Source organism: Urocitellus parryii, chromosome 1, assembly GCF_045843805.1.
Source record: "Urocitellus parryii isolate mUroPar1 chromosome 1, mUroPar1.hap1, whole genome shotgun sequence".
NCBI classification, from domain to species: domain Eukaryota; kingdom Metazoa; phylum Chordata; class Mammalia; order Rodentia; family Sciuridae; genus Urocitellus; species Urocitellus parryii.
In genome coordinates, this window is record NC_135531.1 from 249960912 (window position 1) to 250082807 (window position 121896).

The 121896-nt window shown below is 40.9% G+C and overlaps 2 protein-coding genes across 3 annotated transcripts; both read left to right on the forward strand.

Annotated features, from left to right (window-relative positions):
• Positions 1 to 13867: 13867 nt before the first annotated feature.
• LOC113194323 (aldehyde oxidase 2) lies at positions 13868 to 91752 on the forward strand. The gene is made up of 36 exons (XM_077795046.1): positions 13868 to 13921; positions 16319 to 16371; positions 17042 to 17049; positions 17865 to 17958; positions 18871 to 18979; positions 20373 to 20499; positions 22288 to 22349; positions 24756 to 24845; positions 27414 to 27494; positions 29201 to 29345; positions 31004 to 31096; positions 35948 to 36099; positions 37597 to 37690; positions 40552 to 40661; positions 42087 to 42271; positions 42972 to 43134; positions 45099 to 45191; positions 46196 to 46365; positions 47515 to 47629; positions 49814 to 49936; positions 51256 to 51352; positions 51894 to 52018; positions 52697 to 52830; positions 54785 to 54872; positions 57775 to 57861; positions 58416 to 58607; positions 60597 to 60824; positions 64350 to 64445; positions 66272 to 66400; positions 68975 to 69049; positions 69742 to 69794; positions 71547 to 71661; positions 75390 to 75455; positions 75568 to 75756; positions 77938 to 78105; positions 91732 to 91752. Exons 1-36 carry the CDS (start codon positions 13868 to 13870, stop codon positions 91750 to 91752), a joined length of 3984 nt encoding a protein of 1327 aa, XP_077651172.1.
• A 14964-nt stretch (positions 91753 to 106716) lies between these two features.
• On the forward strand, positions 106717 to 120944 carry Bzw1 (basic leucine zipper and W2 domains 1). Of its 2 annotated transcripts, XM_026405352.2 has the most exons (12): positions 106717 to 106830; positions 108035 to 108108; positions 110877 to 111053; positions 112906 to 113000; positions 113425 to 113490; positions 114695 to 114830; positions 115658 to 115767; positions 115873 to 116043; positions 116486 to 116632; positions 117121 to 117259; positions 118557 to 118679; positions 119312 to 120944. In XM_026405352.2, the coding sequence occupies exons 2-12, from the start codon at positions 108045 to 108047 to the stop codon at positions 119341 to 119343; spliced, it is 1260 nt and encodes a 419-aa protein (XP_026261137.1). In that variant the 5' UTR covers positions 106717 to 106830; positions 108035 to 108044; the 3' UTR covers positions 119344 to 120944. The 2 variants fall into 2 exon arrangements, with proteins under 2 accessions (XP_026261137.1, XP_026261138.1); XM_026405353.2 differs by lacking the exons at positions 106717 to 106830; positions 108035 to 108108; positions 112906 to 113000 and having other exon boundaries at positions 110884 to 111059.
• The last annotated feature ends 952 nt before the right edge of the window (positions 120945 to 121896 follow it).

Genomic DNA, 121896 nt, shown 5'->3' on the forward strand with positions numbered 1-121896 from the left:
GAGAGCGCTCTAAGGGGCCAAATCAAGAGGCCACCAGGTCACACCTAACAGGAAGAGACACCACACAAAGCCACACAATATGAGTAACAGGGTCAGGGCCTCCGGTGGGCAGCCAGGCCCTGGACTGGAGGGCGAAGGTTCAGGGTTAGGGAGGGCCGGATTGCTCTAGGGGCAGCATGCAAGGTGAGAGGCCAGGGGAGGGAAAGGAGGGGATTGCCCAAGGAAGGTTGGCGCTAGGCCCACATCCATTGCCAGGTGTCAGGGTTGGGTGAGGAAGGGGGCCCAGGAGAAGGAGAGGGCTGTGTTTCCCATGGGGAGCCTTCAGGGCACAGAGGCCAGCCAATTCCACTCCTCTGCCCCAGGTGAGTAGATCCTTAGAGAGGGACCTGGACCAAAGGAGGGGCAAAGGAGGGCACTGTGAGGGGTACCTTTGTTAAGGGATTGGGGAGGTGTTGGTGAGGAGCCAGCACCCATGCTAGGAGCCCAGGCTAGGGAGAAGCAGGGGGAGGGGAGGGTCCAGGCATTGACAGGATACCACAGCACAAGGGGAACAGATGGGAGGAACAGGGGGGCCCAAACAGGAGGCCTGAAATCAAGGGACAGGGACAGGGTCCTGGAGAAGGGCAACCAGGGGCTCCAGCAAGGAGCCAGGCCCAAGAATGGAGAGCCAAGTGCCAGGACCCGGTCATGTGTCCCATGAAAACACACAGGGCTGGAGAGGGGAAAAGGGGGAGAAAGGGGAGCGGGTGGTGCAGGGAGGGGAGGGCTCAAGGCCCAGGTTCACTGCTGGGTGTCACGATTGGGGAGCAGGGCTCAGGCAAGGGGCATGGCTACGTTTTCCCAAAGGAAGCCACAAGGCCAAACCCCCAGGTCCAGGCCCCTGGCCCTGGTGAGCATCCTGGGAAAGGGATCTGGAAAAGAGGCCCAGCAGGGACAGGGAAGATAGGAGGGCTGAAAGGAGGGCACAGTACGAAGGGCCAGAGGACAAGTGTGGGTGGAGTGTGGGCCAGGATCTCAGAAAAGAGCCCAGGCTAGGGACCTAGGGGAGGGTCCAGGCCAGGGGAGAGCAGGGAAGGGTGGGGCCAGGCAGGCGGGTGGCACTAGGGTTCTGAGTTGCAGGGAAGCAAAGGGGAGCGGGAAGTGGCCCAAGCGAGGGGCATACAGTCCAAGCCCAGGGATGCACAGAGCAAGAAGGGTCCCCAGAGGCTCAAGCGAGGATCCAGGCCAGGGAATGAAGAGCCAAGGCCCAGGGCTTGGGCAGGGGGCTCAGAACAGTGGACAAGACTTGGGAGGGAAGGCAGGGATCCAGCAGGGGGGAGGTAGGCTCCAGGCCCAGCGCCACTGCCAGGGGTCAGGTTTCCTGGTGCAGGACCAACTAAGCAATCAGGGAGACCAAGGGGCCCAGACGAGGCTCAGGTTAAGACTCTTACAACCCAATCATTTCTCCTCTGAACCTTCATTCTTGCATTGTGTGAGCTTTTGGAGGACACCTCACATCCAAACCATAACAAGGACTTCAACATATGAATTTGAGGAAAGATAAATTCAACCCTTTAAAAAACCTCCTCTTACAAGAACTTTTGAAACAATCCCCAGAAATGTTTTGATTTGTTTGTTCCTTTGAATTGCAAATCTCCCCCAAAGGAAACAAGCTCTCTCAGAGTAATGCTCAACATCTTCAGAATCCTGAGTCCTCTTCATTCTTGAGACATGAAAGAAATCTGAATCAAATAAGAGTGGTCAAGGAGGAGCTGAACATCATGGCTCCTTAGGCTAAGTGCCACCAGAAGATAAACTGACCTTGCAGGCAAATTTACATCAGCCCAGATGTAATTTTGGGCTTTTCTGCTGCTCAAGGTCTAGCCACCTTGCTACCAGACCTCCTCCTCATCTCAGAGGACCCTCTCTCACTAGCCCCACTTCTCCCTCCATATTTTCCTTAGAGTAACCTGGTTTTTGAAAACCAAAGCGTGGAAACATGCTTGTCTGCTCCTAACCTTTGTCCCATTCCTCCACCAAGGTTCTGGCCAAGAAACCACAGACCAGACTACCCTAAGGAAAGAAAGAAGAAATATCAGTACAAAAAGCATTGGTGAATCATTCAAAATATAATGTTAATTCACATTCATCTAACACACTCCAAGAAAGCCCAAGTGAAAAGGAGCAACCGTGTCACTGTCCCCAAGCCCATCTACAAAGTTTGTGGTCATTTTGTTTTGGCTTTGAGTTAAAACACGATGACCCAGAGGAAGGATTGGAGTATCCTAGAGGGCAACCAGGGACTTTGGTCTTCAGGACTTTACCTGGGAAGAAGAACAGGAGATTTTAACTGCTAGATATCCTGGTGTCCTGGAACATTTTCATCAGCTACTCTCAAGAGCACCCACACACAAAGAATTGCTGTGAGGGAGTTCAACCCAATAATCCAGATGCACTCTACTCTAGGGGGCGATAAAGCCAGAACGGGTGAGCACGAGTGCACATGCCTCTGTGTGTGTGTGTGTGTGTGTGTGTGTGTGTGTGTGTTGTGTGTGTACACAAATTAGTCCTAAAAATACTGTGCCAGTTGTACCTCTCTCAGGGATTGGATAAGGCTGGAATGTTCTTGGGGTCCTCTGTATTGTTTGCCATATATGATGCAGTGACTGTAACCCGCAGAGAGAGGGGGCAAGACCTTTGCCATAAGTAGCCCAGCAACTCCTGAATTGATTCGGATGACTTGTGTGGATCAATTTACTCACATGGGAAGGGAGGTTCCTGTAGGAATTGCCCCTTACAAGGATTTTCAGGTCCTTGGTTTGGATTTGATAACGATGACAAAATTAAAATTAAAAAAAAAATTTACCTCCACTTACCATTTCCAATATGCTTCAAAGCAATTGCAAAGTGAGCAAATCTCTTCAAATAACGATTGAATTATTTCACACCCAAAAGATAAACACACTGAGCCAGTGCTAATAGAAGATGGATGTGGTAGGTTGCGTCTTTAAACACTTTATCAAAATGCAGTTGGTGTGGCATTTTGATTATTTCAGTAACCAAATTATATTTACTAGATATCAGATCTGGTCTATTACACAGAATGTATTTATTAAGTAAACTAAGAAAAATAATTTAAATGAAAAATATCAGGTCCCTGGACACAACTTGATTTGCCTTATAATGACACAGTAATAAAACACAATTTCATTTGCCATCTGCTAAAAATAAATCTTGAATTGTCATCAGAAAGCATTTCTCTATTGAACTACTTACTGCAGTATGAGTCTATCATATAAAATTAGATTGCACATTATGCTTTGGAAATTACAGGGATTTTGAATAAGATGCATCTTGTCCCAAACATTAGTCTAGGAAGATAAGGAGGTTTATGATTCAAGAATTGAAACAAATATAAAAATTACAAAATTTTGATAAGGATAAAATATACATTGATTTTCCCTTTTTGAAAATATAATACTTTTAAATTATAACATTTAAAAGTATTATATTTTTAAATAAAAATATAATAAAACTATATTACAACTATCTTCCTTATTTTGATCTTTTTTAGGTTCCCAGAGATGACCCTTCAACATTTACACTTTGGTCCATCCATGTGTCTTAATCTTGTGTTTTCAAAAAAAAATGAAATAACATGTGATTGATCTTAAAAAAAAGTCTCAAATCAAAGCAAAATATAGGTTCACTCCTGATTGTCAAAGATAATTTTAGCATTTTTAAAATATTATCTGTGGCTTAGGTACCTGCATGATTATATTTTAGGATGCAAATTTTCACCAAAAGTATAATGAAACTCAGAAATATAAATTCTAATTTTAGTTTTTATAATCCTAAATATCTATATCACCGTGATTTTAAAACATGGTAGAGTTTTCATTAACCTGGAACAACCCAAGAGAGACTACTCATGCTTTATTCTTCAGAAATCTGCTCAAAGCAGATTTAAACGTGTAAAATCATCCACACCAAAAACTATCAGGACTGGATTCCCCCAATGTCTCCTAAAAATAGCCAGCTCACATGGTAAAAACTCTGGTTTACAGTGCTTACCAATTCCCATGGTATAAATATTCCCACAATGGCAAATTCCAAGCCACCATTTTAGGAATCTAAATGTGGAGTTGGAAAGAAATGCTCATAATCAGCTCTTGTGGGTAGCTAAGGGCTGTCTCCAACACTGCATGTCCACCACAGTCCCAAGGCTCCTGTCAGTCCCATGTGATCTATTTAGAAGGGGCTTTAGGAGGAAAAAGCTACCCTGGTTTGGATGAAGTTTGACACCAATGTTTCATGTGCTGGAAACTTAGTCCCCAGTGTGGTGGTGTTGAGGTGGTAGAACCTTTAAAAGAAAGGGCCTAGCAGAAGGTTATTGGGTCAAGACCACTAGTGTGAAGGGATTAATGCTGACCTCAAGGAATGGATTGGGTCTCATAGCAGTGGTTGAGTTTCCACAAGAGCAGGTTCCTAAAAAACAGTGAGCTTTGCCCCTCTTCACTTCTTGATTCCTCTCTGGCCATATGATACTTTGCACAAGCTATCAGTATGTAATGCCATCTGCCATGTTCTGAAACAGCGGAGACCTTCACAAGATGCAATCATCCAGAACCGTGAGCCAAAATAAAAACCTCTTTTCTTTATAAAGAACCCAGCCTTGGGTATTGTTTAATTGCAACAAAATACTAAGACTAAGGCACCATTCAAAGCCTCCAACTGGTCTGTACCTACCATGAGCCATGTACATGGTACTGTATCTTCCTACCTGGAAGGTCACACTGAGTAAAAGAAAATGATCTCAAATCATTCTTGAGTCCCTTGCTTTAGATTAGTGTCTGAAAGGTGAAATCAGAACCACTTTCCTTTTGCCGTCAAAGAGGCAAAAAGTCCTTAAGAGTCTTTTTTTGGTTATTCCTAGCTATTTTACATTGCATTTTCCTGCAGAAATGCAGTCTTATGCCAGATGGATTTTTAGTCCAGGTTTGAAAACACAAATAAACAAGCTAAATAACTTCTCAGGGATCTGTGCAATAAGTATTAAAGCTCTGCATTTATTCAAGCTCTGTATACATTAATTTATTAGTGTAATTTTGCAGTGGGAGAGTAAGTGTGTAGCAATTGCATACATGTGTGTGAGACCAAATTAAAAAAAAAAAAAAAGGCTGGTATAGAAATAAAGTTTCTTTCAAAAAAAAAAAAGGATCAGGGCTGGGGATATGGCTCAAGCGATAGCGCGCTCGCCTGGTATGTGTGCAGCCCAGGTTCGATCCTCAGCACCACTTACAAACAAAGATGTGTCTGCCGAAAACTAAAAAATAAATATTAAAATTCTCTCTCTCTCTAAAAAAAAAAAAAAAGGATCAAAGGCCAGTGTTTCTTCTTCCAAGAGAAGTATGTATGTGCATACACATGTGCTCCCTTGTACAAACTTAAATGTGTACTTGAATTCATGCAATAATATAGATTGTCTGGAACCTAACACACAAAAACACATGAGAGAACAATAAAAAATAAGTTCATTGATATATTTTCTGTAATAAATTTGAAAACACATTTGTCAAGAACAAATTAATAATAAACCTATTATATTTCATATCCTAAAGGGGCTAGGACCCTGGTAACACAGAAATTGTACTTTTTATAAAATAAGTCTCATAATTCCAACAGTATTTAATTAACAAGAAGAATTGAGATGGGAAGTAGTTACAATACTGGTACGTTTTTAAAGGATAACAAGTTTCAAACACAGGATTAATATTCTTATGCCTTAAAAATAAAATTACTAATTTATAATATCTATTATGTTACACATTTAATCCATATTATTGATTGACATAACCATATGTCATTGTCTGTGTAATTTTAAAGTTATTGCAGTGATAGTTGACTTTAAATTTAAGATGTAATTTTTTAACCAATGGACTCAGCAAATGATCAAGGACTCCCAGAGATAAAAGCATATGATCCTTAACTCTGGGCAAACTCTTAGTGCTTATTACTTGTAGAAACTTATCATTCCTACTGCTTCATTTTTGAGCCAGTAAAATTTTGTCAAAAGAGAAATTCTACATGGCACTTGCTACATGTACAGTGCTTCTCTTTTCATATCCGTGGGCCCAAGGATGTCTTATTTCTCCTGGACAAAAGTTCACAATTAAACAATTTTGTTTCACCTTATGGAAACCAAGAAAATGGAGTTGAGTGAATAGTGGTAAGGATGGATTTGATTTCAGTTTAGCACCTTGAACCTGCGGATGCTCAGAAGGTCAAAAAGCAGGCTGGAGCAGGGCTCCATGGAGATCTCTATTGTTTCTTTTAAGGAAAAAATCTTGAATCCTCTGCACTTGATATGTTCAGTGATGTAAATTGGCCAATATTCTTTACACTACCAGGACACATAGTATTGCAGGTTGAGTTCTCAAGTCACTGACACAGAGTTTGGGAAGCAGGACTTTTCCTAGAAATTGATACCCAGTAAAGAAAAGTTGAAAATGCAGAATTGGGCAGAGGAAGAGGTTGAATTGCAATGCTGTCCCCCAAAACAACATGAACCCAGCAGGGAGCTCTGGAGCAGGTAGTGCTCTACTGAGTTGCAGACTGCAATGTACCTCCACATCACTCACTGGCAGGGCTCCCTCAGGAAGGGTACAACCTTGAGGAAGGAGGCTCTCCACCTTCAGGAGCTGGAGGCCCATGCTGACCCCACTCCCCAGCTGGGCCCAAGTGCTTCCTTCAGGGATCTGGTTGGCTCACCTCCACATCTACCACCCAGACCTATCAGTTATTCTTCCTGATTTGCCAGTTTATTGCTTACATGGGTATAAGTAGCAAATCACATTTATACATTGGATGAAGTACTTTTATAGAAAAGATTAATTTTGCATTCAAAGAAATGCACAATACATATGAATATGTAACATTTTTCTATTTCAGGTCAGTACTTGCCCAAGAAATTCCATGTCCTAAATTTACTATATTCTTTCCTTACTCATTCAAAACTATTCTATTAAATTCATTACAGCACACTGTGTAGGGTGCTGTTATTTATTACAAATAAAACTACAGAGCAAGTAGTTCTTCTTGAGATTCATTATCTGAAATTGAAAATAATTAAAAAATTGACTCTGTTTGTATAAAAGAGTGACCAAGTGGAAATGTTAAAGATGATGACTGTCTGCAAAGCTCTACACACCCAAGCCCTAAATTAACAAAGATGGCCTGGAATCAGCATTGTAAGAAAGCAAAAATTTATTCTAAAAGATCACAGGAATACCCAAGGGCTACTTCTAATATTAATAGATGTTTAATATCAAATATTTCTCAAAAATTAGAGTCAAAGAACTTTGGTCATCAGGTCAATCATTTGATTCACTTGCTAAGGAATATTCAATAAGACACTTCCTGCTTGTCATTTATTAAATTCATATGCACACTAGACTATATTTTTAGACCCTTCTTTGGTTTAGTTGATCCTTATACTATCCTTACACTAATACTGTATTAATGAATACCATAGCAAGTCTTCCCTTGATCTTGTTTTTCAAATTCATCTTAGCTATTTGGTCCCATACCCGTCACCAAAAAAAAAAAAAATTATCCAATTACCCCTAAAAAATTAAGAAGGTAAAATTCTAATTAAAATTGTATTGAATTTAAATATTAACTTTAAGAGAGTAGCCGTGGGTGTGTGTGTGTGGGGGGGTGTTGCTGGGGATTGAACACAGGGCCTTTTGCATGTGAGGCAAGCACTCTACAAACTGAGCTATATCCCCAGCCCGAGAATTGTCTTTTTATATTAACTTTGTGTTAAAGAAAATTTTATGTCTTTCCATTTGTGTAGATTTTGTCTCATGAGTAGATCCTATATTTTTTTGGAAGAGGATAGCTAAATTTGTTTGTACATTATCTGTATTTTGGAGCTAAAATTTTTCCAATATTTATGTTATAACCATTCACTAGATTGTTTCTTTCTCCACCAATGTTTATATGAATTTATATGTTATATCACTTTTTCATTATTTTATTTTATTCATTGCAACCTCCAAGGATATGTTACACAATAAGAGAGAAAAGGAACTTTATGATTCTCATTTGACTTTCTACAATTTAATTGTACCTTCCCAATTAACCTGCTCTTATCTATTTAGACTTCTTCTCCTCACTTTTCCTGTCTAATCTCAAATTTTAATCAGAAGAGAATTTTTTTTTTTTGCTTTGCCTTTAAGGATAGTATTAGTTATTGATTTCATTAGTTTCTTCCTGTTCTCTGTGATTTGGAGTTTTTCTTGAGAACAGCTTCTGAATCTTAACCAGTAATTTAACATAATCTATTTATTTGACCACAGTTCTCCTTCTCTGTTTTTTAATGTAATATACCAAGCCAGATTTAATAACACTGATGTTTAACCTATAGTTCTGATATTGAACCACTCCTGTGTCCCAGAAATAATTCTTACTTAGTATATTATCCCTTGATACATTTCTGAACCTGATTTTCTAATATTTTACTTAAAATATTTGTATTTATATTCATAAGTGGGATTCTTCTATAATGTTTTCTAATATCTTGAGTTTATAAGATGAATTAGGCAGAATTTCCCTTTATATATGCCAGGGAGAGTTTAAATACCCTTGTCATTATCTTAATGATTGATTATACAAAATTCATCTATAAATCATTTGTTCCTGCTTCTTTGTTGAACAATAGGATTTAAATCTTTCATCCTGCCCTTCATGATTTCTTATTCTGCTGTCTTGCTCTGTACAGAGATATATTTCCTGCACTTTCTTTTCCAGGTCACTAATTTGGATTTCAAACATGATCATCTCATCTACTGAATTGTTCTTTGGCTGGTCTATTTTACTCCAGAAAGTGTTTCGGGGACTGCAGTTTAATGTTCTTTTTAAAATTCAGATTGACAGTTGTCTCTTCCCGCAGTTCTCTTGTGCTAGGTGTGTGTCCCACCTATTTTGACTGATCTTCCCTCTGCTCTTGGACCTGTATTAGTTTCCCAAGGCTGCTCTAACAACTTGTATAACTTAATGTATTCTCTCCCAGGCTTAGAAGCCTGGAATCAAGGTATCAACCTTCTTTTAAAGGTTCTAGGAAAAAATCTTTGTGCATCTTTCTGGCTTGTGGTAGTTGGCAGCAATCCTTGCCACATTGTGGCCTGCAGACACATCACTCCATCTCTGCCTCCATCTCACACCATCTTCCCTCCTTGTGTATCCATCTGTCTCCAAATCTCCATCTCTCTCATGAAAGGTCATTGGATTCAGGGGTCACCCCAATCAAGTATAACTTCATCTTAACTTGATGACAATAAAGACCTGAGAAACTAATGTGACTCCATTTTTAAAAATAAATAAATAACAGAGTTTCTACCTCAAGGCCTGTCCTAAGGAAGGGGGTGTGACCCTTGTCCTTGGAAAAACCCACAGAGCACTCCTAAGCACATACCCACCCTTCTGAGTTGTTTGTCTGTAAATAACAGGAGACGTCTGCTGGGCGCCAGGTGTCCCTGACTCAGTTAGGCTAGGTGAGGGCCCATAGCAACCCCCCTAGCAACCTCCAATCAGCATGAGACAGGGAAAAAAACCTGGAATGCCAGATGACCCCCAAGTAGTTTATGGTGGTTGATAACATGTTGGGAAACCATGTAGTTTAGCATGCACACCTCTCTTGGCCTAAACCAATCAGTTCAAAGGAATCCCCCTCTTGCATTGACCAATCACCTCTACTCAACTTGTTCCTGCCAGTGAATGTGCTAATCAATGTTAAGAGTTGTTGTTTGACTTTCCCGGCGGTATGGAATGATTTGCTGTGTGATGTTGTGACGCATAGAGTATGCCCCCCCAAACCTATAAAATCTCACTGAACAAAGGACCGGGGCTCACTCCCTGGGACCACTGCAATGGGAATGGTTGTGAGTCCAGGCTCCAGCTTGCAATAAAGACTCTTGAGTGATTGTATCGGATTTGGCTCCTGGAGGTCTACTGGGATCCCATGAATCAGGCATAATAGACCCAATTCCTAGGGCTGAGGTTGTAGCTCAGTGGGAGAGCACTAGTATAGCACTTGTGAAACACTGGGTTCAATTCTCAGCACCACGTAAAAATAAAAACAAATAAAAATAAAGATATTATGTCCAACTACTACTAAAAAAAATATTTTAAAAAAACAGTTCCCAAATAAGATCACATTGGGAACACAAGGCTCCCTAAAAGGCTCATTAAGTTTGTTTTTCATCTTCAGCTCACTGGGCTTCAGCTTAGATTAGAGTACCCTAAGAACCCCAACCACAGGCTATAGAACAAAAAATACTCCTAATCCATTCTCACCCTGAGTAGGGTAGAAGCAGGAAGGCTGCCAGGGCCTTGTGATGCAAATAGAGGAAGGCCCCTAGCCTTGGGACTCTCCCACTCCTCACACTCATCTAGTCTCAGGGACAAGAAGGGCTCAGGCACCGCTTTTGCCACTACTGACCTACTTACACCAATGTCAAGATTTCTCTCCATGTATCACCCCCATCCAAGGACCAAGCTCTCTCCAGATTCACTGTTCTCAGGCTGCTGATCTCCAGGCACTCCCTCAGCCCACAGAGCCCAGAGCCTCACTGGCACCCAGCCTCCGGAAGACTCAGCAGAGGTAGAAAGGTTAGATCTGAGAAGGGCAGAGAAGGGACCTCAGAGTCAGAAGAGTGGAGAGGGAAAGGCCTGGAATATGGGTATTTAATGATCAACCCAAACCCTCAAGGTCCTAAAAAGTGCTCACTGTCTGCTTGCCTTTGTTCCATCTTTGGATTTCAAATAACTCAACACAGAAGGCCGCATCCAGTGACATCAAAGCCTACTACCAGTACTTTTCCATTTATATTAGTGAGCAGAATGTGTTACTTCTTCCCCCACCCCCCCCAGGAAGAAGGCCTGTTTGAATTGGAGGGGAGGGTAAGTGTCATTTCCAATATTAATTCTTTTATTAACTAACAGGGATCTTTGATGTAAATCATAAGTCCTTTTTTATAACAAACATCTGAGCACCTGTTAACATATGCAGAGTTTCTCTTGCCCACTGGAATAATCCATTTAAAAGTGAAAAAACTTGTTCTTCCTTCTTCATTAAAGGAAAAAAAAGAAAGAAAACAAAGTGATTGCTTTTTGCCATTGTCTTGAGTAAGATCTGAGAGCAGAGGACTTGGCAGAAACTGCAGCTCACCCTCCTGCTTTACTTGCACAGTCTTTGTTCACTCTGAAGTGGATGTTTTCCAAGCTAAGCTCCCCAGAGCCCTGGGGGCTTCTTAAGGGAAAGAAAGCCAGAGGACTTGAGACCTCACTCCTCAGCTAGAACAGCAAACTTTTTTGTTTTATCTGTTTACACTTCACAAGATTTCACTCAAACAAAGGTTTCCCAGATTAAACAAGTTTGAAAACATTTTTTCAAAGGCAATGCAGGATCAGTTTTCAGTTTCCCAGCAATTAATGCAATTGGTTCCCTAATCCAAAGTACTTTTATATAACCTAAATCTAATACCATTGTCCAATGTTAGTACTCCAAAACTGTTTTTCTACTCTAAAGGCTTGAACTTTATGTTGATGCTGAGAGATATTTTCCTATGGCAGCTTTGGGAACACCATGGTTCATGCTTTCTGACCTCTGGCAGCATCCAGCTCCCATCAACGGTGACTACGGGCCCTTTGTGTGTACAAGTTGTCCTCTTTTAGAGGGAAGCATGAAGTGGTGAACAGATTGGGGACCCTTAAAAACAGCCTCTGTGGGATTGAGGGCATTCAGATGAATGCCCTCAAACTAATGCCCTTAAATGGAAATGACCACATCCTGTGTCGCCACATGCTCCTTTCTCTCTTTCCCCATCCTGCTTCACTTCTGGGCTCAATTCTCAGGGAATTAACTTCTGTTTATCTTTCAGGCCTAAATGTGCCTTTCTCAGATGGATTCCCTGGTCCTTGTCCCCAAAATAAGGCTAGTTTCTCTGTTTTGTGTTTGCCAAAGGCGTAAATGTTGTATTATCTGCTGTCGTCTTGTGAAACCCTTCAGAGACAGGAAATGGGTAGATCTGGTGTCCTCTGTACCTCTGCCACTTAGCAGAATCTGGTGCAAGGCAGATGCACAATGTCTAGCAACTTAGTTCATCACTAATGGCTCCTTCTTTTAAAGTATCTTGGGTCATCAGTCAAGTATTTATTCACCCCTGCAATGAATATGTTATCATTCACCCTGGCCACTCTGGGGGATACAAGTAGCTATTGTATACACTAAGGTTCTAAGTAGAGAAGCCCCAAGTTAAAGTAGAAAAACAATTAGAAAAGTAGTTTGGCTAGAGTATGATTTTTGTTGTTGTTGTGTTTTGCTTTGATTTATTTGGTTTTTATGTGTGTATGTGTAATTGTTTTGGGTTTTGCTTTGTTTTGCAGAGCAAGAACATCTGAGGCCAGAAACAAGGACAGACTGTGGAGGACTTAAGGATGAGTTTGGACCTTATATTCCAGGCCACAGAGAGCTACTGGGGGTTTTTGAGCTGGAGGTACATGATCAAAAAGGCTAACTCAAAGGTCTTGACTTACTCACACCATGATCTACAACTTCTCATGAACCTATTGTTAATTTATTCAGCCACTTCTTAATACAAGTGAAACTCCCATACACACTTGTGTCCACAGGTACACTAGGCCTGGTATGCCTGAGGACCTGGGCATTAGAATTGTAAAAAAATTTGAAAGCTTCAGCTCATTTGATTAGGAGTGTTTTCTGGAATACCTCTGTGGTGGGAAAGATGCTGAAACCCCACCCGGACCAACTGAGAAAGAGATCTTCCCCATTAGCCCTGGCAGAGGGATGCCAGATGCCCATGGTTTCTAGCCTGACATGCTGCCATGTAATGAGTGTTCTTAGCATAAAGGGATTGCTCTAATGAGGGTTCCATGACCTCATGAAGGAAGTGTGGGGAAGAGAGGTCTTGCCACCTCTCCTGAGCATCTACTTGCTTTTCTAACCTGCAATGCCAAGTCCTAGGTATGACTTTAGCTGAAAGAACAAGGACTGCTGGATTTTATCTGTAGACAGCTCACTGGAGATGTTCAGAGAGGTCAGCCTGGTATGTTCTTCTGATCAAGGGTTTCTATGTATACTTAGAGGTATTTCAACCCAGGAGATCTTGGTTTTGGTTTTTGCTTTACCTTTTACTCTTGCATGACCCTGAGGTGACCACTCTGGCCCATGGTCCTTAGTTTATTCATGTACAGTGGCTGACTAGATCACTGTTTTCCAGCAGAATGATCACGGAGTGGGGAGAAGGAGTGCAGAGGGGCTGGGTGGATGCAGCACCCCACCCCTCCCCTTCCACTAGGGCGCAGGCTGGACTTGTTCATACGTTTTCCTCTGAGGGGACATTTCCCAGGGTAGAATAAGAAACAAGTTGGGCAAGTGTGAGGTCTCAGGAAACCCACCCCACACTCTGAGAAGAATGAAATCCATCCAGGATATGTTCTTAAGCCAGAGGTGACATTGCAGAGGGAAGTTGGGCCTAGATTATTGTTTTTCACATTGATGGTTTTCAAACTAATGCCTTCAAACTTCAGAAAAAGCTAGAAAAGGTGTGGGCTGTGTGCCAAGCCAGCTTCGAAGCCAGGATTAGTAGGAGTGAGGCACAGGATTAGAGGCCAAGCCCTCAACATAAAAAACCCCAAAGCAAGGAAGTCTCCACCTCCTGCCCTCCCCTCTGAGGCTCCAGCCTGCCTGCTTCCATGCAGGGAGAGATACCAGTTGCTGGTCCTAAATCCTTTCCACTCACTTTTGTGGCTGGTGCCAGAGAGCACTCCCCATAGAACTGTGAGCGGAGCATCGGCAGGTGCCATGCCTTGCCCATCGGGATCCAATGCGTTGGTTTTCTTCGTGAACGGGAGGAAGGTGAGTGTTGGGTGTTACTCCCCGGCTTGCAGAGGTCAGCCTGCTACAGGGCCCGATTCCGCCTGTTCCCCTCTCAGTCAGGGCTTGGCTCTAGCAGCTCCGTGGGCTCTGCCATTTACTGCATGACCTTACACAGGGAGCTTTGCCTCCCTGAGTCCTCACTTGTGGAATCTGTTTCTTGGGGCTTTTGTAAAGATGAAAAGAAAGTCACTCCCTTCATTGCTTAGGATCCCACAAAGTGCTTATATAACTGAGTCTGAGACACGAAGGACTTTCTCCAATAACATCTTCATCTTCAGACTCAGGAGGATAAGAAATGGAGCTTGCTTTATCTTTCTATTTACCAACTTCATTTTTCAGTTGAGCTCCCTTTAAACAGAATCCGTCAAAGTGTAATCTCCATCAGTTTAGTGTCCCCCTCTCTGCCTGGGTGTAGCCGAGTTCCAGGGGGAACCTATGTGACAAGGGCAGGGTCTGCTGGTTGCCACTTTCCCTAACATCCTCCCCTCCTGTCCTCACAATCCATCCACACAGATCACTACCTGCCCTCAGCGCCCTCTGCCAGGCCCTGTCATGAGTCTGTATCTCTCGAGGGCACACAGCTTCTCTCGGGCCTTGTCCCCTCTCCTCCAGGGCCTCTCTGACCTCCAATCTCACATTCCTCACTGGGGTTTGGTGTGTCTCCCCCACCCACCCCCACACACACCTCTGGGCTTGGCCCAAGAAAGGAAATAGACCATGGAGCCCTAACGTCTCATCGTTTGCCTAAGAACCCTCTCTCCTGTCAAATCTTCCCAACCAGCAACCACCGTGAACTTCCAAAACAATCCACAAGCTGAGCCCTACCTGCTTTGCCACTGGCCTTGGCTTTGGAGACTCAAAAGAAAGCCAGAGGAGGCTCCTTCCTCCTCGTGCTGCTCTGTGTCCTTTCAGAGTAAAGTAGCCGCAGTCAGAACAGAGAATAAGTCCAGGGTTGGAGGTGGTGGGGGTGAGAGTGTTAGGTGATAAAAAATAGGATCCCACCACATTCTCAATAAGTGTTTTAAAGGACTTAGGGTGGTTCAGGGGCAGGCACAGGGGGACTTCTTCCCTTGGATAGGTGCCCCTGGAATCCAGAAAGCAGATGAATTTTAATATCTCAACTTGGAAGCATCTTCCTATAATTCCTTATTCTTTGAGGTCTAAAAAAGTATATGTCTTCCTTTTGGGGAAAAAGGAAGAATCTAACACTGATGTTGAGAGCCACAGCTGAAGGGGCCCCAGCAAACTTCCAGCTGCCAGCAAACTTCCAGTTGCCAGCTGATGATTGGCTCACAGCGGCCCCAGCAAACTTCTAGCTGCCAACTGATTGGCTCCTCTGCGGTGATGCTCACTGGGCTGTTTCCCCGCCCTTTCAGACCATGGAGCTGCTCATTGGGGGGCTTTTTTTGGCTACACCAACTCAACCCAGCCAATGGGCCTCAAGAGCAGGAGGAGTGGGGGAGGTTGAGAGGCTTGTGGGAAGCCAGTGGTTGCAGTTGGGCTCTGAGGGTTTTTCCTGAGGAGCTGTGTGGTGTGGCGTGTGTTCTAAAAATAAAGTTCTTTTCTTTTGACAAGTGGCTCCTGAATTGTGCCCAGCCAGACTGCAGCACACTGACACCCGCTGGATCATCTCCATCTCTTTAAAACAAAATGGCCGTTTTCTGGACACCTCAAGACAAAGTCAAAGGAATATCCCAAGATACACAGTGGGAAAGAGGCACCAAAAAGGGCCCTCATGACTTCTGAGTGCCAACACTTCCACTTCCCAAGGGGAGGGATAGAGGAAGTCTAGTGTCCCACCAGAACCACCCTGGGCCCTGAGTAGGGTGTCAAGGCTCACTGTAGGGCCACTCTGAGTTGAGTGGACTGGCAGGCTGCAGGGCTTGTCCAGGATGACGGCAACTCTCCCCACTCCCTTTTCTGCCACAGATCATGAATACCCCTGATGTCATCAATCGTTTCATAGAGGTTCCAGGAACTCCTTCTGCCAGGTTGTCCTCCTATAGGACCCCACACTGCCCACCCACTGTCCAAGTACCTCTGATATTTGAAATATTTCAAGAGTACAGTAGGTTGAATTGGAAGATTCCACTAAGGTAGATAGTGGAGCAAATGTGAAGAATACAAGTCCAGGGACATTTGTAGACAGAAGTGGATCCCAGTTTTTATCATGAAGATCAGAACTGCCATGCTTTGTGAGGCTCCTGCCCCTAAATGTGCATGAAAGTTGTCTGCCCTCAGAGCACCAAAAAAAAAAAAAAAAAAAAGGTGCATGTCTAATATTATAGCCCAAGCCCTAAATCAAACAGACTGTAACAGACATTCCACTGGTCACTGATTCAACCCCACAATAATCTCTCTTCTGTTTTAACACAGGTGACAGAAAGGAATGCAGACCCAGAAGTGACTCTGCTGACCTTCCTACGAAAAAACTGAACCCTTTTTAGCTAAGTCCTGGCTGTGTCTGTTCCTTAAAAATTAAGCCGTGTGACCATGGGAACTGATCACTTCCTCGATCCAGTTGGCCCTTGGCCCTTGCTATTTGTTTTTGGCCATGGTTTTAAGTTGGATCTCAGGTGAAGGAGGCTAGTTTGGAGAGGAAGAATTTTCCCAGAGGTGCTTATGTTTAATAGCATGCAATAGAAATTAAGCTCTTCATTTCCTCACGAGATAGTCCCTGGAGAACTTTGCAGGTCCCCAGCAGAGTGTCATGTAATAGAAGCTCCTGTTACCTGCCCCTTCATGAAACCAAATTCTCCAGAATCAGTGAGACAGTGTCAGAGGAAAACATTTTCTTTCCCTATACCTGCTTTCTGACACCAGACTCCTCCAGCCCCATTTTATATTCTGGAATCTAGATCTTCATAATGGCCAACATATTTTAATTGGCAAATCTAATGGATCTCTTGGAGTTGCCAGAAAAATAAAAATAAATAGAGAAATTTCAAATTGATGAGATTGGCCTCTACAATATTGTTTATAAGCCCACAAGCTCACATGGTTTATAATTAGTTGTCAATATTTGAAAATTAGGGAATTCCATGTTTAAAAAACAAAATCAAGATTTTTCAGCTTCTCATTGTGACTGGGAAACTGGCCAGTCCTGTGTGGCAATAGTATTGCTTAGAGCTCAGTAGGGACTGGGCCTAGTTCCCTTTTAGTTCAGGCTCTCCAGTCACATCCTTGCCACTGTACTTATTTGTGTGACTTCTCTGGTTAAGCATTTGAGGCTATGTTTTAATTCAGATGAATAAGCCCTATCATTAGGAAAAAAATAGATAATAGCAATAAAAAGTCAGTGATTCTGAATGTTTTTAGCCAGTCTAGTCAATTACATCCAGTTCCATAAATTGTATGGAAATAGATCACAGGGAAAAGGATGCATGAGGCTGGGCCTATATTTAGGATTGGACCTGGATCAATCCAGGGATGCTCAAGGAAAAAATCAAAAAGTAAAGACAGGAGTTTCCTCTGAAGATTCCTTATTTTCAAATACAATACAAGTTACTGGGCAAAACTCATAATACATTTACTAAAAATAAAGTTCTTCTCTTCCAATTACATGATTGGAGCTCAGAGGAAGACATATAAGAATACCCTATAATGAAATAGGATTTTTCAAAGTTTTTACATCATTATCCCATGAGATGCTTACAATAAACCTATGACAATAAAGTAGATATTATGCCTCCTTCTGTGTAAATTAGAAAACAGGCAAGAAAAAATTAAGTATGGCCCATGTCACACAGCTAATAAGGTATGGAGTGGCCTTTAATAAGACCTGGAAGTAAGAGGATGACTTCACAGACCTGCAGCTCACCCCACAAAGACCTTTAGCGACACCCTAGGGAAGCAGCTAGCTATGCTAGATGCAAAATGTTCCCCTTGGCAACTTTTCCTTGACCACCCCGACCTCCAGTAGGCCTCACAGGAACCAAATATGCCTGTGGAAGAGGAAGCTGTGGAGCCTGCACGGTTATGGTGTCTAAGCACGATCCAGTATCCAAGAAGATAAGGTACCCACCAGACACTCAGAAGCCAGAGGAGGGCTTTGTTTATCTGCCTGGCTTGTGTTCTAATCTCGCAACTAAGAAAGATTTTTGGATTTTTGCTATCTCTGGATTTCAGACCCCTCTAAGAAATCCCATAAATTATTGGAGGCATCTTCTCAGATAATGCATAAGCTAATTACATTTTACGAATCATTTCAGGAAGATCATAAACCTCCCAAGGCTCATCTACGTGCCCTAGGTTAATAAACCCCACCTTAGGCCAACAACATATTTAACAGATGAGGAAATTGAGACTCAAAAAAATGAAGTGACTTGTTCAGGGTAGAACTTGAACCACAGGAAGCCTGAAGCTAATTCTCTTTCTACTTTTGGGATGCCCTAACCCTGTAGAACAGGTATCTGGGCAACATTATAGAACTTGGGCTTTTTCCAAATCCCATTGGCCTAAGAAATTAAGAGGTGGTTTAGAACATAGGTCATTCAATATCATTTAAATTAACAAGCAAAAAAATACCTAAATGTGTAGCTGTGGGTAAAAGACCCATATCTTTTGCTTGCCTTTGCTTTTTATGAGGTCAGTGTCTCAATGGATATCTGTTGAAGTTCAATCACTCTCCTAGAGACCTTAGTCCATTCCTGTTGTTCCCAGGTGAGTCCATTCTAGGCCTAGGAAGTTTTTCTGAAGTTCAGAATGCCATATCCACCTTAAGGATCCTCAATCCTTGCAGATAGCTCAGAGGCAAAGAGAGGATTGACTCTAACTTCTCCTTGCTGTCACCTCTCCAGTTCCCCAGCCTGTCAGAGCTGATTGATGGGCTTTGGAGGTTTTCTGCTGCCCTTCTGGCTCCAGTGTTCCCCATGAGGCAGGACTGTGTTACTCCTCCTGTTTTTTTTCCTTGTGTTTCTCATACAAAGACACTTCTCCGTCACTGCATGCCTGGTGCCCATCTGCTCTCTGTATGGAGCCGCTGTCACCACCGTGGAAGGCATTGGAAGCATCAAAACCAGGCTTCACCCTGTGCAGGTAAACATGCATCTCAATTTTCACACTCCTTAACTTTGTTACTTTACCAAATGTTTCTTAACTGTACTGATTCTAGATTACAATCAAGTAAGTAGAAGATTGGGATGTGCGTTGATCAAGGTAACAACATCTGTTCCTTGATTTAAAAGAAAGCTGGAAATCGATCCATATTCTATTAAATGGTCATCCTTCTTGTTACTTTTTCTACTTGAATGATAAGCAGGATCATCAAAATACCAATTAATGACTATTGGACTATGAACTAGAATACATACTACACCCTGGCTATTATGTGTAGAATAAATACCTCTGTAAATAGAGGATAAAAATCAATATTGTTCCATGTGACATAGAGGTCTCAGGAGTACAATCAGAATTGGGAATGAGTAAGAGTTGGAAGAGTTCTGTTGAGGGTTGAATTGAACTTTGCTTGATTAGGAGTACAATCATTTGCCCAAATAGTAACCTGAAGCCAGAACAAAGAGTTTGGATCCAAGAGTAATGGCATGCATTGACAGAGAACACATCAGTTCCTCTGTCGGTGTCCTAGAGGTTTGGGGAGTCACAAGACCAGATCAACTGAATCCTTCGAGCAGAAGGAGCCCCAAGGATCTCTGAGTTTAACCACATGAGAATCATTTCCAAGATAAGCAAAGGTAAAGAATCCAAAAGAGTCGGTTAGAATCTACTAGATTAGGTAAGATGCTCACATCAGGTCCATAAACCCCAATCCTAGGATAACACTGCATCCTGAAATCTAGAACAGGGCTTCCCAAGTTTACTGTTCCTAAACATCACCTGGGAGGTTGTTCAAGATGCAGATCCTGAGTCAGGAGGTTGGGAGCAGGGATCTGAGTTCTGCATTTCCTACCAGCTCACAGAGGAAACCAATACTGTGGGACCACAAACCACCCTTTAAGTAACAAGGATCTTAGACACAGACCAAAATCCTTAAAAGTGTAATTTCATCTGAGCTAACACAGAAGAATTCAAAGAAGAAAGGAAAATGAGATTGACAGTAGATAGTATTCAAATTAATCAGGAAGAGGTAGCCTCCTGGTCAACCTCCTTGATGGAGTGTTCAAGAAACTATTTTTGAAATTTATGTACATTCATTATAATTATTGATGCCTGAAGAGTTCTTCTCTAGGCATTGAAGGTGCACAGTATCTCAACTTGAAGGATTGAGCACTTGACTTTGAGAAGTGCATAAAATGATAGTCTATGGCTTCTGAGTCACTTCCTCCTGAAGCCTCCTAGGAAAAGGGACCCACAGACCCTGACAAAAGGGCTAGGGTACATTTGCTCAGAGGAAGGGCTCCATCTCTCATACCTTGGTAAGAGTTGATAACAGCAGGAAACTATGGCTGTACCCATGCTTATGTCCTTCCAGGAAAGAATTGCCAAGAGCCATGGCACCCAGTGTGGATTCTGCACTCCTGGGATGGTGGTATCTATGTATGCACTGCTCAGGAATCACCTGCACCCCTCAGAGGAGCAGCTCATGGAGGCCCTGGGAGGTAGGTCTGACACAGGGGAAAACCACCAGCTACCCACAGCCAGGTGAGAAGTTTTCTTTAGGCTGTTATAAGCCACCTTCCACACTATTTCTGCCCTACTAAGACCTCCACATAGGTCATTTCTAAAGTAGCTACAATTCACCCAAGAGCAGAGAAAGATGCTAAGCAGTTCCCTGCTTATCACAGTATATACATGTATGTTCTGCAAAGCACTAATGCACAGCATATGGACCACACCACTTATCTGTCCAGTGATTTGTGTGGCTGCCTTCATTATGGGCCTGTGTTAGTACTGGGGCTGCCCTAACAAAGCACCACAAACAGGTTGGCTGTAAGGAGGACCATTCATTCCTTGCCTCTTCCTAGCTTCTGGTGTTTGACAATAGCCTCTGGCATTTTATTTATTTATTTATTTATTTGGCTTGTAGATGCATCACTTCAATCTGTGACTCCATCTTCACATGGCCTTTTCCTGTGTCTGTACATCCAAATCCACACCCCCTTTTTTTTTTACAAGGACACCAGTTCGTAGGGCCTACCATAATCAAGTATAACCTCATCTTAATTCAGTTACATCTACAGAGATCCTATTCAAAATGAGGTCATAGCTGCAGGTTTTATGGGTTAGAATTTCAACACATCTTTCTGAGAGACGCAATTCAACCCTTAACAGAACTCTTACAAATTGAGAGAATCCTTTAAAATTTGTAATGGGTGTAAGTTACTAAAGAGAAGCTCATCAATCTGTCTTTTTTATGGGATCAGTAAACTTCATCTTCAGGTGTCAACGGTCCCTCAACAAGTCGTCTTTCAGACACACAGATTCTTACTTGAGGACCCTCAAGCAAGCACACACCTGTATTCAGCCAGCTGCTAATGAAATTCCTCCTCTCTCATGTCCTCTCTTTTTCTCTCTGCTCCAATGCAGAATATCAGTTTAAGTCATGTAGAATCCCCACCTTCCTTGGGTCCCTCTCCTAGTATAGTCCTTCAGCAGATTCTCAGTTTAAAGCATGGCCAAGCCCAATCTCCCTCACCTGGCATTCAGAGAACCCTGGCAACTGGTCCCCCTACCTAAGGCTTCCTTCTCCTCCATGTGACTCCCTTTAGTCCTTTCTCCTCTCTGCCTCTGCACATTTCCTCCTCTGCACCTTGCTCATATTGCTCTAAGGATTCAGACTGCTCCACACCAATCCATAGCTGGCTCATCTTTGAAGCCTGAGCTTCTTAGCAAGGTATCCCCAGATGAGCTCTAGTCCACACTGACCCTCTTTTACCTCTACTCCCTATATCCTTGGAAACATGAGGTTTGCAAGCTTTTCCATGCAATAGAATGTTCTGCAAACCTCTTAAATGCATATTCCTGGACCCACCCCCAAGACATTCTGATTCTAGAGAATCTGAACAGAGACAGGGATCTATATTTTTAACAACTGCTTTCAAGAAATTTTGTTGCCTAACCTTAAAGCCTCTGAGGAGACCAATGACAAACTGCCCGAGGCATGATACTTTTCTCATATTGTGCCTTGGGAATTATTTATAGTTTCTGTTTTAGGATCACTAATATCTTACAGTCTGAAATATAGTTGTTGTCAATAAATACACAATGGAGATGGAGATGGAGCTCAGTGGTAGAGCGCTTGCCTGGGCCCTGAGTTCAATCCTTAGCATCAGCAAAAAAATAAAATAAAATAAAAATAAATAAATAAGTATCTAGATCCATTTAAAATTTCACAAAAATCCAGTAAATATAAGTCCTCCTGACAGTCATGCTTCTCCTCCAATTAGGTAATCTTTGCCGCTGCACTGGGTATCGGTCAATTCTTGAGAGTGGCAAGACTTTCTGTATGGTGAGTAGGTGACTCTACAGAGCAAGAATGACAGGGACACAGGAATTAGTTTTCCAAGACCATCTCAAAAGTCTATAATGGAGACAAAGTAAGTTAGCTCCAACTAACTTAAACTGGAGTTTAAGCTATTTCCTGGGGATTGGGTAAGTTCTGTACCATCTTTGATGTTGTCCAAAACCACAGACAAAAGTCAAATGATCTAACCAGACATCCAGATATTTTTTATCAGTTAAGCAAAGTATCTAGATAGGACAAGCAAGAGGGCTTCAGCAAACCCAAGTAGTCACACAAGGGAATAAAGTTTGCTGTGGTGAGGTAAGGTTTATTCCAGAATCTAACCAGCTGGGAAGGTGTGAACAGATTAAAAAAAAAAGTTGAATAAGTAGAGTGGAATCCAAAATTCACTCCAAGTGCAACAGCACAGGGAGCTTCCTCTACAAAATGGGGGAACTTCAATGGGCTGTTCTGAAAATCAAGTGAGTCTTGCTTGGCAATAAGTAAGAGTTTAAGAAATAAGTTACTACTGTTGTTGATAATGTTGTTGACACTATGAACTAGCATTTGACAGGGGTACCAGACAGGCACATCTGATGACCCTCTACTGAGGGTAAAATGAATATGGAAAACAAAGTCCTTAGATCCAAGCAAAGGGGACCCCACAGTTTAGAAGGCCCCCCTCTGATCTTTCTCCAGCCATTCTCAGGAGTCAATAGGGTCAAGTGACTTGCCTACCTGAATCTTCACTCCTTTTCTAAGTCATTCTCCATGTATGGTTTTGACTCCACTTTTAGGCCAATATAAGCCCCTTTCCTGATACACTCAAGGGTGGATCATGACAGCCAGCATCTACACCCTGCACCCTAGGTCAAAGGGAGTGGACAGAACTTGGAGACTCTGGTGGGAGTGTTCACATAGGTGAGGCCCCTCATAGTACAGAACAGAGCCAGGGCTGAAAGAGAAAGGGAGCAAGCTATAGGCTGGGGCCACCATTTGTATTCTTTCCTCAACTCCACAAATAATAGAGGTGAGCCTAGAGGTGGACAAGCAAGTATGTCCAACTAACCACAAAGTTAGGCAGATATTCCATGTCCTTGTGTCCCAGACTTCTATTGCCACATTGGGGAAGCCAAAGTTAACAAGCCAAGAAGTAAAATGAATACCCTGTGAATCCAACAAATTGCTGGTGTAAAGGGAAAAGCTCTTGTGAAATACAAAGAAAGAAAGTAAGAGGAAAGCCTTTCCCTATGGATGTGGTGTTATTCACCTTTCCAGGCAAACTGATTCTGGGGATAAGATAAAATGTGGTCAGACACTGCACCCTACAGCTAACACGTCCCATGGGACTTTAATGGGCGACAGCAACCCAGCCCCAGAAGGGTTGTAAAAGGTTGATATCTCCTGGGCCAAGGGAACACGGGCTTCTTTCCATTATTGTTGACTCAAGGTCCATCCTGGAAGCTCTCAGAGATTTCAGTAGAAAAGGAAGCTTTCTACTTTCTTGGCCCAGCTATTTCAGTTTCTTGAACAGAATTAGTAAGATGGCAGCTTCAGACAGTTGGGCAGAGTTAGAGAACTGCTGAGGTGTCTGGGAAAAGGTGTTTTAATAGACACTTAGGAGAAATTATCTGAGGAAGAATATAGTAGAGGTAAGTTTGGAGGAAACAGAAATGAAAGAGATTCAAATGAAAACCTGCTTTAAAATTCATTATCAACTCATTCCCAGTCAACCTATGCATATCCCAAATGTCTGGGAGATCTGATTTCTTCTTTTGCTTCTTTCAAAATTTTCTCAAGTGTCTTATATGAAATATGATTATAATGAATAATGTTGTTGAATATTGTATAGAGTATATTGCTATTGTCCCAAAAAACATTTTATAAATTAATTTTACTGCTAAGTATTAATCTGAAAAATTCATAGATATTATACAATCTGTACAAAAATGTTCATATACTATGTAGTATATAAACATGTAATATATAAATGTAGTATATATATATATATATATATATATATATATATTTTATGTCAAATATCATTAATAGAATAGGGTGATGATAGTCTCTTTTATACTTTGGTACATTCTGTGTCATTTTATATTAGCATAATTATTTTATATTATATATATATATATTCTATGTATATCATCTTATATAAATAGAGAAATACAGCAAAAGAAGAAAGGCCTTATGATTATCCCTGAGATTTCAGTAGAAAAGGAATCTTTTTACATTCTTGGCCCAGCTATTTCAGTTTCTTGAACAGAATTAATAAGATGGCAGCTTACTAATAGAAACTACCAACAGTGTTAAAAAGTGAAAACTGCCAAATCCTTCAGGACACATATATACTTACCTATTTAAAAAAAATAAAAAGTGTTTAATATAAGGCATCCTCCTTCTTAGGGGTCAGCTGACTGTCAGCAGAAAGGAACAGGAAAATGCTGCATGGACCAGAGAGAAAACCACTCCTCCTCACTGGACAGGAAAAGTGATGTGAGTGTCTTTGTTAGTTTGGGTCTCTGGCTGTGAGTAGTGCCTGGCCCAGTTTTGAAACTGGACTTGCTAGTTTCAATGGTCACTCTCTGCTTTACTTAGAACTGTCCCAAGTGTATGCTCAAATATGGCACTTGGCATTTGGAAGTGGGTAAAGTGGCCATCTGAAGCAAAGACTCCGATTTTCCCCTCAAAGCCTGAAAGACTAAAAGAAAAACTACTTGCACAACAGAAAAAAGAAAACATCCACCCCTCCTGAGGGTGGATCATCAGGTGGGAATGGATTTTGGAAGCTGCCTCTGCTCACACAGAGTCCATACTGTGTCACCGCGCCTTCTCCTATTCAAAGAGGGCACAGCAACCTCAGGAAGTCTGAGAGCCCTCCAAAGTCACATGGCAAGTTAATGGCCCCAATACCTAGGACATCCAGCCCTAAACATTCCAGCCTCTGGCTTTGCTTCAAGACATACTCATTTCCAAAAAGGAGCCACTGCCAAGTTCTCAAAGGAATTACTTGGAGAAGTTGAAATGCAGAATAAAATAGAGCACTGGCTCCTGTTACACAAGGAAACCTGAGAGTCCAGAGCAAGTCTTAGCCAACACTGTGCCTATTATCCCCTCCTCCATCTCTGCCCTTCAAACCTACCTTTTCTCCATGTTTGCCTCTGTCACTTATTGGTCTAAAGAAAGTGTGCAATGGAACAGAGGATGTTTCCCAATGGATGTGGGCTGCATCCCCCATGACTACTACCCAGAGGATCAGTACCTTGGTGCAGTTAATACTTTCTAAAGTGAATCTCAATTTCTTGAGAATTCAATTTGGGCAATTATTGGTCCCTGGAGACCACCTGGTTTACATTAACCAAACTTAAAAGAATATGATATTTGAACTGGAAAGTGCTCCAATATTTGTTCATAAAGAAAAACATGATTATAAAGTGGGTCTTGAGATCAGTTAACCACAAGTCCTTTTTCTTTTTTCTTTTCTTTTTTTTAGTACTTTTAGTTGTAGATGGACACAAGACCTTTATTTTGTTTAGTTCTTTTATGTGGTGCTGGGGAACGAACCCAGTGCCTCATGCATGCTAGGCAAGCACTCTACCACTGAGCCACAGCCAGAGCCACCACACAAGTCCTTTTTCTACAGGAAATCTTGTATAGGAAACCAAATTATATTGCAAAGGCTGTGTGCCAAGCAAGGACACAGAGCAGTTGCACCATCTTAACAGGTACTGTTCTGAAAGACCCCTGTTCCATGGAGGTGGCCATTCTGCCTGGCCAGGTGTCTGCCCTGCAACTCTGACTCCTCTTTAAGCTCTGTTAACATCTTCTGTTTGGGCAAGTCTTGGCCTAGAACCTGTTTAGGGGAACTCTTCATTTCTCAGCCTTGAATCATTATGCTTATCTGACATTTTCATTCTCAGGCATACTCTCATTTCTAAGTTTTAGAGATACACCCCATCATCACCTGCCAAGTACTGCCCATATTTAATCTAACATAAAAACTAGTCATTCTGATATTGGCCCATAATGCCTCAATTTGTGGCCCTACAAAGAAACTTTATAAGATAAGGAGAATTTTCCTCCTGGAAGGTGGGAAGACCTCAGAGACAAAAAAAAAGGGCACGGGGGTTGGACAAATGTCAGACCGTTTCACCTAATCATCACAATTACCCTTCAAAATAAGCATTACTTCCCCCTTAATCTTTAGAAAGGTTAAGTACCTTCCAATGGAAAGGTCAGAGAGCGGAGCTGAGAGTCAACTAGACCCGTGTGCATCCCACATCTAAGTACCCTCCCCATGGCACCTGCTGCCACCCCTGCATCTCAAGGTTCTCTCCCAATTTTCCTTACTTCTTTAGGAATGTTTTCTGGCAACAAGTGTTTTCCAAAGCTAAAGCAGCTCTGAGTCTGGCAGGATGATGGTTCAGGAGATGGTTCACTATGCTTTGGTTTCCTTAAGTGTAAAATCGAGATGATCGTTGACTTCCTTTATACAATTATCATGAGAATTGAATAAATTATTAATACATGTTAAGAACACTTGGGTTGGGGGTGGAGCTCAGTGGTAAAGCACTTGCCCAGTATGCATGATGCCCTGGGTTCAATCCCCAGTACAGGAAGGAAAAAAAGCACTCAATAAATATTAACTATTATTATGAAAATCAGGCTCCATGAGTGAGTGTATGTGCATGCTAAATACAGGACTTCTCAGAGCTTTTAGTATTTTGAATCCTGACTTGGCCTGGGGAAAGCTAGTGGTACAATGTAGAGGACTGCTCAAACTTATTTAATGTCTGATAATTTTTCATTCAATGTCTTAGCATTTCCCAGAGTACTTTTTGGAGGAATTCATAGACTACTCTTTCCTCTAATATCATGCTACTGGAAATTCTGTATCTCTCTTACAAGATTCTTATTTAAGTTATTTAGTTTGAACCATTTCCCTGTATAAGGAGAGTAGGTGAATTAGTACTAGTTAATCTTGCCTAATTCCTGTAAAGAACTACAGCATCGTGGCCAATTGAGTGTGGCTGACAGGGCCATCTGCTTCTTCCTTCTATAAAGATTTGCACAGAGTTATTTGCGAAAGAGGAGTTCCAGCCGTTGGACCCAACCCAGGAGCTCATATTTCCCCCAGAACTCTTGGTAAGATGAGTTGGGTGTTTTATGTGCTTGTTTAAATATAACCGGTTATGAACTCAGTTTTATAAATCCACCATTTCCTTCCCGTGACACTGTCAAATTGTGGAAGTGGTTGATAGGATGGAGATGCCTGTTCCCTCCCCAGCTCACCATCCCTGAGCCCCCCCCTGCCCCCGCTGAATTTTCCCTGAAGCCCCATCTGAGTTTTTGTTAAAAAAGCATTACATCATTGCTTTCATCATTGTTATCTGGAATTTGTCCCTGTCAACTGTCCAGGTGATAAAGCATTGTGAGATCCTACTTGGTTTTTCTGGCCACTCCAGTGTATTGGCCCCCAAAAGCACCCCTATTCCTTACCCTCACCTTTGTCAGAATCACAGTCTTCATTCCCAAGCATTCTGTGTCTCATTCTGTAAAACACCTTTTTCTGAAGGTGCTCATTCATTCATTCAAAAATGTTTGTTTATTTAGCAACAAGCCAGCACTGTTCTAGGTACTGACATGAAGCAGGAAACCAAGCTAACAAAAAGCCCCACCCAAGAGAGCTTGCAGTCTGGTAAGAAAGAGAGACAATAAGCAAAACAATAGATAGGAAATACAATGTGTCAACCAGTGAGAAGCGTGAAGGAGAAAAATGAAATAAAACAGAAGACTAGGATGCAGATAGTTGCCAGAGAAGACTTCTCTGAGAAGGTACCATAGGAAGAAAGTCTGGGAGGAAATGAGGGAACCAAAGATGTGCAAAGATGTACAAAGATGTGCGGAGCAAGAGCCATCCAGGCTGTGGGAACAGCAAGTGCAAAGTCCCCAAGGGTGAGAGAACAGCTGGCCTGGTCAAGGGACAGAGTGGAGGCTGGCAGGGCTGGAGTCAAGTAAACAAGGGGCAGCCTCTGCTGGACTGAATGCCACTCGGGTTTTACTCTGCAAAAGACAAGGAGCTATTAGGAAGGCCTGACAGAGGAGGGACATGGCCCTGCAGATGTTGCAATGGGATCATCCCAGCTGCTGTGCTGAGAGTAGTCTGCAAAGGGCCCAGCAGGGACTAATGTGTTCTTGAGGGGTGGTGGCTGGGACACGCTGCCAGAGGAGGCAGTGAAAAATGAGTGGATTCGGGATCATTTTGCAAGAAAACCTAACCAGCTTGTTGATGGATGTGATGTGGGTGTGAGAGAGAGAGAGCAAGGCTGACCCCAGAGCTTTGGGCAGCTGAGAGAGTACAGCAATTTACAGCAAGGGAAAAACTTAGAGAAACGGGCTATTTTTCCTTTTGGGGTTTCTTATCAGGTGCTTAGAAAGGGATTGGCTGGCAGGAGCTCTGCTTGAGACAGGTTAAATTTGAGAGGTTTGTTACATTAGTGCTTATTCAGATGTGAGTTTGCATTTCAGAGGCAAAGTCCAAAATAAAGATGTTAATTTAGGAGCATTGGTGTAGTTGTGATTTTTAAGACCATAAGAATGAATTATGCTAAATTAATCCACTCTGAGTGGTCAATGACAGGTACCAGCTTATATTGTCACTTGCCTCCCCTCCCCCCGCAAAAAAAAAATCTAATTACAGGAATTTGGGTATTAGCCAATAGGTGTAGTGAGCATCTTTCTGGGCAAGTGGAGCCCAGAACCCCCCAAATCTTTCTATTCCACCTGGATCCTTGTTATAACCCAGGAGTACTGGTGTGCACACAAGCACACACAGTTGCTTTTGCCCTTAGAGGATGGCCGAGAACCCAGAAAAGGGAACCCTGACCTTCTATGGAGAGCGAGTGACCTGGATCTCCCCCGGGACCCTCCAGGATCTCCTGGAGCTGAAAGCGAAACACCCAGAAGCCCCTCTGGTCCTAGGCAATACCTCACTGGGTGAGTGGCTGCAGTGGGTCTCATCCACTATCAGGACTGAGCTGAACCTGCTGTCTATTACTCTGTTCTTACTGCATGTTTTAGGAATAAAAAATCTCATTCTGTATAATAAAACCAGTGGTCTCCAAAGTTGGAGGTACACATGCCCTGATAGTATGCACGGTGACTCCATGAGGGAGGGTGTAAGAATTAGCAGGGCTTTTAAAAATCATTTAATTTATCTATCCTTTTTTAAACACCTTTTATTAAGTCTACCTTCAAATAATATTATTTCACCTCGTGTAAATAACAATGTAAGAACCTTACAATTATATATTTTCAATTCCTCTCCTCCCAGTCTTTGTGCTATTATTGCATTGTATTTTTAGTTTTTAATTTCAATCTATTTTTAATGGGTGCATTACAGTTATACATAAGAGTAAAATCGGTGTGATATGTTACCTGGTTAATTTTCATTCTGCTGTTCCTCCCCTTTCCCATCCCTTCTCCCTCCCCCTCATCCCCCTTCCTCCACTCCACGGTTCTCCCTTCTGTTTTCAGATCCCCCCTTTTTAAAAAATATTTTTTAGTTGTCAATGGACCTTTATTTTATTCATTTCTATGTGGTGCTGAGAATGGAACCCAGTGCCTCACATGTGCAGGGCAAGTGCTCTACCACAGAGCCACCACCCAGTTCCAGATCACCCCTTTTTTGTTCCTTACTTCTCTCTACCTTCTGCATGGGAAAGAAAACATTCAACCCTCAACTTTCTGAGTCTGGTTTATTTCACTCAGCATAATGTTCTCCAGTTCCATCCATTGACCAGCCAATGACATAATTTCATTCTTCTTTATGCCTGAGTATAACTCCATTTTACTCTTCTTTATCTAATCTTGCTTTGTTTTTGTTAAATATTGAGTAGACATCGTACAATTTTATAAAAATATTCATGAATATATTAACAATACATTGTACACCCAGGGACCACCCACACCCATCGTTAAGAATTTGAATTTACCAAGAACTTGAAGGCTCCCTGTGCCAAACCACATTCCCTTCCTTTCCTTCCCTTCTTGAAGGCAGTCCTTTGCCAACATGGCATGTTGGTCAATATTTTCCTTGTTTTTATGATTTTACCATGCATATTTGAATCTGTAAACAATGTCATTTAGTTTTGCATATTTCCAAACTTCACACCAACAGCCCAACACTCTTATTCTTTTGCAATTTGCTTTATTCATTCAATGTTCTTGACCTAAAATTCACCCCTATTGTTGCATGTAGCTGTGCTAAATTCTATTGTATGAACATGGAACAATTGCCCCTCCATTCTATTACTGAAGGACATCTGTTGAAATAGTTCCAGCTGTTTTCCAATTTGTGCTATTACAAATATTCTCATTTATGTCTCCTGGTACTTATGTACAAGAATGTTATAAGAATTTCCCTCCCTTTTTATTTTCTATTTTTATATACATGTAGTGAGTATCTAAATAAATAAATGGATATATTGAGAGAGCATCTGTAAATTTACTTGGCAAGGATATATGGTCATTGCCTTCACTTCTATACATATTTATTGTCAATTTTTAAAATTCATATCTTTTATGAGACTATTTCAATGCAAAAAATATGTATTTTTTTCTTTCCTGCCTCTAAAATATATTCCACCCCTCAGGACCTGCAATGAAATCTCAAGGACACTTCCACCCAATTCTCCTTTCTCCTGCTAGAATTTCTGAGCTGAGTGTCGTGACGAAAACAAGTGATGGTAAGTGCCCGTTCTTCTTAGTAGATGTCAATGAAACGGTTCCTGTACATAAGCTTACACCTGCCAAGTAATTCAGAGCCTCCTCATCTGGTTGAATTGTCTGGCCTATCTCTACCTCTTTGTTTCTCTACTGTGATAGTACATCTCCATCGTGGCACTTGACTATCAAAAGCTTTGAAGGGAATATGAGGTATCTGAATGTCATTCAAGACCTTGTGCTCACTACAGGAGTCTTATCTACAAAATTCCATGGTCTCAGAGACAAAAATATACAGTATCACTTTGATGGAAATAGTAAGAAAAAACAGATGGAAATTGAGTGAATGCAGGGGGGAAATTGGAGAACGATTGTCTGGCACTCTCTTGCTACTCATTTTGAGGGAACAGTGGCAAAAGACCAAGTGGGACAAAGAAAACTCTACAGGCAAGCGCCCCTAGTCACTTACCACACCCCTAAGTGTGCCACTAGTGTGGCACTCTCTATCAGAGGAGGAGGGACCTGCAAAGTAGGAAGAAAGCATATAAGACTCACATTCAAGATGCACAACAAACCCTTTAGCACACACACACACACACACACAAAAAAAAAAAAAAAACTTATTTTACACTTTTCCTCATCCTCTGGAACTACTAGTCCTGTGCATGTATATAAATGCTCAGTCAGTAGCTGATAAATGAATTAATGGAAAATATAAATTCATGGGTGGGTCAGGAACTTGAATGTAAATGGAATGCAGTAGAATGATGACCTTCTTAATTTGGGCAACAGGAAGGTTGATGGAGCTGGAAGCTTTAATTAGGATTGACTCTAGCTCGCCCTGTGTTGGTGGGGACCAGTCGTGAGCAGGGGAGGGGGCCACCACAGCTGAACCACTGCTGTCCAGGAATCCTCTCTCTCTGGTCTCTCTGGTCTCTGGACCAGCAAGCCTGTTCTTCCCTGGCCTGACCCCATCCATTTCCAAAAGAAAGGACCCCTTCTTGGGTTTTGCCCAGCTTCAGTCTTTGGACAATTCAGTAACATTGCTGGTGTGAGCAGAAGGAAAGGAATGAAAGAATGAGTGGATGGGGGTATAGACAGTAAGTCCAAGCAGAAGGTTAAGGCAGGTGGCCCTGGATCATCTAGGAATTATTTAGCTCTCTTGCTTTCAAACTTCTCTTTAATACTGTGACCCTATACTCAAGTCTTAACTAATATAAGTAAATGAAATAGGCCACTCTGCTTAAAGAAAGGGGAAGACTTTCCCCCATCCCTTCCTATCTCGAAGTCCCTCAAATCTGTTCTAAGAGGGCCTCTAGAGTACAACTCAAAATCCTCAGTATAATCCAAATCCTTAATTTTATAGATGTAGAAAGAGATGCAAAAAGAAAGATAGTCTGTGGTACCCAGATTGTCTCTCCCAAGCCCACCTCACCACCTGTTTAATGGCCATTTATTTTGACTGCTCAGTTTGGTCTCAGGTTGAAGTTGAGCCAGTCTGAAATCTAAGACAACAAAGAGCATGAGTGCCCTCTAGTGGCGTCTAGGAACATTTCCATGCTTCTCAAACTTTTCTTTTGACCCAGGAAGAATGAAAGATATTCTGGAGTAAACTGGAGCCCGATGTGCTCCCACCAGCACCCATCAGGAAATAAATTTATGTTACTGTTGTTATTTTAACTTAAATATTTATTCACACTTTTATTTTATCTATATACAAGACACGTCTGGCTCAGTGTCCTTTTCTTCCCCCTGAAAATCTTTCATCTAGTAAGTGCTCCAAGAAACCACTGTACAGGCCCATGGACTCCGAGATGGGTGGAGTTCAAGTGAAGCCCCCTTTTTGAGAATCAAAGTATAAGCCCTTTTCAACTCCATTGGAATGCAAGCTAGGTTCTGTGACTGGAGAGGAAGTCAAATATTAACACAATTATAGAGAACAGGAGAGCATCTCCCACAGAGAGGCAGCCATGTCGACAGTGGACACAGCCAAGCAAAAGCCCCAAAATGGATGATCTGGCCTCAAACTGAGCTTGAAATATTTTTAGAACTCTGAGGATAGGACAGACAGATGGACTTCCACTTCCTCCTGAGGCTGGACTGCCAATTTCTACTTATGTCAAAATAGAGGTGGTGATGCTGGTCTGCATGAAGCCTCGGACCTTAAGGACCACTAACAAAACTTTTTGCATGTTTTTTCCATACTAATAAAGCTCAAGTCTTCTCTTTGGGGAGAAGGAATTATATGACTGGAAGCAAACATAGTTTTCCTGAAATCCTGCAAAGATAAGGCCAGGGTTTTTGCAGAAGTTAAAAATCAACCCCTGCAGAACCTGTGGTGACAAGGAGGCACAGACCATCACTGATGGGTCTGGGTGGGAACAGATCCATGAGACTGCCTTTCATGAGATGCAGAAGCAGGAAGAGGGCAGAGACTCCGGGCTGAGACATTCCAGGGAGGAGGGATAATTTAGTTACTTTTAAGCAAGAATCACTTAGAATAAGGATATTCAGGAGCAGCTGGTGGTCTCCCTAATTGATTGCATTAGCTCAGATTAGTGAGGCAATAGGGGTGCTGTAGGTAGATGTTGGCAGAGGTGGAGGAAGGATCATGCCCAGAACATTTTAATGTTGTTAAAACAGAGCTATGTGGAAGGTTGAGATGAATTCAAAGATTAAATCAAGATAAAAATCCAAGGCCAACCTGAAACCTGACAAAAACAGATTAATACTCCCCAATCCTGCCAGTGATGTCAACCCCACCAGTGATGTCTAGTGTTTCATGCTGCAAATCCCAGGGGAGTGAAGGATTCATTTTAAAAATGTTGGCTAAGTCATCTCCTGAAGGCTTGAGTGACTATATATATATATATATATATATAAAATCTGATATATATATCAGATTTTCTTTTTTATTGATATGCTATCATTACACATAGTAGGAAATTTTTTGTTGAATATTCATATATGCATATAATGAGCCTTGATTTGAGCCCCTTATCCCAAATGAAGAGAAACCCTGCAGTTTGGAACTAATATCCTACCAATCCTCATAAGTACTGTGGCAACAGTTATCAAATGTTGAATTACTTCCTGAACAGTTAGCAAGTAGCCCGTTCTTGGATGCTGTCCCATTGCTTCCCTGTCCCCTCCCCAGGGAGCCCCACCTTCTCCACACCCAACACCACCCAACCTAAAGCCTAGGGCAGCTGTTTGCTTAAACTGTGTTCATGAGGCCTGGCTGATGCCCCTCACAGAGCTCATTATCAAAGATTTTGAGCATCAGGTACCTGTAGAGGGACAAAGTCTGAATTCAAAGCATCATTGATTTTAGACAATGACCTTGGGAATTGAATGTCATAGAGCCAGGCCCATTTTGCCTGTTCCCCCCCCCACACACACACACACACATACACAGTATACCAATCACTATATAATGAGTTTTTCAAAAGTCTTAGAGCTTACTCACAAGGCGACCAAGCATGTAGCGGGAGACTCAAGTTTCCAATTCACCTCCCTGAGGATAGGTTTAAAGATGTAATGAGATAAAGAAGCAGGGTGATTTAAGGCATGGGGAGAGGTGATTGGAGGTGAAGTGATCAGTGGTCCCCACGTGCATAGTCAAACCTCATGGTTCCTCGTGAGCTGTGTGTTCAGAAAATGGCAGCATTAGCATGATCTGAGGGTGGAGCTTCCAGCCTTCTGAGATCAACAGGTCACTCACTGGGCACCTACACAGACCCAAGTGAAGCTTTTGTGGTTTCAACAAAAGCAGCCTGAAGGTCCCTGAAAAAGAGCCCCAGCAACCATTGTCACCAGGATCCATTGTCATCAGGACCCCTATGTCAGAGGTGTTATCTATAAGCAAAGCAAGGGGAGGCTCAACCTAGAACTCCACTGTGTGAGTTTTAAAGCTAACTAAAGCCAATAACTAGGAGAGGAGCACAGGGACTTGGAGTCAAAGGAGGAAAACACACAATAGGTTGGTTAGTGTGAAAGAGACTCAGCCAGCTGAGTTTGTTGGCTGGTAATTATCCATATTAAGGCTCTGTTCCCCCATGGAGTCTTGGAGGCAGAGGTTCTATCCTTTTGATGGTTACATTCCTGAGAATGGCTCTCAGGCTCTTGAGAGATGCTTCTGAGCTACAGAAGATGCCTATCTCCAATATAAGCCCTGCTCTTGGTAAATGCCCAGCAAATGGCCATGGCCATTGAGCAAGGGCTCCTCCATTCTGCAACCTTTGCCAGTGTTAATGCCATTAGATGTATCTCTTAATCAAACAGCAACTTGCACAGCTTCACCATGGTCTGTTACAAGGGAGTCATGGAAAGTTCTCGTAGGATCTACTACTGACTGTCATCTCTGGCATCCCTTCTCTCTGACCTCTATTTCCTCATAACTGTCAAGAAAAGGGTGTGATCCAGGGTTTCCCAGCCCTGGTTGCACTGGAGGTCACCTAGGGAGCCTTTTAAAAATCCCCATGCCCATTAAGGCATGGTAGCACATGCCTGTAATCCCAGCAGCTCAGGAAGCTGAGGCAGGAGGATCGCCAAAGCCAGCATTAGCAAAAATAGAGGCACTAAGCAATTCAGTGAGACCCTGTCTCTAAATAAAATTCAAAATAGGGCTGGGGATGTGGCTCAGTGGTCAAGTGCCCCTAAATTCAATCCCCAGTAACCCTTACCCTCCAAAAAAAAATCCCCATGCCCAGAGACTCCAATTCAATTGATGTGGGAGTGAATGTTGGTGCCCTTTTTGAGTTCCTGCTGACCCTCCATGGAGCCAGTTGTAATAGCTGAATGCTAAGACCCTGGTGCCAGGATTACAATTCTATTGCTTCTTCCATGTCACACAAAACCAATTCATTTTCCAGGACTAACCATTGGTGCTGCCTGCAGCCTGGCCCAGGTGAAGGACATCTTGGCTGAGAGCATCTCTGAACTCCCAGAGGAGAAAACTCAGACATACCGGGCCCTTCTGAAGCACCTGCGGAGTCTGGCAGGCCAGCAAATCCGGAATATGGCGGTATGTTCCCTGCTTTCAATCACTTGAGCACACCTCGCCTCTTTCTAAACCTCACTGAAATGTCAGAATATGTGTTGGCAGAATCAGTATGCCAAAAGGTCTAGGCAGATGAGTAAGTAAATCAATATTTAAAATTAACAAGTATTATTTAATAAAATATCCAGAAATGAGCTATAAGTCAAATTCAACAGAATGCCTAAACAGCAGCACAGATGAGAAAAAGCATGTCATGATTTTGTTACTTTCAATGGCAAGCCTGTCAAAGAACCCAACTTATTCTCAGGTTGCATTAACAGAAGCACCAAGGAGGATAGGCTTCTCTGGACTATGCAAACCACAAGTGGAGAATATTGATCAGAAGAATGGGTACCCTAGATGCATACCCTAGATGGTGTTATTATCCTTGGGGTGTGGGGAATCAGGGGAGGGCACGTTTCCTTTGAAAAAGCTCTCAAGTGATTCTAAAGAGTTCTGTCCCCAGTCAGGAACTCTGATTAGACCCCCTAGAGATGGTAGCAAGAGAGGGTGGAAACATAACAAAAAGGGGTGGGGAGTAGACAAAGGGAGCATGAGAGATACCTTCTAATATTTATAAAACACTATGTGCTACTCCATAGATCACAAAGGGTAGAAATGCGGCCCATAGTTGAGAGTCCAGCAAGGCATATTTCAGCTCAGGGGGGAAATAATCTTGAAGATGAAGGTGTTCATAGAGGAGTATGTTGGCAAGGGAGACCCTGCCCTCACCTATGTTCTAGCTCAGACCACGGGACAACTGGGAGGTCCTTGTGGATCCCGTCACAGTGCAGGGAGGAGAGCACTGTATTGGCTGGGCAGTCATTTCCCTCCTGAGTTCTGAGGTGCTACAGGCTTCATCAGGTCTGAGTAAGGTCTCCCAAGCAGAACCAAGGGGCAATCCTGTCCACAGTGTGGGTTCCTCTGCCCCCCTGATGTGGTCCACATGAAGACTGGTTATTCCAGAGCTCATGAGCATGAGGATGAGGCCCTGAGTACAGAGGCAGGCTGGCAGCTCTGGCTGTGCTTCAGCTACCTGCACTGTCAGAGTTGGCCACCAAGCCAACTTGGGTTCGAATCCCAGGGTTGCCATGTCCTAGCTGGGGACCTGGGTCAAGTTTCAGAATTTCTCTGTGCCCTAGTGTCTTCACCGGTAAAGTAGGGATAACAGCCTCCATCCTGCTGGGTTACAAGGATGATTGTGTGAGTAGGCATGACAGAGACGTGACCCTGTGGGTCACACATATGAAACATGCCCAGTGCTGAGGAAGGGTCAGTTATCCTCACTTCCTCTTCCCATCCAAAGGAGTCAGAGGAGGAGGCCTCGCTGACTCCCTGAGCTGAGTCCCTCTGCAAGGAAGGAAGTCCAAACTGCCCAAGACGCCCCTTCACCCCTTCAGAGCCACTGAGAGGACCATAAGCAGGAGCTATGGGGTAGAAGAATTGAGAGAGACTGACGCCGCTGTAACTTTCTCTTCTTAGTCCTTAGGGGGTCACATTATAAGCCGGCATTGCTATTCTGACCTGAATCCAATTCTTGCTGTGGGCAATGCCACCCTCAATCTGTTGTCAGAAGGTAAGCGACCCCTGAACACTCTGCACCCCACCTAGAGATTTAATGTCTTTTTTCATGAGTTTTTTAAAGAAATTACTTTAAGTCAAAGCCCAGGTTCCTGCTGTCAATTCTCCATGGGGAGAATAGCTTATGGGAGAAGGCACACTGATGTGAGGGGCAGCTGGAGCTTTCTTCTGATCCCCCACACAACATGTGTGCACACACAGTCCAGGACCACACCCACACTTAGCCCGGGTGTTAGCTCACTTGTTTGTGCTTGGCCAGCAAGCACCGGGGTGGCATGTAAGGCTGGGGTGAGAGCAAGTTTGCAGTGAGCACCCTGACTGTTCCCAGGGGACCACTCCTTGCTTCCTCCTCCTCATAGTTCTCCTCCACCAGCCATCAGTCTGAGGCTCCCCATGGCACTCCTCCCCCTTAGGTGCTATGTAAGGAGCCACGGTTCTGGTGAGGACACAAGCAGATGTTTCAAGGACATCATGGGTCCCTGGGGCGAGGGGGAAAGCAGTGATTGAGTCTAATTGCTGGCTGAGAGGAACAGTTCCTGGGGGAAGCTCCCTGCTAAACCCCCATCCCAGTTCCCCAGATGCCCTGTGCACTCACACTGCCTCTGGCTGCCCCAAGGATTCCAACACCCCCTTGACTGGAGGCTAGCTCCAGGCCTGGCTGTGTTGCACACTTAACACAGCCCATCTCTGATCCATACACCTCCCAGCAGGAAAAATGGGATGTGGTCTCAGTCCATTTGTGCAGCTATAACAAAATACTGAGACTGAGTAATTTACAAAGAACAGAAACATATTTCTCACGGTTCTGAAGACTGTGAGAACACAGTCTCCAACATTAAGTTGCTGACACCTGGGAGGGGCCTTCTTGCTGCATTTTCCCATGGTGGAAGACAGAAAGGCAAGAAAGAGTAAAATGGAGCCGAGCTCATTTTACCACCAATACCACCCATGAATGTGGAGCCCACAGGCCTGATCATTTTTATTGTTGTTGTTGTTCTTGTTAGTTATACATGACAGTAGAGTGCATTTTGACATATCATACATACATGGAGTGTCATTTCCCATTCTTGTGGTTGTACATGATGTAGTGTTACACTGGTCATGTATTCACACATGAACATAGGAAAGTTATGTTCGATTCATTCTACTGTCTTTCCCCCTCCTTTCCCTTCATTCCCCTTTGTCTAATCCAAAGTATTTCTATTCATGCTCCCACCCCACTTATTGTGTGTTAGCATCCGTGTATCAGAAATAACATGGCCTGATCATCTTTTAAGGGTTACATTTCCTGTTTTTTGGGAGGAGTTGATTTTAATTTTTTGCTTTTTTTTTTTTTTTTTTTTTGGTGGCACTGGGGATCAGACATAGGGTCTGTACATACTGTGTAAGTGCTCTGTCACTGATATACCTACAGTTCAAGGTTCACATCTCTTAATACCCTTATAATGACAATTAAATTTCATGGACTATGTGAGTTTGGGAGGGGACATGCTTTCCGACCATGGTAGGTGTCACTCCCAGTCTGTCTGATTTCCCGTTAAGTATGCACCCTCTCTTCCCTAGGCCATTCTGCCTTTCCCACAGGGCCTCCAGCTCTAGAACTCCTCTTCTGCTTCCCTCACCTACAACCTGCCAATACTCACTTTCTCTGCCCCTCCCACTCACCCAGTGGGCCACTGACTAGCTGGCACCTCCTTGGTGCTGACAGTGCCCTAGGCATAGAGGAGCAGTCACAACCTCTGCCCATGCGGACTTCCAGGGTATGCCCACCCAGGCATGACATGCCTCCCTGAGGTTACTTCTGGCCAACATGGTTCTACCCCTCACTGCTGGGAATTCAGATGTGATGAGGAGAAGCTTGAGGACTAAAGACAAGCATTCATCCCCACATCACCCCATTTGTCTTTGAGGCCTTCAGTGAGGAAGGAGAGGTAGGGTATACCCTGTTGACCAAAGCCAGACTTTTTTCTGAGTGCCCCAGGTCTATGGTCTGAGATGACCCAGTTCAACCCCCAAAGACAAGAGAGAAGCCAAGACTCTGGGGCAACCCAGTTACCATCCAGGGCCTTCTCCTACAGTGGTACTAACTGTTCTTCTACCTGGGTGTTCATTGTTGTCTTCAGCTTATGGCCTCTGCTTTCCTAGCTCAACCAAAACCGTCTCTGCCTCAGGGGTGGTAGGCCCTGCTCCAGGGAAGGTAGCAGATCAGCCCACTGAACCAGCAGCACGGCAGGTGGGCAGAGATCAACAGGGGCTCTCACGGTGTTCCCTGCCTCTCTCAATACACCTGCCTTCCAACCCACATAACACTAATGGTGCCAGAAATGGAACCCGTGACCCTCCTGGGCTGCAATTTTGACCCCTTCTCAGCACATCCTTCAGTGCCATAAGCCAGATTTCCAAGCCAGAGGGCATGACTCTGATCACCAAAAGGTGACAGCTGAGCTGGAAGGAGGTTTTACACTCTGCTCATTTTTCTTCAGAGTTTTAGGTATCTGTCTCTGGAGCCAACAGCAGCAAGAACAAAAAGCAAAACCAATGATCTGAAGTCTGTTAATAATGGAAACAGCCCTGTATCTGCTTCATTTAGGTCTATGCCCCTATCCTAAGCTGTGGCAGGTTCTATTTAGCCAGCCCCTGCTGAAAGACCAGACCATGTGCCTGGTAGGCCTGCAGCACAGGTGACCTCAGTGCTCAAAGGGAATGGGACCCTGGTGATGTGCCATAGACTCAGACCTCTGCCTCGCTCTGTGCAGAGAAAGGGGACCTTCTGTGCTCGCTGCCAACATTTAAAAGTGCAGAATAATCTTGCTTTTCTGGCTGTGACTATGCAAAAAATATCATTTGCTTCCACAGAAGGTACGCGGCAGATTCCTCTCAACGAACACTTTCTTGCTGGGTTGGCAAGCGCAGACCTTAAGCCAGAGGAGATTTTGGAATCCGTGTATATCCCTCACTCTCGAAAGGTAAGAATTCCCACTGCTGTTTTTAAGTTGTTTTTCCCTTTTCATAATGGACTCCAGTCATCTTTGGAAATCTGAAAACAAATGGAAGGAAAATAACTCTGCCCTGAAAACCTGGCTCCTGTCCCACTGTGGATTGGTTCAGCACCATGGCCCTCGGACAGCCTGGAGCCAATAGCTCCAGGGTGTGGATTTGAGGTTGTTGTTTCAGCTGTTGGGTGCAGCCTGGCTGAGGACCTGGGTCAGGCTTCCATGCCCCTACGTTCCCGGGGGTCAAAGCTCTCTGGCTATGGAAAGGAGCTTCTCTACCTGACCCACAAGGAAATGGAGTCCAGAGCTCAGCCTCTGCACTCCTCACCCTTGCCAACTCCAACAGTTCATAGAAGAATGAGAATCCCCAGATGTTTGCTAGCACAGGACCCTTGGAGTTGATGTGACCACATGGGAGGCTGTGAAGGTGATCCCTGCCCTCACTCTCTGTTCCTTTACCTGTCCCCAAAGCTGTACCTAAATCCAAGAGGAGAGACTTTCCAGAGAGAAGGGTACAAGACACACACACACACACACACACACACACACACACACACACACACACACACAGACTCATAGCAATCTAAAGCCAGGAAACAGGGCTGGGTATATAGCTCAGTGGTAGAGCCTAGCATATTCAAGACTCTGGGTTCAATCTTAGCACAGAAAAAAAATTAAATAAAAATAAAATCAGGAGGCAGCTCAGTTTTAGAAGCTTTTGGAAGAGAAAAACAGGCAGACTCAAATACGAGCACCATTAGACCAGCACAGATGGAGAAGCCCTGCTGGGCACAGGCTGTCTTCATTGGCCTCACCTGGGCACACCAGCAGTCATGGCACCAAGGGGTCCACTGGGCAACCATCATCCCCTGCCCCTGCTCCTGATATAGGGTTCCCTAGTCCATAGCTGGAAAGCTCCACTCAGCTCCCCTTTGAGTTTTGCCAAATGAAAAAGTGATTTTTTTTCCTACCAAAAAAAAAAAAAAAAAGAGTTGTGTCTCTTTGAATGTTACAAGCCCCTGTATTCTTAGGGCTTCTCTGTCCTCCTGGGAGTCAAAGACATCTGAAGCCTAGAGAGAGGAGCTCCTGCAGATCGAGCACAAGTTCATGTCCCTGATGCAAGTTTCTGCAGCATTCTGTGTAGAGCCATCCCAGGCTCAAAGGGAAAGTGCACAGAGACTCCTGATCCTTGAGGTGTCTGGGAACTTGGAGATAGGTCTGGGGAAGGACATTCTCTCCTCGAACAAGAAGTCAGCCCGGTTATCCTCCAATTGTGTCAAGTGTTGTCTGTGTCCCTTTTGAGTGACTCTAAGTGATTTAGTAGAGGCACCAAGAAGCAGAAACCATGCTCTTCATTCTCACTTATCTGATACCCCGGATTGATTTTTGTCTCCACAGTGGGAATTTGTGTTCGCCTTCCGTCAGGCTCAGTGCCTGCAAAATGCCTTGCCAGATGTCAATGCTGGCATGCGAGTCCTGTTCAAAGAAGGCACAGACACCATTGAGGACCTGAGCATTGCCTACGGAGGTGTAGGGACTGCTACAGTCAGTGCACATAAATCCTGCCAGCAGCTCCTTGGCAGGTAAGCAATGAGCCCTGCACCTTAAGGGTGAAACTTAACATTGAAAAACCAAGTGGAAATTTGGCATTGGCAAATGTTGATAAAACTCTGGAAAGATGGAAACTCCTACTTATAAAATCACTGCTTGCTCCTTCTGTAATTTTGCTGAATGAATTAAACCTTACCCACTCTTTGGGTAAGGGACACAACAAAAATAGCCCAGGCCCAAGTTCAGCCAGCAGGCAATTATTCCCTGTCTGGCTGTCATTATCTTATGCAAATCAACACTCAGCAAGCCACAGCAGTGTCCAAGCAGCACCTCACACTTCTACAATGTGGCACGTGCAATTTCTTCCTCAGCAAAGACAGTTTCCAGTTCTGAATCCTGTTTGGTTCATAATGGGACTGGCCTAAATGGTCTGTTTAGTACTTGTTTAGTTTAGTCTGTTTAGTTCTTCTATCTTCTAGCTCTGGAACTTTCTTGATTTATGTTGCAATGGAACAGGTCCCTTACTCACCCTGTCATGATAGTTGGGCCAATTGAAGCAGCCTCCCTAGACCTCAATTTTCCATAGAGGTTGGATAAGGTGATATCTAAGTTTCCTTACAACTCTAAAAAGGAAATTCTGGGATCTCTAAAATGCTACCTTCTGGTATCTAGCATATGCCATGCAATAAAGACTGCCCTTTAACTGGCTCCTTCCTGCCTCTGTGCTACCAGGCACTGGAATGAGCTGATGCTGGACGAGGCTTGCAGGTTGGTTCTGGATGAAGTCTCCCTCCCAGGCTCAGCTCCGGGTGGCAAGGTGGAGTTCAAGAGGACTCTAGTAGTCAGCTTCCTCTTCAAGTTCTACCTAAAGGTTTTGAAGGAACTGAAGACCCTAGTAAGACAATTCTCTGTGCCTGTAAGTGCTCTAATGTATTTTGCTAGCCATCCTGTAACAAAGCACCACAGACTGGGTGGGTGGCTTAAACAACAGACATTTATTATCTCACCAATCTGGAGGCTTAGTCCTTGGTCAAGTTATCAGCAGGGTTGGTTCATTCTGAGGACTGTGAGAGTTGTCTCTGTGCCTCTTGCCTGGCTTCTGGCAGTGGCTGCAATCTCTGGGCTTTGTTTAGCTTGTAGGGGAACATCTCTGACTCTGCCTTCACAAGACCTTCTGTCTACATGTCTGTGACAAATTTTCCCCTTCTGATAAGGACAGCAACCATATTAGACCAGGACCCATCCTCATGATCTCATTTTAACTTGATGACCTCTACAGTACACAGACTTTACCTTGTTTGGATAAGGTCAAATTCTGAGATACTGGGGATTAGGACTCCAATTTATAAATTTGGAAGGACAGACTTCAATACATGACATCTGGCTCTTATTAGCTCCTTACAGCCATACACCCCCAGCTTCCCTACTGCTTTTGTTCACTGTCTTGTGGGCAGTCTATGCTATAACCTGTCACCTGTTCTGGGCCCATCCTGTTCCTGGGATTCAGCCCCAAAGTGCTACATGAGGCTCAGGGTACCAAACTATCTTCAGGCAACAGTTCACCGTGTGCCCATAGCACTCAAATATCTGGTACTTCCTTTCTCCAGCAGCATACAGCTTTTTTATTTTAAAATAAATTTGATTGGCCAGGCATGGTGGCACATGCCTGTAATCCCAGTGGCTTAGGAGGCTGAAGCAGGAGGATCAAGAGTTCAAAGCCAGCCTCAGCAAAAGCAAGGTGCTAAACAACTCAGTGAGACCCTGCCTCTAAGTAAAATACAAAATAGGGCTGGGAATGTGGCTCAGTGGTTGAGTGCCCCAAATAAAATAAAATTAAAATTAAAATACTTGGTTGATATATAATTTACCTCCAATAAAATTCATTGTTTAAATTCAGTGAATTTTGGCAATGTGTATACCTACATAGCCACCACCTCAAACTAAACATAGAATGTTAATTCCACCAGCCCAACCCAGCCCAGGCAGTCACTGATCTGCTTTGTGGCGCTATATATTCATTTTGCTTGTTCTAGAATTGCAAATGCAACATAAAATGTAAAATAAAATGTTATTTTTCAAAAAGACCAAAACTGATCTGTTCCTGATGCCCACGATCAGATTAAATTTCTGCAAATTAAAAAAAAAAAGACCAAAACTGATGTATATTGTATACTATTATACTAATATTTAAGTAGCTTTCTAGATTTTCTGATTGTAAAATTCTGGGGAAAATTTTTACTTTTCTTTTTCTAGAATGAATTAAGCAAAGTATCCTTTCTCTTCTCCTCCTCCTTCTCCTTCCCATCCCCTGACCATAATTACAACTTTTTCCCATGATTACAACTCTCTCCCAACCCTGTACCCTGTTCCAGCCACCCCTACCCCGACAGCCTGCTGTTCTAAAACATCTGCATTTCAGTGACTCAGATGAAGACCTGCTATTTAATTTCTGCGTCAAGACACTTGACATGTTTCACTGATGCACGATTCTGCTGCTGTCTCAGAAAAGCTGAGTTCCTGAGAAAAGCAATCAGGATTTGGGCCTTTTTGTAGACAACAGCTTATTCTGGGATGGCTTATCCTGTCCAACATTTTCTCCCCACCACCCATAGCCTCTGCCCCAGCTCACCAGCTGGCCTCTCCCTCCAGGTGACAGGGAAACAGATTCAAACCAGTCAGGCCAGGACCTTATTGTGTGGGAAAGGACAAGGGTGTGGGGGTCATAAAAAGCGAAACCCTGGGGCACACTGTGGACTTTGGTTATGTGAGAGTAACATTTGTCAAGTTACTCTCTAATAAACCCAAACCCAACTTAATCTAGACTAACCAGCCTCTTTTCGTTGTGCTGAATCATCGCAGGGCAGCAGTCGTTATCCGGAAATTTCAGATGGGTTCCTAAGTGCTCTAGAAGATTTCCCAGTCACAATACCCCAGGGAGTCCAAACATACCAGGTCAGTGAGTCTCATTTCACAGAAACCTAAACATGAAAAGATAAGCTGGAATTGCACAAAATGAGCAAGTTTTTCAGAGTTGTGATTTTGAGTTTTGACTTTCCTGTGGTTCCTCCGTCCAAGTCAGGGTGACTCTGGAATCCAAGCTCAGGCCTAAGCTGCCACTAGATGTACTTAAGGTTGACCGATCTACAGACTAATAATTATAGTCTTTTCAAAGAGATGTTCTTTGGGCATTTGTTTCATATTTACTCAGAAGTGCAGCTGAGCAGAAGGTTCAGCCTCTGGCCCTGATTGCAAAAGTTTAATCACCAATCAGCAAGCAAGAGCCCTTCAGGTAACTGAACTCACTCTTCTGGAAGGACAATTTAACAATTATCCATTTTTACTGAAGCACAGTCCCTTCCCTACCCCTACACACACACACCTCTTCCCTGAGAACAGCTCCAGAATAAACTCTTAAATCTTCCTCTGTCTCCTTATACTCCTGCTGATGACTTTGTGCCACTTGCAGGGGTGGCCAGGACATGGTAATCTGGATCTGGGGGACTCCATAACCAATCCCCTACCCTTTACCAGAGGCCATGAGAGTCAATACTCAGGGTTCTGACTTGGATTTTGGTCCCTCTTTGGGAACTAAATCCCTATAGGCCTTATCTTGATTCTTTAAATGTGGACAGGTGGATCACTAGACCTGTGAGCAAGCAGAACAGGGAGACCCTCTAAAATGATGGCACCACAAAAGGAGAAGGTGGAGTGCCCCTTTACCTATTTCACTATTTTGCCAAAGGCTGGCCTGCCTATGGCATTGTCACATAACTGAATGACAATTCTCCAGTCTAGTTACAACACTAAGTTGTCACACTAGTCATCTGACCTGCTCCAGTGCTCTTTGCCTGAGAGTACCACCCGGTTGCTCAGTCCTGAATCAGGAGTGCCTGTGATTGGCCAGGCCATTTGTGGAGATGTAAGGTTTTTAGAGCAACTCTTGTCTTCCTCTACAGAAAGTGGATTCTCACCAACCTCTTCGAGATCCAGTTGGACGCCCCATCATGCACCTGTCAGGTCTTAAACATGCCACGGGGGAAGCCATATTTTGTGATGACATTCCCAGGGTGGATAAAGAACTTTTCATGGCTTTGGTGACCAGTACCAGGGCTCATGCAAAAATTATGTAAGTAAATCAAAAACTTTTTAAAAGCATAGCTAGGGATTCCTTCATAAGAACTCACCTGTTTCTTCTACGATGCCATATACTCAAAGAAGCTACAATGAAACAAATAAAGAAAAGGTCACAAGGCCCCAGAGGAGGAAGATTACTATCATAAAATAGAGATACAGTCAGTCATAGGCCTCTTGTTTCCTTCCTAACCTCACAAGACGTGTCCCTGCTGTAGCCTCAGACTGATCTCAAAGGAGTATCTCTGATGAAGGGCTGATATGCAGCTGGTGGAAAACATTGTAGCACACTTCATTATTCAACAATGACCAGTATTCTAAGCTTCCAGAGAAGGTCCCTTGCCAGTCACACTGCCCCTCCCTTAGCACTTGTCACCCCCTAAACACAATTGGAAGGTTACTCCCTAGCCCAGTAAGGAGATCCCCTGAACCCAACTCCATGGCAGGTCCATTCTGACTGATCAGGGTGAATTCACTGTTATATGTTCTTATTTTCAACAATGTTCTGTTATGGGGCAAGATGCTCAGAAAACACACCAAGTCCCAGCTTTGTCTGAATTGCAGAGTCTTTATTAGCTGGCCAGTGACTGCTCCCTGCATGACCCCAAACTGTCTCTGCAAGGAACAGCCTCAAGCCTGAGGGTTTTAGGATATTTAGAGGCAAAAACCTTATCCAGGTTAGCATAGCTGCAAGCAAGCAGGGGTACAGAAGCTGAATTGAGCCATTAGGGAATGCAATGCCCATAATCATAATTTCATTTCTGGTACATTGATATTTCCCACGGGACTTTGCATAATCATAAGAAGAAGAGAAGTGGGTCAAAATGACCCTAGTTGAGTACAAATTAAAGAATGGTTACTAATGTCTAGACAATCAATTTCTGACAAGGTCTGATGTCCAAGAAAACTGGGAACCAAAAGAGAAATTTTACATTCTGTAAGAATTGCCATTTTATGTTGCCAAACATGCTATGCTAAGCAACCATTGATAGGTACAAAGACAGGGGTATTCCTATGGCAGAAGCATTTCTGCCATAATGAAATGAAACCCGTTTGGTCATTGCTCATATAGCCTGGCCCATGAAAGGTTTGGAGCCCTCAAATCTTCCTGATTTCTACTTCTTAAATATCTCTTTACTTTCAGATCAATGGATTTCTCTGAGGCCCTTGAACTACCCGAGGTGGTTGATGTGATAACAGCTAAAGACATTCCAGGCACCAATGGTGGTGAAGATGACAAATTGTTGGCTGTAGATGAGGTGCGTATGGAACACACCTTCCCAGGTGACTTTGGGCAGGTAACCACCGAGGTACCACCTTCAGCTGCCCCCAGCTCTTTCTACCAATGGGAGGTAGAAGTGCCACCCACTAGCTCCTCTTTATCTCTAACCTTGTTATTCAGCACTACTTTTCTGGAGTCAGGAAATAATTTAGCAAAAGGAAACATTACAGTCAAAATTCAAGTACCATATGCTCTTGAGACCATTTACCCTCATCTGAAGACTAAATGCGGGGCTAGGGTTGTAGCTCAGAGGTACAGCACTTGCCTAGCTAGTATGAGGCACTGGGTTCGATCCTCAGCACCACATAAAAATAAATAAATAAAACAGAGGTATTTTGTCCATCTACAACTAAGAAAAAAAATTTTAAAAAGAGTAAATGCAAGAAAGTTTTCTATATCAGGATAGATTGCCCTAGAAAGATCTAGAAAAGAGAGCACCAGGGGCTGGTGTTGTGGCTTAGCGGTAGAGCACTCGCCTACCATGTGCTGGGGCCTGGGTTCAAACCTCAGTACCACATAAAAATAAATAAAAGAAAGATATTGGGGCTGGGGATGTGGCTCAGCGGTAGCGCGCTCGCCTGGCTTGCGTGCGGCCCGGGTTCGATCCTCAGCACCACATACCAACAAAGATGTTGTGTCTGCCGAGAACTAAAGAATAAATATTAAAAATTCTCTCTCTCTCTCTCTCTCTCTCTCTCTCTCTCTCTCTCTCTCTCCTCTCTCACTCTCTCTTTAAAAAAAAAAAAAAAAAAAAAAAAAAAAAAAAAAAGAAAGATATTGTGTCCAACTACAACTATAAAATAAATAAATAAAGAGAGAGAGAGCACCAAAAAACAACCACTCCCTCTAATTTGTTCTGAATTCCCTTCCTTCCTGAACCAACCCTCTTCCCGGGTCCCACCTTCCTTCACACACTCCATTTTTAATAAAGTTGCTCTTATTGTCTCTGACTTTTTTTTTCTTTTTTTATTGTGGTGATAGGGATTGAACCCAGGACCTTGTGCTTGTGAGGCAGGCACTTTACCAACTGAGCTATATCCCTAGCCCTTTCTCTGACTTTTTAATTCAAAGTTAACAATTATTTATTGAGCACTTGACTTTGGGACCAGACAGTCTAGATTCTTGTTTCCAGCCCTTCCACTCCATAGCTGTGTGCCCTTGGGTTTCATGATCTGTAAAGAGGAAATGAGCATAGCACCCACTTCACTGTGTAGTTGTAAGATTTAAATGAGTTAATACATTCAAAGTGCTTTGGTCAGTGACTGGCATAATGAAGGCTCTAGTGTTAGGTATTACTGTCATCTCTCAATGAGACCCAAACAATTTCTCCTCCAGCCATAGAGGTTGTTCTGTTAGTTGAACTCCAGTTGAAAAGGTTGGTTGTCTGGAACTATGTTAGTCTGTTACCATAATAAAATTCCACAGCTGGGAGACTTAAACAACAGAAGTCTAGAGGCTTCCTCTCCCAAGTCTAGAGGCTAAGTCCAACATAAAGGTGTTAGCAGGTTGGGTTTCTCCTGAGGACTCTTCCCAGCTTACAGAAGGTAATCTTTTCAGTGAATCCTCGTAGGCATGCCGTTTTCTCAGGAGCATTCCATTCTTAAGGGTGTATCTTCCTCTTCTTATAAAGACACCAGTCATATTTTAGTAGGGTTCTGTCCTATGACCTCATTCAACCTTCATTACCTTTGTCAAAGTCCTATCTCCAAATACAGTCACATGGGGTGGGGGGTGGGATAGGGCTTCAACATGTAAATTTTCCATGTCAGGGATGTGGGGGGAGAGGTTACAATTCAGTCTACTATAGGAGTCACATTGAACAAAAAATATTTTGCTTATTCTTAAACTCTAAAGAAACATCTGTGAAAGAGATACATGTAAACCAAGCACAACAGAGGACACAGTAGATTCAGTTCACAATCAATCTCATATCTACTCTGGAACTTATATTCACTGAGCAAAATAGCAAATGGAGCTGTCTATATTATTTAAATTTTACATTAAAAGTTTTTAGAAGTTTGAGCCAAACACATATAGTTGAATGAGTCCAATGTGGTTATTATTGCTCAAAAATGGCATCTAAGATACCAGGCATTGGTGAAGTAGAGCTGCCTATTCCTGCCCTAATGTTCTATCTGCTTTATGCATGTACTTTCCACAGGTACTTTGCGTGGGCCAGGTTATCTGTGCTGTAGTTGCAGAGACAGATATACAGGCAAAGCAGGCAATTGAAAAGATAAAGATTACCTATGAGGATCTGGAACCTGTAATCTTCACCATAGAGGTAAGCAGGGCTGGCAGGTCTCACACTAAGATTGTAGAATCAAAAGTGCCTTTGTAAATATCTTAATGTCCAATACTGAGTTAGGAATTTTGGAGAGGAGGGGGATTGGCTTTCCCTGGAAAAGTAAGTTTTCTCTGGAAGATATTACTTGTATGAACTGAAATTATCTTTGACTCCAACTAACATTTTTTTAAAAAAAATCTCAGTGTACAAGTTTTTGTTTCACATTCAAAAAGTCTAGCAGTGGTCTGTCCAGAGCTTATGTGGTATCTTAATCTGTTTTGTGCTGCCACAACAGAAATCCTAAGATGGGTAATTTATAATGAATAGAAATGTATTTTTCATGGTTCTGGAGTCTGGGAAGTCCATGACTAGGTGGTTGCATATGGTGCTTCATCATCCTATGGCAGAAGGTAGAAGGTCAATAGAGGGTTCATGTTCATGTGTGAGAGAGAGAGCAAGAGAAGGCCAAACTTGCTTTTATAACAAACCCCCTCTCTTCTTGATAAAGGACCTTCTCATAATAACTGCATCAACTCATTCAAGAAAATAGAGCCCTCGTGACCTGATCAACTTTTTAATTTGAAGTTCCTGTCTCACAAGACTATTGTATTAGGGATCAGCTGCTGGTAGGTCAGTCCATAGAATGGAATGGCATCCAGTCTTCATATGTGAATCAGTTCATCTTATTGTCATCACCAAAACAAAACAAAACAAACACACACACACACACCATGGAACAAAGAACTGGGAAGGCTCTTGTGATATATCCCATATACTCAAAGAAATGAACAAACTTTCTATATTATTTTCAAGATGTCTTGCCCCAGGATGTGTAAGGACCCGCCTATTGTGCCTCAACACAGCCTCAATTTTTCAGATTCTTGAGTTAGGGGTTCTTGCATGTGAGCCTAGTCTAATATCAGTGGTTTTTCTCAAGGAGAAGGTGAAAAAAGGGGAACAGAAACTCACTTATAGACATTGGAACCTATTGCCTGTTCCCTGGAGATCCACATTAAAAAGGAGGAATGAGCATTTATCATCCTGGACCATCCTACTGCCCCCAGACCTCAATTCTCAGCATCCTTCTTAACATTTCACTAATTCTTGCCGGTTTTCTCTGCAAATCTGGAAGACAATCCTTTTGACATCCCTCTCTACAGTGGCCTGCTGCTCCAGTACTTCCTTACTTGACACCTTTCATACATCCCAGGAGACAGTGATTTGGGGGAGTATAGTAACTTTCATTAGAGAAAAAAACAGCTGATGGAAGAAAAAAGTAGGACTAACTGGCTTTTGTGATTTCCCCTGTTACACAGGATGCCATAAAACACAATTCATTCCTATGCCCTGAAAAAAAACTTGAGCAAGGAAACATTAAGGAGGCATTTGAAAAAGTGGATCAAATTGTTGAAGGTAAGCAACTCAGGATGGCTAGTAGAATTTTGCCTGATTAAATACTGAACAATACCTCAAGAGCATGTAATTTCTCACCAAAGAGATCATTCTCCAAAATCTTGGGGCTTTGTCAAATTTATACCTCTTCCTTTCAAATTATGTGTGGGATAGGGAGATAGATTAATTGGTAGAGTACTTACTTCAAATGCTCAAGGCCATGGATTCAATCCCTAGCACCATCATCAAAAAAAAAAAAAAATCAAATTGTGTGTATGTGTGTGTGTGTGTGTGTGTGTTGTATTTGGGGGGTAAGCAGCAGAATAAATAGAAGAAAAATCCCTAAGATTGTGATTAGTTAAGGGTAGAGTAAGGAACAGAAGCTGACACATTTAACTTCCATAACTGTTGCCTCCAGTTGCTATAAGACACATGCCTGATTCCTTAGTCAGAGCAAATGCAAACTAGTCAGTCCATGTCTTACTTGCTTTTGAATTCCCCAAGGTGGTGGCCTACAGGCAGCATACACCTTCAGAAGTTGTCCTGTGCTTGTGCTTAACAGGAGAGGTCCACGTTGGAGGACAGGAACACTTTTACATGGAAACACAAAGAGTGCTTGTTATTCCAAAGACAGAGGACAAAGAACTGGACATTTATGTGTCCACACAGGATCCAGCCCACGTGCAGGTAAGATCAAGGGTCTTCCCCAACTCCCCACCTTCGTAATTCCATCCTGGTGGGCAATCCCCACAGCTCCATAGTTGATAACCATTTACCTACAAAACTTTAGAATCCAAATATTGAACACCTGTAAAGCAGCTTAGACCTCAGAATGTTTTTATTATTTTTTCTGGCATTATCAAGTAATAAAAGAAGAGCCATGGTCACTTTAGTCTATTTTCCATTTGGCTTAGATGAATTCTCAGATTGGATGACACCACTAAATTATTTTTTCTCTAAAATAATCATTACAGATAATCTTTAAAGTCAGCACATTACCTTACAGAACATTTTTTTACTTCCCCAGCCACAATGTGCTCTAGGGTTTAGTTGCATACATACCAGGAATTTGCTGGTTTTCAACACTGTGGGACTTTAGGTCTAGGCATTTGACTTGGAATTCAACTTAGAACAGAATCCAGGGGTGTAACAGTTTCCCTTCTGGTAAATTCCAGTTTTTTTCTGGAAGAACTATTCTGTGAAGATTAATGAACTAAGCAGAGCTCCATAAGACAGATTTGGACTATCCACTTTTTTACCAAAGGTAGATGTGAACATATTCTGCTGTGATGTTATGTTTCAGGAAACAAAACAATTCTTTGCCATTTCCCTCTTAGAAATCTTCCTGTTATCTCACTATTACAGAAAACAGTGTCCTCTACTCTAAACATCCCCATCAACAGGATCACCTGCCATGTCAAACGAGTGGGCGGAGGTTTTGGAGGGAAGGTGGGAAGGCCATCTGTGTTTGGGGCAATTGCAGCAGTGGGTGCTGTCAAGTAAGTATGCTAGAGGATACAGAGGGTGCAGAATGTAGAGTCACTTTGGCTTCTGTCATAGTCATTGTCATAGTCCTGACAATTCAGTCTCTGTTTATAAAATGTAGATATTAATACTTACCCTCCCACTCTTCTTCATTTTTTTGGCTGTTCTTCAGTACTGGGGGTTGAACCTAGAATCTTATGCATGCTATGTAAGCACTTTCCCAATGAGCTACATCACCAGACTTTTTCTTTTCTTTATTTTATTTTTTGAAAGAGTCTTGCTATGTTGCTCAGGTTGTTTGCACACTCCTGGCCTCAAGTCATCCCAAGTAGCTAGCACTACAAGCACACAGGACCATGCTCAGCCTTCCCATCCTTCTAGAGTTAGTGCAAAAGTCACATGTATCCAGGACTTTGAATAAGTTAATATGCTTTAAGAAAAAGTGATCTTATTGGCTGAATACCTCTAGAGCTGGGGCTGCCCATTCTTGAGCTTCAGAGAAGGTGGCCTACAGGTAGAATATGGCACTCTGTCCAAGTGGATTATTCTCTGACTTTCCTTTCTACTCTCAACTCCAAAACAGTTTGGAGTGATGAAAGAACCCCACCCCCATCCTCTGCCTTGCTGATGTGGGAAGTACCACCCCCTCAAACTGTTTATCTCAGTGGACAGATGACTTGTCCTCAAAGAGAGCTCCTAGGGGCTGGGAGTGTAGCTCAGTGGTAGAGTGCTTGCCTAGTACATGCAAGACCCTGGGTTCCATCTCCATCATGGGAAAAAAAAGGGAGGAGCAGGTGGTTCCTGAGCTAACTGCTGCAATGGAAAACTCACCAATTCACTTGCCATTCATGCCTCAACATTCATATATGATAGGTGCTGGCTTTTCTGTTACTCATTCATTTTCTATGGCTGTTTCTTTGGTATTTTGTCAGAGGCTTCATCAGTCTCTAATGTCCCCAGATACTGCTTCCTTTGACAACCTCCGTGTAGTTCAGAGCATGTGTCTTAGTCTGCAGGTGGGAAAACCAGGATCTGAACCTCATCTTCATTCTTTCCGTATCTAACCCCTCTCTATCTCAACCACAAGGGATCCAAGTGATTAAGAGAGAATTAGTTCTTTGTGTTCTCACAAGGCCTTGGGCCTTTCAGAGTTCTCAAATGTGACTGCACATTGGAGTTACATGGGGAACATTTAAATCCCAGCACCTGCACTTTCCATCACCAACCAAGGGACTGGAATATTCCAAAACTTCCCCAGTGGTTCCATTATGCAGCCAAGTGTGGGAACCTGTGCCTTAAAATACAACCCTGCCTTCATGCACAACTGCCATACATTACGTGACCCGCCCTCCCCCACACACACACCTGGAACAGTGTTCCCAAACCTCCTGGGTATTAAAAGTCTCCTGAGATTGTAGAAGTTCCTACCTCCCCATGCCAGCCCCACTGATTCAGAATTACTAGACAATGAACCTGGAATCTTTACATTTAACTGATGTTTTTATAGTACTGTTGTTAACTTTGCATTTATCTGTTCAAGCTCTCTCCTTTATAACTAGCTGCAGAGAGATGCATAATAATGGGATCTGGGTGAGGATCACACTTGAAGGTCAATTTGAAGCCATAATAATGCAATTTAACTGTCATGTGACATTCATCCCTTTAGCTAGATTTTCTCACACTGAATTATCAATCACAGAGATAATAGTCATTTAGTCATACATTAATTCACATCAATGTCTAGTACATACAACATGCAACTCATAAATCTATATGGGATGGATGGCATAAATGAGTGGGAAGGTGGATAGTGGATGAATAGGTAGATGAATGGATAGATGGATATGGGAAGATAAATAAGGGTTGCATAAATACGTAGGTGGATAGGTGAAGGAGTAGATGGAGGGGAGAGTGGAGGGTTGGGTGGGTGAGATGGATGGGGAATTTGACTCAAAAATTTTTTTTTAGAACTGGCCATCCCATTCGTCTTGTTCTTGATCGTGAAGATGACATGTTAATAACTGGAGGGAGGCACCCGTTATTTGGAAAATATAAAGTAAGTCTGAAAGATCAAATTATTAAAAATAATTCCTTTTACTTGAATGGTTTTCTTCTTTTTTACTAATTTTGATTTTGTAAAAACAATCTTATTGTCTAAAATATCAATGAAGATGCTATATATTTGCATATTCATAGCATTTTGTGGTGAACTTTTAACAAATCTGGTTTAATAATGAAAATATAATTTGAAGCAATGATAAAAACACTACTTTAGGAATAAGATTTTATATTAGTAGCTCCTTAAAGAAAAAAAAAAAAAACAGGACTGGGTGGTATTCAGAGGTAGTGCTTGCCTAGCATGCACAAGGCCCTGGGTTCAATCCCTAGCCCCACAAAATACAAAACATGAGGTATGATAGTGCACAACTATAATTTTGGCTACTCAGGAGCCTGATACAGGAAGATCACAAGCTCACGGCCAGCCTCAGCAACTTAGAGAGACTCTGACCAAAACAAAAAATTTAAAAAGGGCCAGGGATATAGCTCAGTGGTTGAGTGCCCCTGGGTTCAATACACAGAACTGGAAGGGGAAAACAAAACTCAAGATACAAACATTGTTACACCAAAACTTCTTGAATGTAAAAATATTATTTTATAGTAGAAATGTTTGGAAACATTTGACCATTTTAACTGCAAAATTATTTTTTATGAAAGTTTCCACTAAGTGACCATAAAAGTGTCACAAAACCTCTTTGCAGATGAAAAAAACAATTGGATTTAAAATTGTAAAGCCAGGAGCAGAGGCACATGACTGTTGTTACAGCTACTTGAGAGGCTGATGTGGGAGGAGAGCTTAAGTCCAGAAATTCAAAACCAGCCTGAACAACATAAAAAGATCTCATCTTTAAAAAAAAATACTTCTACTGCATTAACTGCATTTTTATGCAACTGTAGTATAAACACTATTAAAATTATTTGCTGGCATCTAGTTGACAATGCCACTTTTCAAGTTTGTAATTGAGCAGGGCACCATGGTACACACCTGTAATGCCAGCAGCTTGGGAGGCTGAGGCAGGAGGATCATGAGTTCAGAGCCAGCCTCAACAATTTAGCAAAGCCTTGAGCAACTCAGTGAAAGACCCTGTCTCTAAATAAAATATAAAAAGGGCTGGAGAAGTGGCTCAGTGGTTAAGCGCCCCTGGGTTCCATCTATGGTACCCCCCACCCCGCAAAAAAAAAAAAAAAAAAAAAAAAAACACCTTGAAAAAATTTGTGATTGAGCTGTTAAAATAGTTCTAATGTAATACAAAGCATGACAGACATTTTTATTTGGGCATTGCTATTGGCATACACACAGTTAGATTCCCTATCTGACTTTGTCATTCCCTTAGATTATTGCAGTATCCATACTACTAAAATCACAGCTTCCCATTCCACAGCGCTATTTTATTTCTTCTGTTGGCATTAGTAATTTTTATAATTAGAGAGAAAGGAACTGTGGTTGGCCATTAAATTTTTTATTTACCTTCGAATGCACAGAAATTAATAGTCACAGCTATTATTATCTTCTAGGACCAAGAGCAATTAGAGGCTAACTGCTGGAATTGTGGCAGTTACTGTTGTTAGGATGGATCTTGTGTCTTTTGTTTTGGCCTGGGTTATATATTAGCCTTTGTGTCATGGTTATGAGACTGTTTCAGTAATAATACTTATTAAAGAAGTTCTGAATTGTTAACATTTTGGTAATTATCATAATGCAAAATATAATTAAAAAGAGAGAAGTAAACTTTTTGAAAAATCCAAATTTTATCTTACTTTTAAAGAAATATAATGTCACTTCCAATATAATATATTATAAAATATAATAATATATATGCATACATAGGTATAAACGTATCCTCATTCAGACTTGCTAATTATATTTTGCTTGGTTATTCAGAACTGGTTGTAAATTAACATAATAGATATTTTGCATAAATAATAATTTCCAAAATTCTTGAAAGGTTTATCCTAAACAGTTGAAAAATTCTTTCTGCTGCCTTATACAGAGTGCTATTTGGCTTAGCAATTCTCATGAAAAGTCAAAATCAAACTTCAGTCTAGAATTTGTCAAAACTATCATACATTTTGAATTTGTGGGTTTTCCTATAGTTCTTAACTGCTCTGTGGTCTATTATCTGATATCTTTCTTGCAATAGATGATGAGAGCCATACAGTTATATAGTTTCTTCAGGTGTATTATCTTTGTTTTCAGAAGGGCAAAGGGACCAGGGCCATTCATCTTTTGGTAATACCAGAATAGAGGGTGGGGATTTTTCTTTTCATTCATCTTATCCAAACAAGATGGTCCAAGTGGGTGGGAGGGAGGGGAATAGCAACATCAGAAACCTGTGATCTGCCTTAAGCTCCTCCCAGACAGTTACAGGAGCACTGGCTCACATTCTCTAGGTCCTGTAACCATCTACAAAGCGCCTTCCCTACCTAGGGAATTGAGAGTAGCTATTGCTGCACATCCAATCACTGACCTCAGTTCTACAGTCTGTTCCGCAATGAGAGACCCTGTGATTCATCCCAGGACATTCTGGAATCTCGGAGACTTTTCCACAAGGAGAAAACCACAGACTAAATTAAAAAGAAAGCCAGTAAACAGTGAAGGAAAATCTCCCGAGAGTAAGGAAGATAAGAGTGGCAATTACACACTGAAAGACAAGCAAAAACTTTAACAGTGAAGCACAGAAAATTACATGTTGAACAAAGAGGGCTCAGCAAAATTCAGGTCCAAAGAGGTCTTCATCAATCAGACTGAAAAACAAGGGAATAGCAAGGCATGGTACACCACAGAGTGAACAGGGAGCAAAGTCTGTCCCCAGTTGTGCTCAGTAGGGGAACTTGGCTGTGGATGCTCTTGGCATGTTAATTTTAAACCTATCAGTAAAATGTCCATCATTTGGTGACAGGTGGGATTCATGAACAATGGGCGGATCAAAGCTCTAGACATTGAGTGCTATATTAACGGAGGATGCACACTGGATGACTCAGAGCTGGTATGTGTATCAAAAAATAATCATGTTGGGCTGGGGATGTGGCTCAAGAGGTAGCGCGCTCACCTGGCATGCGTGCGGCCCAGGTTTGATCCTCAGCACCACATACAAACAAAGATGTTGTGTCCCCCGAGAACTAAAAAAAAATGAATAAATATTAAAAAAATAATAATAATCATGTTGAGCTGGGGATATAGCAAAAAACTACGCCTGCGGTGGTGCATGCCTGTTAATCCCAGCAGCTTGGGAAGCTGAGGCAGGAGAATCTAGAGCTCAATGCCAGTCTCAGCAACTTGGCAAGTCCCTAAGCTACTCAGTGAGACCCTGTCTTTAAATAAAGTATAAAAAGGGGCTGAGGATGTGGCTTAGTGGTTAAGTGCCCCTGGTAGCATTAAAAACAAACAACAACAACAACAAAAAACTAACCACATCCTTAATTGTGAAAAGAGTGCAAAATTTCCAGATGAGTCTTTACTCATTGTACTTGATTTTTAGAGAAAAGGAGGGGGAGGCAGGATGTGATGGCCAATAAATGTGAATATCTTCTTTTACTTTAGGTAACAGAATTTCTTATACTAAAGCTGGAAAATGCATATAAAATCCGCAACCTCAGATTCCGGGGCCGTGCATGCATGACAAATTTGCCATCCAATACAGCTTTTCGTGGGTTTGGCTTTCCACAAGGAACCTTGGTGACAGAATCTTGCATCACAGCTGTAGCAGCCAAATGTGGCCTCCCGCCAGAAATGGTAGGAATGTGATCAGGTCATAACCAAGGTTGGTGAAGAGTCAGACCAGGGGGCAAATTCGCTACCTTGTCCCAAGGAAATGCACTAGAAAAAACAAACAAATGAGTCCTGGCTCAGCATTCAATAAATTAAGAGATACCTACAAGAACTCATCTCCTCCTATCTTCTTCCCTCCTAAGGCAAAAATTTCTTTTTCTTTTTTTTAATTTATATACAAATAATTACTCACAAAATATTCAAACCACACTGAAATAATCAAAGTAAAAAGTGAACATCTTCTTTCTCATCCCTCATTCCTGTTGGTCAAAGGTAACTATTATTAAGAGTCCCATGTTTACTTTTTTATCTTTACCCATCCATTTGTATTCATACATATATATATATATATATATATATATATATATATATATTGACATACTCTATATATGTGCACATAGTTACTTATCAAAATGTAACCATAATATACATATCATTCTATACATTTATTTTTCTACCTGACAATATGTCATGGTCATCTTACCATGTCAGTGGAATGATCTATTCTTTTTTTTTTCACGACTTTGTAATATGATACACCTTTAGGTTGTTACTCGTTTTGGTTATCAAAATCATGTTGCAATAAACATCTTGGTTACATAGGTACCAAGGGTGTATTTTACCCCGTTGTGTAGGTGTATCTAGGATAAACTAAACTTATAGAAATGGACTTCTGGTGCACTGAAAAGCTTCTGAGAGATACTGCCAAATGAATACCCTCTAAAATATTATTTTATGTAATATACTAGAAAGCACACAGGTTGTACAGTATACTAGAACAGGGAGAGGCAGCCTCAGTAATTGGGGTAATTGTTGATAATGCTCTTCTACTTCTCACACATTCCAATCAGACCCTAGTCTACTTTTTCCACTTCCAGCCTCTTTCTGCAATATAGACCCTCTGCACCAGCAAGGACTCTCTAGGCATTGTTTCTTGAACTTCTTTATCCCTAAATTCAACAGGGACCTCCAGGTTTATAATTTGTGATTGTCGAGGAGATTGACAAGGGTCTCCACACAAAAGAACACCTCATATTGTACCAGGGAAACAATAGATTTCTTAAGAGACATCAGGTAAATGTACCATGGGCACAAAGGAAGATGACATCACAGTGGCTTGAAGGGAGAGGAATCAGGAAGAACTTTCTGGAGAAGATGGCACTTGAGATTGGCCTTGAGGAACAATAGGCACAAGTGGTGGGAAGGTAATCTAGGCAAGTAGAACCCCAAGAACAAAGAGAGTTACTCTTTGTGGCTCAGTTTCCTTATCCATAAGATGAAGACAAGATGATTCACCTCAATAGTGTTTCTGCAGAATCGAATGAATTCACATTCATTAAAATATTTGTTCTCATAAAGTACATAGTATTATTCCAGTGTTGTTGCTGATAACAACACAGTAACCCTTTTATTGTTATTGGAACAAGATGGGGATAATGAAAAACCCTTGGGTATTTCTCAATAGACTTTTTTCTTTGAGTGTTCCAAGTTCCCAAGCTATAAAACACACCCTATTCAAATAAATTCTTTAAAAAACTTGACCATACATTCCAAAGGCAATTGGAAAACTTAGAGGAGATTCTCTGTCATTATACACAAATATATTCCTCTATAGCAGAACAAATCCTCAGTTATGACACTAAATCTATCAGCTCTGCTTCATCCTCTGACCTTGTGGGAAAAAAAGAAAAATCTGCTTCCCTAGGCCTAGGGCATGGCATTATCCACTGCCTGCCACTTCTGGGGGTAGGGGAGCTACCTTAAAAGATGCATTAATGAAGAGATTTTAAAAAATGTTTTTACAGCACCACATGCTATTCAAATAAAACAAGAAAAAAAAATGACCTTCCCCCCTACCAAAGTTTGTAGTTTAACGGAAAGACTTTTTAAGTGTGTTTGGTGGTCAGTGTCTGTCTTACCACAACTACTGACTGTATTTCCCATCTCCTTCAGATTAGGGAGAAAAACATGTATAAAACAGTTGATAAAACTATCTACAAACAAGCATTCAGCCCTGAGACCCTGATAAAATGCTGGAACGAATGTCTGGAAAGGTCTTCCTTTCACAGCAGAAGAATGCAAGTGGAAGAGTTCAACAAGAAGAACTACTGGAAGAAGAAAGGCATTGCTATTATCCCCATGAAGTTCTCTGTGGGCTTTGCTGCAACAAGCTTTCATCAGGTAAGTCACCCTCCTGGCAGAACACTCCTGGCCCCGTTGCCTCCCACTACTCAGAAAAGAACAGGAACCCACAACAGCTGCTGTGCTTTCTGAGCTCAAAGGATCTCAGGGAACAGGGAGGGGAAAAACGGGCTACTCCTGGTCTGTACACCCAGAAACCGTAACACTCCTTGGTGTCCTGCTAAGTCTTAGGCAGAGAAGTCATTCCATTTTGCTCTAGCAGCTGGCAGTTTCCTCTCTAAAGAATCTGTCAGCTCTGGTGGGGAAATGGGAGTGGGCATTAGAAATCTTCCAAGGTAAATGTGCAAATGGAAGAGGCAAGTCATTCACCAGCCAAAGGAAAGAGGAAGGTCAGCATGCAGATGAGTCACTTAAATAATGTGAGGACTGGGACGGACAAGTCTTCCCTGTATCCCAATGAGTCATGGGAAGGAAGGCTGTTAGAAAACTGGGAATGGTTGTTACGCCATTACGGACCACCAATATTAGAAAACCCAGCAACTGGGAAAAATCTTACACACATTAGATCTCCTTGTGTGTATGTCAAAGCAAGTTATTTAACCTCTCTGAATCTCAGCTTCCTCCATCATAAAATGTTATAATAATAATCTCTCTCTTCAGACTGATGAGGATTCTGTGAAATATGGAATGCAGAGCACTTGGCAGGGTTCCTGGAACACTGGAAGTCACCCAGGACAGCCCTAAGCCCCTCTCCAGGACAGCCCAGAGGGACCTTCTAGGCCTCTTGCTCCTATGGGTAGGATGAGATGCCCTGGAACTTCTGAGTCATATTTCTCTCCCAGGGAAAGGTACCTATTCTATAAACAGATGAGGAAGTTTAGCTAGAAAGTCTGCAAGCTGGACTGGTTCAATGGCTGGGACCCCAGACAGCTGCCTGAATGGTTTCTTTCTGACACCTAATATTCTGTCTTTTCCAAACCAACTTTCCAATACCAACTGAGAGGGACACAGAGCACCTGTGCCTTCTGGGGGTTCACCAGCCCAGAATCCCCCCACCCGGACAGCTGGGAAGGGCTGAAGGATGTTCACACTCACGCACACTCACATGCACACACCAGTCCCCTCATCCTAAAGTCACCTAGGCATCCATGAGTTATCTCATTAACAGACAAAAGACAGTCCTTCCCCCATGCCCCGCCCCATGTGTCTCTTCATTCAGCTCTCCCTGAGTTGTGTCTTTTATAATGAATTGGTAAGCATCATAAGGAATGTGCTTTCCTGAGTTCTTTGTTCCAGAAAATGACCAAAACTGAGCAGGTCTAGTGAAAATCCCAAATCAACTGTCAGCAGGCAGACTGTGAATAGTCTGGCACCCCATTTGACCTTGGTGTCTGAAAAGAGTCAAATCTCCTGGGACAACAACACATTCCAGGGTTTTAGAAGCTCTGTACCAAGAACCAACTATAAAAACTAAATAATAATTTTTTGTTCTATCACACCTCTCTTCACCTGGATGTTCACTTCTCACTAAACCACAGCCTCACTGCTCTCATCCATGGGAGCCAACTCCACATCTCACCAAAAAAAAAAAAAAAAAAATTAAATCAAGCAATGACTATAAATCTCCATTTGAAAGGCCTTGTCTTCCCCTCAGTTCTAAATTGATGCACCAGGAACCAAGGCTAGGAGTGGAGAGGTGTTATTTCAGGTCAGCTGATGACTCACAATGTAGGATCAGATCCCTTACTCTCTACTGACAGTGAGAACAGTGTTCTCAGAGGGAGTCAAAGACCCACAGTGGGGAAAGACTGTTATTAGCGCCTACACACCTTGGCATTCCCCGCCCCTCCAAGCCTTCCTGGGGCCTTCAGGCATCTCCAGACAGGAATGGGCTGAAATCTTAATCCCTCCTTCTTCCACCTTACCATCCATCTACTCTGCAAACTTTTGCATAGTGTCTCTGTGATTCAGGTCTGCTCGAAGTTCTCCATAGGACACAAAGGTGCACAGGATCAGGGGCCCTTTCTTGGCAGAGTTTGTTATCTCTTGTTTTAGTCCGTGAACACTATGTATGCCACAAAGTAGGTAGATTAAAACAACAAATTTATTCTCTCACAGTTTGAGAAACTGAAAGTCCAAAATCAAAGTATCAGCAGGTCTCTCCCCTTCTGGATTCTGGGAAGACTCCTTCCTTGCCTCTTCCAGCCTCTGGTGGCTCCTGCTACTGCTTGGCTTATGGCAGCATAACTCCAATGACCAACTCGTCTCTCCATAGGCACCTTCCCTGGTGTCTTCACATGGTCTTATCAGGACACCTGTCATTAGAGACCACTCTCATTTAGTCTAGCTTCATCTTGACTAATTATATCAGCAAAGACTGTTTCCAAATAAGGTTACATTGGAGGTGCTAAGTGGCATGAATGGCAGTGGTTGGAGTAGTGGCAGGGAGACCGGAACACTATTCAACCCAATACTTCTGGTAAGAGGAACTACAGAGAAGGAGCGGATTGATCTTTTCCAGATGGGATGAAAAGCATTCAGGGGAATGTTAACAGAACAGAGACTGTGGGTATAAGTCTGAAGTCTGAGCAGACAGGGAAAGATCAGGAGGAGGAGCAAGCCAGGAATAGAGAACAGCATAAGTAAGAGTCCAGGTCAGAGAGGAACAGCAGTGGGGCAAGGGAAGGGATGAAGCTGGAAAAAAGCAACAAAAACAGAACCAAAGGGCTTTATGTTGTAATAGGAGCAGGGTGTTCCCTCACAGGCAATAGGGAGATTTTGCCTACCTTGTCCACTGGCAAACCCTTCTCTCCTTCCTGACTCCATTCAGTTGTCACATCAGAGAATCCAACCCTGAGCAGCATGGGAGAAGTTGGACCTGTCTGCTGAGGTCTCCCAGGGCCCCTATATCTCAGCGTGTCACTGATCATGGTATACTATGATACCTGGATTCTACCCTGTCTCCCCACTTTGTTATGAACTGCTTGAAGAAGAACCACGTCATATTCCTTTTCATATGTGTAGAGCTGATAAAGTATTAAATTCATGTGCTTTATGGTCAGCCAGGGACTTTAAGCAGGAGCCAACTTTCAAACATTTGGAACCAATACTTAAAACTCCTGAGGTTTCCAAAAGGGTTCTGACTGCCCGGGTTCCTAAACTGCTTTACAGGTGACTTTTTGCACAAACCAGAAGTAAGCTTGAGAATTGTACCAGAAAACCCTGCCTCTCTGACCCTCAATGCTCTGTGAGATGTATTTCCCCACCTGATTTTTTTTTCTTTTTTTTTTTTTTTTGAGGGGGATACTGGGAATTGAACTCAGGCCACTGAACCACATCCCCAGCCCTATTTTGTATTTTATTTAGAGACAGGGTCTCACTGAGTTGCTTAGTGCCTCGCTTTTGCTGAGGCTGGCTTTGAAATCTCAATCCTCCTGCCTCAACCTCCTGAGCCACTGAGATTACAGGCATGTGCCACAGCACCCAGCTCCCCACCTCATGTCTTACATTAAACTTCCTGAGTGCCACCTTGCACTGAGCTGTGCCTTCTGGATTGTTTTATAGGCAGCTGCACTTGTTCATATCTACACAGATGGGTCTGTATTGGTCACACATGGAGGCAACGAACTGGGACAAGGGATTCACACCAAAATGCTGCAGGTAAAATAAGTGTAATTAAATCAATAATTTCTAACACATTGTTGACATGACTGAAATTTGGGTAAATGATGATTCAAACTCTTAAGACCCTGACTATTCAGTTGAAAGGCTTCTTACATACAAAATACAGTTATTGAGGTGGCAGAAATCCCATTTGTGTGTAATACTGCTCCAGGGCATAGGGATGGAGGCGGTTGTTAGTGAAGATGCCACTCATGAGCCCATAGAGCATATGGAGGGTGTTCCATGCTGGTTTACCAAGAGGAGGAGTTTTTCAGGTATTCTATTTTAAGTCCAGTAGGTATAATTTTTTATTTCACACAACAATGTTAGGTTGCTGGCATTTTATTTGAAGAGCAAGTATTTCGTCAACTATCATCCTATATTTTTAAAGGATATGTTAATATATACACATACATGGAAACTAGGAAGAATATCTTAGAAGAATAAAAGAATAATCCCCTATATTGAATACATTTAACCTTGTGACAAATGTATTCGATTGTTACAGTGCACATTTAGAACTTTTCATTATCAGAATATTTTCATTATCAGAATATTAGAACCACATTTTACATGGTTCTAAAGTACTCCTCAGTTCAGTTTCCTTTTAACCCCATCGTCCTCCTTGCTCCCACAACTGCCACTGATATAGCTGCAAGATCTGGGCCTAACCAATTCCAAACCTCACCTGCTGCAGGAAGAGAGGGAGTGACTCATGCAAGCCAATCAGTGTCCCAGACAGGTAGATGCTAGAGATTTTGCTGTAGGCCCGCAGTGGCTGGCAATTCTGTGCCATGTAAAAAGCCTGTCTACTGTTGTAAGGAACATGTAGAAAAAAATAATAATAATAATGCAAGAGGCCAAGAGAACTTAAAAGAACATAAAGTTCCTACCTGCAGACATAACCTGACACTAACTCCATCTGTCCTTCTCAGTTGAATGAACCAGTACATTCTTTTTGGATTTTCACAGCTAAGAAACAATGATATTTTCTCTTTTTTTTTCTTAATGTTGCATCTTTGTGGGGAAACTCAATAGTTAGTGGCCTTAATTAAAAGATTGGCATTTGGGGACAAGAACAGATACACACCTAAAGACATCTTGGGAAGGTGTTTTTAAAAAAACAAACACAAAAAAAGATGACAGCAGCCAAAATAGTGCTTTTATTTCTTCCTACCTCTCTCCTTTCCATTTCTTTGCTCCTCTTTTTTTTCATTTCTTTCTGATTAAATATCTTAACTTCTACATGTATTTCCTAGAGAAGCTAGAAGAAAACAAACAGAAAATAAGACCACAAAGAGCAAATACTAGAGAAGTATAAACAAGAGGGAACAAATGGAAAAAAAAAAGGAATAAACTAAAGTTAAGAGGAGATGAAGGCAAGAAAGAAGACCTCACAGTCGTTCCAAGTTCATCTGACACCAACAGACTTCAGAGCAAATTTTGAGTCAATCAATCTAATTAATCTCTATCTATTCATCATCTGTCTCAATTTCTTCCTATCACTCCAACAAATAAGTTCCTGAAAAATCTCAACTTTAATGTTCTAAAGGCAGAAATTTGAAAAGAAAAAGCACTTTGACATATTATCAAGACAAAAAAAAAACCCTTAAAAACCAGAGTAAGGTACTATTGAAAAGTTATTTTAATGCATACATTAAATTAAATTAATGCATGCATGCATATTTAAGTTATTTAAAAACATATTAGCTTAGGTTTTCAAAGTCTATCATGAATGTAATTTTTTTATTATTAAGGAAAAGTAATGACTTAAGTCTTCATAGAAATCCCTCTGGACTTGAAAATATTTCCCTTTCCCATAGGTGGCCAGCCGTGAATTAAAAGTCCCCATGTCTTATCTGCATATCTGTGAAACAAGCACGGCAACAGTGCCTAATACAATTGCAACAGCAGCGTCCGTCGGTGCAGATGTCAATGGCAGAGCTGTGCAGGTGATCTCTCCTGTCTTTCCCCAGTGTGCTTTCCCCAAATCTCCTGTTTTCTTAGCTGGATAAAGGTATAGCAGTTAGCTTCAGAGAAATCATCCGTGTCACTAACATGATCATAGGATAACCAAAATGTCAAGAGAGTGTATCAGGATGTCAAATGCTGTCTGATTCACGAGTCCTCAAATGCTCAAATAAACTCTTCAATATAAAAATTTTTAAAAACAGAGAGTATATTACTTGGAGTAAGCTAACATGAAGTGAAAAAATAGATGCAGAATATAATGGCTCAAACACAACAGAAGTCCTTTTCTTGCACACATATCAGTCCAGAGAGAGCATTTGGTCATTCACATGCCCAGATGTGATAGTGGCTCCATCATCTACAACAAGGGGCTTTCAAGGTAGCCTTGAGCACCATCACTCCAATATTCAAGGAAGGGCCCATGAGGAAGACTCCAGGCCAGACCTGGAAGAGATGCAAGTCACTTCCACTCATAATCTATAAGCAGAACTAGTCTTGGACCGTGTCTAACTGCAAGAGAGGTTGGGAAATGTAGAGTAGTGGGAAACCATATGCGTAGGTACCATGGAAGCAGGGAGAAAGAATTTTGGTGAACAGGGAATCTCTGTTCCTGGGAGACACAAAAGAAATTTCAGTATCATAAAACAGAGCTGTGCTAGTTTCCCCTGGCACAAGCAAGTTCTTACAGGCAGGCAGGCAGGTCAGCCAAACTCCAGCCAAGCACATATGGTGCAGGTATAGTGTTATCATCAGTGTGGTTCTACCCAGAGTACTCAGCTTTCCTTTGTACTTATTTTCTAATTGATGTCTTTAACAAGCACTAAATTTGCACTATTTCAGAATAAAATCATGACTTCCTAGTCTCTAATTCAAATATCTGATTGCATATACTTTTTAAATTTTTATTTATTTATTTATTTTGGTACCAGGGATTGAACTCTGGGGCCCTTGACCACTGAGCCACATCCCCAGACTTATTTTGTATTTATTACTGTCTCACTGAGTTGCTTAGAATCTCGCTTTTGCTGAGGCTGTCTTTGAACTCTCCATCCTCCAGCCTCAGCCTCTTGAGCTCCACCACGCTCAGCTGATTGCATATACTTCTAAAGTAAAAGATACTGTGTTCATAAAGTTTCTGTTACAAACTATTCACTTTTTCATTAAAACATTATTAGAGGCATATCTCCTGCCCCCCACCCCCACCCCGCCACACTGGACACTGAATAGTTGCCACCCAGAAGCACTGATTTCCAATCAGTCTTACCTATATGGTGACATATAAAAGGGTCAAAAAGAAAGAACTCTATTTTGCTCAGAACAAATTTGTGAAAAACCTCAAATTCATCAGATCCAGTTTGGGGTAGAATCCAACCTAGGAGGGAAACAGGTCAGTGTGTATGGGAGTTGTCAACTCAAACTAAGTGTTAATCTATCTTCCTGCATATTGAGTTTCAGGTTTCTATTTTAAGGATTAGAAATTTTGTGGATCTAGGTTATTATAGGTCAAGTTTCTTATGTTCTCATTTCAAACCCAAAGCCAAGGCCTTCATTGTAGCAATTTGATGGTAAGTGGATGAACAGATGGAAGGATGAACAGAGAGTTCAGTGTTTCAGACCTGGAGGGTCATTAGCATGTCATTGCTTCAGACTGAAGAGCACAAATTTGAAGGAAAATGAAATGTTTATTCCATTTATTTTAGTTGCTGGAAAATGCAAAAGAAATTATAGAATAAAGATGTAAAAAAGCATAAGAAGGAATTAAAAATCAGATTCATCTAAGAAAGAAGATCTGGGAATATAAATTCAGTTGAATCCATATTTTCACAGGAAGTATATCATGAAGAGTGGAAAAAACCCTCCAGTAACAGAAACTTAAGAGCAGGGGCTGTGTTATCTCTGTTCCCAGATTAGCAGGAGCAGGCCCTTTATAAACATTTTCTGACCAAATGAATGATCAATGAATAGTCTTTCACACAAACCCTTACCATTCAGCTCTTTCCTAATGTGCATTTTTTTCTTTATTTCTTTTCTTGTTTAATTTTTTAATTTGTTCTAATTAGTTATATATGAGAGTAGAATGCATTTTACACATTGAACACAAATGGAACATGGCTGAACATGGTCCAGAGTCACACTGTTTGTGTAATCATACATATATATAGGGTAATAATGTCCATCTCATTCTACCATCCATCCCATCCCCACACCCTTTCCCTTCCCTCACTCCCCTCTGCTCAATCCAAAGTTCATTTATTCTTTCCTACCCGGCCCCAGCCATTATGGATCAGCATCTACTTATCAGAGAAAACATTCAGCCTTTGGTTTTTGAAGATTGGCTTATTTCGCTTAGCATGATATTCTCCAGCTCCATCCATTTATGGCAAATGCCATAATTTCATTCTTCTTTAAGGCTGAATAATATTCATTGTGTATATATACCACATTTTCTTTATCCATTCATCTGTTGAAGGGCATGTAGGTTGGTTCCACAGTTTAGCTATAGTGAATTGAGCTGCTATAAACATTGATGTGGCTGTCTTCTTTATTTCTTTAAGAATGCTTGTCAGATCCTTCTGAAACGCCTTGAGCCAATCATTAAGAAAAATCCAGAAGGCACATGGGAAAACTGGGTAAGTGTTCCTCTGCATTTGTTATTACAAATGAGGAAATAATCGGAAGCAGTGCTTAGAGAGTGTCACAGTAGCGCACAGTCAGTCCACATAGGACAGTTTCTCTAAGTCTCTGTCACAGTGCTACAGCATGCTTCTTCCCCCGAGAAAGTTATTCTCCAATTGAGTGGATTTCTGTGAAAGGGCAGAAAGATTGAGAAAGGTATGCCAGGGCATACTTATGTACATATACTTACTAGAATTTTAACACTTAGAAAAGAAGCCCAAATAACTTGTGAATTTAGCCCATATAACATGAATATGAAGCAGGTTTCCAGTTTACCTTTGTTTAATACAAACTTCTAAACTCAATCAGAATAAATATACCACCAGTGAAACTCCACATCATGTACAACCACAAGAATGGGATCCTAATTAGAATAAGTTATATTCCATCTATGTATATAATGTCAAAATGCATTCCACTGTCATGTATATCTAAAAAGAACAAACAAGATAAAAAAAATAAATTTAAGAAAAGAAACTCAATCAGAGAGAAATTGTCATGATGCCAGCCGAGGATAAATTACTATGATAAGTATACTATTAAGGGCAAAGCACCAGCAACAATCTGATGTCAATTTTGATAATATAGACTTTTTTTCATTTTTACTTATCAAATGGTATATCGACTACATATGCCCATTCTGCAGATAGAAGCAGCCTTTGAGCAAAGAATCAGTCTCTCAGCCACTGGATACTTCAGGTAAAAATTAAAGTATCTTTTTTTTAAGTTTTCTAAATTGTTAATAGATCTTTATTTCATTTATTTATATGTGGTGCTGAGAATCAAAACCAGTGCCTCACACATGCTAGGTTGGTGTGCTACCGCTGAGCCCCTGCCCAAGCCTTAAAACTAAAGTATCTTAACTCAGCTAAGAAAATTTGAGGTAACCCAGTTGCTCTGGGCCTAAATTCTCTCATCTGTAATTAAGATTTTATTGTATGGTTGCTGAAGTTCTTCTAAACTCAAAATTCTGTGATTTCACATAGGCCTTTGATTTATCTTTAAAGAAATATTTAATAATAAAAATATATTAGGCCTAAAAAACTCAATTTGACTTATCTAACCATTATTTACTATATCCTTTATTGTGAGTAGTAGGAATATTTTATCATTAGAAATAACTTGCAACTGAGTTGCACAAACCTCCCTTTCTTTATGATGGAAATTTTCTCTTTTGGAGTTCCTAGCAGGGCAGAAGATGATGGGCAAGGTGATAATCATAATCATCATTTATGCAGTGTCTGTCAGTGGGGAGAGTCTTGGTAAATGCAAGCCAATTGAATAGAACAAAGAGAACTGGTAGTCACTTTCAAGAAGTGAAGAGCTGAAGGTGGGGGTGGGGTGTAACTCAGTGGGAGAGCACTTCTGGGTTCCATTCCAGCACCACAAAAAAAAAAAAAAAAAAAAAAAAAAGAAGAAGAAGTAGAAGCCATTGCTTTTATAATCTGTTGAAATAAACCATCAAATTACACATGCACACACAAAATGAAATAGCAAAGCAATGTCATGGGGGGGAAATAGGCAACAGCCTGGCGCAGTGCACATATGCAATGAGTTCCAAATTCCTGAGTTCATCTACGCAGGAAGACGACAATCCAGCCCTCAGTCTGAATACACATTCCAGCATAAATTAAAACTCTGTATTACTGGGGCTGGGGCTAAGCAGTAGCACACTTGCTTGGCATGTGTGAGGTACTGGGTTCGTTTCTCAGCACCACATTTAAATAAATAAATAAAGGTCTATCAACAACTTAAAAAAATTAAAAAAAAAAACAACTCTGAATTACTGGCCCCACTTTTTCTTTTCTTTTCTTTCTTTCTTTCTTTCTTTCTTTTTTTTTTTTTTTAAAAAACCAGGCTGAGTTATCATCTGTCCCCTATGACTTTGGGTAACACAGTCTGTAGGTCCCACTGGAAACACTTGACTAAAATCCATTGAGATTTCCAATGTACTGGCAGGGCTTGAGCTCAAACTTCAGATTTCAACATGGAGACCCACTGTGAGGTCCAGGCCAAAAGAGTCCATTGGCTTCTTCTACCTGTGTAGCACAGGAAGTAAAATGAGGCAAACGATAACCAGGTAGGTTGTAAACACATAGTAGCAATTTCAGTGGGCTTGATGGTACACTCCTGTAATCCCAGCAGCTCAGAAGGCTGAAGCAAGAGAATTGCTAGTTTGAGGCCAGCCTCATATATTTATCAAGGCCTTAAGCAACTTAGTGATACCCTGTCTCACAATAAAAAATAAAAACGGCTGGAGATGTGATTCTAGCTAAATGTACCTGGGTTCAATTCTTGGTTTTAAAACAAACAGACAAACAAAAAAGCCAGTTTAAATGAACATCCGCCATCAAATAAAATACTATCATAAAACTCTGATAATTTTTAAAATGAATCATTATTGTTTTCACCTTCCACTCCCAAGCTAAAGGGTTTTATTTCTTCCCTCAGAGGCTACAAGGCCTTCATGGACTGGGAGAAGGGGGAGGGAGACCCATTTCCATACTATGTTTATGGAGTTGCCTGTTCTGAAGTTGAAATTGATTGCCTAACTGGTGCTCACAAGGTAAGTCAAGTCTAATATTCTTCTTGACAAGTAAAATCAACAACAAAATTGCATTTTACAGTAAGTAGCTCAACATTATTATATAACACTCAGATAACAAAAATAAGATTTTTTTTTTTTTTCAGTTCAACTGGGCGTAGTGGACGTGCACCTGTAATCTTAGCTACTGGGGAAGTTGAGGTAGGAGGATTGCAAGTTCAAGGCCAGACTGGACAACTTACCAAGACCCTGTCTCAAAAAGAATGAAAAGAATAGAAAAATAAGTGTCAAGATTCTTTCAATTCCATTGGAATGTCCAGAGATCCAGCCTTGTCTTGTAATTTCCTCTTAAAAAGACCATTTAATGGTCAAGAAGGAATTGTTCATGACAGTCCAAATTTGACTAATGTATTAAATATATTTATTCACTTTCAGCAAAAAATCATTTTTCCAAAGTTTTATCCAGAAGCTTCTATTTCTTGAGGAGGTACAAGTTCTCTCATCTGAAGATATAAGGCATTTAGCAAATAGTCTTAAGTAAATATCTTGAAAGCACAAACCAAGGGGCTAATGTTTCTTAAAGTCCATTTTCCCAAGGGTACTACTGATCTTTAAAGAAAAACTTGGGAGAAGGAAGGTGTGAAAATATTTTTCATGTTTGGCATTTAATTGAGCATTAGAGAAACTTATTAGAGACAGAGTTGCATTTAACCTAAAGTTAACAACTTACACCCTCAGAATACTACAGGTACCATTCTAGGAACAGAGATTATAGAAGCTTTAAATAGAAGATAGTACAATGAAAATGTGTTAAATTGTTAGAAAGTTTATGGGATGCACCAATGACACTTACACTTTTAAATTCCATGTACAAAAAAAATAAAAAGCACTGGGGATGTAGCTCAGGGATAAAGTGGCCTGGTTTCAATCCCCAGTGCAAAAAAAATTAAATTAATTTTATACACAAATTATTCCAATAAAACCTTTTGGCAACCTTGCCCAAAAATAGAAATGACTAATTTATGTAGAATAGAAAGGGCTTTGCAAATACTAACATAAAAATATATCAAAATGTCTTTTACTGTCCCATTTTGGGTTAACTTCTCCACCAATTTAAATATTATATGAATTTTTTTAAATACAGTAAATCAAATAAATTTATGAAATAAAAAATTTAAAAATACAGTGAATGAAGGGCCATCTGGAAAGCAGTCGTCTTCACATTCCATTCAAGGGTATCCTCAGGGTATGTTAATATCGTGTCTCCATTTTTATTCTAGATCATTTTTAAGAAGCAAACTCATGTGATCACAGATTGCTCATCTGATTGTGCTTCCTACCGTCTTTCACATCATGGCACACCTAGATAATTATATTAGCACAGCACATTGCAGCATGTGACTAACCTGGGGCGCCCTGCTCTAGGGTCCTTCAAAGCCCAAATGTCAGTATTTCTTCATACCTGTACCCAATTTGATGGAAAGCTGTTTTTAGGTACACACCAGTTTTCAAACACCATACTCTGATAGTTATGTTGCCAGATTTAGCAAACAAAAATACAGACCACCCAGTTAATTTGAATTTCAACTAAATAACAAATAATTTTCTGTATCCCATGCAACATTCAGGCCATTGACAGACAAATCTGTCAATTTGTCTGAGACCAGCTCCAACAGGGGGTCTCAGGAGACGAATGGATGGTGAAGAGTCGGCGAAAGAGGGGGTAGAGAAACAACATAGACACCAAAGTGAAGATGTTGATCCCAATCTTTACTTGTGAAGTTGATCATATATACTTTTCATTTTGGCAGGCTCACAGTACTTTGTGGTCACAAAACAGGAATCATTCAAAGAAACTAAATATTACGTAGCTACAATTAAAATAGAAGAATGTATCTTGGCTTATGCATAAGCAAGCATTTGTACTTTCAGTTTGCATTTTGCTTTGAGCTGTTTCTGCTTAGTTAACTTTTAATAATAGTACAAATGTCCCAAACTATTGGCCTATACCTTGACTATTCTTTCTTGACTTACTGACTGGAACCGGTGCCATGGTTATGGCAAGTGGTTGACTTGTTATTAATTTTAATCAAACAAGAGTAAGAGCACAAACCATTGTGCACAGGAACAAGAACAAGTTGCCCAGTACTAAGCACTAATCTGTCTTCTTAACATTAATTCTTCTTCTCTAGATTTTAATTTAATTTCTCAAAAACTTCCTTGACAGGAATACAGGGAGTTTTTCATTAGACATTAACAATTTACGCTCCACAGCTGAATCATTTCATTTAGAGCAAACAGATCTATGCTTTAGAAGTAGTTGCATTAATTAGGAAAGTCATGATTTTTCCTTCATACTTAATAGTCATATGAGAAATCACGACTATACTTATTAAAGGAATACAAAAACAAATCAGCCCATTCCCAGAAACATACTGCGCTCCTCCAGAGGATGGACGCCTTGCGCCATCCACCTCAGTAGGGCCTTGCCATTGCCTGAGTCAGGGGAGAGGCACAGTATCAATTCTTTCTGAGGCTCTCAGAATAAATCTCTAAAGAAACAAACCACATAAAGATCTTCCAGAATTTATGGTGCCAAAAAAGTTAAAATGTGTTCTTCCTTCTTCCTTCCAGCTTACATTTATAATTAAAGGTTCAATAATTTCAGTATCACTTTGATCCCTTAAAATAATTGATTCCTTGAAGATGCAAAACTTCTTTTAATTAAAGAGAATTCAGAAAAAGCAAATGAAGGCGTACTGTTGCCAGTTATAAGGCATGTCTATTGCTACTATGTTTGTGGTGAGTGTACTAACGCAGGCCACTGATTCAGTGTTAGTGCACAGTCATCTCTTTCCCTGTCCAACTCCCATAATGCAAAGCATATCAGGTTTCAAGATAGAAGTAAATTGAAGGCCCACACTGAGGTATAGCCTGTTCCCTTCCCTCTCCATGCTGAGGATAGATAAAGGCTGGTCCCAATGCCTGAGAGGCCAAGGTTAGAGTCAAAAGGAATGCCAAACCCAGAAGGCTAGATAGGAAGTAGGAGAACAGGTATTAAACTCAAACAGAGAATGACATTACCTGAATAAGGACTGGAAACAGGGGCAGAAGGAAACCCCAGAGGTATTCCTGAGATAGACCATAGACACTTGGGAGCTCCTTGTGACTCTCTAAAAACCTGCATGCACATACCCTGTGCCGAAACAGAAGGGCCAGATTAGTGTGCTGTTTCTCAGAGTAGAAAGTAGAGTAGCAAAGTCTAGGTTGGCCTCAACATTTTTCTTTGATACCTTCCTAGATCTTGCAAGCCCCCTAACTCATACATGACATCATGGCTACATGATTTCCTCAGTCAAATGGCAATAATGCCACCTGCGTCCGATTATCATGAGGACTAGATTAGCTCATGAATTCCATTACAACGATAAATCCAGGTTGAAATTAGATGCACAACCAAGCTCAATTATTTACTAAGTGACTCACTTAAACACACCAACATGCTGTAGACTTTGGAGTCCCTTAAGAGGAGTCAAAACCATGAAAAGTTCTTCCAGGGTCACTGGCAGTCCTGGTACTCAGTTTGAAGAGCTTAGCAGATGTCTTGCCACCTCCAATGTTGATGGAGTTCAGTGCAGTGTTAATTCACCAGCTGGAGTTTGGGAATAACTGGAGACTGTCTGAATAAACTTGAAAATTGTATTTTTTAATACAAGTTTTTATGGGGAGATCATTTTTATTTTGGGCAGAAAACCAGGACGGACATTGTCATGGATGCCTGTTGCAGCCTAAATCCGGCCATTGATATTGGGCAGGTAGGTGCTAGCCCACTTAAAGAGATATCCCTTCCTGAACACAGTTGTGGTGCAGAAAAAGGCCTTCATAAAAGGCTGTAATGTCACAAAGCTTGAAATTATCCCCCTGCAGATTGAAGGTGCGTTTATTCAGGGAATGGGCCTGTATACAACTGAAGAGCTGCAGTATTCCCCAGAAGGTGTCCTGTACTCACGGAGCTCAGATGAGTACAAAATTCCAACCATCACAGATGTCCCAGAGGAGTTCAATGTCTCCCTCTTGCCATCATCACAAACCCCACTGACCATCTATTCCTCCAAGGTAAGCATCCAAAATTACCACGGATCCTGTAACATAGCCAAAGTAAGTCAGTGGACAAAATAACACATAAATGTTAGTTGTTATATAGACCAAACCACATGGAGGTGAATCAACTAGGAAAAACTGAGATTCAGGGAAGATGAATGATCCACCCAGTGGCGATCATAGCCAAGGAGTTTATTAATATCCTCTCTTATTGAAAACTTCAGGATTCATCAAAAAGCTTTGCCTTCTTCAGAGAATAGTGTTTTTGTTAAAAAAAAAAAACTTTAAGACTACAAAATTAAGTGGGATTGAAGGCATAGTGCTACTGAAATCTCAGAAAACCATGGTATTCTGGACAGAATTCTAGACAGGGGCCTCAGAAGACCTGGGTTCCTGCCCAACTCCACCACCCCCTATGGTAAGTCACTCACCTCTGTGGGGCTCAGTCCTCAGCCACACCCAGAAATGAATTAAGAACAGTGGATATCAATGTGTGTGTCTATGGGAAAGTGATTTTATCACAAAAGAACACTGGCAATATCTAGAGACATTATGGTTGTCAAGACTGGGGGTGAAGGGATTTTACTGACAGTGGGCAGAAGCCAGGGTTGCAACTAAACAGCTCCAAATCAAAATATTATCTGACTCCAAATGTCAATCATGTCAGGAAGCAAAATCATAAGCCAGCCTTTAATAATGGCTAACATAATGAAATTACAAATTAAAATTAAGGTCGAGATTGTTTGCATTGCAAATTATGTAAAAAAACTCCCTCAGAGGAAAACTTCACTGAGATCTGAGATGTTTTGTAAAGCTTTCTTTAAAATGTTTTGGGAGACGATTTGCTAGGAGTGGTGAATTGACTTAAAAAGAAAGAAAGTACAAATATATCTGCAGGAATTACATGGTTTCCAAACTGGATCCCACTTTGAGCCCAGGAATGTCCTCTGGGTGTATGGAGATGAGGCCAGGGCAAATCTGAAAGGGAGAGAATCAAAGGGGCTTCAGAGTCTCATTAGAGTTGAAATCACTCCAGGGGGCAAAAGCAAAAGGCTGCTCAGAGCCCACAGAGAGCATCTTTCAGACCAAGAGTTTATAAGGCAGCTGGGAAACTCTGAGTGCTCGTGGTTGTCGCCAACCACTCCCAGGAGGACCCAAGAAAATCATGGGTTTGGTCCTCTGCTGAGTGTTCTATGTAATTACAAAAGGACCCCCGGGTACCAGCCCTAGCACTGTGTTCTGAATTTACTCATCCCTCACAACATCCCATAAGGTAGGCATCACTGCCTGCGTCTCATTGACAAAGGAAGAGAGGCTTCGAGAGATGATCTCATCTACCTAGAGAAACAGAGGATACAGCCTAGGATTCAGACTCAGTCTCTCTAACTGGGAAATTGCAAATTGATAGCCCACTGACTGAACTTTGCCCAAAGATGTGAAATACGAATACCTAGATGGCTGTGGTGGTACATCCTGCAACTCAGGAGGCTGAGGCAAGAGAATCCAAGTTAGAGGCTAGCCTGGGAAACTTAGCAAGACCCTGTTTCAAAAACTAAAAAGGGTTGAGGATATGGTTCAGTGGGAGAACACCCCTGGGTTCAATCCAGTACCACAAAAACAAAACAAAACAAATACAAATACCAGAAATTGGATGACCTGGTAATTTCAACTATCTTCCTGGAAGACAAGGAACAGTGGCCCCCTTTAGATAAGTACCTCCACTTCACCATCACCCCCACTACTCCTTATTGTCCTTCAGCTGCTCACTTCACTCACTTGCATCACCTGCCTGTTCCTTGCAGACTGAAGTTTGCGAACTCTCTTAAGTGCTCCAGAGCACCCTGCCTCCTCAGATCCTAGAATCATACTTAGGCATTTTTTTCTCTGCTTATGAATTTGGCCAGTTCAATCCATTAAATGATCTTTACTAAATAGGTTCCCCACCACCACCTTTGTTCCTAGAGAACAAAGGCTTAACACAGCCAGGATTAAAGATCTGAGAAGTTTAGGTAATACCGGGATTTTAAAAAGTACTCAAGGTTCATTTTATCAATAAGTCAATCAACAAACATTCATGGAAAACCAATTTGTGCAAAGCTTTATGTCATGAGTTGAGGATATAATGGTGAACAAGACCTGGCTCTGCCCTCTAGTAGCTAAAGTCTAAATTTCTAAAACAAATATGCTTTTTTTCAGGGCCTCGGGGAGTCTGGAATGTTCCTGGGGTCATCTGTGTTCTTTGCCATCATGGATGCGGTGGCTGCAGTGCGCAGAGAAAGAGATGCAGCGGAGAACTTCACGGTGAAGAGCCCAGCCACGCCAGAACAAGTTCGAATGGCTTGTGCTGATCGGTTCACAGAAATGGTATGCAATTATTATCTATTTTCCTAAAACTCGATTTTTCTATTTTGTGCTTCTTGGACCTCTGGAGTAAATTTTTTATGACCTTATCTGTGTCTAGCTAATCAAACTATAAAATGATAAAAACAAATCACACAAATAAATACTGTATATATGAAGTACTTTTTTAAAAAAGCATCTCCCCATGTGTTATTTAATTTAACCATCTCAGCAGCCCTGAAGTAAGATCATTTGTCATGCTTCCAAAACTAATAACTAGCTGGGGGTGGTGGCTCACACCTGCAATCCCAATGACTCTCAGGGAGACCCTGTATCTAAATGAAACACAAAATAGAGCTGGAGATGTGGCTCAGTGTTTGAGTGCCCCTGAGTTCAGTCCCTGGTACCTCCCCCCAAATAAAAAAATAATAACTAGGCTGGGAGTGGAGCTCAGTGGTAGAGCATTTGCATGGTTGAGGCCCTGGGTTCCATCCCCAGCACTGAAACAAACAAACAAACAAACGAAAACAAATAGCTAAAAGGGAAACAACAAACTTGCTAACTCCAGTAAGTATTCCCTCCCTCTCTGCCACCTACCCTGCCCTGCCCGACAACAAAACAAACACAAAACATAACCTCTGTGTCATACAGGCGAAATTGATAATGTCATCCTGCATGTTCCTGCGCAAACAGAATACACACCATCTGCCTGCTGTTTAGAAACAAAGTGGTCTCCCTGCCAGCCTCTGCCTTCCTACTTCAACCCATTTCATGACAGTCATGCCCACGTGATAGGACTAGTCAGAGACACATGTGGCAATCCCAACCTGCTGGAAATGACAGATACGCAACGTTTGAGACATCCTCAAACATGCCCTTTGACAATTTCCTAAAATGTTCCTAATTTAAATAATAATAGCTGCTAGTACTGACTGAGCACCTACTAAACATTTTGCATATACTACCTCATTCATCATCATAACAACTCTATTAAGTCTATTATTTTCTTCATCTTAATATTGGGAAAACTGAGGCATAATGACTTACCCAAGATCACACAGTTAGCTGGTGGGGGTAAGATTTGAACCCAGGCTGTCTGGTACTACTGTAGTGCACTGCATCCCAAAGAGAAAAGAGCTGATTCTCTATTTCCTAAAACTAAATGTTTGTTTTCACATTTCTATTCAAAGAAATCCAATACTTAGCAGACCTCTTCAAACAACCAGCCATAGAGTAAAAGAAGAATGAAGGGCTATTTCTTAAAGGGAAGCATCATAATTATTCATTTCTTTCCCTTACATGATCCACTCCTTTTTCCATCTCCAGATCTAACTCAGCAACATTTCTTGTACTACAGTAATACCAGTCACTCTGTAACTTCCCTCGAAGTCTTCTTCCAAGTCAATGGTTCTGAGTTCATCCAGCCCCATTGAACACAGCAGTCATGACCATCAACTGTCTCTGGCTGGTCCTGCCTTAATGGGTAGGGCCAAGGAACTGGCAAGCTATATACCAAGACCCCTTCTCTATGCTGATTTTAGTCTGTAGAGCCATTATCAGCCCATTCCTGACTTCTTTCATGACATGGTAACTATAGAACATGGTAGCTTATATCCCAAAAGCAAAAGCACTTCTAACTTTTTTCTTTTTAATGTCCTCATGGGTCATAGTGACTCACACCTGTCATCCTAGCTACTCAGGAGGCTGAGGCAGGAGAATTGCAAGTTCAAAGTCATCCTAGGGAATTTAGTGAGACCCTGTCTCAAAATAAAAAGGACTGGAGATGCAGCTCGGTGGTAGAGCATTTGCCTAGCATGCATAAGGCCCCATGTTCAATCCCCAGGACACACACACACAAAAAGACTTCAGCGATCCAAGAGTTACTTTGTGCTGTCCTCTAGACCCCCCTCCTCAGCTGTTCAATGGCTCAGAGAACAGAGCAACCAGAAGAGAACAGAACAGCTTCAGTGGGGCCTCCCCAGGAGAGCAGAGAGGAGGAAGTTCTAATTCTGCTTAAAAAGAGGACCAGAAACACAAAATATAGAATCTTCTGCTATTTCCTGTTTCCAGAAATGGCAATACTCTCCATCCATAGAGAAACATTCGCAAGAGGGGCTATGGGTGTAGATTAGGGGTAGAATGCTTGCCTAGTGTGCATGAAGCTGTAGGTTCAATCCTCATCACCAAAATAGAAAGAAAGGAAAGAAACATAAATAAGAAACCTGGGAGTCCTCCTGGTATCTCTCTACCTCGTACTCTGCAGCCAGTCCTACACCATTTCCTGTTAATTTTAACTCTGTCAAAATCCCTTGAACTAGTCCATTTCCTCCATTCTTTTTTTTTTTAGATTTATTTATTTGTTCTAATCAGTTGTACATGACAGTAGGGTACATTTTGGTACATCATACATAAATGTAGTATAACTTCTCATTTTTCTAGTTGTACATGATGTAGAACCATACCGGTCATGTAATAACACATGTACATAGGATAATAATGTCCAATTCATTCTACTATCTTTCTTACCCTCCTTACCCCCTCCCCTCCTGTCACTATCCTTTACCTAATCCAAAGTACCTCTGTTTTTCCACAGCCCACCCCTCATTGTGAATTAGATCCATATAGCAAAACATTCAGCCTTTGGTTTTTGAGGATTGGCTTATTTTGCTTAACATGATATTCTCCAGCTTCATCCATTTACTTGCAAATGCCATAATTTCATTCTTCATTAAGGCTGAGTAATATTCCATTGTGCATGTATGCCACATTTTCTTTATCCATTCATCTGTTGAAGGCCATCTAGGTTAGTTCCATAGTTTGGCTATTGTGAATTGAGCTGCTATAAACATTGATGTGGGGAGTCATTGTATTATGCTGATTTTAAGTCTTTTGGGTGTAAACCAAGGACATTTCCTTCATTCTTAACCACCACATCTTCCACTCAACAGACATTGGGTAAAACTTCTGTGTGCCAGGAATTATTCCATAGACCAATGCCAGGAAGATAGCAGCAAATGAAACAGAGACCCCAGCCTTTGTAGAATTTACCTTCCAGAGACCCTAAATCCAACTCCACATCTGCAGCCTGTGTCAAGGCGAATTCCTCAGTGGCCTCTCCACATCCTGCAGCCAGAGGTTTGTGGGATGACAAAATTGACAATGTCCCTCTAGCACACTCACAGATGAAAAGCATTCCATTACTTATAGGAGAGGTGAAATACCTTGCCCACCAAGCCTACAAACCTTCAGCATGGCAGCACCCACCCACCTCTCCAGCCTCACCAGACTCTATCCTGGTCATATTTGTTAGTTCTGTCTGTTCTTTTACTAAGGACTGAGTTGCTATCTCCTGCCACATGGCCTCAGCCTTGCTCTTCCCTCTACTTGGAAGCATCTTCCTTTTCACAGCTGGTTAACCCTCAGCCGCTTTTCATGTTTTACCCAAATCCAACACATTAATTTGATGCCTTCCTTTCTGCATACTTTCTTCTTGTTGTTGTTTGTTTGATACCAAGGATTAAACCCAGGGAAAATTTACCACTGAACCACATCCCTTTCTATTTTTTGTGATGGGGTCTTCCTTAGTTACTGAGGCTAGCCTTGAACTTGGAATCCTCCTGCCTCAGCCTTCCAAATCACAGAAGTTTTCTGCATAGTTTGAGGTAACCAGGAAGATGGTGATGAATCAGTCTTATAGGTTGGTCCTCTTAAGGAGTTTCTAGAATAGCAGGGGAGAAAGATAATTACTATAAATTCTAAGTGCGTGGCTGACTCTGGGTTATCCCGGTGCACCAACGGAATGTTTTTCTACCTTAGCCTTAATCTTTTTCTTAAAGTCAGAGGGGTCATAGATGGGGGTCTCATCTTTGGTCACTCATTATGTAACTGTTTATTCATCTAATATTATTTGTTAAACATCTTCCAAGTGCCAAGCACAATTGGAGAACAAGTGAGCAAAACACTTTCTTCCATCATGGAGTTTACATTCCTTTAGGGAAGCCAACAGAAATAACTAAACAAACATAATATAGAATTTCAGGTGTGTTGAATACTGTGAAGCAAAATAGAACAGTAGGGGGCTACAATGCGATGGAGAGATGAATGTAGATAATTTGTTAGAGAAGTTTTCTCCAGGGGTGTTCACGTTTGAGCCAAGGTCTGCATGAAGTGAGGGAGAGAGTATAAATCTGGTAATGCTGTGTTCTGGGCAGAGAATAGCTAGTGCAAGGGTCCTGAAACATATTCAACCACTTCAAAGTAGCTTGGGACTTTGTAAGCCTCAAAAGTGGGCCTTCTTATCTCTAGTCTTGCCTCTCTGATAGAAACTGAAAGACTATAATCATTGTTCTCCCTGGAGAAGAGAGGAAAATAGAGATGTGTGGAGTTTTAGTCAACTCTTTTGCCACTAGGACCAAAAGACCTGACAAGAATAATTTTAGAGGAGGAAAAGTTTATTTGGCTCTCACAGTTTCAGAGGTCTCCATCCATAGATGGCTGAGTCTATTGCTCTGGGCCTGCGGTGAGGCAGGGCATCATGGTGGAATGGTAGAGTAGAGGAAAGCAGCTAAGGACATAGCACCAGAAAGCAGAAAAAACACACTGCAGATCAGAGGCAAAATATAAACCCCAAAGGTAAGCCCCCAATGACCCACCTCCTCCAGCCACCCCCTACCTTCTTATAGTTACCACCCAGTTAATCTCTAGCAGAGGACTGAGGCACAGATTAGGTTGAGGATCTCAGTACCCAATCATTTCGCCTCTAAACTTTCTTGCATTGCCTCACACACGAGCTTTGGGGGGAAACTTCATATCTGAACCATCACATGTGCCACTCTATTGTCTGCACATCCGCATGATGAAACCTGGATAGTCCTTCTGCCAATCAGCAGCTTTCCTGGCAACTGTCTTCCACCACTTCCCAGGTCTGCTTCTTCACATCTTTCCAAGGTAGAATTTCTCCACTCCTCTAGGACCACAGCACTCCTACCGAAGTTCCCGTGGGCCTGGCTGCTAACACAAACCCATCTCTCTCTCCCTTTTTTTTTTTTTTTTTTTTTTTGCCATACGATTTATTTTTACTTTTTTTAGTCATACATGACAGCATAATATATTTTGACATATAATACATACATACAAACCCATCTCTTGAAAGCATCTTGGAACAAATCTTGAACCCATATCAGAACTGACATTTTTAAATAACTGGATCAAACTACAACATGGTTTTTTAGTTGAAATGTGTGATGATTCAGGACTGGAGTTGTAGTTGTAGTAAAGTATTTGCCTAGTATATGTGAGGTCCCAGGTTTAATCCCCAGCACTACAAAACAGAAAAAAGAAATATATGACAATATATGACAATTCAAACTGGCACACAACATGTGTTATGCAATATATATATACACACACACAATAACACTTGTATTTGGCCTTTGGATACTATTATAAAAACACAATTTGTTCTGATGAGTAAGAAAGTCAGGGGTCTAGGTACTAGAACATGAGCACTAGAAAGTTCAAAACCTCCTTTTTGAATAACCTTGTCCTACCATAAGGTAAATAATGGCCTGCCTAGATCTATTTCTTAAACAGGAATGATGGTAAAACATTCTGTACTTTCCCCTAGGAATTAAATAAATAATGCATGTAAAAATACTATGCAAATACGAGTCACTCTGTAAATATTAGTGTTAAGGTCTTCACCAAATACCCATAACTATTAATGACCTTATTCAAAATATGCCTCTCCCACAAGGTTGAAAAAGTGTTTCCACATTAAATCAAGTTGACCTGCTGAGGCCAGAACAAATAACCACTCATAACTAGAAACCTCATTTTCATGGGTAAATTGGCTTCTGCAAAAAGCAGGCATTAGTAAGAAGCTTAGGGCATTTTTGTTATAAAAAAAATTATCTGAATGAGCATTTACTGTATCAAAAGTTTTTTCTACTTGTTTGAGTTTTGGTCAACTTGATCACCAAGTTGTTGACTGATATTTTATATATAGGTCCTTTCTTAGGAGGTTAATTTCTAGTGAGAACAGTATTGCTGGTGACAGTTTCTGCTCTGAGCCCAGCAGGGCAAAATGGCCTAGCCAAACACAGCCAGAAATATCATCTATGCAATTTCCTTTTTGGTAATAGGAGGGAAAAAATGTATTTCTTGGAAAATGTGTTTTGTACAGCCATTTAAAATTCCACAAGAAAAAAAAAAAAGGAGTAACTCTCCCTTAAAGATATACAAAAAGATACATAATTCACACTTTCAAATTAGGACTTCTCCTTAGAAACAGTCATTTGATTTTTTTTTTTAATCTTTCAGCCATGGAGACATGAAGGATTTCACAGCCTTAAAAATTAGAAAAATGATTGGGTGTGGTACTGAATGCCTCTAATCCCAGTAACTTGGGAGGCTGAGGCAGGAAGATCATGAGTTCAAAGTCAGCCTCAGCAAAAGTGAGGCGCTAAGCAACTCAGTGAGACCCTGTATCTAAATAAAATACAAAATAGGGCTGGGGATGTGGCTCAGTGGTCAAGTTCCCCTGAGTTCAATCCCCAATACCCCCACCCCACCCCCCAAAAAAAGCACTGGGGATGTAGCTCAGTGGTAAAGTACCCCAGATTCAGTTTCCTAGTACCAAAGAAGATGAAGGAGGAGGAGGAGGAGGAGGAGGAGGAGGAGGAGGAGGAGGAGGAAGAGGAGGAGAAAAATTTAGAAAAATGCTGCCTTGGAGAATTTGGCAATAGGGAAGATGAAAACAAACAAAAATCTTATACCTGTTATTACAGTAGCAAGAAGCATTTGTTAAGTCCAAAAAAGTAGAATATGGGGGAGGGGGAAGTGCTAGGGGTATTGCTCAGAGGAGCACTTGCCAAGCATGCATGAGTTCCTCCTTTCAACCACCAGCATTCAGGCTGGAAGAGGTGGCAATGTAGTTTATATGGGCTGCCATGGTGCAAGGTTATGTAAAGCCAGCTGGCAGATTCAGCTTTCATCTTCTGAAAGCTAGAACCTGAAAATCAGCCTAGGAAGAAGTTTATAAACAGGTTTCAGTTCACACCACATTTTGATAATGCTGACTCATGAGGAATCCTCACAACCACCAGCTATGTTCAGCTGAGGCCTGCTTTTAGTAATTTAGTTGCGGGGGGGAGCCTTTTCATCTTTAGATAAGTACTCCATTCCAAGTGGCCAGGCCTGTCCTACCCCTGCTCTTCTAAAAGACTGGCCAGTGTGTAGTCTTGGGAGACCTTTGCCTTTCCCTATAAATCCTAAAATAGTCTTCACTCCCCTTCCCTCCTCCCTCTTAAGCACTTCCTCTCTTGCCATCCCCAAGTCTCCTTCTTTCTCCCCTCCTCTTTTGCAGTTCTAGATGCCCAGACTCAAGAGAGATTTGGCAACATTAAAAGTTCCACCTGTTTAGTTCAATAAAGGGATCCTTCTCCTCCCAGATGAAGAAGGACAGGCACAGGAGCATGTCAACTCCTATGGGTAGCTTGGTTTTACCACACTGATCTCAGCTGGTTCTCCCCAGAACACTAGTCCCAGGAAATATGTTCGGTCCCTTATCTTCTACAGCCCTGGATTTCTTTGAGCAGGGGTGACATACTGCCAATCCTGCAAGACTGCATTCATGTGCTCTGGTTCATATACTGCAACTCGTAAAAACATGCAGTCGCCAGTGTGTTCAGCTAAAATCTAAGCTACAGATAATTATACCAGCATAAACATGCCTCAGTCACATGGGTTTTTTGAGATGGAACACAGACGCAGGCTGAATAACTCAAGAACTGACTTCTCAGGCTAGAATCTCCCATGGTGCCTTCCTCAGAGAAGGCACCTCCTACTGTCCTGTTCCCATGAGACACTTGCACGTGAGTACATGCACTCACACACACACACACACACACACACACACACACACACACACACACACAGAGGCAGGTGCATGCTCATTCTTTATCACTTTCTTCTTCTTGCCTCTCTTGCTGGGAGAGGATTTATGGGCACTCTAACAGCCTGTGAAACTGGTTCCCCTTTAAACATGGTTATCCCAGGACACAGGGTCTGAATCTGTTCCCTGCAATGCCTGGCAACACTTTACACAGTAGCCGTTCTTACTACTACTGAAGGGGGATTCTCTGAAACCATTTTGTTGTTGGTTTGTTTTCTTTGTGGTGCTGGGAATTGAATTCAGGGTCTTGCACTTATTGGGCAAGTGTTCCACCACTGAGCCACACCTCCAGCTCTCTGATACTGTTATCAAATGTATATTTTTTTAATATTTATTTTTTAGTTATAGTTGGACACAATATCTTTATTTTATTTCTTTATTTTTATGTGGTGCTGAGGATTGAACCCAAAGCCTCACGGGTGCTAGGCAAGGGCTCTACTGCTGAGCTACAACCCCAGCCCCTCAAATGTATATTTTGTATTTGAAAACTCTTCCACCTGGTCTCTGAAAAGTTACTTCTTAGGTTGGGTGAAGCAGAGCTAGAGAGAGCTCCTAAAAGAAAGGAGACAAGGCTGGAGGCAGTCCTCAGTTTAAGAAAGGGCATAAGAAATGCAGAATGAAAAATAGAAAGTCGTTTTATCTGGCCAGGGAAAGGAGTTACAATGAGCTGTTTTAGCTTAGTGGTTGGCAGATAATTGGCAGTGGTTGGCAGATAAAGACATGACCCTGGAGTCAGAGGAGGTTGGGTTTGAACCTCAGCTCTACCTTTGGTGATTTATTTAATTTCTGTGGTCACTCAGTTTCCTTATCTATGAAATGGAGTGCAGCTTGGAGGATTGGAGAGAATAATTCTATTAACTTTACAGGGCTGTTGTGAGAATTGAATAACACATATGCTTTAGTCAGCTTTTTCCCTGCTGTGACCAGAACAGCTGTAGAGGAGGAAAAATTTATTTGGGTGTTAATGGTTTCAGAGGTCTCAGTCCATAGAAAGTCAGGACCATTCTTGGGGCTCAAAGTGAGGCAGAACATCATTGCAGAAGAGTGGGGTGGAGGGAAGCAGCTCACATGATGATCCAAAAGTAAAGAGAGATTCTTGCCAGATACAAAATATATGTCCCAAAGACATGCCCCCAATGACCCACCTCCTCCAACCATACCCTCCCTGCCTTCAGGTACTGGTAATCCAATTAATCCCATCAGGATTAAATCCCAATATTTCTCCTCTAAACCTTCTTGCATTATCTCACACATGAGCTTTTGGGGGACACATAACATCAAAACCATAACAACATATAAGGCATCCAGCAGGTGGTCCCACACATAGTAAATGGTCAATATATATTGATGATGATGATTAAGATGACAGCAGAGAAGATGACGATTGCATCAAGGATCTCCAAGACCATCCTCAGAGTCAATAATTTAGCAGAATGACACACAGAACTGAGAAAAGCTGTTACAAGCACAGTTGTGGTTGATTACAGTGAAAGGATACAGATTAACATTAGCCAAGGGAAAAGGTACATAAGGCAAAGTCCAGCAGGAACCAGATACTAGAATTGGAATCACACAAACAGCACTTAATTCTCCTAGCAATACTATGTGTGAAGATGTATGGAGTATTACTAACCAGGGAAGCCTTGGTTTTTATTGAGAGTCAATTATATAGGCAAAGAATTGCCTGCTGGCTGAACTTGTTTGATCACTACTTCTCCAGAGGTCAAAGTGTGTGTCCCAATGCTCTAGACAAGCAGAAGACATTGCTATTAGGCAGGATATTACCAAAGTCTTAGGGTTAGATAACCAACTGCAAGGATCAAGCCTTTTTTCTTTGGAGGATGGGGGAATGTGCAAGGTTTGGACAACTCAGGCCTGCAGACTTAATCTAATACTGCATCATGATGATGATGTTGATGAATCCTGGACTGAGTCAACTAGCAATGTTAGTAGACCATGACACCCATGAAATTGGGCCCAGGACTTATTTTAGAAGCTGACCTTTAACTAAAACTGGAATTGGTCTTGACATTCAAAGTGAATGTATTACTATAATTGTAGCTATCAAGAGTCAACCAGCAGGGCCGGGGTTGTAACTCAGTGGTAGAGCACTTGCCTAGCATGTGTGAGAGGCACTGGGTTTAATCCTCAGCACCACATAAAAACAAATTAATAAAATAAAGATTTCTTTTTAAAAAAAAAAAAGTCAACCAAGGTAGAAAAGGAGAGTAGAAGAAGATAGCACCAAGCAAAAGATGGTGGTAAAGAAGGAAGGGAGGGAGCTCACCAAAGATCAATGCAATGCAATAAGTCCCAGGGCTTCAATTTTGGAGACCAAGAAAGAAAGGTATGTCCTCACCCAAAGGTCTAAGGCATAGGTGGGACTGAAGAAGGGAGGGGTGGCATGAGGATGAGATTGATTTAAGCCCAGAAAGAAAGGTACCCCAAGAGTCCACATCTGGTGAAAAGAATAGGAAGTGGGTTTAGAAGATTAAAAAGTCCCTTTCCTTAGCAGAATCTACCTGATCTGAATCAACCTTAGACTAGACTGAGGAGCTTTGTCCAGTGTCTGACCCAGTCCTGGGAGAACAGGATATAGTTCTAAAAGAACTTAACTGTACAACTCCACAGGAGCAGGTAAGAAGAGACAAAGGGAAGGGAAACCTAGCCCTTCATTTACATTTAAATACACAGACCACAAAGTAAGAATAGAACTTGTAAATGTACAGGATTGTACATTGTAAAGGCAGGATTGAGGTGAATTTATTTTGTCTTTCTTTGTTTGATTTGGTTTGCTTTTTCTTGTTTTGTTTGCAGTGCTTGGGATTCAGTGAAGGGTCCCATGTACTCTATCACTGAATCCCATCTGCGGGATTGTTGTTGTTATTTTTTGTGAAATCATATGAGTAGGAGAAAAGCTTTTGGGAATCTCTATATAACTTTCTGTCATTAGGTGGTTAGTTGGTTTTGTTTTTCACATTTTCTGGGGCTGGAGATATAGCTCAGTGCTTAGCATGTGCAAGGCCCTGGGTTTAATTCCCAAAGGCAAAAAATAAATAAAATATCCTTGTGAATAAAAGTCAACCAACCCATTAAAGGAAAACATGACAATAGAGAAAGAAAGGAATATGTGTTCTGCTTTGGGGTCAAACCTAAAGGAAAGAATTATCAGCAGAGGAGATAGACATCAGAATCATAAGGAAGAAAGACAAACAAGTCAAATTCTTGCAGCTTGTAGCCCAGGATAGTGAAGAGGGATTGGGACTTAACTAGCCAAATACAGTGCCATGCAAATTATTTGGCTAATGATGCTGACAGCACTGTGGTAACACTGCAAAAAGAGTCTTAGCATAAGCAACACCTCCCAGCTTAGACCCTTTCCATTAAGTCCCTCCCCAAATAATTCATAGAATATATGATTCTCTTTGGAATTCATACCTGGAAAGCAAAGAAGATAGATTACTAATGGAAGTATCCTCTTACTGAGCAACATTAAGTGCAGCAGGGATCATAACACCAACCCACTGTCTTAAATTTTAAGAGTTATCATATGAAAGAAATGACACAGTCCCATTCCCCAGGAAGCAGGAAAATCCTGCCTCCTCCCATCAGAATTTCTCAAAGCTTAAAGATCTGATATAATTTTCCTGGCAAAATATTGCAATGGTATTTGTATTAAGTATTTAATTTGCTTTCTCTCTTAGATCCCAAGAGATGACCCTAAGACATTTAAGCCTTGGTCTATCCCTATAGCATAACCCTGCTGTTATTTCCTGAAAGGTAAGATCAATAAAATGAAAGGTAATCAATCAAAGAGGAAAAATTAGCCAGTCCAGTGGTTCTCAAACTGTGTTCCATGGAACCCTAGGATTGAACAATTGTTCAAGTTAATACATTTTATCCCGTGTCTTAATCCTTTAACACTCAATATGCATGGCTTTTGAATATGAGAATGTTAGGTCAAAGTGCTATAGCCATCAATGAAGTTTTTCTTTTTATTAGAAAATGAGAATGTGGTAGATTAGGACATTTTAAATATTCTACTCCCTGATTTGAGAGTCACTTGCAGCTTGAATTCAACATGCCAAATTGAAATCTATTGATTTTTTCTGCATTTATAACTAACTAGTGCTATTTGGAAGAATCATCTGTTTATATTCATTTACTTTGACTGCTTCAGTTTTGTGCTGCTGCCTAACACAAAATTCAAAGCACTGAAGGCTGTGGAGAATGACCATAGAGACACTCTGATAAAAAAAAAAAAAACACATTGTCATTGTTAGAAAATTAAACTTCTGCTTTTCAGCATACTTAATGGGCAACAACAGAAAAACTGAAAGCATCTGGAAGAGAGAGAACTACATCATAAATTCAGAAAAAAAATATTTTTTTCATTTAAGTGTAGTTTTCCAATTAGATATCTGAAATAATCCACAAGTGATAATATATGTTTAATTCTATTGTGTTTTGTCATGAGAATAACTTGCGTTACTATTTTTACCAAATCAGGCTAAATATCTGGTGAGCATTTGCTACTTCTTTACAATGACAAAAGTCAAAATAGGCAACACTTAAAATCACATCTTAAAAATTTTTGAAAAATAGTAATTTTAAAACTCAGGGAATCTAAGGCAGAATTATCTAACCTCTTTAATTCTCTCTCTATTTTTCCTTATCCTTCTAAATCCTAAAGTTAAAGTTAATATTATGACACTTCCACTCTAATTTCTATGTAAAACAAGGCACGAGCATGTATAGCACTATGCCTGACAAAGTGAACTCAGCATAGGGTAGTTACACACAGGGATGCACACATGCATGCTCACACAGACACACAGACACACACACACACACACACACACACACACACTCACACACACATTCAGGTGTGCTAAGTAGCAAACTTTAAATTTTAACAAATTAGATAATACCAGTGAATGAACTGGGTTGTCCAGTTTTTGTGCAAACCTTAAAATATATTAGGTCCATCCTCAAATTGCAAGATGAATTTTAGAAATAAAAATAAGACAAAAACCTCTTACCACTTTCCAATTTAGAATTTTATTATGCTGTACAATCAAAACAAAATCCAGATATGAATTGCATTCTGAGTCTGTTAACTGTCATCTTTTATCTGCAATTTCAAATTTTTTGTGTTCTCCAAGATGGCATAATTGCTCTAATAGATTTGCTTTACTAGCAAGTGTTAAGCATTGACCTTATAAATTTATACCACACTAAAACTACATGTACATGTGTATGTGTCTCTCAGAACATTTTAATCCTCCACTAAAAATCTTTAAAAACTTCTGATCTCAGCCAGGTGAGGTAGCGCACACTTGTAATCCCAGCAAAGGCTGAGGGAAGAGAAGGGCAAGTTCCAAAATGAAAAACAAAGGCCTGAGGATATAGCTCATAGGTCGTGGTAGAATGCCCACTACAACAACATCAACAAATTAAAGAAAGAAAAAAAAAAAAAAAACAAGCAAAACCCCCCTGATCTCACCCATCTTCTTTCATGAATGAAGACTCAGATGCCGAGGGAGATTAGGAAAATACTCAACTGTACTTCTTCATAACTGTGTAGTTTACCAATCCAATTTTCAACTACTTATTGTTGTTCTTCCCAAACATAAAAATTGAAGGATCTGTACACTTTGTTTTATAACTATTCTTTTCTCTTTTTTTTCCCCTAGGTGTTACAGTTTTTCAAGTGAAAAGATGTCTTGTTTTGTTTGTTTGTTTGTTTGATGTTTTGTTAATCCTAACTAGAATCCAAACTGATACTTTTATACTGTTGAGAGAGAGAAAAATAGCACAAAATTTATAAACATTCTGATTAATTACTTTGACAAATCATTACTTTAAAATTATTTAATTAGACTCCTCGACTTAGAAGCCACAAGACAAGTTACAAATCAAGATGAAACTAATATTGGAATGCTATGAAATAGCCATAGCAAGCAAATTTAATGCTAATTTGTTTCTGAAAAGATGGTGTAAATATTGCCATGAAAGCTAATTTTCCCCTTCTGCATCCATCCAATCTAACTGGACTGGTCATACCGGTTAAAATCATTGAAAGATACTTCTCAGCAGGGTGTGGTGGTGCACACCTGTAATCCCAACTACTCAGGATGCTGAGGTAAGAGGATTACAAGTTTAAGACCAGCCAGTGAAATTTAGCAAGACCCTGTTTCAAAATACAAAATAAAAAGGGCTGGGGATGTAGCTCAGTGGTAAAGGTCCCCTGGGTCCAATCCCCAGTTTAAAAAAAAAAAAAAAAAAACACTTCTTAGTAAACATGTGATGACTTTTCCTGGTGATGCATTTGATTCAGTGGCCATAGAGCATTGACACCACAAGAGTTCTTCAAGCAAGCATTTATTTTGTTTTTACCCTGGATTGGCTGTGGGTCTGTGTATGTGCATTTGACAGCAGAGGAGTGGTATTTTCCTCATGAAGATCAACTATTCCACTGGTTAACATTCCTTAGGAATTTGGAAAGGAAAAAGCAGTACGAAACATTTTCAATGCATTGTCACAAAGCATTTTTGTTGTTGATGATGAAAAATATCTGATGTGGTATCAGAGTTTCAGAAATACTGAATACTCAGTTTCCCATACGCTGAAGTGAGTAAAACAGAGTAAATGAAACATAAATTGTAACCACCTCTACATTGTTGCTCAAAACATGCAGAGGGGTTGAGGGTGTAGCTTAGTGGTAGAGTATTTGCCTACCAGGCATGAGGCCCTGAGTTTGATCGCCAGAACTGCTAATAAATAAATAAACAAATAAATAAAATATGCAGGATCCATAAAATCTGAGTGTTAGGGAGCCTTTACAGGGGGAGAGCCAGTGTGTACATTAGGCCTATCTGACCAGAAAGTCAGGGGAAAAACTGACACCCTGCTAGCTAGAATTTACCCAGCTGTGGATTTCAGTGATTCCTGAAGTGGATGCAGAACCAAGAGTGATGGATGATGGATGAGAGAAGGTATGGGATGAGGCACGCAGTTGAGCCCTGAAGAGCTGGTACTCAAGGCCTTGGACGCATTTGCTTGAAGGAGCTAGCGTATGGCTGTCCATGGGCTAATTTTGGAGAAAGTGGAACAGTAGCATAAGGGGAAAGGAGATGGGAGAAGGTGATGGGCAGGACAAAGTTATGCAAGACATGGGTGCGGAAGAGCTGGGGAACTTTTCAGGAGTGGCAGGGGTGAAATATATTGAGAGTAATAAAAATAAATTTATAAACTTCTTTTGAAAATAAAATCCTTAGTTGTATAATCTAATAAAAATGCGAGAAATTTGCTTTGTCACTTGTATCACTTCAAATAATGGTCAATAACTTAGAAAATCAGGAGTTAAATGTTTTCTCTCATGTGGAAGCTAGGGAAAGAAGGTCCGGAGAGGGGATTAGATATCATACAGATAAAGGGAAAAATCAGTGGAGTAGAGGAAGGAGATCAAGAAGGAGGAAGGAAGGATGGGAAAGGGGAGGAAATATAGAATGGACTTAACAAAATCATGTTATTTGTATACATAAATGTAAACTAGAGGGAATTTCACTTTTATGTATATGTAGAAAGTATCAATCAAAAATAAATTAATAAAGGAGCAAAAGGAAGATCAGTAGAGGAGGGAGAATGGGGGTGGGGGAAGGTGAGGAAAAGGTTAGAATTGGGGGGAGGGATTGAAATTAAATTTCTTGTGTATCTGATTTTGTCAAAATGAGCCCAACTACTATATATTATTGTAGTGCTCTAATAAAAAAAAGATAAATAAATAATGGTAAATACACTAGGCATAGTGGCACATGCCTGTAATCCCAGCTTCTGGCTGAGGCAGGAGGATCACATTTTCGAGTACAGCCTCAGAAACTTAGACCCTGTCTCAAAATAAAATAAAAGAGGACTAGGGGTATAATTCAATGGTAAAGCACCCTTAGGTTAAATCTCTGGTACTGGCTGGGGATGTGGCTCACACGGTAGCGCGCTCGCCTGGCATGCGTGCGGCCCAGGTTCGATCCTCAGCACCACATACAAACACAGATGTTGTGCCTGCCGATAACTAAAAAAAAAAATATTAAAATGTAACTAAAAAATAAAATATTAAAATTCTCTTTCTCTTTTAAAAAAAGAAGGCTGATGAGCCATGTTAAGAAAAAAAAGTCTCTAGTACTGCATGTGCACACACACACACACAAATGATGATAAATAGAGTTTGTATTTGTTTGGTCTATTAGGATCAAGGATGGTTATTGAGCATTTATTTTCTCTGTCATGGCAAATATTACCAAGTGCTAAAAATAGAGGCATCTGTCTATAAATGATTCCTGCAAGCCGGTGCACTAAAATCTGGATGAAATATATATATATATATATATATATATATATATATATATATATATATATGTGTGTGTGTGTGTGTGTGTGTGTGTATGTATATATATATAGTTTGTGTGTGTGTATGTGTGTGTGTGCGCACACACGCTTGAACTCAGGGACTTGTACATGCAAGGTAAGCACTCTACCAACTGAGCTACATCCCCAGTCCTTGAATGGCTATTAATAAAGTGTTGAGGTTTTTTTAAAGACACATTTGAAGTCATATTTTTGAAACTAGTTCTGTCTGTGAGTTCCAGAAGTCTTATTGAAAAGATGAAACTTAACTATATTTTTAAAAATAATACATTGGCAAAATTCAAACACATATGCATAGCAAACTGATTCTCATACTGCCCTGGCATGAATGCTTGTGCCCCCTGCCCCCAGCCCATTCATATATTGAAGCCCAAATCCCAAATCAAGGGTATTAAGAGTGGGCCTTTGGGAGGTGATTATGTCATGGGGACTCTTCCCTCACAAATGGCCTTAGTACCCTTAGTACTTGGATAGCCAGCTAGCTCCTTCTACTATGTGAGGACTCAGCAAGAAGGTAACACTTATTCATCAGAAAAGAAGCCCTCACCAGAAATCCAATCTGCTGGTAACTTAATCTTGAACTTCCCAGCCTCCAGAACTGTAAGCAATAAATTTCTGTTGTTTATAAGCATTTTTGTTGTAACCTTCCAAACCAACTAAGACACACTCCATCCCTATCCATCTAATTCTCACACATCCATCTAATTCTCACACATGCACTTTCATTAGCTACTCTTTATTTGATTTTTCCCCATCAGAAATAACTGTGCCCAGGATACCCATATCATCTGGTCAAGATCAGAGCTACTCCTAGGTGGCCCTACAAATGTATGGGACAAAATGTCCAAATGTCAGAATGTCATAGAAAGTCTAAGGCAACCAGAGAAGTACCTGGTTCCTGCCCATTATACCTCCTGCTCCCCTTCTCTCTCTAGACAATTTTATCCCCTTCTTCCTACCATTGATGGCAGCCTAATGACTGTAACAGAGAAGAGCTATAATTTGTTGCTCATCTTGAGTTCTATGCATCCTATTTCTTTGCCCCTGGTTCTTGGGAACACAGGTGTGCTCTTGTCTTTGTGAGCCTGGGTTCTCCAAGTGAATCCCCCCGCTTCCCACCGCCCTGCATAAAGGAGCCTACTTCTAGCTCCTTCTCACTCCAAATCAGTGAGAATTAACACTTGATCTGTCTTGTATAATTGAGTAGACAAATAGCAAAAAGATATGTTTCCAATTCTTAAGATGTCAAAAAGATATCAAAAAATTAGGCATAAATTGCCTCAATCTCCCCATACCACTTTGAAAGTCAATGTTAAGCTCTAACTGACTACAAAACAATAGCATTGTTTCCTTGGCAGAACCACCAGGGCAGGACAGGCTCTCCCATGCTCCTGTAACTTCACACTTGGATGGTGGCAATTGCTGGCTAGCTGGTCTTGCTCCAAAACATTCTGCATATATCTGTCAGGATAACCTTTCTCAACACCCATAATCACCCACCACCACTGGGTCAAACAGTAGCATTCAGCTGGATGGTTTTTTATTCCAAAAAAAACCTTTATTATCCTCTGTATAGTGGTCACCTACACAAATGGTGACTACTGTGGTGATGGTGATCCAAAGGTGGAAACTCTTCACAAAGAAAAAAAAAGGGGTGTTTTAGTCAGCTTTTCTGCTGCCATGACTAAAAGATCTGACCAGAACAAATTGTAGAGGAGGAAAAGTTTATTTGAGGACTCATGGTTTCAGAGGTCTTAGTCCATAGAAGGCCGGTTCCATTCCTTGGGGCTCAAGGTGAGACTGAACATCATGGCAGAAGAGAGCAGCGGAGGGAAATAGCTCACATCATGGTGATCAGAAGGCAGAGAGAGACTCCACTAGCCAGATACAAATATATACCCAAATCCATGCCCCAAATTCCCACCTCCTCTAGCCACACCCTACCACTTCAGTTTCCACTCAGTTAATTCCTATTAGGGGATTAAATCACTGATTTTGTTAAGACTCTTACAACCCATTCATTTCTCCTCTGAACCTTCTTGCATTGTCTCTCATGTGAGCTTTTGGGGGACACCTCACATCCAAACCATAACACATGGGTTATTTTCTATCTTTTCTTTATTTTTCTTAAGGAAATCATCCATCCTTGGGGCTGGGGATGTGGCTCAAGAGGTAGCACGCTCGCCTGGTATGCGTGTGGCCCAGGTTCGATCCTCAGCACCACATACCAACAAAGATGTTGTGTCCGCCGAGAACTAAAAAATAAATATTAAAAATTCTCTCTCTCTAAAAAAAAAAAAGAAATCATCCATCCTTCATGCCATGTGTTCCAGTTGGGCTGCTGGGAAGGGAACATGATAACTCCAGAGCATTAGGCTCTTGAGAAAGGTTAAATGTCCACTGCAGCACATCACCTGGATGGCCAAGCCATGGAATCCATAAGTTCTTGCTGCTGAGATCCTGGGAGGTGCCTTGTTCCTGTACAAGCCCTTCCAGTGGCTCCAGGCATTCTTTGGCTTGTGGTCACGTCATTCCAGTCTGCCTCATCACCCCATGGCCTTCTTCTCTGTATGCATCCAAGTCTCCCTCTCCTCTCTATAAAAACACCAGTCATAGGATTTAGGGCCCACCCTAATCCAGTAGTAACTAATTTCACCTGCAAAGACTATACTTCCAAATAAGATCTATTATGGTTTAAATATGAAGTGTCCCCCAAACCTTGTGTGTGAGACAATTCCAAAAAGTTCAGAGGTAAGATGATTAGATTATGATATTTGTAACCTAATCAGTGGATTGATCCACTGATGAATTAATTGGGTGGTAACTGTAGGCAGGTAGGGTATGGCTAGAGGGGGCAGGTCAGTGAGGGTATACCTTTGGGGTTTATATTTTGTCCCTGGCAGAACTCCTTCTCCCTCTCCTTCTCCTTCTCCCTCTACCTCTCCCCCTCAACCTCCAAGACCATGACCAGAATAAACTTTTCCTCCCTTAAGTTGTTCTTGTCAGGTATTTTGGTCACAGTGACAGAAAGTTGACTAAAACAGTCATTTTCTGAGATACGATTTTTGGAGGACACTGTTAGACATTCTTGCTGAGACTAACAGATAGTCTTTGAGTGGAAGTAACTCTCTTTTATACCCCTTTGATACCTGGCTCTCCTAGTGCATCATCAATTTGCCTACATGTGTATCTCCCACTTCTTAGATAAGAAACCCAGTGACTGATTGCAGGGACTATATTCTACTCACCACAGGATCAACCTCAAACTGAACTTACTTATGTTTGATTAAGTAAGGACAATGAACGTGCCCCTTTACAACAGACAGTGTTGATGTAACTTAAATACCCATGAGCCAGGAGATCTAAGGAAGATAAAAAGAAGTGATTACTCTGAAAAATGAACCAGACTTCACATTGTTATTGAATTTAAATTTGCTGAAGATACCATTTATTTTACTTCAACATGTTAAGAAAAAAATTTCTGAATCTTGGAAATAAGGCAAAAAGATGTACTATTTTTCAATGTCATATTTTAGCACTCAGTGAGACCATGTATCTAAATAAAATAAAAAATTGAACTGGGGATGTGGCTCAGTGATTGAGTGCCCCTGAGTTCAATCCCTGGTTACCACTCCCTGAAAAAAAAATAAGTTGAACTCAAAATAATAGGTTTAGAAAAATAATGGAGAATTTTACTTTAGCACTTAACTCGTGCTGAGAGTTTAATGTGGGTAAGTTTATTGCATAATGTCCTCTGATACTAAATCCTTCTGCATTGGTCAGGTTCTGAAATAAGGAACTACTTCTCATGTGAAAATTAATTTTGTCACAGAAAGATCTGGGAATTACTCCAAGACAGTTTTAATACTGCCCTGTAAGAGTGGGATGCAAAATGCACCATAAGAAAAAAGTGTTCTACTTTTTCTCATCACATAAATTGGCATTAAATTTACTTAATGGTAGTTCATGATCTTCTTTTGAAAGAGTAATTATCAATTATATTGTAGTTAGTTTATATTGAAAACAAGGCAACCCTAACTGGGCACAGTGGTGCATGCTTGTAATCCCAGAAACTCAGAAGGCTGAGGATCACAAGTACAACACCAGTCTCAGCAATTTAGTGAGATCCTGTCTCAAAACAAAACAAAACAAAACAAAACAAATGAAAGAGGGCTGGGGTTGTAACTTAGTGGTAGAGTGACTCTGAGTTCAATCCCCAGTACCCCAACACACACACACACACACACATACACACACACACACACACACACACACACGAAGAATAAAAGAAATATTGAACTACAATGCAAAGAAAAGACCACCAACTCCAATTTTAAATCAAATTAAAGCAAACTTATATTGTATACACAAAGAGAGCTGGCCAGCAGCTGTCTCACCTAAAATATGGGCCACAGAACAGCCCAGCTCTCAGAGAAGAAAAGGTTTCTATAGCACAAAAAGTTACAAACAGGATTGTCTTAGGAACTTACAGCGAACAGGGTTCTGGCAAACGTAATACAAGGGCAGTTAGCAGATTAATGATCTACCTGGCTTGATATTTCGAGGTAGGGAGTAAATTCAGATCCCAACATCAGGATTTATGAGGCACCACTGAGGTTTCAGAGAGGGTTGTTATCTGGTCATGGAGAGCCAGGATTTATGATGCACCACTAAGGTTTTAGGAAGGGTTGTTATCTGGTCAAGGAGAGCCAGGCATGGATGAGTTCAGAGCATGGGCAGGAATTCCAAACAAGTTTCGAAATCTCAGTATTTTATAGTAAAACAGAAATGAACTTTTCATAACTTTGTGATGAGATGGCTCCCAATCTTAAGATGGAATTAGGCTGGGTTCATCAGAAAGAATGGAAATAAGGCAGTGCTGCTTACTTACAAAATTGATGTGAAAAATTATGCAATACATGTGAAAATATATTGCAAGTGGCCACTTCCTCTATAGATGTAAGGTCTGCTCTGAACATTCTATTGGTAGCACTAGTAGTAGCAGTGGTCATGTACTCCAAGTAGTTGCAGTACTACTACTGATGCTGTGTGTTAGCTTTCTGCTATCATAACAAACATGGGAGGTAAATCAAGTTAATAAGAAAAATGTTTATTTTAGCTCTTGGTTTTGAAAGCTTCAGTCCATGGTTGGCTATCCCTATTGCTTTTGGGCCAGTGATAAGGAATATATCTTTATGGGGAGTGCATAGTGGAGCAATGTGCTCACTTCATGCCAGCTGGTGGAGGCTGGACAGAAAATGAACTGTGCACCAGATTTCTTGAATTCCTAACCATCCCAATGATTTCAGCCAAAATAAAAGAGGGTACTTATTTACCAAATTTTACTAAAATATTCAGGTAATAAAGCAATGTTTATTTTAATGTTATATTGATTGTGTCAAATATTATTAATCCTTATAGCATAACTATAATTAAAATATCTTATGTAGCAAATGAAATAGTCTATATGAGCAAATAATTAAATGATATTTAATACTTTTTTTTTTCATTTAAAATGAAATTATTGGAAAGCTCATGACATGTTTTAGTTAGCATTTGTTGTTGTTGTTGTTGTTCCTGTGACTGAAAGACCCAACTAGAACAACTGTAGAGGAGGAAAAGTTTATTCAGTGACTCATGGTTTCCATAGACAGCCAACCCCATTCTTCCAGGCTCAATGTGAGGCAGAACAACATGGCAGAAGTACGGTAGAGGGAAGCAGTTCAGAAAGTAGAGTGAGGGCCAGGAGGGGACTGACTCCACTTACCAGGTACAACATATATACCCCAAAGCCACTCCCCCAATGATCCACCTCCTCTGGCCATACTCTATCTTCCTTCAATTACCACTCAGTTAATCCCATCAGGAGATTAATTCACTGATTGGTTTAAGACTCCAATCATTTCTCCTCTAAACCTCCTTGCATTGTCTCACACAGGAGATTTTGGAAGACACCTCACATCCAAACTGTAACATGACATCTCAAAGTTTTTTGTTTTTGTTGTTTTTCTTTTGTTGTTTTTCCTTGTTTTCTTTTTAATACTGAGGTTTAAACCCAGGAACACTCTACCATTGAATTACATCCCCAGGCCTTTTTCATTTTTTTTTAATTTTTTTTTTTATTTTTGAGACTGGGTCTCACTAAATTGCTGAGGATGGCCTTGTGAACCTCTTGCCTCAGCCTCCCAAGTTGCTGGAATTACAAGTATGTGCCACTGCACACAGCTCAAAGCTTCTTTATTATAAAAATTTGTGGATCCTATGAAAATATTAAATTACATATGGGCTGGGGTTGTAGCTCAGTTCATAGAGCACTTGCCTAGAATGTGCAAGGCCCTGTATTTGATCCAGAACTGTAAAAGACAAAAAAAAAAAAAAAAAATTCACAAGTGTGTACATACATATATAGAGAGAATTATTGATATAGACATACAGATAAATGATACAGTATTTAAGCTAGGTTTATTAGGTGTTATACAATCTTCTACAAGAACAAAAGCATAGGAGTATACTTTCCCCAGCTCATTTCCCAAAGGAAACAATGTGCTTTTTGAAACAGACCATTGGCAGCCTCCTAGTTGTTGGAATAAAGATCTTTGGTTACTTGCTATTGAAAAAGCAACAGTTATGTATCCATTTCTACCATTAAAGTTAAAAGCAGTATCAAGTTCAGGTTGCACCTTTCATCTTTTATTCATAAAAAACTGCTAAACTTAAGGTAAGAACAGGGTATCTGTGGTATTCTTGTCTAGAAGAAAATGACATATATCATAGTAACAAAAAAATGAAATAAAAACAATACAGGGGCGGGGGAAGAAACAATAAAACCAAAGGTTTTGTTTCTTTGAAAACACCAAAGCAGGGCAGGGGTTGTAGCTCAGTGGTAGGGCGCCTGCCTTGTATGCGTGAGGCACTAGGTTCGATCCTCAACATCACATTTAAAAAGTAAATAAATAAAAAACAGATATGTGTCCATCTACAACTTTTTTTTTTAAAAAAAAAGCTGGGTGCAGTGGTGCATGCCTGTAATCCCAGTGACTCAAGAGGTCAGCCTCAGCAAACTAGCCAGGAGACCCTAAGCAACTAAGTGAGACTCTGTCTGAAAATAAAGAGCTAGGGCTCTACAGCTGGGGCTGTGGCTCATGGGTAAAGCACATTGGGTATCAATCCCTGGTACCAAAAAATATTAAAAATAATAATAATAACAACAAAACTTTATACCAACAAATAAGACAACTTAAATGAGATAACAAATTCCCAAAAAAGACACTATCAAAGCTGACTTGAGCCAGGCGCCACGGCACAAGCCTATAATCCCAGCAGCTCAGGAGTCGGAGCAGGAAGATTGCAAAACTAGCTTCAGCAAAGGTGAGGTGCTAAGACAGTAAGATCCTGTCTCCAAATAGAATACAAAAATGGGCTTGGTGGGGCTGGGGTTGTGCCTCAGCAGTAGAGCACTCACCTAACATGTGCGAGGCCTGGGTTCAGTCCTCAGCACCACATAAAAATAAATAAGATAAAGGTATTGTGTACAACTACAACTAAAAAGTAAATATTTAAAAAAATGGGTTTGGGGGGGCTGGGGATGTGGCTCAAGTGGTAGCGCGCTCGCCTGGCATGCGTGCGGCCCGGGTTCGATCCTCAGCACCACATACCAACAAAGATGTTGTGTCCGCCGAGAACTAAAAAATAAATGAATAAATATTAAAAAATAAATAAATAAAAATAAAAAAAATGGGTTTGGGATGTGACTAAGTGGTCAAGTGCCCCTGAGTTCAGTCCCTGGTACCAAAAAAAAAAAAAAAAAAAAAAAAAAAAAAAAACCAAAACAAAAAAAACCTTGACATGACAAGAAATAGAAGTTAAGTAGATAGATAACAAGTACAGTAATTTGGGTGGAGTTGTACTAGGGATTGGATTCAGGGACACTCGACCAGTGAGCCACATTCCCAGCCCTATTTTATATTTTATTTAGAGACAGGTCTCACTAGTTGCTTATCGAGGTGTTGCTAAATTGCTCAGTCTGGCCTTTAATTTGTGATCCTTCTGCCTCAGACTCTGGAGTCACTGGGATTACAGGTAAGTGCCATTACACCCAATTTGAGTGATCTTACATTAGGGAGAACCTTAAATCTGCTTTCATTTTTAAAGAAAATAACTTGCTAGCTTTAATATAAATTTTAGTCCAAAACTGCTTGCTGCATATCCCACAATGGATGGCAATAAAGCCATCAACGTGGGGCTGGGAGTATAGGTCAGTGGTAGAGCCTGTGCTTAGCATGCCTGAAGCCCTGGGTTCAATTCCAAGCACAGAAACAAAACAAAACTTAGCAATGTGATGGCAAGTATAGATGCAAAACTTGTCAGAGCTGTTCCTGCGTAGTCATGAGTACAAACCCAAAATTTAAACATCAAAGAGAAAGAATTTAGGCTGCATTTGGGAAGATAATGAAAAGGATAGCATAGTTAGGAAGTGATTGCAAAAGTCCCATAATAGATGACTAAATCAAGATGGTAGTAGAAAAAGATGATGAAATTGAGAAATGTGGTAAATACAAAAGATAAGCTTTGTGAAATCATAGGTCTGATTGGTCACATCTGTATCTCTACTGGTTTCTAGTTTGATAAATATTTGACTTAAATATTTGATAAATGATTTAATAATTAAGATATGTGGTTGGTGGTATTTTATAACGATAGAGCTAGGCTGCTTATGTTCAAATTGAGCTTTTCTGCTTAATAGCTCTATGACTTTGAGAAAATTATTTGACCTCTATGCCTCAGTTTTCTTATCTGTAAAATAAGGCTATATATTGGTATCTAGATTATCTGGTATTCTTGTCAGTGGAAAAGGTTTAAATAGTTCCCAGAGAGGGGGAAACTTGATTTAGGACAGGTGGGGTTCTTGGCATAGTTGATGGAAAAGAATTTCAGCATGCTGTATTCAGAGACCCAGAGATTTATTTAGGAAAGCAGATAACATTCAATAAAGGGATGTGCTTTTAGGGTTCTTGCTCCTCTTTTAAAGGAAACTTAGGAAACTTGGAAAGTGTTGGGTATGGGAAAGACGTGGGGATGACATCAGTCTGGGATTCACAAGATGGTTTATAATGGTGGTTCAAGTTCACCTATTGAATCTGGTTATTCTCAACATCCTTAGCTTGACATGGTTTCCACTATTTGAATAATAGAAAATGCTGGAAAGGGGCTGGAGATGTGGCTTAAGCGGTGGCGAGCTTGCCTGGCATGGGGGGGGGGGGCGCCGGGTTCGATCCTCAGCACCACATACAAATAAAGATGTTGTGTCCTCCAAAAACTAGAAAATAAATATTAAAAAAATTCTCTCTTCCAATGTGATTCTGCAATCTTTGTAATGTTTTGAACAACCAATAAAAAAATAAAAAATAAAAAGTCTCTCTCTTTAAAAAAAAATGCTGAAAAGTCCCCTAAATTATAGAGTTTCTTAAAATATTACACCCCTCTTTGTTTAATCTATTTTTGATGGGCTAATTAACAGTAGACAAGGTAATTATCATAAGTGAGTGATTTTACAGGTAACTCCAAGATTTACACATTCCCCAGAAATTTGGGAATGATAGACCTGGGAGTCTGGCTTGGGGTGGGGGGGTGGCACGCCTGGAAAGGTATATAGAACCTCATATTAAAATTATATTTCCTTGTCCTTGCTTTATGTCTCTTTTCTACCTTGTTTAAAGTTTCTTCAATCCTATCTCAGTTTTGAGATTTAAATGAAGTTAATATGTAAAGTGCTTAGAGGAGTGACTGAATATGTACTGAGCTACATAAAACTACTGTAATTTTTTAATGGTGAAATTGTATTGTTAACCCTTCAGAAGTGGAAAAACTTTTTTTTTTTTTGAGAAGGAAGAGTAATACATTGTGTGTTAACTTGGCAGTCCAGGAGAGACTGGGGAATAGGGAGAAAAGATGGGACAGAACTCTGATTCCTACCACTTCTCTCTGACACCTCCTCCCTCGCACCCACCTCAAGCCCTCCCATCTCCTGCCAAGCTCCAGTCACACTGGCCTCTGCAGTACCTGCTACAGTCATGTTCTTTCCTGCCTTAAGACCTTGGGGGGGGGGGGGCGCTGGGGTTGTGGCTCAGTGGTAGAGCGCTTGCCTAGCATGCATGGGGCACTGGATTCGATCCTCAGCACCACATAAAAATAAAATAAAGATATGTGTCCATCTAAAATTAAAAAAATAAATTAAAAAAAAAAAGACCTTCCCACTGCTGTATCCTTGATTTGGAAGAGCATAGAGGCTAGACTCAACAAATACTGGTTTAATGATTCAATAGGTGAACTTGAAACTCCTTTAAATGGAGTACATGTTAAATATCAGAGAACATAGGAGACTGCCGTGGAACAGTTAGGAAAGAAGACAAAAGGTGAGTGCAGGAAAAAGGAGTCAGCAAAAATACAAAGGCTATGCTCTTTTTGTGTGTGTGTGTGTGGTGCTGGGGATTGAAACCAGGGTCTTATGCACACAAGGCAAGCACTCTACCAACTGAGCTATATCCCCATCCCTTCAAAAAGTTTTTTCTTACTATCCCCATCGAACCTCTGCACTGGGGTTGAACTCTGGGGTGCTCTATCACTGAGCTTAATTCCCAGCTCTTTCTATTTTTATTATTTTTTTAAAAATTCCTTAGTTGTAGTCAGACAAATTACCTTTATTTATTTATTTTTATGTGGTGCCAAGGATCGAACCCAGCGCCTCACACGTGCTAGGATAGTGCTCTACCGCTGAGCTACAATCCCAGTCCTCCTTTTATTTTGAGACAAGGTCTAAGCTACCAAGGCTGGCCTACAACTTGAGAGCTTACTGCTTGAGCCTCCAGAGTAGCTGGGATTACAAGCATGTGACACCAGGCCTGGCAGGAACAAAGTTTTAAAGAGTTTTAAGGACTGTGGTTGGAGCAAAGTTGAAATGTTCAGAAGAGGCACGGAAGGTGAGGAGAAGGAAGGAAGGAAGGAAGGAAGGAAGGAAGGAAGGAAGGAAGGGAGGGAGGGAGGGAGGGAGGGAGGGAGGGAGGGAGGGAGGGAGGGAGGGAGGGAGGGAAAAGTCACTGGACTTGGCAATAATTTCTGGAAAGAATTCTGAGGAAGTAATTTTCTTTGAAGTTTGCCAGCGGGGGGTGGGGGTCAGAAAAGTAAGGAGTAGAAGCCAATTAATATAGACTTTTACTGACACGTTTGATAAGAGAAGCCGGGTCCAGAGAAGGTGATTTTAGGGACTAATCCTATTTTTACAGTTTCTCTAGTAGGGTGAGTGAGGACACAGAGGGAGACAACTAAGGTACTGAAAATAAAAACATGAGGCCACATCCTGGAAATGTTGTGCATAGAGTTGTGTGTGCAGGGCTTTTCATAGGCACTGTGTTATCTGATCATTCTCTGGTCCCTGAAGATACATCCCATGACTGATACGCAAAGTATGGTTCCTAGACCCGCAGTACGCACAGAACAGAGAAAGTGTTAGAAAGGCACATTCTTGGGTTCCGCATCAAACCCACGGAATCTGAAATTGCAGACATGGGACCCCCCGCAATCAATTTTAACAAGTCCTCCAGGGGATTTTAATGCTAAGTCCTGACATCCACTACACGCAGGCGACAACGATAGAGACCACTGTAAGACGTGGCGGCCTCAATCGGTGGGCAGAATTTCGATTCAGAAGCCTATGCCTAGGTCTTCCATTTCTGAGAGTAGTGGTGCACGACCCCAGGTAGCCAGCATTGCAGAGTAAAGTCACCCTACTGCAGGGTTGGCCTAACATACTAGACAGGGGCAGTGGAGAAGCGTAGCTCTCTTTATTCAAGCCAAGCCCTTGTCCCGCCCCTGCCTCCGCCCACTCATGGCCCGAGCATCCCCACCCTCAGGCTCCAACTTCCGGCGCTGGAGAAGGGGTCGGCAGGGTTGGGACTGGGGAAGGATGTATCCAATTTCGGGACTGGCGGGGGACGCTTTCGTTCACTCAATACCCCTATTTGCTAAGAGGCAGGATGACGCGGAGGAGAAAGAAAGAAAGGCTAGCCTAGGACAAATATGTAGGCAGTCGGGGATCTAACAAGGGAATAAAGGAGTCTGAAACTCCTGCTCTCTTCCTTGCTTTACTTTCCCACCCCTCGCTTCCAGGAATGGAAAAGACGGAGGATTGCGGCCGTGATAGGGGCAGGGCGCGGGGTGGTGCAAGGAGGAGAAATCTCGCGAGAGCGGAGCGACCGAGGAGGGGGTGGCACTTCTTCCCTCCTCCTCCTCGCGTTAGTTCCGGTCGCAGAGGAGACACCGCTGCAGTTGCCGCCACATCGGGGATTTCTGGCTCTTTTCTCTTCGCCTTAAATTCGGTGAGGCCAGTCGCCCGACTCTTGCTGGGCCGAGATTGCGGCCCGTCGTCGCCGGGCAAAGGGCAAGGGAGGCAGCAGGTCGGGTGCGGCGAGGCTTGGGTGGGCCTAAGCGGAGGCCGCCGCTTGAGGCCAATCGGATCCGGGGCCTGGATTCGAGGGTCGGGTTCCTAGCTTTGGCTGGGAGGCCGAGAAGCCGGAGATCGAGCCAGAAGTAGGGCCCGGGAGCTTGCCGCGGCGCCGCAGGCGAGGCAGTGGCCGAAGCGGCCCACCTCTGGACGCTGCCCGGGCCTGGGTAACAAAGCCGCCGCGGCCTCTGTTGGGTGATGTACGCGTGGGGGGTTCCGGCGGGCGGGGCGGAGGAGCCGCCACCACCACTGAGGCCGCCTCCTCCGCCGCTGCTTTCGCTGGAGGGCGGGCGGATGTACGGGGCGGCGGGGCCCCCGGCGCGGAGCGCCTCGGCGCCTGTGGTCCGCTCGTTGCGGCGGCCGCCACCCCAGGCGACAGGGTCAGTGGAGAAGGGCCCACGGGACTCCACGGCACCCGACTGTAGTCGAGAGAGGGTTCCGGGACAGGGGCGGCTTATCTGCTGCTCTTGTGGGTGGCTAAGGAAGAGTGTGGGTTGGGAGGCACGTGCCCGGGGACGAGGCTCACTTAGACTGTAGGTTACAGGGCAAAGGAGGCCCGGCCGTCACAGCTAATTTTGCAGGCCGGAGTTGTGCAAGCTTCCGTTGCGATCACAGGCGTGCCTTTGGGGTAGGGTGGTACTGCTCAGAAGAAGGGATTCCCCTTTTGACGGCGTCTCAGGATTGAAATACACATTTCGGTGATTAGTGATAATTTCGGCGTTCTGTGGTGCTTAGAAGTAGTGGAAGATGTAGGCGAATTTAAAGAGGAATGTGGAAGAGACTTAACAATTATGTTTGTGATGGTGGATTTGTCACTGGTCACTGTGACACTGTAAAGTCATCCAAAGGTGTAGTTCCCAGGAGTTCCTTAAAGTGCTTCTTATAGAGAGAAATGCAGATTTTGAAGTTAGATTTAATTCAAGTGAAGATAATTCTTTGTGCCTGCACCTGGTATATTGTCAAGTTGAAAGTGTGTTCCATGTGATTTATATGTGACTAGACTTAAGTTTTTTCTATGCTTCGTTTTTATATGACTGTTACAAACAGATACTTTTAAGGCCATATTTCTGTTTTCCTAGGGTGTCTTTTATGAATAATCAAAAGCAGCAAAAGCCAACGCTATCAGGCCAGCGTTTTAAAACCAGAAAAAGAGGTAAATATTTATGTTTAAATATCTCTCTTCACACCTCCAGATATCTTTTGTATCCTGGTTCCTCTGACAGTCATTGCATAGTACTAAAACCACAAGAGAGAATACCAGAAAGGAACTTGAATTTCTAGGTAACTTCCATTTCAGATGTGCCCCTAATACTTCTACTGCTTTCTCAAATTTGTGCTTTTTAATTATCAGCATATCTCTAAGAAGGTTATTCAATGTTGTTTTTAGTGTAAAAATAAAATACCTTCTAGGACTAGGGTTGTGGCTCTAGTGGAGTGCTTGCCTAGCATGTGTGAGGCACTGGGTTCAATTCTCAACTATATATATATATATATATATATATATATATATATATATATATATATATAAAATAAAGAAAGAAAGGTTCATGGACATCTTAAAAAAACTTTCTAAAAAAAGGAGTTCACTAGCTAGCAGTTTCATTTAAACAAACTTTTGCTTGAGCAAAGAGGTTAATTTGTAAAAAGAAAATTCCTAATGTCATTAATTTCACCCAAATTATGCCAAGATGTGTGATAAGGATTGGGCATGTAACTCAGTGGTAAAGTGCTTGCCTTGGGTATGATCTGCAGCAGCACCCCCCCCCCAAAAAAAAAAAAGTGTAAAGAGAAAAGTCATAATTTACCCATAAAATGGAAGTAAATTATGGAGTAAGAGTCAGGTTGTAATGTGTAATGAAATTAAATATTTCTTACAGATTTAGTAAGAAACTAACTACTTTTTTTTTTTTTTTTTGTATTGGTGTGTGCTTAAATGAATGTTGACTTCTGTAGCAAGGAATTGTGCTAGTAGTATAGGAGCTAAATAAGATATGGTGTCAGGTTTTTTATTAAGCTTAATATTTTCCAAAAAAAAAAACCACTTTCAAGTATTCTTGCTTGAAAACACATAATCTGTTTTAAAAGAAGTTTAGAGAAATGGGTCAATTAATGGTAATAAGTTGTTTTTCTTTTTCTTTTTTTTTTTCAAGAGTAAAAAATAAATTTAAGAAACAGAAAGGAGAAAGGGAGAGAAAGAGAGAGAGTGACTCTTCCAGAGAAGAGGGGCTCCAGAGCTGGTTCCCCAAGGAATGGGGATGTCCTGCCCCTTTTTATAGATTTCAGGTTTCCTTTCTTCTCAGGCCTCCTCTTCCCACTCAGCCTATGTGACCAAAATGGCTGGAACAGAGCTTGGGGGAGGGGGCTACCACTCCCATGTGGGCCCAAAAAGGCAGGAAAGGAGCTACCTGGTATATTCTTTGGCAGCTTCTTGCTAGATACATTCATTAGCAGCTCCATGCTGGGAGGAATAATTCCCTGGGGGCAGGTGACCTTGGCAACTCCTTGGCCTTGGAGGGGAAGTACTCATTTCTTTTTGGATCAGCCACCATCTTCCTGACCCAATCATTCATTATCTATAGGGACTGTGTAAACCCAGTCTCCTTCCCCCTTCTGATTAACGGAAGTGTACAGTGAGAGCTCTGGCTGCTTCAAGCTAGAAAGGGCTGACATGGAACAAGCAGATTGGGTTTCCCTTTTAGGAATGTTTTGGGTCAGTCTAGGGGTCTGTGGTAAAAGTCTAGTTTGAAGTCTTCTGAGAGGTGGGTGCTATTTGGTGACAATTCCAGATGAGCCCCCATCTGAACCTGGTCTTGAAAATCAGGATCTGGTCCTTGTTCCCCCAGTGTTGAAGATTAAACACCTGAGAAATGCTAAGGCAAGAGCAAAAGGTAAATTTTATTTAAGAAACAGACTCCTCCAGAGAGAACAGGGTCCAGAGCTGGTGCCCCTGTTTTTCTTTTTCTATCTTGAGTAATACACAACTGAGATATGTTACAGTCTTTTATAATCTCTAGTATTCTGTTCCCTTGTAGAGGTGGTAAGGAGAGCAAAGTGTGATTTGATTCTAGTCTTTGCAGGTACATTTAGATTTAGCCAGTTAATTTTCTTAAGGAACAGGAGTTATAAACTAGAACAAATAATGCTGGTCAATAATATGCTTTCCAACTGTGTGTTCTGGTGCACACCTATAATCCCAGCAAAGCAGGGGACTAAGGCAGGAGGGTCATAAGTTCTAGGCCAGCCTCAGCAACTTAGCAGCAAGACCCAAAATTTTTTAAAAAGCATTCCTGTGTTCAGTTTGCAGTAACCACCTCTCAAATAAACAAACAAAAAATTTAACCCTGGGAGCCAGCTGGTGTGGTGACCTGCCTGAAATCCCAGTACCATTAAAAAAAAAAATACATATACACACATTTTCCAAAGATTACTTTAATAAATACCAAATGAATGGTTAAATTAAAAACCAAATTGTTTGTGCATCTAAAGAACCAATACCCCAAGTATTTGGACAAATTTTCAAAGGGTCACTTAAGGTTTGAAGGATAGTCTAAACTCTGAAAAAGCCAAGATGCCTTAGAACATTCCAGGTGGAATTGTCTTGTGGCAGTAGGTACATGAAACATGAGTGCAATTTAGCTCACTTAATGAGATTTGTTTGAAAGAGTGGCAGGAGAAAAGCCACATAATTTGTGTGACTAGGCCATCCTGACTTACATTTGCAGAGGGAAGCTTGCAAAGGATATGAATATAGTCTCTTTCCTCTTGTGTTTATTGCAAGTATTGGGTCATATAGCTTGTGTTTGCTTTTTTCCCAGCTGTTGAAATAAATGAAATTAAGAGGAATTTGGTTAACATATTGTAGTTTGATGGTACAATAAGTCTTTTGGTAAGACTTCAAATGATTTGGGTTTTTCCCCACAGATGAAAAAGAGAGGTTTGACCCTACTCAGTTTCAAGACTGTATTATTCAAGGCTTAACTGAAACTGGTACTGATTTGGAAGCAGTAGCTAAGTTTCTTGATGCTTCTGGAGCAAAACTTGACTATCGCCGATATGCAGAAACACTCTTTGACATTCTGGTGGCTGGTGGAATGCTGGGTAAGTGTCTGGGTTTTGTTGGTTTAGGATTTTAGGGAAGTGAATGTACAGAGATTATGGAGAATCCAGAATATAGACTATTGATGAACCTATTGGGTGGGGTGGTATTTTTGGCTCTGTTGTATTTTATTTCGTTTCTGCCCCCATAAGTGTTTCCATTCTTTTCTTCTAATTCATAATAAGTTATCAGATTTCCCTGTTCTGTCAAGCCTCATGTTTGAAGTCTAATTTCCTACAACATCCCCAATTGATGATTTTTCCAACATATGTTTGAATACTACCATTTTATGGAGAAACTTCTACCCTTGATTTGTTCTATGAATGCTCTAGTCCTGTGCTGCTCAGTACAGTAGCCATTTAGTCACATATGCCTATTAAGTACTTGGGATGAGGCCAGTGCAAATTAATATATGCAATAAGAATAAAGTACACATTGAATTTTGAAGATGTAATAGAAAAGAGCCAGACATGATAGTGTAATCCCAGCTACTTAGTGAATCTAAGGCTGGATAATTAGCTTTAAGGCCATCTTGGGCAACATAACAAGGCTCCATCTCCAAAAAGTTTTATTTTTAAAAGTTAACAGAAAAAAGAATGTAAGACAAGTTATTTCAAAATGTTTTTAGAGTGATACTATTGCCAGCCAAGCTATGAGGCCTACCCGACAGTGAATTACCCAGTAGTAGACCCAGGGACTTAGAACTCCTACCATTTTGGGGAGTGAAATTTGCCAAATTATATTGTTATGTTGTTTACATGTTTAAATATATAACAACAAATCCCACTATAAACTATAATGCACCAATAAATGAGGGAAGAATTCATCCCTTTTAATGCCTAGTCAAGTATTTCTTTTCATTGCATTAGCCAATTTGTAGTAAAAAATATGAAAGGTTTCTATTTCTATTCATAATACTGTTACCAGTAAGGTTTTTTTTTGGAGGGGGCGGGGAAGATCTTTAAAAAAATATTTACCAAGGAAGCCAGGTACATGTCTGTAATCCCAACTGTTAAGGAGGCTAAGGCAGAAGCATGGCAAGTTCAAAACTAGCTTAAACAGCCTAGGAAGACCCAGTCTCAATAAAAAGGGCTGGGGATGTGGCTCAGTGGCAGAGTGCCCTGGATTCAGTCCTGAGTACAGATTTTAATCAAAATTGTTTTTCTAAGGAACATTTAAAATACATCATAAAGAGAATAATATAATGAACACATCTGATCTTTTACCCAGCTTCAACAGTTGTTAACATATCTGTGCTTTTTTCCTCCTTCCCCCGATTTTTTAAAGCATTAAGTTTTCATAACAGAATTTGTTTTTATAACAGAAGCTTGAAGGATTACTTTCTTCATGGAAAATTACATGTAATCAGAGCCATCTCTGAACATCTCCATTTGACAGATTTGGCACTACTGAATGGTTATAGAGTTACTTTAGGGTGCTAAGATTGTTCTATGTATTCCTGTGTACATTTTTACTCTTCATTCTTATATTCTGAACCCACCAAACACACTGGTTGATTAATTTTGCTTTTAAATTTGTCTTTTAGGATGTTACCATCTTATTTTCTATTGAAAATTCTTCTAAAAAATATTTTTTTTAAAAAAATGGGGCTTGGGCTGTGGCTCAGCAGTAGTGCACTTGCCTGGCATGTGTGGGGTACTGGGTTCAATTCTCGGCACCACATATAAATAAATAGAATAAAGGTCTATCAACAACTAAAAAATATTTTAAAAATAATAAAATAAAATTGCAAAATTTGAGACTGGGATGTAGCACAGTGGTAGTGCCCTTGGTTCAATCCCCAGTGCGGAAAATAACTAAAATAAGCAAAATTTTTTGTTGAATATTCTTTAGCCCCAGGTGGTACACTGGCAGATGACATGATGCGTACACATGTCTGCGTGTTTGCAGCACAAGAAGACCTAGAGACCATGCAAGCATTTGCTCAGGTAAGTAAGATTTTACTTCATGTTTTCAGTTAGCTAATGTTTAAGGAACATTTTGCTTTAAAAGGAGGGACATGTAGTTGGGTGTGGTGTTGCAGGCCTATAATACCAGCCACCTCGAGGCTGAGGTAGAAGGGTTTCAAGGTCAAGGCCAACCTCAGCATTTTAGCAAGACTTATCTCAAAAAATAAAAAGGACTAAGGTGTAGCTCAGTGGTTAAATCTCCTATACCACAAACGTGCTCATGCACACACCCAGCAATACAAATCTATAGAGAAGTTGCAATTAAAGCATTAGTAGTACTGGTATATTTAGGATTGAGGAGCTGATAAAACTCTTCCCAAGTTGATATAAAGTGTAAGCTTTTGCCTTTAGTGTAAGACTTCCTTCTTTGCTGTTCTGGAAATAACTTTGGTGTTCTTCATAGGTTTTTAACAAGTTAATCAGGCGCTACAAATACCTGGAGAAAGGTTTTGAAGATGAAGTAAAAAAGGTATGAGGAGGGATTGGGTGTAGCTCAATGGTAGAACAAGAATAGGGTCAGGAAGAGAATGTTAAATTCTAATTCCCACGGATTTGATATAATTTTAAATACTTAGGTGTAATTGAAATCTAATTTTGGAGTATATTATATAGTTTGTTAAAATAGTTCTAACTTGTGCACTGTTGCTTAGCTGTGTCCAAACAAATGGCAAAGTTAAAAGGCTAAGTGGAGTTGTTCAGAATATGGAGGGCAAAGGATCAGAGCCTAAAAAATTGAATAACAAATTTAGCTTAGCTTACTTGATATTTGAGTCCTAGTGTGAAATATTTTATAAACAGGTGCAAAGAAAATCTGATAACATTAATATTTATTGAGTGCCAGGTTTTGTTCTAATTATATCAACTCATTTAATATTCATTGAAGACCCTGGGAGCCAGGTGTAATAAGATGCCTGTAATCCTAGTGACTTGAAAGGCTGAGGCAGGAGGATTGCCAGTTTGAGACCAGCCTCAGCAATTTAATAAGGCCCTAGCAACTTATCGAGGCCGTGTCTCAAGATTTAAAAAAAAATAAAAAGGGCTGCAGATGTAGCTCAGTGTAAAGCACTCCTGTATTCAGTTCCTAGTTAACCCCCATCCCAGAACAAACCTGGGGAGGTTGAGGCAGGAGAATCACAAGTTTGAGACCAGACTCAGCAATTTAGCAAGATCCTATCTCTGGCTGGGGCTATAGCTCAGTGGCAGAGTGCTTGCCTAGCAAGTGAGGCACTGGGTTCAATCCTCAGCACCACATGAAAATAAAATAAAGATATTGTGTCCACCTATAACTAAAAAATAAATATTAGAAAAAGGCAAAAAAAAAAAAAATAAAGGAATTCTGTCCATCTACAACTACAAAAAAAGGGGGGTGGTTCCTATCTCAGAATAAAAAGGACTAGAGGTATAGCTCAGTGGTAAAGTACCCCTGGATTCAGTCCCGAATACAACCCTGGTAGGCAAATTTTATTATCCACATAAAGTGTGAGGAAACTGAAGCACAGAGATTAAATACTTTGCCCAAGATTATTTAGCTAATCAGTTATTACAACTAAGATATAAACTTGAGTGATTAGGTCCAAGAGCCCACCCTTTCAATCAATAGAGTGAGTGTGCCTTGCTGTTTGTCTTAGTGTAAAGCAATTGCTTTTCTGACCCTAAACTATTTACTTTTACAGCTGCTGCTGTTCTTAAAGGGTTTTTCAGAGTCGGAGAGGAACAAGCTGGCTATGTTGACTGGTGTTCTTCTGGCTAATGGAACACTTAATGCATCCATTCTTAATAGCCTTTATAATGAGAATTTGGTTAAAGAAGGTAATTAACCTTTAGCATAGGGTAGTCTTTGAATGGATTAGAGTGGAGTAGGTGTAATTAAAATAAAAAGAAATGCTTTGGGAACCCAGAAAGATTGGTACCAATTGGGAGACTTGGGACATCTTTAATGGAGATGACACACCAGAAAGATGTCAAGCTGAAAGGAATAATTAGTTCCCATTTGTGGCTTCTGTATTCTGACAGTGATTTTTTTTTTTTTTTTTTTTTTTTTTTTTTTTAAGCTAACTTGGGCTGGGGATATAAATCAGTTGGTAGTGTGCTTGCCTCACATGCACAAGGCCCTGGGTTCAATCCCCAGTGCTACAAAAAAAAAAAAGCTAATATTTTTTTCTTCCCTTATATGGGGTACTAAGTATTTAAGGGTCTTTTAAATTCTCACCACATTCCTGTTATTGTAGGAACTGTTACCCTTAACTTACATTACAAGACACTAAGTATAAAGTTGGCCAAAAATATGCAACTAGCAAAGGATGAAATAGGTGGGGCTGGGATTGTGGCTCAGTGGTAGAGAGCCTGGAGGGTGGGGTGGGACCCGGTTCCATTCTCAGCACCATATAAAAATAAAGGCACTGTGTTGTGTCCATCTACACCTAAAAAATAAACATTAAAAAAAAGGATGAAATAGAGACATTGAAGTGAAAATGTAAGCAGTGGTAAAGGAAAACTGAGGATTCAGTTTAGAAAGAGAATGAATAATCCTGTGTGGTTGAACTGTGGAGGGGGGAGTACATCGAGATAACAAGATTACAATCTGAGAAGGTATTTCTGTTAGATGAGCTTTTTCTCCTCCCTTTCCCCTTTCACAGGAGTTTCAGCAGCTTTTGCTGTAAAACTCTTTAAATCATGGATAAATGAAAAAGACATCAATGCAGTAGCTGCAAGTCTTCGGAAAGTCAGCATGGATAACAGACTGATGGTTTGTAACTTTTCTCTTTCTTCCTATTCCTACCAACCCTAGAGGTATATGTAAGAGAAATTTTATTTTGAAATCTGAAAGGGGACAATATTTTAATTCTTTCAGGAACTTTTTCCTGCCAACAAGCAAAGCGTTGAACACTTCACAAAGTATTTTACTGAGGCAGGCTTGAAAGAGCTTTCAGAGTATGTTCGGAATCAACAGACCATAGGAGCTCGCAAGGAGCTCCAGAAAGAACTTCAAGAACAGATGTCCCGTGGCGATCCATTTAAGGATGTAAGCAGTTTTTCTTTAAACCATCTTTTTATGGCTAAACTTCTGGCACTTTCATGCATTTGAGAAACTTCAGAAATATTTCACCAGAGTGAGTGAATTAATACTTAGAGAATTGTACTTCATCTTAGCCATTTTCATATAATTAATTATTCAGTACCTTACTGATGTCCCAAAATGATGAAACTTGGGTATTTTGTGCAGTCCATTTGACAGACCTGACTCTGTTTCCCTCACAGTCCCTACTAGCTGGTTTGTGTGTAAAGTGAGGCTAAAATTCACTACCACTTCCAGTTCCAAAGGTTCTATCTATATGTGGTACATATGTGGTTGTTGCGAATTGCATGAAAAGGTATTTTTATGCTTTCATAAAATGTCTAAGTTTGATGTGTGAAGTATATATATCAAAACTGACTTCCTTTACTAAATTTGGATTGTTTTGCAGATAATTTTATATGTCAAGGAAGAGATGAAAAGAAACAACATTCCAGAACCAGTTGTCATTGGGATAGTCTGGTCAAGTGTAATGAGCACTGTGGAGTGGAACAAAAAAGAGGAGCTTGTAGCAGAGCAAGCCATCAAGCACTTGAAGGTATTAGAACTGTGCCTGACAAACTGTTCTGCTTTTTAAGTGGGGATAAGTGAACTGTCACTGTACTTTTCTAAGTGGATATCTTTGGTTCCTGGGGATGACCCTCCAGTAAGTAGACAAGTAACATATTAACTACTGATAACACTTTTAAGTCTGACTTAGGCTTTATTTGGTTCACAGGTTAAAAAACAAGAAAACATTTAAAAGTAATTTAAGCCTGCAATTTGATGTTTGTTTTTGAGAGAATATTGGAAAACACCCCCCACCCATATTAACTGTTCAACAGTTGCCTGAAATGCTTACAGAATTATTTGATTTTGATGCTTAGTAGGTTTATGGGGGTTTGTTTTGCTTTAATATTCTTGCTTTTAATTTCCAATAAATATATTTCACAGTGATTTTAAAATATGGATTGTGTTCTGTGTTGTGAGAGTTTTATAATGGTTGGTTATTGTATTGAATGACTAAATATTCTCTTCCTTTAAAAGCAATACAGCCCTCTACTTGCTGCCTTTACTACTCAAGGTCAGTCTGAGCTGACTCTGTTACTGAAGATTCAGGAGTATTGTTATGACAACATTCATTTCATGAAAGCCTTCCAGAAAATAGTGGTGCTTTTTTATAAAGGTAATATAAATTTTGAATGTTGTGAATGTGTTTTTTAAGTTCTTGAACTAGAGGAGCCAGGTGTGATGGCACATGCCTGTAATTCCATCTACTCAGGAGGCCAAGGCAGGAGTTTCACAAGTTTGATTCCAGCCAAACTTCACAAGATCCTGTCTCAAAATGAAAAGGAGGATTGGAGGGTGGCAAGTCCTTGAATAGTCCATTGCTTTCAAATGAGTATCTGAACTTGGGCTCCTTGAACTGTTTTACTTCTAGGCATCTTTGATTAAGTTGGGTGCTTTTTAAAATATTTCTGTCAGAATATCTCCCTATTCACAAGTTAAAATCCAAAGCCATTGTGATGGAGTCTGAGAGTTGGCTCTTAACACTTCTAACCACACCACATCAAATTCCCCCAGGTTGGGGCTGGGGATGTGGCTCAAGCGAGCGCGCTCGATCCTCAGCACCACATACAAAGAAAGATGTTGTATCCACCGAAAACTAAACATAAATAAATAAATAAATATTTAAAAAAATTTTTTTCCCTGGTCCCTTCTCCAGACATACTTCCGACCTCTAGTCTTCTGCCTATGGGAAGCCCATCACTCAATGTTGATTTTCATTTGTGCTTTAAGACTAGTTTAGAATGCTTCTGTAACTCCCCTATTGCATTTTTTGCTTCTTTCCTGAGATCTGAGTTATAGAAACATGTTGTAAATTTAGTAGTAAATGCAGGCCTCTGTTGGGAGAGAACCCATGCAGGCAGTTGATTTATTAGTGGTGATAGCACTTTACAGTTCCCCATTTATCAGAGAAGCCTGAATCCCAGTAGATGTAGATGGTGTGTACATGTGTTCTCTCTCTAGTTTTCAATGATGATCTTTTCAGTTCTGTGTATTCCAAACTTAAGAACAGGAATCAACCCTGGTCTCTAAAAAACGTTTAAAAGGAAAGTATGGAAAATGGGTAGTACTTATGCTTCAGTGATTGTCATCTTGTATTTAGGTTTATTGAAAGCATTTATTCAAATCCCTACAGTTTGGGTAGTTTCATACATGGGCAGCAAGTTGAGAAAAGTCTTTTAAAAATAATGATCCTTTCATCTTTTTGACTTTTCTTGAAATTGTGAAGAAACCAGTGTTTTGAATAGATTTGTCTTATAACCAACAAAAATAATGTTTTTACTTTCTGTAAAAATGTTGTTGCCAAGCAGGCATTGATAGTTGATAATTTTGAACCACGTTAGGTAGTTGTAATTCTGCCTCATGTGGAGAAATACATTAAAACTCCTAATGTAATGATTTATTGCTCTCTATAGCTGAAGTCCTGAGTGAAGAGCCGATTCTGAAGTGGTATAAAGATGCACATGTTGCAAAGGGGAAAAGTGTCTTCCTTGAACAAATGAAAAAGTTTGTTGAATGGCTCAAAAATGCTGAAGAAGGTAAGTCTTTCCCTTTGTGCAGATGGTTTGGAAACTGATTTTAATATTTAGGCTATATGTCCACATTTGCATTCTTCTCATTCTCTTGCTACTTTGTACCTAGGGAGTACCTATACCTTGTTTACTTATGACAAACTTGCAAATAGTCATTTGATTTAAGCCAGTTGGGGAAATTAGGCTATAATTATTAAAGTATTTTGATGGCACAGCTATAATACTAAAGATTCTTAGAAGGAATATTGACTTTTTGTTTGATACTGGGGATTAAACCCATGGGTGCTGTACCACTGAGTTACATACATCCCCCGTCCCTTTTTTTTTTTTTTTTTTTTTCATTTTGAGATGGGTTCTTGCTGAGCTGCTGAGGTTGGCCTCAAACTTGGAATCCTGCCTGCCTCGGCCTCCTGAGGAGCTGAAATCACAGGTGTATATCATCATGCCTGGCAGGAAATTGATAATTTTGAGAATATTTATTTATTTTGAGATTTATGAATGAATACTTTTTAATGTCTTCATATAAGTAAGATATTACTAGTGGAATTCTTCTTTATAATTTTAAGTGTTTTAAAGTAGAAAATGGGAAATTTTGCTTTCTGACATATAATGTTTGACTACATTTTCCCCCTTTCTAGAATCGGAGTCTGAAGCTGAAGAAGGTGACTGAATTTTGAAACTACATCCTCAGTAAAGCAAACAGGAGTTGTAGATAAAATGTCATGTCTCATGTGTCCTGGTTCTTACATCTTCCTACCTCCCTATATCAAGCATGATATAAGGGCTTTCATGGCAAATTTTATTTTAACTGTTTCTATGGTTACTGGAAATGTTGGGTTTAGTTTCTAAAACCATGTTTTAAGTAGCTACAGGAGCTATAGATTTGAATCTAATGTTGCATTAGTCTTTTCAGTTATCTTCTACCTCCTGTATTTTCTACTGTAATAATGTAATTTAAGGCCTTCCACAATGAACAGTTCACTTTATTCCCTGGGTTTTCTATATATAAACAGTTTTCAAGATATGATTTGGTTAAAAATAATTTGTTATAAAAATTCTGTTTGCAAATTAAACTGTAAAAGTATCCAAAGTCTCAAAAGGCAATGGTTTGTGTGATAATTTGGTATGCCTAGAGCCCTATTCATTAATGAAAGTCTCTTACACAGTAATTGAACTCATTAACATGATCCTGAGTATTTGGACCATTGCTTGCATGTTAACATTTACTTGTATTTTTAATCCCAGATGTCCTTAAGTTCAATTGTTTGCTTTCTGTCTTTCATCATTAGTGAAGCTATGGAGAACAAACTTGAAGTTTGAGGAATCTCATATGTCAGAGATGGTGGGAAGAAGAAAATTGAGCTTTTTCCCATTGAGAAACTTCTGCATTTAGTTGTATCTTTCTAGGCAAAACAAATGGGTACTCTTTTCATATGAACATTTTCAAATGTACCATAGAAGTCTTATTTTGGGCTCAGAACACCCTTAGTTTGATATGAAAGGACTTCTAAAAAAGTGTGAATAGAGGAAATGACTGTTATAGACCCCATAAAATTGTTGAGAATGTTAAGAGTCAGCATGTTCTAATTGGGGATCTGAATTTAACTTATATTTCCTTTTGGCTTAGAGCATTTGTTCCAAAGAATGAAGTACAATAATTGTATATTCTCACTTGGTCGTACTGGACTGGCTTCATTCTCTTAGTACATTCAGTAATGACTCAAGCATCTGGCTATTAATGTACCCTAGTTGCCAACTCTTAGTTGCCATGAGCCAAATATTTCTTCTATGTGATTAATCCATTTATTTTAATGGCTGCCTTTTAATTTTTCATCTTTTTATTTTCTTGCTGCTGCCCATCCATGTATGTAGTCATTAAGGGGAAAATATTACAACATTTTTGGGTGGAAAGGCATTGTGTTATAAGTGAATGTTTTGAAGGATTTTTTAATTGAAAGAAACTAGCCTGGAATAATGCCACCAGAGATTGAGTGGAAATTACCCCTTTTGAAGGTGCCATTCTTATTAGCCAAGAAGTTGGTATTTAAACATTCATCTTGAGGGAATAACGTGTAATATATACTTTGAAATAAAGTTATAGTGACCTTAAGAAGAGCATTATAACAGATAACATTGTGGGAATGGGGTGATTTTGTTAAATGAATAACTTGGATAAAGTTTTCATGTGCAGGCAAAATGTATTCACTAGATTTCTACATAGTGATCTGCTTTTACTTTGTAATTTGTAGTCCGCAAAATACTTTTTTTTTTTTAATAAAGTCCATCCTTACACTTAGGTTTTATAGATTAGCCTTTTTCTTTGTTTATAAATTTCATTTTAATACCTAGTAGTATACTGTATGTTGTGTGTTAGATGTCTTTACTGTATAAGCATTAAATAATTCCTCCTTTCATCCTTAAAACTCCCAAATTGTAAACACACAGAATTATGATGTAGCTGAAACTACATTGACATTTTTACGACCAAATCATTGCATGTTATTGCCGTACAAAGTGTACCCTGTTCTATTATATACTGTGTATAGTGAAAGAGTGTGTAGTCTTCCAGAACTACATTATGATCTTTGATCAGTTTTTTCTTCATAATGACACAGTAGTGTTTACTTACTACAGTATTTAGTAAATGGATAAGTCATCTGTGAGTATGATATGAAGAAAGGGAATGCTTTATAAAACAATTGCAGATTTTCATTTTGAATTTTAAAACTCAGCTGCCAGTGCCAACCTATGGCCTCAAATATGTAATTCTTAATAAAGATGTTAAACTTGTACTTTTAATTTTATGATTGGATAAATGTTAAGTTGATTTTCCTAGTTTGGTGTCAGTTTCTAAGCATAAGTTTCCACTTGGATGCTATAATTAAATGTGTGTTTAGAGCTGATAAATTTCTTAGTCTTCCTCTAGGATTATTGTCCTAGAAATTCTTTTTGTTCCCATAAATATTCATTCCAGATACCAAAACGGCCACGGGGTTTTTTAACATAATTATGATGGTGGTGAGGGAAAAATGCACATTTAAGAGATTAACCTCTGGTTCAGTGTTTCTTCTGCGTCTCCCCCAAGAAATTTATTTTTTTCCTAGTAGCATCCCCAATAAATTTTAATATCATAGATACGCTGTGTATGTACTGTGTCTGTGCTTTATATATGAAAGGAGTAAGACTTTTTGGTTCCCCCTTGGGGTGAAGTCACCTCCATAGA

Coding starts and splice junctions, on each gene's coding strand:
- LOC113194323 (XM_077795046.1), top strand. CDS start 13,868: ATGCCTTGCCCATCGGGATCCAATGCGTTGGTTTTCTTCGTGAACGGG. Junction 17,959..18,870: donor CCAGTATCCAAGAAGATAAG/GTACCCACCAGA, acceptor TCTCATACAAAG/ACACTTCTCCGTCACTGCAT. Junction 58,608..60,596: donor GTGGCCTCCCGCCAGAAATG/GTAGGAATGTGA, acceptor CATCTCCTTCAG/ATTAGGGAGAAAAACATGTA.
- Bzw1 (XM_026405352.2), top strand. CDS start 108,045: ATGAATAATCAAAAGCAGCAAAAGCCAACGCTATCAGGCCAGCGTTTT. Junction 115,768..115,872: donor GCATGGATAACAGACTGATG/GTTTGTAACTTT, acceptor TAATTCTTTCAG/GAACTTTTTCCTGCCAACAA. Junction 118,680..119,311: donor GCTCAAAAATGCTGAAGAAG/GTAAGTCTTTCC, acceptor CCCCCTTTCTAG/AATCGGAGTCTGAAGCTGAA.